The following is a 122912-nucleotide window of genomic DNA, read 5'->3' as shown; positions in this document are numbered from 1 at the left end:
GGAGGGAATTACACATGTCTAATTTATTGTATGAATCATATAATGAAGAAGTGCTGGAAAACTATTCACTGAAGTCTTCCAGTGCATATGATATTCTTGAGTATACAAAACCATGGCTGCTTTCTATATTGTGTAAATATCACTCGAGAGGTGATGATCAACATGCAGTATATTGCAGGATTCACACAGATTTCCAGAGCTTTCATATCATGAATGAAAGTAGCTTAACACCTTTTCATTTATTCTTTATAAAAAGGACAATTCATAAAATTAGATAGTACATATTGTTCATTTAACCATATAGTTTTCCCCTGTGGATACAAACATCTCTCTTCTTTTTTTGGCATCTCTCTTTCCATTTGCAGCAATTGCTTTGTATTTTTGCAAGAAGAAGAAGAAATAGTCAAATATTTTCATTGTCCTCACTTGCCTTATTTATTTACATACTTATTTACAAGGGCTTATACAGAGCTCCTATCCAAAAATATACTGAACACTTATATTGTATTCCCCTCTTACGGTAAGAATGTGAGAAAGGAAAATAAAAATGGTGTAACTGAATAAAAATGAACAATTACAATGGAAATTCCAAAGCAACTTTGGTTTCCAAGGAACAGTCAAAGATTGAACAAAAGCACATGGGTTTGTTATTTATAGCAGTTTCATTCCCAAGGTTTAAAACCTTCACACATTGGGAGCTATAGTACGTCTTACCTCAGGAGATGTACTGTTGCAAACAAGAGGGCTTGATAGAGAAGCTTGACACCATGGTGCTGTGGATGACAACACACACACCCCAATAATATCTTATTGGATGAGCAGAAGCCAGAAGGAGAAGAACCTCACATAGATATCCAGATCCTGAGTCATGTAGATTTTTAATACTCAGTTCTACAACAAGGGAGGAGGTTCAGATTCAAATATAAAATAGAATTTAAAAATGGCAGGATTCCAATTATATAATATCCAACTGAAAAATAATAGGTCTGGGGTTAAAAAAAAGTTTCAAACTGGTATCAAAGAAGACAACAAAGTCAACATCAAGTAATGCTTTCTGGGAAGAATTCTAAAGCCAAAGACCACCACCAAGAAGACTTTATCCATCCTAATGATCATCCACTTCAGTTAGGGAAGATTTATTGAGATAAATGTTGTAATAATCAAATCTGACAGCTGCTCCGAATTGTGATTTCACCCCATTCACTGCAAGTTTTGTTTTTCATCAGTTTCAGGACCACCCAGATAACTCTCACTGAAAAATTCTACAACAACATATGCCAAAGCAACAGCTGAGGTTGCCATCAAGCCCTCACTACTACAATCTCATTTTTAAAAAAGTATAAAAAAGTTATGAAAGTGAATAAAGATTAAAATTGGCCTTGGCATGCAACTGGAACAGTAAAAAAAGACACTGAAGGCTTGATTTTGGCTGCTCAAAAGCAAACTATTCAAACTAATTGCAATCAAAGCAGAACTGAAAAATCATCAAATGATTCAAAGTGCAGATTGTGCAAAGAAGAAGAAGAAACAAGAGATCATATACTCAGCTAGTGTAAGAAGATCACACAGACATACACTCTTGCTGCTGCAACATTACATCCCCAAAAATAATTCACTGCAACATCTGTAAAAATTATCATATACCAATAATAAAAAATTGCTGGGAACATATATTTGAAAAAATATAAAAAAATGAGCAGGTTTAAATATTGTGGGATTTCCAACTGTAGACAAAGTTTTGGCTCATAACCCACTAGATATAACTATAGTTGCAAAGAAGAAATTGTAGATAAATGATGAAGCAATATCAGGGGATAGTAGAAAAGAATAATTGGAAAAGTTCAGAAAGTATCAAAATCCAAAAATTGAAATTGAAAGATTATAGCATAGTCATGTTGGTCCCAGTGGTTACTGGCATACTGGGTGCCATATAAAAAAATCTTGGATGGCACTTAGAAAATCTGCACATTGACAAAATTTCCATCTGTCAGTTGCAAAATGCCCCACTGCTTGTAATTGCATACATACTATTTTGATGCATTACAACAAACTACATTCTTGAGTATGCAATGCATATATGAAGGCCAACACCAGCTAAAGAATTGGCAGCTGTGACTTCATATTGTTGTGAACAGATAACAATAATTAATAATCCACGATTTTAGATTTTTCATGTATCACTTAACCCCTCCATCATACCAAGCTCCAGCTTCAAGTTGAAAACAATTTCTTGTTGCCTGATAATGCAGATAAATGAAAGCTGTCCATGCTTGAAAATAAGGTAATGGGGGAAAAGAAATGAATTATAGAGTCCCTGAAAACACTTCCCTGTGCAATATCATCTTTTCTGATTAATAATGGAGAAGGGGTAGGCAAGGGGATGGTTTTTAAAAAATCCCCATCACAGTCCCAGATGTGACTCTCTTCTATAAAAGCCTTCTTGATGCTTTCTCCAAATATAATGGAACTGCATCTTCCCGGAATTGCAGGCCCAACACATACAGAAGGTTGCAAATAAAGGAAGAATGCCCTATAAGCTTCCTGCCAATTATAGGACATCATTAATCAATCAATGACAGGGAGATGGATTGCTGAGCCACTTGGCCACAAATAAAAGCCAAATCTATCCCCAGTTATCTCGGTACATTAACAAATAAGCTCCCTAGATTGGTCATGCACAGTAAAGCACAGAATACTGATGCCCTGAGACCAATTAAAACATACATCACTTTCTTTTGAATGGGTTTAGTCCATTTTATAAAGTGTTTTGGAACAGACAGAACTTCATAAAACAGTCATAAGCATTTGTTTAGTGCCCTTGTAACTTAAGAGTAGTCATTGACCACATGATTATACGTCGAGGACTACCTTGTCTGTTAAATCTATGATTATCTGTCTGAACTGCTCCTGCTGAAAACAGCTCATTTGGTCCAGGCTGGATATCTGCACTGATCATGGCAATTTTGCACAACTGGGGGCTGCAGCAAGACTAAACACCATGCCCTTTATTTATTTTAAATGTTGTAAATAAAAACTATAATTGAAATAAAAATAAAGATAATGATGATATATTAACAGTTCTGTCGACAACTATAAAGGCCCAATCTTTTTATAAAATCAAAGAACTGTATTTTTAATAAGTATCTATGAAATACTGGATGAGAAAGCTCATGATCTATTCTCCTGCCAATCAAGAGCACCTCTAGGTTTGAGAGGCTTTTTACTACCTTGGTATCTGCTTTTTATTTTGATGTCATGTTATGAAGTAACCCAATCTTCAGCAAATAGGTTGGAACCTGAAAATGGGGTATCATAGCTGTCTGAGGCCCAGGAACAACAATAGCACCAGTGAGTCCTGCCAGAGGCTATCCAAAGGCTGGGTTCAAACATTACACAAAGCCAAAATGTGGCTTGTTTATGGGCTGACTCCACCACTTGGGTTGTATAAATCACAGCTTATAGCTTAATGGGTTAAGTAAAGCTAGCAACAAATTATAGTTTCTTCAACAAATCACATTGAAACAAATGATAACTTAAGGCAGTGTATTTTGTATTCTTCCAGTAGCTGTTTTCCCCTTTCCTTTCAATTTCTTCCCCAAAACTTTTCTTTCCCAGCTTTGGGTTTCTTTTTTATATGCACAATCTTTATATGCAGGCTTTGTCAAGGCAAGTAAAGGAACAGCGTGGCATAGGATGTCAAAAAGTGAAGAAGGCAGAAGAGACTCTGTAAACTGTAAAACATTCTTGCCTAAAGCATTTATATCAGCGTTTCTCAACGTTTGTGTAATGGCGACCCCCGTCACACAAACATACCGTGCATGCGCGGTGCGGTGCGGCGCGCATGTGCGACGCCCCCCATGCGCGGCGCGCATGCGCGACGCCCCCCATGCGCGGCGTGCATGTGCGACGTGCCCCCATGCGTGGCGCGCATGCGCGGCGGCGCCCCCTGAGGGGGAAAAATGGCGATTGCCTTGTTTGGCGACCCCCGTAAAATGGTCGATCAACCCCAAATGGGGTTGCGACCCATAGGTTGAGAACCGCTGATTTATATCATTGCATATTTTTTAAGGTAGATTTACAAAGTAAAATAATACTCCCAATTAGGACAGCCCTTTACCTTGGAACTGAAGCTGAAAAGATGTTTTGAAGCAGACAGGAGGTGTACACTTCAGCTCTGTCAATCAAATGCACCTTTCAGGTAATCGGCAAACCAACTGCTGAGGGCAGCCACACCATTCCAGGAGAAGAGGCAGCTGATTTAAGAAGCAGTTTACTATGCTGTAAAGTAGATTTCATGCAAAGGCATGAAAGCCAGCTGTATGACTTTGGGTCAGTCTGTCTCTCCCAACTTACCACACAGGGTTGTTGTTCTGGAGAAAATAGAAGGAGGAAGGAGTATTGTGTGTTTACTACCATGAGTGGTTTGTTCTCCAAGCTTATTTCAATTTAGTTTCTGAATGTTTCATTACAAGGTAACATCATCAGCAGGATTTTCTTGTCCTATTTTCCTTAGGTCATAAATGTCTTATGTGCCAGTGTGGTCAGTTGGTTGTATGATTGATTATTTGTTTGGAGCTATTTTTAAATTCTGAGCAGCTGATTGGTTCTCTTGTTGATTGGTAGTTCTAATGGTCTGGTTTCTTACATGGTTTGCCAAAGAATCAAAGACTGCCTTTTTTCTAACCCATTTTTATTCCTGTCTCTGTAGAGACATCCATAGGAAGGATGTGGAGAGGCAAAAAAACAACAAAAATTGTTGCGCCACCATTGGCCAAGCTTAGGTCTTTACGTAGGCAGGAAGGGGTGGAGGTTGTGTCACCACAGTGCAATGCTGCTTTCACCACTTTCTTCCTACATTCATTATCTGATAACAATATCATCACAGAAAGATCAGAGCAAAGAATGTAGCACACCTTTGATCAAATTAGCCATCACCTTCTGCTTCCCAAAGGAAGACAGATGCTCTGCCCCTTTCTGTGCATGGTATTTGTCTGTACAAAGGGGTGGGGGCTTATGTCGCACCAGCACAACATTCTTTTTGTCAATCTTCATCTCACAAATTGTCTTTGCTTCATTTATGTTGTCTTTGCAAGCAAACAAAACGAAGGCCAAATGTATTACTTTCATAGACTTTCCAGACATTGCTTGCATGCTCTGAAGTTACACAAATCTACTTTGAATGCCTCTAAAAGCACATAGTATTCTTCCTGATAAGTTTTATTGCTGGTATTATTTATTTATTTATTTATTAAATAGATTCATATGACTGCCAGATCCCAACCCTGAGTGGCTAACATGTTAAAAACAATAGTGGTGGTGGGGGGGGAAATCAACACATGTTCAGCGGCTACTGAGCATAAGCCCAAACAAAACAACAGAAAACTCTCAGCAAGTCATCTAACCTTCAGATCCCAGGCCCTGCAGCACATCCTGGCCTTCAGTGCTTTGTCTAACCATGAGACATTGTGTAACAGTAGCAATAACAAAAGGAGGGAACTATTAATGCGCAGATCCTTTGGTTTCCTGCATGACTAATTGTATGTTTTGTAAAAAGATTCTTCCCCCAGGAGGTGGAGGATGAAATGAACGTGACTAAAAGCGTGAGTGGAAAATAGAATAAACCTGGCTACTACAAACATTTTTTGTAGTCAACTATCAGCCAAGCTGACTGTTTTAGATATTTCTTTTCAAAAAATGTCTATGAATATGTTTCCTCTTTAGTGGATATAGAATCGTAAAAGCATAAGGCTGGAAGGCCCCTCAGAGGTCTTCTTGTCCAACCCCTGCTCAAGACAGGAGTCTTATACCTTCCAGTCAAATGATTGTCTAGTCTAGTCTATGTTTCAATACCTCCAGTGATGAAGTTCCCACAACCCAGGAGGCAAGCTATTCCATTGATTTATTACTCTCATAGTCAGAAAATTTCTCCTTACTTCTAGGTTGAATCTCTCTTTGACATGCTTCCACCCATTATTTCTTGTCCTGCCCTCTGGTGCCCTAGAGAATAAATCAGCCCTCTCTTCTTTGTGACAGAGAACATAGAGCAGGGCTTTTCAACCAGTGGTACGGGTACCACCTGTGGTACATTGGCATCTGGCAGGTGGTACACAACCATCATAGAAAAGTGGTAGCGGGGGAGGGGAATGAGTTGAACTGGTGGCAGCACCGCACAAGCCTGAGCAAGAGATGGCTGGAGCTGCAGGGCTGTCAGGGCTCAGCGGAAGCACCAGGATCAGCGCTTCGGGGCTGTCAGGGCTCAGTGGAAATGCCAGGATCAGCGCCAGGCTCCAGCTGGAGCTCAGCATTGATCCTGGCGCTTCTGCTGAGCCCAGAAGAAACGCCCATCAGCTGGAATGTTGTAGCATCTCCAGGGTCTTGTGATTTACATTCAGATGCTTGGCAACTGATTCATATTTATGATGGTCACAGTGTCCCAGGGTCATGTGAAGTGACCAAAACCTGCTGCAACTACTCAGCAGACGGGGGGAATAAAAACCAAACACCCCCCCAACTCTACCCCTGCTGCCAATCCTCAACAGAAATGCTCACAACAATGAAAACCTCGGACAGGAAGAAGAGCGCCACTGGGTGGGCAGGCAGGTGTCTTGCTTGGCTGTGGCTTGGGGGGCACTTTTTTTAGTGCCATTGTAACTTCAAACACTCACTAAGCGAATTGTTGTAAGTTGAGGACTATTTATACAGGACTTTATCACTTTTTTTCCTTTTTTTTTTCTTTTGGTCATCAAGTTTTTGACACCTTGCTGGCCAACTGGTGGTACTCGCATATTGCCATATCCTAAAAGTGGTACAATGGGTGAAAAGGTTGAAAAGCCTGACATAGAGAACCTCAGAAAAGCTATCTTGTGTGCCACTATCTTGGCTTGTGTGCCACTGAAAAAATATGCCACAAATACGTCAGAACCTCTACATGATTACAACAAGATTACTGCCTCCAGCATTGGACTTCCAGTCATACTATCAGCTTTGCCCTTTTATGGCTTGTCTAGGCATCAGGAATTGCCCTGCATACAAATCTTCACAAGATTTAGTATCCTCACCTATGATCTCATAAAATGTTGCTCAAGTCATCCTAATCTGAGATTTTTGAAAAATTTTGAACTGCATTTAATTTTAAGGGAGCATAAGCAACGGACATCCTAGCATACACTAATACCTTACTGTGAATTAACTGTAGATATATTTATTTTTAAAAACCGTCCACAACTCCTGCATATGTTTTTGCACATAATGCATTCTTTTATACATCTCTGGTTAGTACCATCTAAGGATATCGAAAATGTACTCAAATCAACCTTTTCCAACATAATGCCTTTTAGATATTTTGTATTAAAACTTTTTATCTTTCAGGTCACACAGAGGTTATAGAAGAGGTAGTCCAGCCTTTATAAGACAGGAATAAATGAAATGAAATATTTACTTTGAATACTTATATAAAAATAGAAAGTTTTTTTTAATGTGGTCTAAGTTTAGCAGTAGCAGAATGACATCATTCTGAAGGCTCAGAATAAGTTGTTCAGCAAATATTTGGCCAGTTTAGCAAATGTGACAGATGACTAACAAGTTGTCTGCTTAGATCAGTGTTTTGCAGGCTAATTTTCTATCATTAAGAACCAGAAAAACCACACTGGGTATACTCCTAAGTTATGAGCTATGCTACAATTTGACTGAAGCGAATCATATAGACACGAGGGCAAAATTATTGCATTAACAAAATGGACTCAAAAGCAAAATGAAAATTTTAAAAGTGGGATGCAGTTCAACCTTCTCTAATTTATTGCCATTCAGGTGTGTTGAACTATGACTCTTGTCATGCCCAACAACGACTAACTTCCTCCTCAGAAAACTAAGCCGACACCAGTGACAATTTAAGACTGTGCAAAGTCTTTAAAAGATGTGAGTACTTACTGACACAACTGCTTCGCTAGCCTTTGATATACAGAAGACATTTCTGCTGTCACTTTTGACTGGGAAAAGTAAAAAGTCCCATCTTGATGCTTCCCGCTGAAAGATTTTAAAAAAGAAACATCTCAATTCTTTGAGAGGAGATGCTGCCTCAAAAGAGATTGCTACAGCAATGAATGACACAGTGGTGCCTCTTATAAGTAAGTGATCAACCTTTCTTTCGCCATCTTTATCATATATTTATTTATTAAATTTATATGCTGCCCCCCTCTTCTTTTTGCTGTTTCCCATTAAGTTATTAAAGGGGACAAGAAGAAGGGGAAAGATGGCCAAGTGTGGTAGGACACACAAGGAATTTGTCTCCTTGAAAAGAGCAACTTTGTATGAACATTTTATTTATTTGTTCATATGTTCATATTAGTAAAGTTGGAAGGGACCTTGGAGGTCATCTAGTCCAACCCCCTGCTCGGGCAGGAAACCCTACACCATTTCGGACAAGTGGCTGTCCAGTCTCTTCTTAAAAACTTCCAGTGTTGGAGCATTTACTGCTTCTGGAGGCAAGCTGTTCCATGATTAATTGTTCTCACTGTCAGGAAGTTTCTCCTTAGTTCTAGGTTGCTTCTCTCCTTGATTAGTTTCCACCCGTTGCTTCTTGTCCTGCCTTCAGGTGCTTTGGAAAATAGCTTAATTCCTCTTCTTTATGGCAGCCCCTGAGATATTGGAATACTGCTATCATGTCCCCCCTTGTCCTTCTCTTCGTTAAACTAGACATACCCAATTCTAGCAACCGTTCCTTATATGTTTTAGCCTCCAGTCCCCTAATCATCTTTGTTGCTCTTCTCTGTACTCTTTCTAGAGTCTCAACATCTTTTTTGCATCGTGGTGACCAAAACTGGATGCAGTCTTCCAAGCGTGGCCTTACCAAGGCATTGAAGAGTGGTATTAATACTTCACGTGATCTTGATTCTATCCCTCTGTTAATGCAGCCTAGCACTGTGTTGGCCTTTTTGGCAGCTGCAGCACACTGCTGGCTCATATTTAGGTGATTGTCTACTACTCTACTAGGACTCCGAGGTCCCTCTCACAGTTACTACTATTGAGCATGGTGCCACTTATGCTGTACTTGTGCATTTGGTTTTTCTTCACTTGGTTTTGTTCACTTATTTAATAAATACCAAAACTGGGGACTTATTTTCAGGGTATGCATGCTGTTTTAAATCATTTCTTCAACACCACTTCTGTCAAAGGAGGATACATCAACAACTATATTAAGCTGTGAAAGTCAGGTTATTTTAGAAAGCAAACTGAAAGCTTTATTCCCTCCCCCAGCGTAAATTGCTTTGTTAGGATGAGACAGCCAACTGCCCATGACTTCAAAGCCAGCTGCATACTTCATGCAGCATTGCAACAAAATGCAAACCAGTATAGAAACTCTGGTGGCCAGGAAAAGTTTATTTTAAAAAATGCAAAAGGGCCAAGGTTCATAATCAAACTTGCCTTTAGGGCATTTGATCCCACTCAACTGAGACTGGTCTAAAGGACAAAATCAAATATGCCACCAGCTGACAAATACAACTTTGTCTCAGTTAATTAAACTGGATGTTCAGATAAAAGCCCCACTAGGGTTTATTTTATTTTTAAAAAGGTCTTTTCCTAGCCTGGCTTTTTTGACAGACGCTTATGCAAACATCCTTTAAGCAGTACATTAAGGCAATTACACCCTGCTCAATACCTCTCCCCCCCCAAAAAAAACCATACACAAACTGGTATTTGCTGTTTCATAAAAATGCAGGAGACAAACATACACTTTTGATATTTTGCGGTCTTGTGATTTGAAGGCAGTCCTTGATGTCTATGTTTCTCTACAAATCTGAAGGAACTTGTTACAGTAACAGCAGAAAAATGGGACAGCTCGAACTATGCATAAAAATATTCAATATGTAACATGACAAAAATCTAGTGATATGAGTCCCACACTTTTTTGTAACAAAGTTTTAATAAAGTTTTGGAAGACTAAAGGCTGGTGAATTACTTTTTTCTCTGGGTAAAAAAGAATCTCACCCTACATGCTCTGGTGGCAACCTGCCAATCAGTTGCCAGTTGGTAGAACATAGTAGGTGTTCTAGGTGTTGTCTCCACTACATGAAGAAGTAAACCCTGCCTCCCTCTTCATAGATAGATAGATAGATAGATAGATAGATAGATAGATAGATAGATAGATAGATAGATAGATAGATAGATAGATAGATGATAGATAGATAATAGATAGATAGATAGATAGATAGATAGATAGATAGATAGATAGACAGACAATCTTTATTTATTTTATTTATTTAGAAAATTTATATTGCCGCCTACTCGCACATGGCGATTAAAGGTGGCTTACATAAATAGAAAAACACCCTATAAAAATATAAAATAACAAGAGGAAAAATAAAATAATATAATAATCCCCCATTCCCCCACCTCAACGACAACACACATTAAACTAGCTTTTGATGGGCTCTATCCTGCTCTAGGTTCCCCAAGCCCGCTGGTAGAACCAGATCTTCAGTGCCTTCTGAAAGAGTGTTAGACTCTTTAATCTCTGAGGGAATGATGTTCCAGAGACAGGGAGCCACCACAGAAAAGGCCGTTCTTCTGAGTCCCGTCACTCAATGCATCTCCTTAGGCAACAGGGCCCGCAACATTCCTTGCCTCCCTGCTCTAGTATCTTGTAGTAACAGCAAAAGTAATTCTTTTAAAATTACCACAGAATAAGTTGCATCCAGCCCCAGAGATATTATTAGGTACATCCCTTGATTTGTAGGCAATTAACAGGGTCTTCAATTTATTCTTTTTAATACAGTATTTGTAACTGCTTGATCCTACTATATCAATGGAAATTCAAGGATGTCCACAAGATATATCAAAATAGAATCATGACAGTGCAATGTAAAAACTGCTTTTTTTAATGTGACGCAGCACACCCGTTTTGGGTCCTCTGATTTGTCCCACCCACTTTACAAGGTCATGCTTTGTCTCCAAGTTCCCCAGGCACATTTGAGAATGTACCTTTGCTGCTTACTTTGCCCATTTTGGTGAGCTTCCCTATCTAAACCTTAACTTTATAGGTTTTTCTCTGAAATCACATTCTTTTGCCATGTTAGATTTCTTATCAGGTGGAGATGAACAATAAGAGCTTAAAACAGCTTTCATTTATTTTTCCCTAAATTTGAATCTGGCACAGTTTGCACAACAATGTGGTTGCTTTGTCATGTACCTGGTTTCCATGTTATATTTTGTATTTATTCATTGTATTTGTTTATTGCTATATGGTAGACTTTTTTCCTCTTTTCTGATTTTTTTTAAAGCTGTTCAAGGCCTATACTTATTAACTTAGATTCAGGATTTAGCAAATTGTGTGAGTTCAGTCTTACTATTTCCTAAAACTACAAAGCTACGTGTATATTTTAAACAGAATTTCTTCCTTCTTTTTTGCCCCAAGAAATTAGAGTCACTAAATCAACTAATATAATCTTCCCCAGTGTTCTTGTCTGATTTCTTTGGACTATTACTAAGATTTTACATAATAATCCTGTTAACAGAAGTGATAGGCAGCTTAACGCAATGTGGGATCATCCACACTAGAAGAGTAAGTCCAGTATTAGTTAATCATTAAAAGAGAGCAAATGAAAACTCAGATCTTACCACACCCCCAAAGTTCCTACTTGATCAAGTGTGGAATGATTAATATAAAAGATGCTAACAGACACAGATTCTTAGGAGAGTGAATTACAGTGACAATTTTACTGCTTTGCTGCAACGGTAACTGAAGAATTCAATAACCAGGACCCTGAGTATTCCCCACATTTACAAATATGGATTATTAGCATAAGTCATTGTATGGAAAAACTTCAGAATAGTGGTAAGACCCTCATAAGGCCATTAGGTAGGGAAAGGTTTGACTATAGAAGACTCTGTCCTTATGTTGCTTCAGCCCCTAGTCACTTTACCTTCTCTGAAGTTCTAGGGCAGCTTTTCCTAGACTGGCCTTCTCCAGGTTGGGACTATTTCCAGCCAGTTGGAGTGTTGCTTTTTGTGAGATGGGCAGTTATAGAAATTTAATGAATAAAATAAAAACTAACATACACAGTCACATTTTCATAGAAGCTAAGTGAATCCCCCATATGAAACCAGAGAATGCACTCAAACTTAAGACCTTTAAAATCCCTATATAAGAGGGCCACTGGGCATTGTAGAAAGAATGTTTATGGTTGATGATGGGCACATCTGAAAGGGCCCATTCTAAGTATTTCCTTGATGGAATCAGTGACCAGTCATTGCAGGATGCAAATATGTCTGACTGCCTTCGCAGTGTTTATTGCTTTTATACAGGTATTCCAAGTAGCATAAAGTAACATGGCATCAGCATAGCAACGACAGTTCTATTGGTGAAACTCCTTGCCAATCCTTAAGAATATACCAGCTAGGAGGCCCCAGACAGGGAGCAGTTTGCTGCAACATCCTGTTGATGTAACCTAGCTGATATCATGTGAACCAGGTGAATAATGTACCAGCCTGGGGTATTTCCCTACATCACCATGGCAATGTGAACAGATGAGATCACGTAGAGAGAAGAGGCATGCAGGCTTTGGAGGGGCAGTTTGCTGCTCACGACCTCTACCTGACCTCTATCTCCACATTTTCTTAGAATCATACAACCACAGAAATGAAATAGACCTTAGATGCCGTATAATCCAACTCCCTGCCCAGTTGAGGATCCACTATAATACCTCAGATAATTGACTCTCCAGCCTTTGTCTGAAGACTTAGACCTAAAGAAGGAGAACCAATCACTTAACACGGCAGCTTGATGCACTGGCTGACAGCTCATCTAGTCATTCCTCCAGATGTCTAATCTGAACTTTGTACCAATGCCTGGTTTGAATCAGTAATTTTAATCCATTAGCTCTGCCCCTGCCCCCTGGGACAATGCTATAGAGAATATGTGCATTCCTTCTGTGTGACAATTCTCCTAAAGGTTATTACTTAGTCATCCATATTGGCCATTTTAGATTTTTCCCATGTTTCTTTTTTGAGGGGAGTTTGCAGCTGTACTTTCAGAATCCAATTTCAGAAAATTTCCCATTCTTCCTGGACTCTTTTCTCCTTCAGTGTTTCAAGCTATTGAACTCCTGGAGTTCATTTCCTCCTTTCAATCCCTATACATGTTAGAATAACTGAAACCGCTGATTATCATTTCATGCTTCGTTAACACTGGTTTGATTCAGAAAGGCCTCTTAAATATCTCCTACCCATGAGGTGGTCTATTATAAATTCCCTAAATGGTGTCACTTTTGTCTCTTTCTCCTTTTATTTTTCCCTAAATAGAACCTCAATGAGATTTCCATGCTCTCTTGGATTTAGTACAACTATTCTTCCTATAATGTGCTTGTAGTCTTCCAATAATGCCTATATCATTGGTCTAGTTAAGATTTCTAGTTCTCCTTCTGTTTATTCTGTGCATTAGTGTAGAAACCTTTAAGGTTTTAAATACCACCTACTCATCCTGTTTCAGTATCTGATAAAATTATAGGTTCCCATGGTGACTGTCCCATGATTGCTTGAATATACATTTCTGGTCTTTGGCCACCTTTTTGCTCTCGTTTAAAGCTTTCGTTTAAAGCTTTCCAGAAGAGAGTGATAAGGCTTTTGCCAAATATCTCTTCAAAATGGCTTTCTTAAAGAAAGTTTGCCATGGTGTGCTTACAAATTGATAAATGCTTGCTATTGGAGGCATGAGCCGTCACAGAGTATTTTTTTATTAAAAGGCAAATAAATGAAATTGCTTACTATTGCCTTCTCTAGTTTGCAAGATGTTTTCTACAAACCCAGTTTATCTTTGTCATTTTGGAAGGGGAGGCAGGTGAACGTATTTCAAAACAATCCATTGAACTGCAATGGATACATCGTTTTCAAAAAATGGCTATGAAGCATATCTAATTTCAAGGATGATTTTTTTTTCTTTTGAAAATAAAGATGGTGTTAGAAAATTAATGATTACAGAAATTTCCAATTTAATTTTTGTTTTAATTAAACAAAAACAGTAGCATATAAACTGCATAGAACAATGGATGTGGCTAAAGCTTGTAAATTAATCTACTCCTCTAGGTTATTGAAAAGTTCTGTATGAACATCTTAATCAATCAAAGTCTTATTGGATGGTGGAGATTACCATCTATGGACACATCCAAAATGATCATGGAATACAGATGTAATGGAATGCAGTACAGAGGTCGATTTCCAGGAGGAAGGGGGTGCATCCCAAAGAATTAAGACCAGATATTATGTGTGAAAGAGGGTGAGAACAGTTCCTCCCAATAGTTCACAGAGTATATTGTAGATGCAGTTAGTAGAGTGCTCTAAAATCTGGCAAGATTTTATCTATAGGTATGAAACAATAAAGAACTCAGCTTGGAAGAATTGTCACATGTCTTTCTTGGTTTTGGGCTCCACAATATACCAACTTGAAATGTAAGAAGAGTGTAGGCTAGAGCATGAATCATGAATGAAAGCAAGCAGCTATGTTCTCTTGAAATTAATAAAAAGAATATGTACTACAAACAAAGGTGGAGCATTTAGTACACACATGGAAGTGGAAAAAAGGTTTAATTATGAATGGCATGAGTGTGAATTGATATTGTTGTTGTTGTTAGTTGCGAAGTCATGTCCGACCGATCGCGACCCCATGGACAACATTCCTCCAGGTCTTCCTGCCCTCTACCATCTTCTGGAGTCCATTTAAGCTCACACCTACTGCTTCATTGACTCCATCCAGCCACCCCATTCTCTGTCGTCCCCTTGTTCTATTGCCCTCAATCTTTCCTAGCATTAGGCTCTTCTCCAGTGAGTCCTTCCTTCTCATTAGGTGGCCAAAGTATTTGAGTTTCAACTTCAGGATCTGGCCTTCTAAAGAGTAGTCGTGGTTGATCTCTTCTAAGACTGACCGGTTTGAATGCCTTGCAGTCCAGCACCAAAGGCCTCAATTCTTTGGTGCTCAGCCTTTCTTATGGTCCAACTTTCACAGCCATACATTGCAACTGGGAAAACCATGGCTTTGACTATACACACTTTTGTTGGCAGGGTGATGTCTCTGCTTTTTAGTATGCTGTCTAGATTTGCCATAGCTTTTCTCCCCAGGAGCGACTTTTAATTTCTTGGCTGCAGTCCCCATCTGCGGTGATCATGGAGTCCAGGAAAATAAAATCTGTCACTACCTCCATTTCTTCCCCATCTATTTGCCAGGAATTGAGAGGGCTGGATGCCACGATCTTGATTTTCTTAATGTTGAGTTTCAAGCCAACTTTTGCACTCTCCTTCTTCACCCGCATCAAGAGGCTCTTTAGTTCCTCTTCACTTTCTGCCATTAGAGTGGTATCATCTGCATATTTATTTTATTTATTTATTTATTTATGAGACTTATATACCGCTTTAAGTGCAAGCACTCTCTAAGCGGTGTACACCAGTAAGCAATGTATATATATATTTTACATTGCCCCCAACAATCTGGGTCCTCATTTTTACCTACCCCGGAAGGATGGAAGGCTGAGTCAACCTTGAGCCGGTGAGATTTGAACCGCTGACCTGCTGAACACAGTCAGCTAAAGTGGCCTGCAGTACTCCACTCTAACTGCTGCGCCATCTCGGCTCTTGATCTTAGGTTGTTAATATTTCTCCCGGCAATCTTAATTCCAACTAGCCAACTAACTAATTCATCTAGCCCTGCCTTTCTCATGATGTGCTCTGCATATAAGTTAAATAGGCAGGGCGAGAGTATACAGCCTTGCTGGACTCCTTTCCCAATTTTGAACCAATCAGTGGTTCCATGTCCAGTTCTCACCGTTGCTTCTTGACCCACATATAGGTTTCTCAAGAGACAAATAAGATGGTACTCTCATCACTTTAAGAATTTGCCACAATTTGTTGTGATCCACACAATCAAAGGCTTTAGTATAGTCAATGAAGCAGAAGTAGATGTTTTTCTGGAACTCCCTAGCTTTCTCCATGATCCAGTGTATGTTGGCAATTTGATCTCTAGTTCCTCTGCCTCTTTGAAATCCTGCCTGTACTTTTGGTAGTTCTCGATCCACATACTGCTGGAGTCTAGCTTGTAGGATTTTAAGCATAACTTTACTAGCATGTGAAATGATTGCAATGGTGCGATAGTTTGAACATTCTTTGGCATTGCCTTTCTTTGGAATTGGAATGTAAACTGACCTTTTCCAATCCTGTGGCCATTGTGGAGTTTTCCAAATTTGCTGGCAAATTGAGTGTAGCACTGTCTATGGGGTTTTCATGGCAAAGATACTGGAGTGGGTTGCCATTTCCTTCTCCAGTGGATCACATTTTGTCAGAACTCTCTGCTATGACCTGCCCATCTTGGGTGGCCCTGCACGGCATAGTTCATAGCTTCATTGAGTTACGCAAGCCCCTTCACCATGACAAGGCAGTAATCCATGAAGGAGGAATTGATATTAAGCAGGTAATTATGGGTGTATATAAAAATAGGCATTCAGAAGTTGGTGGTAGTTTCATGTTTTGAACCGGGGAATAATGAAAAAAACCCATGATTATTCTTTTAGGTGACAAAAGTAGGTGGCAACTGAAACAAGATATAGAAAAAGTGATTGAGCTACCCAAGATAAATGATAGAAGTAAAGCATGTGTAAGAATAAGTAGAATCATCAGTGAACAGTTCAACAATAATTAAGTGTGGATGTACTTTTTATGCAGACAATGCTATATTGTTAGGGGTATGTTTCTGAATTATGTAATGTAAACAGGACGATAGATCAGAATATTAATGTATCAAAGAGCTAAGTAACTTGAGGAAAATGGAATGGAAGATTGCAAGTTTTCCATAAATGGAAAAAATGACAGTAAATAGATGAATTTGTATACCCAGGCAGTATGTTTACTAAGATGAGAAAAATCAAACATTTTAAGATGTGTCAACTTTGATAGAGGTATAGGGGTAATAGCGTCTATTGTGAGGAATAAAAATCTTACCAAAAGAAGCAAAAATATCTACATTTCTAGCCACTTTATGGAGAAGGGAGGTATATATTATAAGAAATATTAAAGGTTAATACAGTGAGAATTTGTTATTTAAGAAGTGTCTGTGGTAAAAGATATAGGAACAAAAAAAGAATGGCTAATGAATTGTTTAAAATGAATTGAATAAAAAAGTGGCCTGTACAAAATAAATACTTTGAGGTTGTTTGATCATATAGAGCAGTGGTTCTCAACCTGTGGGTCGGGACCCCATTTGGGGTCTAACGACCATTTCACGGGGGTCTCCAAACAAGGCTGTCGGCCATTTTTTTCCTTTTCTGTGGCCACGCCCCTGGCACCCGGTGATGTATAAGTGGTTGGGGGTCACCACAACATGGGGAACTATATCATGGGGTCGCAGCATTAGAAAGGTTGAGAACCACTGATATAGAGAAAATAGTAAGAACTTAAACAAATATAGGAATGCAGAGTGAATAGATCAAGAGAAATGGGGAGATTGAGAAAATGATGGTTGCACCTGATTAAATTCTTCAGAAAGAGGAACTGACAGGCAGGGAATAATGTATTAAGGATGGCTTGAATGGCGTAAAGACACAGAGAGGTGCAAATAGTATTACACTTGGTGCAAACAATATTTATTTTCCTCTTTATTTCTTGCTTTAGGGGGGAGAGTTATTATTCTTTACTATTTTTCTACATTTTGTGTAACATTACTTACCCCCAAAAGAACAGTATGATTAAGTTTGGAGGGAGACTGAAGACAGATATTTGTGAACAAAATGGCCCCCATGGAAACTGGACTCCTCACTTCTGTTCTGAGGATTTATTTGGCACAAGGCTTTTTCTTTCATTCACAATTGTAATTTTGTAAAATACCACAAAATCTGACTTCTCTTAAAACTCAACTCTTAAATCACCTGGCTTATATTCTTAAGAACAATCACATTAAATATTTTTATGTCTTGAACATTATAATAAATTTTCACTTCTAGTATTTGAAAGTACATGCAAAACTATATGCAATAAACATTTTGAATGGCCTGTTTAATCTTATTCTGGCAGTTGGAGAAAATTCTGAGGTGAAAAGGAGCAGTTATAGTAAGATGTAAAATTTTTCTGCTGCTTTTTCTTAACATACATCTGTTATTAACAGCCTTTATGGTAGATTTCACTGCTGTACTGTTTTTATCTTGAAATCTCACACATAAGAACTTCCACCATTAATGTATTCCTTTCCAGAATTCTTAATGGCAATGGGTCCAATTTGCTCTAAAGGACTAACACAGTGCTAAGATTCAGATCTCCATGCACCAAGGGTTATAATAACCATTCTAATAATCAGTCTTAAAAAGTAATACTGACTTTAATTCACAAACCAAACACTGGATTCATATAACAGCTTTGAAATATGAAGAATAAAAAAGGAGTCAAGAGATAATACTGGAATACTATTTTATTTCCTCCCCTCCTGTAAAATGGCTTGTACTTCCAAAACATACAATAGTTAAATTATGTTAATATTCATTCACACTGTTGTACAAAAGGCCAATTTCACAAATATAATTCAGAACATTAACAGCTGATAACACTCTGAAGTCACTATTTCCTTTTCCATCTTTCAAGTGGATTTGTCCAAAATAAGATCTCTAGGAATGGTTTTGATTAATGAGTTCCATCTATGCTCCTTACAATTTAGTCTTACTAAGCAATGTATTACCTAACATAGGAAATATATTACATTAAAAAAATAAATTGGATAATTATTTGAATAACTTATTTTACCAGGATGAGTTTCTTGCATATTTGTTTTACCAAGCCTGATCAAAGCTAAACAATAGTTTCAATATGCTGTTCCTATAAAGCTAAGAGACTCCCCTACATGTATTACTAAGAGGTGGTGTTTTTTTTTAGTAAGATGCCAAATGAGTGCTTGTTCATCATTACTGATATCCCTCCTCCAACTTCTAAGTTGGCAATCTTGATTATATTTTAGGGCAGGAGTGGAAAATGTGGCTGAGCTCCAACTTGCATTATCCCTCTCCACTACAGATGTGGACTGATTAAAGCATTATATAGTAACAGATAATAGTGAGCTGATGATACCATTTAAGAGAGGCCCAGATTCCTATCAAGATTCCAGGGAACACTGTTTTCATGGGATAGAATGCCCCAAGTCTGGCTAACACCCAAACCAATCAATATAGACTGGTGGCTTTCAGTAGTTATTTCTAGGTGAAGAGGGTTATCAGGAAACTTGTAATTAGATAAATTCAACATATTGAAATAACGTATAAAAGGGTCTCCAAATCTAAAGTATCACTATACAGGTACCTAATATGTCTACCATAAATTTGTTTTTTATTTTAATTTTATGGAATAAACCAACAATATACATTTTGCCTATTCTAAATCATTTAAAGATATAGGACTTAGAATCATTTAAGACTCTAAGGTTACTATAATGGTTGCCTGCATAGAATGAATTTTCTCTAGGCATGTGCAAACTGTTCCATGCATGGAACTGTGTTGGGTAGCCAGTATTCAAAGTGAACCATGCATGCTTGGTAATCTTGGACTGTATATAGTACAAAACAATGTTGTTCTACACAGTAGTTTGTGGAAGAGTAAGAGGGAAATTGGAGGCAGGCAGGCTGTTGGGAGTATGACACCCAGAGCCATTAGAAGAGGGCCTTATCCTAATCACCTCATAACATCATTCCTGGATCTTTATCGGTTCCTTCTAGTGTTGTTTCATCCAAAATCCACAACAATGAAAACTTTCAAACAACATATTTTCTATTTCACACTTATCTGAGGTTTGATCTGATTTTGGTATCATCTGTTACTTGCCCATTTTCAGGTTCTTGAAACTATTTTTTAGTCACCATTTTGTAAGAATACAGACCCAGATTCAATCTATGACACTCCTATTCAAAATATTTTTAACACCGGGAGTTTGAAAAAGACATCCAGAAATGTCAAAATTACTGTAAACAAGACTGTTCATTTAAAAGAAGTATTACTGACTACTGATATTCACATGGAAGGGAACCAGTGAAAAATATTTCTTTTTCTTCTGAACAACTTCTTGATAATTATCCCAGCTGTTGATACAATCTTTCATCAGTCATATTTTCACTTTGAGTCAGGGCAAGAATTCATTCTGATCACTTACCAGCCATATCCCGATTGTTATTAAAATAACATAATGCCAATAACACTACTTAAATCACAGATGTCCCACATGTCCTACATATCAAGCACCGCCTCCTTTTATGTCCTCTAGTTCCTGTGTATGTGCTTGCTAGATGTACTCACTAAAACTAAAACATGCCCTCAGTGAAGCAAAGATTTATTTTTTTTTGTATAAGATACCTTAGCAACCTAGGTTGTTTTATTAAAGAACAGCTTTCTAACTAATTAAAAATATCACCTTAAGAACAATTTAGGACTATTTAAGATCTTTTTTAATGAAAGAAATTTACTATCCTATTTCAATGTTTCAGAGATATTTGATTATAGAATTAACCTGTCATTTTTTAAATAATTTTTGAAATGAATGCCAAGTAAGATGAACAACTAACTATCAATTTCTCCAATCAGATTCAGATCTGTAAACGCACATGTACTGGAGGGAATCATCTGAATTTGCTTGAAGCAATCTCCATGCGACAGTCTGCCTTCTTAAATCCATCACAGGGAACTGAATGGCTTAACATTCATAATATCTTTATAGAAATTATTAACTGTTCCTGTGCTATTGCCTGGAAACTATAAGATATAAGCATAAACAAGAAAATGGACACACAGCTCAAATATCTGAAGTCATTGAGACAGTAATGAATTAGTGCAGTAAAAATGGATAATCGCATTGCTTTTAGTGCAAATCGCGTAGGCAAATCCATCAGCTGACAAACAATTATTGCTGTTATGGAATAATGAATCCTTTCAATGGTATAAAAAAAATCTGAGGTTTTGCAATTTCTAAACTGGCACTATTTAATGACCCATGGTACTGATAACTATATATGAATATAATAAAATGTTCTTATTTACTTAACAAAAGGGAGGGCAAAAACATATATCTTGACTTATTTGCACAGGTCAACCTGTTCAAATGTATTTTTGTATTTGCAATTTGCTTGACGGATAGGGATTCTTAAAAGCCTCATGAAATTTCATAAAAATCTATCATACTTTTTCCTGAAATTCAAATTGCAGGGACAACTAAGACTTCAGAAAGCCCGCTGTTTATAAATAACAAAGTACACCAGCAATGAAATAAATTGAGTTCTAGAGCAGAGAAGCTAATACAAATACACAGAAATATTTTCTCACTGAACTAAGAGGAGAAATTATCCAGAGACTGAGAAGATTCTGAGTTAATATTTTATATAGACATTAGTGGATCTCCCAACACAGGTTAGCATGATTTGCATTGACTTTTGAATAAATATTTTTCAAGGTAGTACTTGGCTATTGGAAGAAGCAGGGAAGAGAAAGTTTGCACATGCTTCAAGAATTTCGAATTCATTTTATAGGGCATTTTTTCTCAACTTGGCATTCTTTAGAAGTATCAGAACTACAATTTCCCAAAATCTTTGTAACCTCAAGGATTGAGAATCTAGGGGTTAAAGCCCCAACCCACCTAGAAGCATCAGATTTAATAAACTGTTTTAGGATAAAAGCTCCAATTTATTTCAAAACATATAAATTTGTAAGTTTTAATTTAGAGAAAACACATTGGAAAGCTTCGCATAGATGAATTTAAGATATCTCAACCAATTCCTGTATATACTTTGAATCTATGTGCAACAGAGTGGGGTGAGATGTTGACATCATGCAAGTATTAAAACAAAAGCATATCAACTTCCCCAAACATATTTTGAAACAAAGATCAGACTTGTGTTTATCTTCTTAAAGTACCAAAATATTTCTAAACTACTCCATGACCAAGGAATGAGTTAAAATTTCTCAATCTAACATTAAGAAATTACAGAAAAAGGTTGATGACTGCAAGCACCACTGTAAACATTCAAAAAGGTGCACAGAAAATGTTGAGGAGTAATATTGTTTGAGTTTGCATGACACATGAAATTCTAAAGTACTTAACCACATTTTAGTTTAGATTTGTGCAATTTAATCTGTGTTACTACTTTCAGGTGAGCCCTATATACCCATAGAGTTAGGTGAAGCATCTCACACAAATATGTCTATTTAAGTAAAATATAGACTGAAAATGACTGATTTAAAGAGTACACTAACAAATTCATAGCTCTTTGGGGAAAAGTTCAACATGAAATGAGAGAGTCATTTAAAACAAGCAAAAAAGCCACTTAGTGGCTTGCGTTGCACTAGAGTTGGCTTGTTCTTACAAATGCACATAATTTTCAATGCTCCCTTTCACCACTTCAACCTGGAATCCAAAATAAATATTTTCTATCCATGACTGGCAAGCCTGAGGCACTGAAGAACTATCATTGGATGGTTTAGATTGGAAAGAATTAAAGGATTACTAAACAAGAATTACATTTCAGAGGAAAAACATGAACATGTAGATTACAGGCTTATTATAAGCAAAAAAATGTTTTCCTATATGAGGAATGACAGAGTTGTATAATATGTGAGCCAATAAACAAAATTTAAAATAAGACACAAAGCACACTTTGAAGTAAGTTTGTACAACAAGAGTTTTAAATTCTATTCAGACAACATTGACAAAGAGACTGCTTCAGAAATTTTAACTTGTAGATAAAATATTATTGCTGACAGAATTCAGAAAAATATCCAAAATAATTTTAAAAATTCCAAAAACTTAAAAGAGGAAGAGACTGAGAATGCTCCTTTAATGAATTATACTGGCAAATTGTATAGGGAATTTTTCATATAGCCAATAGAAGCCCTCTGAAACAGAAAGAGGAGTCAAATCAAATTCTGTAAAGTATAGGGAAAAATGGGATTCAGAATTCCTTCCAGTATGAGGAAATATGGGACTGTTTCTATACATGCTGCTCAGCTTACAAAAAGATTCAGAACTTTAGAATGAGTGGATTCATATGACCCATAAAAAGAAAAAAAAAATTCTGGAGCAACTTTCATTGCTGGAATAATTAGTATAGTATAGGATCTCTATATAACCTTGTATATGAAACGGTCAAATGTGGCCGCCATGTTTCTTTTTTCGCCTTTTAAAGTAACAAGGAGAATCATTTTTTTAACTTTGATTTTATAGCATTTCACCAATTAACAGGAAGTCATTAAAAGGACTAAAAGTATCTGTATTAAAAGATAACCGCTAATCAAGATTTGAGTTATATGTTTTATCATGAAATCAGAGCAAGGTGCTATCTCATTTAGAAGGCACTAAGACGAAATATTTTGAAAAAAACTGGCTTTCCCAAACTATCACATGGGCTAGATAAGCTACAGAGTATGGTATTTGATGCAAAATACTGTCAAGTAAGTAAAATTCTTTCAGACAAATGTTTCAAATTAAAAAAAACTTTTTATACAGGAAAACTGTATTAAACATCAGCAAATAAAAACAAACATGCCAATGGGCATGGACATGTGAAGTGTTTAAATGGTTAACTTACTATAAAGTAATACGTTTTAACTATGAACAAGCCAATTCAAGTGTATGTGTGTATATGCATGTATGTTAATATATTAAAATCATATAACCTATATATTTAAACAAAGGACAAAGTAAACCAATGGACTGTTCTGCATTTTAACAGGTGATCCAAACTGCAAGATTTACTTCAAGATATGCAATTAATTTTGCTCTGGTAAGGACTAATTTTTCAAGGCAATATGAAAAATTGAATAAATTTGATAGCATGAGTATAAAACAAAACAAAAATGGAATTTCTATCACAAAACAACAATAAAGTACATGTAAAATAATTGTCAAAATTGGCAGTAATTTGTCCTATTTCCTATCCACCATTTCTCCCATGCTAAATCAAGAATTCCAAGTTACTTAAGATATGACTTGAACCTAAACATTTAAAAGGGCTTTTTTTTCAGATGTGACGTCTAAATTAAATTAATGCTAGAAGGAAGAAAATAAAAAAAACTAATCAAAAATTAACAAGTCAACAGTATTATTAGACAAGATTTGCACATTAAGGGAAAAATCAAAGAAGCAAGTGCTACAAAAGCACCTATTTTAAATTATTTCAAAATGATTACCAAGAATTTAAACATGTGAATTATGCAGAATTTTCTGCAGTTGGTTAAGACTGAAGAGGGCATTAAACTGATTATAAGATCAAGGAAATGTGTTATGTTCCACAAAAAATAATGCAAAACCTCCAGCTAGTGTAGAAAGTGAAACTACTGAAAAAAACAGATTAATAACAAGTTGCTACATTTTCATTTGCTCACAGGTCCCAGACATGCAAGGGCAAATTAATACAAGTAAAGCCAAAGGCAGAATTAGAAAGAGATAAAACTGTTAAAATGGTATAAATAGGTAGATATGCATGAAAATTACAAATGACACCAGATGCAGAATTGAAAAAGACTTGTCATACATTGTGACTTACAACCACTGAATTTAAATGATATATATTTAGCATCACTACATTGGTGAGAAAACCACTTTGCTTCAGGCCATGGTGCTGCAAGAACACCCTAAAAGAATTAGACCTAAGCAGGACCAACCGAGCAAGGAAGAACATGCATGAAAGATTATTAGCACATGGTAGAGCCAAGGATACTATGGAAAAACAGTTCATGTGCTACTCTGATAATTGGCCTAATGCTAATCCTTACAGGACCATTCTATGCTGTGTTAATTTAATAAAATATAGGGGGAGAATGATGGTACAGTCCCTGCTAGATAATAGAGTTGGCTCAGAAGAGGCATAAGCACAAAAAGAAATGCTCATTTGCACACACTGTCTTAAACTTAGGTTGGATCAAATAACCTGTTCCTCAAACTTCCCCTATTAGTTTAACATAGGAACATTGTGTTAGCATTGTTTAACACAGGAACTTTTATATTAAGAAAAGAAAAATAACACAGAAAGTCACCCACAGCCAGAGATCCCCAACTTTCAAGTAACTATGTCTCTTGGACAGCTATATTAAACAACACTGCAGAATTTCATAATATTTTGTGCTATGTTGATAAGCCAACCTTTTATGTTCACTCTATGTTCAATGTATTAAGTGAATATTCACCTAGTTTTACTCAAACATTTGATACATCCTCTTTGAGAATGAATTATTCAAGTTAACTATATTGCAAATTAAAAAGAGAGGACAAATTACATTCTCTATGCTTCTTTTAGATTGAAAAAATATGTGTTTAAAGGCTTGTCATTCAAAGTGTAGAAGAAAACATTTCTGTTAAAAAATCCAATATTAAAAAAATCATTAAGACACTGGTATTTTTCTTCTAATCTTACAAATCTTACAAATATACTACAGCTTAACCAAAAAAAGATGTCATCATGAGCATGCTGCTGTTTAGCATGCAATGCCACTGATAACTGTTTGGTTCCAGATATCAAAATAACTTCAATTCCCCAGCTGCTAATCCCACTTCAAAGCCCTCATTAATAACATTTTTAAAAAAGGTAAAATCTAGAGTTAGTGGCAATTCTTTATCTTCACAGTAAATTGTTAACAAAGTGAGCTGTATAATGGTCATCTGTAAAATGGCATCATCAGTCAATTGGACCCTGAAAAATAAGTTTGATGCAGTTCTGGTCTCCAGATAGCTGGGTAGCACAAAAAGGGCAGGCAGCATGGAATGCGTGAGTACCATGTGGCAATGGGATCTGAGACCAATATTTGGCAGATTTTTCTGAGCATACATGCCCGCAAGGGGTGAAAGCATACGTTGGTGGACCAGCATCAACATAAAAGCCTGCCTCACACCCAAGCCAAAGAGGAACATAGGGACCAACAGTTCTGCACATAGGGCATTCACGCTCATTGGCTTCTGTATCACTGCGGTGTCCCCAGTTATGATAACCATGGACATGGCCACAGCTGAGGTAAGCCCACGGTTGTTTTTCTTCTACCACTTCTTTACGGTTAATGCTAGGAAAAGCCAGTGTATTCAGTCCCACAGGGCACTGGGGCCTTGCAGCATTGATTTCTTGTCGTAGAGCCTCAATGTGTTTCTGAGTTGGTGTGTGAAATAAGCCATCTGCTGTTCTCCACAAGAGAGTGGCCCCACATAGATCAATGAGAGAACCATCTTGTAGGATGTTGGTTTCATTTTCCACCTAAAATGCCAGGCAGAAAAGAAGAAGAATTTGAAATCAATTCCTTTCTCAATGTTCCTCACAGTTCTGGAATCAAAGAAATTTTTATTTTCCCTTTAAATTTTTTTTATTATGATGACCCAGCCTTTTCTTTTTTTCCTGTGTAGAACACTGAGATAATGGCATCAGTACAATAAATACCTGAATAAGAGCTAGAGCAACAGACAATTATTATTTGTTATTATTTTAGCAGTCTTTTCTAACTCCTGCATTTTTAAGAGGTGTGAGTTCATCTACCAGAATTTCCTAGCCAACAAAATTCCCTATATCCATATCCATCTGATTTATAAGCTGCCCCATTACCCAAGTCTAATAATTAGTCACAAACATATTCAAATAATAAAATAAATAGAAAAATGCTTGTCTGAGGGCCAGTTGAAAGAGCCACGTTCCAAGGCTTGCATAAACAACAACAGTGCTATAGCTGTGTGGACTTTGGAGGAGTGAATAGATAATATTATCTCATATAGGGCAGATAGAGGTACAGGAAAGTACTAAGATCTGACAGCATTTGAATGATGGAACCTGAAGCATCCCACTATACTAATTTTATAGGATGGGCAAACATAAATGGAAGAGATGTTTCCATAGATCATCAGACCTCAAGCCACAAAGAACTTTTTACACCCACTTTTTGTTTAGCAATTTCAGTTAGCAACCATTTGCAATATGATAGTAATCAAAATCATTTTCCAGCCAATGCAGCATTTACTATCAAATTTCATGCCCTGACAACACATAGAGAAAATCTGACTGACATGTCAGCAATCAGTGATCTTCATGGAGTTTCTCTCTCTCTCTCAGGTGTTCACCCTTTCTTTAATTTGGTCGTCGGAATGGAACTCCGTCGCTAAATGAGGACTGGATGTAAATGATGACCAGCACTTTGAATTCCACCTACTTACCAATTACCAGCCAGTATAGATTGTGGAGCAGAAGTGAACCTAGAATGTTTCAAGGTATACCCATATCCACTCACAACTCCACAATCATGGCCAAATGTGGCTACCAATTAGTCTTCAAGGGCAGCCCACATACAACACACTGCAACAGTCCAACTTTGTGTAGTATCTCCCAATTCAGGAAAGATTCTAAGTATATCTTTATGTATCTTTGTGAGCTGATTTCCAATCTGTCTCTGGGTGCAACTCAAGGTGCTAGTTATCACCCACAAGACCCAAGGTAATGTAATTTGCAGGATTACTCAACTCTTATGGTTCCCATCCATTTCACCAGATCCAGCAGGTTAGGTATCCTCAAAGTCCCTTTTGTTAAGCTGGATTTCTTTCCCCCCAAATCCCTGTGTGGCTTCTCATTCGGGAGGTAAAATGGTTCTGTTGTAAGATGGATTCATGTTTATTTACCTTTGCAGAGTTTTTATGTTGTCATGTTCTTTAAGCTTCTTTTGAATAATATTTACTGTTTCTTTAACTAAGAACCACTTTAATGTTCTTTAATGGCTAGAAATAATTTTAAATCATGTTTTTCATCATTAACTTACTAGCTTGCCTCTTTGTTGAGCAGATCTTGTTTCCCGTAGAGTATATACATCACCGCAGACTGAAATTTCTCGCCAAACACCAGGTTTAGATTCTTCAGTGAACCCCCCTTTAGGATGCATGACTAGAACGCCATTAGTTGTTAATCCATCCATGTGCCCATCTGGATTCTTCCATTTTGCTGCTTTTTCCTAAACAAAATGCCACAGCAAAAAAATTAAAAAAAAATATTCAGGCTTGCATTACCAAGTGCTTAATACAGCCAAGTATTAGCAGCCACACATCAGAGGATAAATAGAAGAACAAGAATACAGCTTGGAATCAAAAACAGATTATCAGTAACTTGGACTAATGCTGTGCAACTAAGTACTATTTTTGCTAACGGATTTCCTTTATCCATTTCAAATAGAAAATAAGTTTGTCTTAATTACGGCCCTTCCAATAGATCATACACAGCAGCTTTCTTTGGCTTTATCTCTAAAATACTTTAACATTTATTAAGAGAGATGCAGAAATAAATAATAGTCAATAAATAATATGTAAGTGGAACTAATTACCTGGGATTAATAGGGAAAGGAAAGGAGAAGATGAAGTCTATTTTGAGATATATAGCAATTAAAAAAGAAACCGAATAGTGTTTTCAGAGAAAGAATGGACAAATTCTGACCAAACATTCAAAGCAAGCACTGTTTTAGTTAGTCAAACTCAGTTCTCATTTCTTGCTTCATTTTTTTTACAAAAATAAAAATGCTGCTCCTTTGTGCCACTACCATTGCTAAATGATCTTATTATATTATTGACTGCGTTCTTTGATTATTAACTCTACATACAAACTAAACATACATAAGGTGCTCTAAGTTGGCAGTGATGGGAGCAGCATATAAACATAGCAAAAACAAAACAAAACAGAGGAAGTAAACAAGCAGGCCAGCCAAGCCAGCAAACTATCTACTTCTATCTGACGTTCTGGAGAATTGCTACTAGTTTAAAGCCCATAATATTGGATAAGACGATTAAGCATTCTAGAGCACTGTGCATGGGTTGCGTTTGAAGGCCACCCAGAAGGTTCAACTGATGCAAAATGCAGCAACCTTAGTGCTCATGGGTGCTTGCTATTGGACACATGTTATACTTATTTTGGAAACCTGCAATGGATTCCTATCAGCTTCCAAGTGCAACTTAAATTAATTTATAAAGCTTTCTATGGCTTGTTGTGTTATCTTCCTGTCCGCATCTCTCTGAAATCAGCACAACCATTTTGATCATGCTGGGAGAAGCAATTGGTTGGCTCTCATTTTTGGTATTTCAAAGAGACTGAGGCCCATTTGCACAGTTTTTACCACCAGCTCAACTCTCTGGAAGTGCTTTTAGGAAGCTTCTTAAAACACAGTTTTTCTGGTGGTGTTTGGGAGCTGATGCCAGATGCTTTTTGGACGGTAGGTTACTCTATTTTCACTGTTGGCTTTATTTTCATTATTATTGCTGGTTTTATCTTGTGAGTTGCCAAGAGTTAGTGTGTGATTGTAATTGGATGATAATGTGATATATAAATACATATATGTATATAAAACATATAAGGAACGGTTGCTGGAATTGGGTATGTCTATTTTAACAAAGAGAAGGACGAGGGGAGACATGATAGCAGTGTTCCAATATCTCAGGGGCTGCCACAAAGAAGAGGGAGTCAAGCTATTTTCCAAAGCACCTGAAGGCAGGACAAGGAGCAACGGGTGGAAACTAACCAAAGAGAGAAGCAACCTAGAACTAAGGAGAAACTTCCTGACAGTTAGAACAATTAACCAGTGGAACAACCTGCCTCCAGAAGCGGTGAATGCTCCAACACTGGAAGTTTTTAAGAAGAGACTGGACAGCCATTTGTCCGAAATGGTCTAGGGTTTCCTGCCTGAGCAGGGGGTTGGACTAGATGACCTCCAAGGTCCCTTCCAACTTTATTATTATTATTATTATTATTATTATTATTATTATTATTATTATTATTATATACAATACGACTATTCTCAGAACTCTTTATTCCTTTTTTTTATAAAATGGATGGATTTGCAAGAAACAGTCATCACTCTGAGAGAAGCTATTATATGAAGCAGCCCTTCATCATATGACACAGAGGTCATGTCCTGACTTATATGAAAATTTGGCATACTCACCCCAAGGAATATGTTTTTGGAAGAGTCAAATCCTGCAGCAAAAATTCTGGCTGTGTATGGTGCATTCCGGTCACAGACAATGCGGCATGCAAACCTGGAAATAGTACTTTGGGTGATCTGAGTTTCATCACTGTTTTGGCTGCCTGAAATTGTATCTGTTACAACAAAATCTATGGGGCTCTCTGTTGATCTGCCAACCTGAAAGAGTTAATAGTATATAAACAAAAAATCCCATAAGTGAACTCCTGTGAACAAATCAAAGTGCACAGTTTAACTGTTCTTCACAAGCCCTCCCCACTAGAAAAGGGCATAGTTTAAGTCAGCGTTTCTCAACCTTGGCAACTTTAAGATATGTGGACTTCATCTCCCAGAATGCCCCAGCCAGCACGGGGAATGCTGCTTCAGGATGCAGATCATCCTATATTCAATCACAGTTTGGAGGATCTGAGGTAACTGAATAGAAAACTGCCTGAGGCTTGAAAATTACAGGTAGTCCTTGACTTACAACTATTCACCTAGTGACTGTTCAAAATTACAATGGCACTGAAAAAAGTGACATATGGCTGTTTTTCACACTTACAACCATTGTATGCCCACAGTCATGTGATCAAAATTCAGATGCTTGGCGACTGGCTCATATTTCTGACGATTGCAGGCTCCTGGGGTCATGAGATCACCTTTTGCAACCGTCTGACAAGCGAAGTCAATGGGGAAGCCAGAGTCACTTAACAGCCATGTTGCGGACTTAACAGCTTAATAGTTGTACCAAGAAAGGTTGTAAAATGAGGCAAAATTCACTTAACTATTTCACTTTGCAACAGAAATTTTGAGCTCAATTGTGGTCGTAAGTCGAGAACTACCTGTATTACATTCAAGTTAAATAACACTACACTAGATGTACTGTTAGATGCACTCAGGAATTTCTTATTTTCACAATAAATATCGCTTACCAGAAGATATCTGCATACAGGTAGTCCTCAACTTATGACCATTCATTTAATGCCAGTTTGAATTAATGATGGCCTTGGAAATGATGCAAAAGTTTTCATGCACACACACACACACACACACCAGTCACATGACCACAGTCTGGGTGCTTGGCAACCTCTTTGAACTTATGACAAGTTGCCAAGCACCCCATAATCATGTGATCATCATTTGCAATCTTTGCTGGCTTCCCCAGAAAGTCAATGGGGAAGCTGGCTGGGAATGTTCAAGCTGCTGCTACTCGTTGAGAAGATTCCTTCTAGTCTCTGGAGGGTGGCTGAAAGAACTCCTGTTTATCAACTATTAAATGATTTATGTTTTAAAAAATCAATAAAATATATGGGGGAAAAATACCAGCTGAGTTCAGGAAGCATTAGGGAAGCAGTGGTGGGCAACACTCGCTTTCTAGCAGCAAAGGAATGGAGCTCCTATTGTGCTCATCTATAAACAGAAATTCAATATTGTACCGTATTTTCCGGCGTATAAGATGACTTTCTAAACCCTGAAAATCTTCTCAAAAGTTGGGGGTCGTCTTATATGCCCAGTCATCTTATACGCCGGAATATACGGGTATTACTATCTAGATCCATTTTTTAAAAATTCATCTAGGCAATTCTCTGGGTAAAGTAGCTTATTAGGTTACAGGAAAACATTTAAAACCTATTGCTGAAAAAAATTCAATTGTATTTTTTAAAAAAATCAACATTTGCCAGATGAGTTACTGAAACACCACTACATTTCCAATTTCATGCATTATTTGCCATTCAGACATGACACTACTTTATCTGATAGCTTTCATTCTAATAGGGGAAAAAAGTGGAACATATTGCCAAATCCAGTGTTTTTCTCCCACTTGAATATCCATCTGACTTACTTTGTCAACTACGAGACCAGTGTTAGAAATATGCTCCAAAAAACAACTAGGCTGCTAACAGGCAGGAAGGAGGGGACAATCCCCTCCTATCTGTAGCCAACACAGAAATTCAGGATATTTTTTAATGGCCTTCTGTCAAGCAAACTGGTGAAAAAGTGGAACAATCTGTCCCTCTCATCAGCCCATTACATTTCCATGCTAATTATGGAGGAAGAGGCTTCCTGTCCTAGTATGGAAATAAAGTGCACTGGCAAAGAGGGGATGGAGCAATCCAATCTGTTCATTTGCCTCAAAGCAATTCCTGGTTGTCCAGGCTACCAAAGGAGGCTTAAATACCAGGCTGTATCAGATAGTTGCCATAGTGAATATATGTCACTCAGGGCTGAGTTGCTGGGTTCTTGGCATTCCCTGTGCTTGCTTTTCTTCCTGCAGACATTTCATTACCAAGCTAGGTAACATTTTCAGTGCACAGGGAAATGGAGATTACTGATTGTGTAGATGAAGTAGCTTGTCCTACCAGCCTTCTTCACTAAGGCATCGCTTCTTCCTGGATTGCTTCTGAGTTAGATATTGTTTCTTCTTTGATTTTTCTTGTTTACATGGGTTTTGTGTCAGATACTATCAACTACCTCAAGACTATAATTTTAGCAAGCATTAACACTCTCAGAAAGTCCAAGCTGGTTCAGGACTGCTTATCTTGTGGTATAAACACTTACATTTTTTACATTCTAGAGTCAATGTATAGGAAGCATTTAATTGCTGAACAATAGTGAAGACACGGAGATACGACATGATTAATTTCTAGATGGGAGACCTTGTCATATGAAACCAGTCTGAGCTTTTCAAAAAATAAATAGGATATCAATTTAACAAATAGCACTACATGTTCTGGCTTGGAAAATCACTGAAGTAGGAAAAATCATTAAAAAAAATCCAAAGAAAAAATTGAATTAATCTACTTCCAAACAAATCTTGAAAATTAACTAAGGCCTGTCCAGATGGAGTGGGGAGTTGAGGCACTTCTGTGGACCTGTTATACTGAACATGATGTACACAGTGCATGGACATATTTTCAAAATAATTTTGAGAAGATCAAAATATAAACAACGCAGCTACCACTAGTTCTTACTGAGAGAGCTTTCAAAAATGCCTGAATAAGATCCATCCAAGTTCAGGAATATTTTTCTAAGGCACTGCTCATGTGTCACCCAACTACTTTTCAAAAGCATGCTCTATTAAGAAAATAACAGGAAATATATGTATTAATTGTTCAAAAGATCTGCTATAAAAGGATGTTTTAAATATTCCACATGAAAAACTTTTCAGTGACAGAAAATACATGGAACTGCTGTTACATATCACTATCTTGAAAATATTTTGTTGCATGCATTTAAGCTAGGAAACCACACAACTAACCACAGATTCCTAGCGTACATTCATGTAACTAGTAAGATAACTATGAAATAGTTGCAATCTACAGTTTGCAATCTATAGTATGCAATCTATACATAAAATGTATATTTTTCTGTACAAAGCCATAAACTGGACAGAGAAGCAATTAGCATTCTTCTTCAGCAATTGTAATACTTTAATTATACAGATTATTTCAGACCAACTTTGGAAAATCTGAGAACAATGCAATACTAGGATCAATGGCTACTAGCCTTAAAGGCAGTGTGACTGCCTCTAAAGGCCATGTACTAGGAGGCCAGTAGGCTTCCTTGTGTAATTGATTGGCCCTATGAGAACAAATTGCTGGATTAGATGGGCCAGGGGTCAGATCCAGCATGGTAGTATGTATGTTCTTAATATAAAAGACAGAGACAGGACAGAGCATAAAAGCTTGCTGAAAATTACTTTTCATATGACAAATTTCCAAACCCAAAGGACACATATGATACATTAAAATATCTAGGAAGTCTATTTTATGATACCACAAGCAACTACTTTTATGTAATGTTAGTACACTTACCTGAAACATATCAGTATCTTTATCATGTGTATATTCAACTACAACGGTCTGATTTCGTGACAAGGTGTAGGAGATACTGTGTTGGCCCTTACAACTGATGGCCTGTAGAATAAAACATTCTCTGCTTTATTTAAATAACATTTCTGCCAGGGAAAGAACAGTATAAAAACACTTGTAAATGCACTTACAAACATGACTATACGCTTCAAATGGAGTTTTTAATTTTATGTACAGTACAGCATATACTGCAGTTATTAAGTGTAATCATAACAAATTAAATAAAAATATTCTTTTGGGAAACCAAGAATAATCTCTCATGTAAGATATAATCATTTATGAGTTTCTGAATGGGACAGGAGGTAGAAAATACTGAAATCTACACTTCAGGAAAAGTCAGGAAAAGAACGTGCCTTCCTCTGATTTCAATTCTTCTGTTTTTTGTTTTATATCTTTTTACATTGGAAATACTGCTTGATGAAAATTTTCTAGAGGAAATTGATATTTTTATATGAAAACCTATTTTACAGATGTATTCAACATTTTATTTCAGTTTTTAAACCCTAGTACTACAATATAGCATTTTCTGTCACAAGAAACTTTATAGATACATTTCTTCTTTTTACTCTGTGGCCAGAATGACTATACACCAAGGCGCACGGAACACTCTTACTGCCCACCAAAGTGGTACCTATTTGCATTAGTATGCTTTCAAACTGCTACATGGGCAGGAGCTGGGGCAAGTAGCGGGAGTTCACTCCATCACACAGTACTTTGGTCTTGAACCCAGGCTGATCCATCACACCCCCATGTTTGGGTATATTGATTACATGTATTATTAAATACCACTTCTCAAATTAAACATTAATTTTAGTGTGATTAACAATAATAAATCGGTGGATAGTATTTTTAAATGTTCCTATTTTGTTAAGATTCCATTTATTAGATATGTCTTTTTGAATACCACATGTATGCCTGTCCATACAGAGACACACACACACACACACACATACACACACACACACAGAGAGAGAGAGAGTCATTTTGTTTCAGACAACAGAAATCTGGGAAGATTCAAACCACACAGAAAATGCATTCTGAGTAATTACCTCATATTTTTAATACCTCTATTACCTGTAAATTGAATTAACATTTTCATGGGTGAAATACCACAAAACTAATTCACAGTTTATAGTTAGATTATCTCTCATTCTTTATAAGAATTGTAAATTAACAATAATAAGAGCTTTTTATCAGAAAGACCTTTTAACATACAGGGGCATTTGCAAGGGGCATTAAAAAAAATCAAGATGGCAGTTTGAGTCATGAGACAACTCTGCCTCATGTATCATAATTGCCATATGAACCTTTTGACATGTACCCCCCCCAATCATCCAGCTCTATGGATGCCTCTATATACTACTAAATACCTATACTACTAAAATTCTCATTATGGGCAAGATGGGCAGCATACATGTTGAATAAAAAAAAATAAAATGATCTTTAACTAAGTGAAATGGTGCCTCATAGAGCAACCATTTTTGAACCAAGGAAAGTCAAATGGGTTAACATATAGACTGTGTCCAAAATCTGATGCAGTCATGTGATCATTTTCAACTTTTCATGATAGTTTCCCAGCAAGTTTTGCAATCCCTTACTTCTTCCCCCACCCAGCAAGAAGTAAGGAAACGAGGGAACTCAGTGGAAAAGGTAACAAGAAGTCAGAAGTTGGTTCTGCTCCCACTGCTTTTTTGCTTACCTATGACATTCATTTTCTCTGTTTAGATGAGGAAATATCGCTGAAATGATAAGCCAACATGGGTTGTCTAGTATATTATACAACCAAAATCCAAAGCTTGCATTTAACTGGCATTCCAAACAGAATAATCTGTCAGAAAAAAACTTGTCAAAGGAGCAACTAAGAAATACAAACTAAGGAACAAATGTTTCCCATTATTCTAAGAGTGCAACTTCCAACTGACTGACAGTCAGACTAGACTCTGTGCAGCATATTAAAGGCAACATTCCAAAAGTGGATGGAACCAGTCCATGCTGGATTTTATTATGTAACAAGAAACATTTTAAATTGTTTTTATAGGATTTTATTAATAATTTGTGTTTGGAACTCTGTACTTTGATATGGCCTATGGGCTAATCAATTAACTGAACTATAGAACTATGTAACAAGAAAGAAGATGTGTAAAAGATATTAATAAACTGCCTAGTCCAGGGGTAGGCAACTTTGGCTCTTTTATGACTCGCGGACCTCAACTTCCTGGCTCAGGAATTCTGGGAGTTGAAGTCCAAGTCCACGAGTCATAAAAGAGCCAAGGTTGCCTACCCCTGGCCTAATCATATTTATCTATGTAGATTCCCAGTCATCCAGGTCATGGTTGTCTCAAAGGTGTTTTTTCAAAAGTCAACTGGACTATGTTTTTTCCCTTGAGGAAGAAAAAGATATTTTGTTTCTCATCCAAGAAGCTTCATCAGTTCGGGCTGATGAAATGTCATCTTCTTCCTCAAGGGAAAAAATATGGTCCAATTGCCTTTTGAAAAAGCACCTTTGAGACTGCCTAGTCATAAAGGTCCTGCAAGCCGCCTTGAGTCACCATATGTGAGTAGGTGGTAATATAAATTTTCTAAATAAATAAAGTAATCTCCTAAATATTTCTTAAATTCAAACTACCACGTGCTTAGCCACTGATAGATAATGTTTAACATATATTTGTTCTGCAGATATGCTTAAGAATTCAGGTACAGCTGAAAAACATTCAGCCATTTCCAGTCAAATAATTAGAATTAAGGATATGTTTGAAAGGTTATTTGGAAATAGTTGATTACAGACTACAAGTTAACCCCAGCTTCATAGGTTGGCATTCTGAAATATCCTTTAGCAATTCTGTTTTTTTACTTCTATTTTCTACTAGGTAAATTATACATATGTTCCTCCCACATAGATACAGGGTGTCCTTAGTTTGTAATTACAGAAATTAATGTCCTGTATTTTTAAAACAACTATTCATTTAGTACTACTTGTACTTAATCTTATTTCACTGAAACCATTTGTACAATTTGAAAAGCACATTCACAGGAGTTTGGTGCCTTTATCAAGTTTCTTTCAACATTTCTTTCTAAATACAAAACATTAAAGGGCCTAAGAGCCAGATAATTCATTATTCTTGATGATTAAATTAACATTCTTTAAAATGGAAGTTCAGTAGCTATTAAGAAGAAAATAAATACGAATTATTCATAGCTTTATAAGGAGTTTCAGTTATCTTCTATAAATATATAGAAGGCTTTTAGTGTTCGAATAGTACCAAGACAGGTGCAGAAACCAGAACCTAACAAATAGGCAAAGCTAACAAACTTTTTTTTGTTATTATATGGACCACTGGATCCTAGCCAATTCCTCCTAGCTTACCTACATCCCAAACTGAATATAGAAGATGCAAAAAGCCTTGCACCTCGTATAAGTTAAGCATACAAGTTTTGCCTCTATCCTACACTACTTGGCAAAGTATATTTGTCAATGCTGCTAATATTGAATATTCTTGCTTTGACAAAATATGTAGAACTGTCTGGTACTTTTAGAGTTAATTCAGATGAGAAACAGAGAGGAGAGAAAAGCCCAGGGAAGGGAAGGGAAGTGAATCTTTGTCCTCCAGGTTAATTGGAAGATGTGAATCATAATCCCAAAATAGGGGAGGGGAAATGCCTGGAATGTTATATGCAAAGGAAGGGAAATTCAGATCTTGGCACTCTCCATGCCGTGCTGATATTCCTTTTACACTAATAAAGGCTTTTTAGGTTAAACCATGCCTGAAAGATCTTTGAAGTGTTTCATTAGTCAGACTCATGACAATATTGCTGCTTGCCAACTCCTGCTCTGATCACAGAATGGAGAAAGAATGAACATTGCACAGTTAGTAGGGATATTATCACCTCATTTACAGAAATAGTGTTGTTTACTTTGTTTCCTATCTCTTTCTCTGTTTTTGATCATTTATCTCTATGTATCAATTGAAAAGAAGAGCCAATATAATGTTAACGCATCAGGCTACAAGCCAGGAGACTGAATTATAGTCCTGTGTTAGGGACATAGTGAGCTGAATGACCTTAGGCCAGTTACTTTCTTGCAGCCCTGGAAAGAAGGCAATGGTAAACCACTTCTGAAATCTTGCCAGGAAAATTGCAGGAACTAGTCCGGACAGTTCCCAGGCGTCAGGACAGACTGAAAGACACAAACATCAAAAAAAAAAACCCTACCACAAGTTAAAGAAGTATTGCTGTATTTCCTAGCAATGCTGAATGCTTAGCAAAAGTTTAAAGTGCTAAAAAGATAGGAGTGTCACACTGCCTTTTTATCCAATTATCAAAATCACAATGGGAGATAATGCTACACACAATATTAGAGAAGATACTACACTGATTTATGTTACAAGTTACATATTGGTCCATAATTCTCACTACAGCAAGGATAGAAACTACAACGTAACTTTAGGAAATGCATTATTTTCCTTGTGGGATAATATACTATGCTTTAGACTTGTCTCATTCAATTATTATAAGAACTATTGAGATAATATTCCCAAAGTGTTATGTTAATACTCTGCATCATAAATAGCATTCTTTAAATTATAAGTTATTAAAATGCAAATGTCTCTCTAAAAAAAGACAGCGGAAGGTTTATTTAAATGTACAAATGACCACTGAAAAAGAAAAACCACAAGTACAGTTTGGCAACTTGTTCTCTCCTTCGCTATGGTTTCTCTGTAACATCTGAATGGAGGAAAACAGCTAGGTATAATTACAAGCAATGCAGAGGACAATGAAACACAAACAAGAGTATATGTTATCTAAAAAAACAGCACCTGCTTTGATCTTACTGTCTAGATAATAGATGTTTCAGACCAAATGGCAGCATAATAAATACTTTGCAGGTCTGCTGTCAACATTACAGATGCTATAGTACAGGGCTTTTCAACCTTTTCACCCATTGTACCACTTTTAGGATATGGCAATATCCGAGTACCACCAGTCGCCTAGCAAGGTGTCAAAAACTTGATGACCAGAAAAAAAAGGAAAAAAGTGATAAAGTACAGGTAGTCCTCGACTTACAACAGTTCACTTAATGACTGTTCGAAGTTACAATGGCACTGAAAAAAGAGCCCCCCAAGCCACAGCCGAGCAAGACACCTGCCCACCCGGTGGCACTCTTCTTCCTGAGGTTTTCACATTTCTGTTGAGGATTGGTAGCGGAGGTGGGGTGGGGGGTGTTTGGTTTTTATTCCCCCTGTCTGCTGGGTGGTTGCAGCAGATTTTGGTCACTTCACATGACCCTGGGACACTGTACCGTCATAAATATGAATCAGTTGCCAAGCATCTGAATGTAAATCACAAGATCCTGGAGATGCTGCAACATTCCAGCTGATCGGCGCTTCTTCTGGGCTCAGCAGAAGCGCCAGGATCAGTGCTGCTTTCCAGCTGATTGGTGCTTCTTCAGGCCTCACTTCAGAAGTAGCTAAACACACATAGGATCTATCCATTAAAACAGAAAAAACAACTTCTACATACTGGTAAATAAGACAGGCCAAATTTCTTGATATTAAAACTATTCTATTAGGAAGGGAATCAATTTATAAACAAAAACTGAAATCTTATGTGAAGTTGGCTATATTCTCACACTAATCAAACTGACACCATGTATCCCAAATGCTGTTGAAGATTATGAATGCAGAGAAACAAATCTGTAAATAGTCATAAAAGTGAAGTGACTGATATAGAGGCTTTCCACTAGAAGAAAAAATGACTTTGCAGGGAGTCCAATATGTCCCCACGAAATAGAATTTACATTAAAAGCAAATGAGACATTTTGAGATCCAGAGCTGAGAAATGAATGATCAGTGTATTATACACACTGAAAAGCAGTTAGTCTTATAAAGGTACAGAAGTAACCAAATTATTGCAATACAGAAAAATCTGTCATTCTTGAATACACAGATAAACTACACTGACTTTTTTTGTCTGAACAATCTAAAATGATTATTCTGTTCTCATCTGTTCCAGACAAATTTATGACATGTTCTTGCAATTATAGAACTGTATTCTCACAATTACATGATCAGAGGATATATTATACTGCAGGACAAGAAAAGATGACAGCTAGACTAAAATATTATTGAAATTGATTTTATTAATGAAAGAAGTTGATAGAAATCAATTATTAGAAAAAAATGAAACACTTTCAGTGCAAATCAAACATATACCAATTTCCTTTTATGGCAGAATAAAGAACACTTCATTGGCTTCTGGTTGCTTTTTTGTAAAAATGCACATAGTCAAAATTCATAAAGATCAGGACATTACAAAATGAATAAATACTGCAAACAAACAATTCTACAAGCCCATCTGCCTTCAAATAAACAAGTTAAATCAAAAGAGAAAGGGAATACAAATTGTTAATTGGGAAGGACAATGCTTCCAGGGAAAGCTACATACAAGCAAGAGTACATTCCAGAACTAACAAAATGTAAATGTATTTTCATATAGATTTATTACGCACAGAGTTAGCATCAATAGAAACATATTGTTTGGGATAATGAAAAAAGTTTCAGTGGCACTGCTATTATCTATTTAGTAGATTACAGATTGGAAATTGGAAGCTTTTCAAAAATAAAGCAACAGTAATTGGTAAGAGTTAGCCATGCCTTTACCACCTCTAGAAAACAGTAAAGCATTCTACTTAGGACTGTCTTTAAAGGAAAGGGGCGTTGACTTACCTGAACGCCTTTTCTCAGCACGGAGATGGATAATCCACGCAGTGGGTTGAGACTGTATTCCTGGCCAATCAGATCAGTCAGCCAAAGTTGCCACGCCCCGTCTTGGACCATGATCCTTTAGTCTTGACTCGAGCGCAGCCATTGACTGACAGTAAGACGTTTTGGCTCCACTAAATATACCCTATTATTCTAGCCTATAAGGGTGGGTGTGGATTATCCATCTCCGTGCTGAGAAAAGGCGTTCAGGTAAGTCAACGCCCCTTCTCCAGCACTGGAGATGGATAATCCACGCAGTGGGACATACCAAAGCCTATTGTCCCGTGGGTTGGGGAATAGACTGGTCCCGTGTGCAACTTTGGTCTAGCACCTGCTGGAGAACCCTCCTACCGAAGGAGGCCTCTGCAGAGGAGTACCTGTCAATTTTGTCATGACGAATGAATGGAGAGGGCGAGGCCCAAGTGGCTGCCCTGCATACCTCTTCAATAGAAGCCTGCATGGCCCATGCTGCTGAGGTGGCAGCACTCCTTGTGGAATGGGCTGTGATATGCTTGGGGACTTGCAAGGACTCCGCCTGGTATGCCCCTGTGATGCACGCCCTAATCCACCTACCGATGGTAGAGGACGAGACCTTCCGGCCCCTAGTAGCAGGGTGGAAGGATATGAAAAGCGCTTCCGAGCGTCGGAATTCCGCTGTGCGTGAAATGTAATGTCTTAGTGCCCTGCGTACGTCCAAGGTGTGCCATTGTTGTTCCAGGGGATGAGCTGGGTGTGGACAGAAGTCTGGTAGGACTATTTCCTGTGATCTGTGAAAAAGGGAGTTGACCTTTGGAATGAATGAAGGGTCTATTCTTAGGACGACCTTGTCCCTGTGAAAATGGCACAGGTCCTTCCTCATTGAGAGAGAAGCTAACTCGGATATCCGCCGAGCTGACGTGATGGCTACCAAGAATGCTACCTTATGGGTCAGCTAGCGAATGTCACATGTTTTGAGTGGTTCGAAGGGCGCTCTGGTAAGAGCTTGTAGTACTCGTGGTAGTTCCCACGATGGATCCCTGTGCACGGTTGGCGGTCTGATGTTTGCAGCCCCCTTGAGGAAGGATCGTATTAAGGGATGCTTGCCCAAGGATTCACCGGGGCTGGCAGAAAGTATAGTTGAGAGGGCGGCAATTTGCCTGCGCAGTGTGTTTGGCGAGAGGTCCCTCTCTAGGCCATCTAGAAAAAATTCTAGGATCTTGGGAAGTGTGATCCCTTCGAGTAACAATTCCTGTTTAGAGCACCATGATTGGAAGCTTCTCCACGTGGCCTCGTAGATACGGTTCGTGGAGGGGCGCCTTGATGCCTGTATGACCCTAATTACACCCTGTGAGCAAGCCACCTTGGCTAAAATTGACCGTTCAAGAGCCAGACGGCTAGTTGTAGCCATTGTGGCTCTGGGTGGAGATTCCCCCTGCTGAGGAGATCTCTCCCTGGAGAATCCGCCTGGATGTGCGGGAGAGACTCCTAAAGTCTGCTGGGGGGTTTTTTTTCTTTTGGGGTGGGGGTTTTTTTTTTTTTGGGGGGGTTGTGGGTTTTTTTTTTTTTTTTTTTTTTGTTTTTTTGGGGGGGGTTCTTTTCTTCTTCTCTTCTCTTTTTTTTTTTGTGTGGGTTTTTTTTTTTTTTTCTGTGGGGGGGGTTTTTCCTTTTGGGGTTTTTTTTTCTTTTTTTTTCTTTTTGGGAACCAAGGTCTCCTTGGCCAATAAGGGGCCACAAGGATTACCTCGGCCCGTTCCCGCAGAATCTTGCGTACTACCGCCGGAAGGAGAGGTAAGGGTGGAAACGCGTACAGGAGCCCCCTTGGCCATGGGCTCCGTAACGCGTCCGTCTGCTCTGCTCCCTTGGATGGGAATCGGGAGAAGAAGCGAGTTAGGTGTGCATTGGAAGGAGAGGCAAAAAGGTCCACCTGGGGAAGCCCGAAGCGGTGACAGACCTCCCTGAAGATCCTCGGGTGTAGTTGCCACTCCGAGTGATCTATTGTTGATCTGCTCAACAGATCTGCTTGGATGTTTGCCTCCCCCGATATGTGGTCGGACTTTATGGAGGCCAGATTTTGTTCCGCCCAGGCCCCCAGTAGGAGGGCCTCGGCCGAGAGTGTGTGCCCCCCTGACGGTTTATGTGGGCCTTGGCTGTCACGTTGTCCGTCAGGACCAGTACGTGCCTGCCTTTTATGCTGCTGTGAAAATGCCTTAACGATAGGTGAATAGCCCGCAGCTCGAGCCAGTTTATGTTGTGTCGGAGATCCACCGCTGACCAGCGGCCCTGTGTCCACTTGGTCCCCAAGTGGCCTCCCCAGCCGAATAAGCTCGCATCTGTTGTGACTACTACTCTGTCTGGTTCCCTGAAGGGGGACCTCCTGAGGAGAGCTGGAGATAGCCACCACCTGAGGGAGTGTCGTACTCTCAGAGGTATGCCTACCCTCTTCCGGGATGCACTGATTTGCTGTCTCTGAAAAGGGAGCATGAACCACTGCAGTTCTCTTGAGTGCAGCCTTGCCCAAGGAACTATTGCTATGGTCGATATCATCTTCCCTAGCAGCTGGGAGAGGCAGACAAGCGTCACTGACTGACCGCGGCTTACCTGTTTTACGGCTTTCTTTATGCTGCTGAGGCGTTCCTGTGATAGGTACACCTTGCATTCCTTTGTGTCTATGACCGCTCCCAGATGGACTATTCTCGTAGTTGGGGTTAGATGGCTCTTTGGAAAGTTCACCGAGAAGCCGTGGTCCTGCAGCATTTTTATCACTAACTTTAGGTCCGCCCGAGACTGCTGGGCGGACGATGACTGGATTAGAATATCGTCCAGGTAGCACTGGACTCTGACTGGTACGTTTCTTAGTTGTGCTGCCAGAACCGCCAGAATCTTGGTGAACACCCTGGGCGCTGATGACAGGCCGAATGGAAGTGCCCTGTATTGAAAATGGTGCCCCATGTAGGCAAACCGTAGAAAGCGGCGGTGAGCCAGAGAGATAGGGATGTGCAAGTATGCCTCCGTGAGGTCGATCGATGCCAGAAAATACCCTTTCCTTACGCTTCCAAGGATGGAGCGTAGTGTCTGCATTTTGAATTTGCGGTATTTTATGTAGAAATTTAGCCTTTTCAAATCCAAAACGGCTCTCCAACCCCCCGAGGGTTTTGGGACCACGAAGAGGATAGAATAAAACCCCTGGTCTCTCTGGTTCATCGGCACCGGCTCTACGGCCCGTCTGTTTAGAAGGTGCTGAACGGCCTCGTTCATGAGCCTTCTCTTTGTTGGGTTTGTGGGACAGGGGCACGGGCGGAAGCGGTTCGGGGGCTTTGAGAGAAATTCTAGAGATAGACCATGACGTATGGTGTTCCTGACCCATACGTCAGTGGTGGTCTCTTCCCACTGGGGAGCAAACCCTGCTAGTCTGCCCCCTATGGGAAGGTCTGGGCGGGAGTCATCTGGTACGGCGGAAGGGGCGGTTGTTCCCCCGAAAGGTCCGTCTTCCCTGTGTTTGCCTATGTCTTGTGTTCTGTCTGTCCCCCTGTCTTTCCCTATCCTGTCTAGCTTGGAAGGGTTGGGAATTTTGAAAGTAGTTGACCCTGGCTTCCGTACGAAAGGATTGTTTCCTTCCCCAGGAGCCTGGGTCTCTTGTCCTGCCTTTTAAGCATGTGTTTAAGGACCTTGCGCTTGTCCTTGTTCTCTGTCAGGTATGGCGTTAGTGCCTCACCAAACAGCTTTGCCCCTTGGTACGGAGCCGAAGCCCATTTCCACTTGGATTTGGTATCCGCCTGCCAGTTCTTTAGCCAGAGGATGCGCCTGCTCGTGTTGTTTGCCGCCATTGCCTTGGCTGAAAACTTGGTCGCTAAAAGTGTTGCGTCCGACGCATATTCCGTGGCCGCTACCATTTTGCTGAGTTCCTGGTGAGTGCGTATATCTTCCATGGGAACCCGGCCCTGTAACTCACGGAGCCAACAAAGTGTGGCTCTGGTGAAAAAGGACGCGGAGGTAGACGCCCTGGTAGCCCAAGCTATTGCCTGGTGCGTTCTCCTGTAGTTGGACTCACTCTTTCGGTCCTCGGCTTTAAGAGCTTCAGCAAAATCTCCTGATATGGCCGTGTCCGATATCAGGGGACCTATGGGTTCGTCCACCACCGGCACCTCCAATGTTCCCTCTAGCTCCCTTGCTACGTTAAATAGCTTCCTCTCCGCATTGCTAGGAAGCGGTAGGGAGGTTGGCGCTGCCCACTGTTTCCTTATTGTGTTTAGGAACATGGTCGGGCAAGGTATGCGGTGTTGGGTGGTTACCTTTTCGGCGAACGTCGGCTCAGCCTCCGTGTCAACTGTGACAGGCTCCGCTGGTGTCCCATGCCCCAAATGGGCTGTGGCCTCAGCCTTGCGCAGAATAGTAACAAAAAGAGAAGGGTTAAACAGGCCGCTGAAGGACGGCCCTTGAGGTGAGGTGTCCTCCTCCTCCTCAGACATTTGAATCCCTTGTGACGTACCTGGCTGGTCCAGGTAAACTTCCTCAGAGACCGACGAGTCTGAGACGGAGGAGAGGTCCTGATGGTCCTCCGTTTCCTCCCGATGCCTCGTTCTAAGTCCTAGAGGCTTGGCTTTTGAAGTTTGAGCCCTGGCCTCAAATGCACGGTCCACTGCCTGTGCTATTAGGGTAGCTAGCAGATCCCCCGTCAATGCAGGAGGAGTGACCATTGCCTGCGACCCTGCAGGTGCTGTGGTTAGCATGGTCCTCGGGGTTTCCTGTAACCTCCGTGGGGAGGGGGATCGGGAGAGCGATGAGAATTCGCCTATCCCACCCTCTGTTTGGGACTGTGATGAGCTCCCTAATGACCAAATGGCCCGTGGGGATGAAGGGAGACCCAGCGGTAGATCAGGACCTATTCCCCCATTCTGCCTATTTTCAATTCTGGCCCTTTTCTGGGCTCTGTCGAACTCTTTTTCTAGGGCTTGGTGTCTTCTGATTGCCTGTTTGTCAGCCTTCTTTGATGACTTCCTTGCAGCCTTTCTAGGGGCTGCAGAGGATTCCGAATCCTCTGAAGCAGGTGCTCCAGAGGATGAAGGCGGGGCTCCAGTGGAGGGAATGATTGCTTCCTCCATTCTCCACTAACGCTGGGCCGCGATAGGGGGGACCCAGGTAGTAGGAGAGCTCCAACTTGAGTAAGGACAGGCGCACTACTGGGGGCGTCTGGAACTCAGGAGCAGACTCTGCAAAATTGTCAGAGTTAGTCACTGTGCACGGATAAGAACAGGCACGCTAATGGGAATGCCTGGAACCCGGCTTGACTATGGTGGGTAAGGACAGGCACGCGACTGGGGATGCCTGGGACCCACCACTAAATCCAGAGGCGTACGGGCCACTAATGGGGGACCCGAAGTCTGGAAGGAGCCAAAGGCAACTAAACACAGTTAGTTATGAAAGTTCTTATTTACTTTAGGTAGAAGACACCAAGTCCTGGAACCAGTAGCTATGTGTCTGATTTGAATGTCTCTGAATGAATAATAGATGCTTTAGTACCCCAGTACTGCTTGCCTATTAATTCACTCCAGCGGCTGAACCTAGCTTTCTCCAGGAACTTTAACTCCCCTGTTTGGACAAAAAATATGGCCGCTGCTGCCAGGAGACTACTGCGCATGTGTTAACAAGGCTGCCTATGCCACGTGCGGTTGTAACAAAGAGCTGCGCGTGCTTCCAGCTGTGCAGACAATGGCGCCTCGTTTAAAAAATCCTGAGCAGCCTGGAGTGAAAAGACTGCTCCTTCGCACGCCAGCTGTTTCCCTTAATCAATCTCCCTCCCAGCATGCGTCCCCTTTGTCCTCCACTTCCCTTGCTAACTGCCTGCCTTTCTGTCTTTTTTTGTTTGTTTGTTTGTTTGTTTGTTTTAAACGCGAGGGGTTGCCCGAGCCTCCCCGTTTGTTTAAGGCGGCTGCCGGCTGCTGGAAGGTGGCTGGGGTTTTTGGGTTAGGGAGGGGAATTAGGGATTTCCCCCTTTTAAGTGGGGGTGGTTTCCCCTGTAGGAATCTGACTTCCTGAGTCTTACAATTTATCAAGGAAATTTTTGAGTGATCAATTAAATTGAATTAAATTATCTCTAATTAGCTTTTAAACTAAGCAATTTCAGCTACTAGAAAAAAAAAAATCCCCCCTAATGGAAAGGAACTATACCTGCCCAGGAGCCAAAAGTTGTAGATGTCTCATGGCCAGATCAGTCAAGACTAAAGGATCATGGTCCAAGACGGGGCGTGGCAACTTTGGCTGACTGATCTGATTGGCCAGGAATACAGTCTCAACCCACTGCGTGGATTATCCATCTCCAGTGCTGGAGAACTTCTAGAGATTTCTAGTAATAAGCAACAACAGCACCAATAATAAATTACACACTATTATCATGGCACAGCACTAAATGAAAACTAAACAAAAACCGCAATACAATAATTGTATATTGATTCAATAAAATTAGCTTAGAACTCAGTAAACAAGTATGCGTACTGTACACTAAAACCAATACATTTAAAGCAATGGCCTGGAGTAAGACAGAGTATGCATGCATCCCTCTAGAATTATTTAAAGTGTGTTCTAATATGGAATTGTCAGATAAATCAAAGTAGGATAAAATAACTAAACCCTAAAATATCCCTAAGATAATAATATCACAGTACCTGGAGACAGCAGAGTAGAAGAGAAAGCACTGGAGGAAAAAAAATCACAAAATACTAAAAAAAAATCACAAAATACTAAGATCTGCAAATAGAAATAGAATGACTGTGGCAATAGAAAGCAAAGATGTAATAGTGATAGTGATGCAACCCAAAATATCTGGAGTACCACTTGAACACCATCGCCATTGAAAAAATTACCAATAGTTATTCCCAACAGGATCACTTGGTATGAAGGTGTCAACTCAGCTGCTCAGCTAAAAGAAACAGGCATTTATATTGGGCAGCAGAAATATAGAAAGATGCTGGAGGCAAAGTTATCAGCTCATATAGCACTATGCAGAAGAAGACAATGATAATGATAAACTACTTATGTATTTTTACCAATAAAACCACATGGATAGAAAATATAAACTGAAGAAGGTGAGAAGTAAGTAGGAAGATTGAGGTGAAGGAGGAGAGGGGGTGAGTGAAGAAAAAGAGGGAAAGAAGTAAGTTGGTTTGAGGTGGGATGCGGTTTGGGGGAAAATGGGCGGGCAAGACCGAATGTGGTGTGTATCAATTTGTTTTATTTTTTATCTGAAGTATTTGTAAGATTGTTATGTATTGTAAAGTTGAAAATAAAAAGTTTTGCAAAAAAAGAAAGAAAAAGAAAATATAAACTGATTGATTATACAGTGCCAAATGATAGGCACCTTAAATTGAATGGCACTCTACATGCTACTGGGAAAGAAGAGTTGAGGATCTTTCAGAGTACTAATGATGTTTATAATGTGGCTAGATTAAAGACTTTGGAAGGTCTAGTTGCAGATGTTGCCATACGGGAAAAGAAAATCCAAAGCTGCAAAGATATAATTACAGTGGGAGCATGAAATGCAAGCACCATGAACACAGGAAAGCTCAACACAGTTACATATGAAATGAAATGACTACAAATTGAATGTTTAGGCATCAGTGAGTTGAAAATGACTGGGATAGGATACTTTCAGCCAGAAGATTGCATTATTATGGTTAGAAAGATATAACAAGTACAGTACAATGAATAATATGGCTTAGACTTTGTAAAATAGGTAATCCTCAATTCAACCTATGATCATAATGGAGCCATCCATTACAGTCACAAGTGATGACAGCTGTTAAGCCAGACAACCTTGCTTAACAACCCCCAGCCCCTGCTCTCCCTGATGCAGTTGTTAAATGAATGTGTGGGTTGTTAAGTGAAACATGGAATGCCTCAGGTGTGGGAGGAGGCACTGGGAAGCATAGCACAGGCCCACTGCCTGACTCAGGCCTCTCCGCTTATTGTCCTTGAGGTTCCCACAGGCCTTGGCTCTGTTTTGGCCACCCATGTCCCCACAGGCCTTTTCCCCCTCATTGGTTCCCTGCAAGATTTCTCCCCCACACCAGGTCCCTGCAGGGCTTGGGCCTTCTCCCCAGCTACCCCCCCCCACTCCTGTCACCCATCACACACTTACCCTTTGAAGTTCTCCAGGGCTCTAGAGCTTTCCTCAATACTGTGCAGACCTTGTTAGGAAAACAGAACAAAGTGGTTTATCTCAGGGCCACATGGCAGCCTCCTAGAAGTTTTGCCATTTTGGCACAGCTGCAAGTAATTGTGGGCATTCTAAAAATGGCGACTACTTCCAGGACGCAGCCAAATGGCCCAGGCATGTATGTTCAGAGTGATGGGTGATGGAGGGATGGGAAGTAGGACCAAGGCATGCAGGGACCAAGGAGGGCAGAGAGAGGCAGAGGAGGTGCTGCAGCATCCTTGTGATCAATTGTAAGAGCAAATGACTATGGGGATATTGCAAAATGGGGTCATAATTACCTTTTGAGAGGTCTGTCATAATGTCAAACAGCTGCTAAATGACCAGATGTTAAATGAGGACTACCTATAAAGATATGAGTCTGCCAAAATGAAGACAAAGAAGAAAACTGGATGTCAGAACAAACCATGGAAATCGCCCCCCCAAAAAAAGCCAGAATAAGAAAGAAAAAAATCTTAAGAAATGAATTTAACAAAGAGTTTCAGAGAGCTGTTAGAAAACACACAAAACAGCATTACATTTGCAAAGACACTGAAGATGGAAACAGACATGGGAAAACAAGGACCCTTTCAAAAGATTTCTGAATTCAGAAGGAGTTTCCAACCTTGAACTGATATGCTAAAACATGCCAAAGGACAGATAACTATTCAAGGGAGAGCAAAGGAGGATGGACAGAACATATTGAAACACTGTAAAGTTGCCAACATCCAAGATATTTTAGAAGATATTCCCTGTTTACAAGAATCCCTAGTACTAGAAGATGAAGTTATATCAGCACTCCATTCATTGCCAACTCATCTATAGCAACTGATGGAATACCTACTGAAATATAGCAAGCAGTAAGAAGAAGAATCAGTAAAGGTTCTAATCAAGCTATGCCAGCAAATCTGGAGAATGAGACAGTGGCCAACAAATCAGAAGAAGTCAATCTACAATACCAAAAAAGGAGAGCTAACAATGTGCAAACTGTCGTACTATGTCCTTAATTTCACATACTAGCAAAATAATGCTTAAGATAATTCAACACAGATTAGAGCCCTGCACGAGAAAAGAAATGCCAGATGTTCAAACTGGCTTTAGAAAAGGCTGAGGAATATGAGACATTATTGGAGATGAATGATGGATTTGAGAAAGCTCAGAAAAATGGGAATTCCAGAACATCTCATTTGTCATCATGAGAAACTTATATACGGGCCAGGAAGCCACAGTACAGACAGAACATAGTAAAAGAGATGGGGGATTGTTGAGTAAGGTTAACAGCCCTCCTAACTTCCAATCATAATCAGGCTCCATTGTGCTTGTAACTCGAGGACTATTTGTACTCCAACTGTCAATGTCATTCAAAGACAGGCATTCTCTTTTCCACATAAACTTTATTGCATCTTCAATTTCTTTCCAGACTAAAGCAAAATTGGTTGTTAGGCACAACTATTTTGTTATTTTAAAAGCAGAAATGCACAATACCCTAAACTTACCACCACATAAAAAGAAGAAACCAATAGCAGCTTGCTCTTTCAATCCCAAACATTGTAGCCAGTGATTAATGAAATCTGTTTTGCATTTTATTGTCTACATTTATGTTCATTGCCGCAACTTCTTCCGTTGTTCGCAGTCTGTTTCTGATGTTTGTATAAAAAAACACAAGTTGCGATTTTATTACTAATGGTTAGGGATTATTTTTTCATCCTGATGTGAGACGTTTCCTGCTGGTCTACTGTATTAAATCTGTGTTATTATCCCTCTGCTTTCATAGTCTATTAATACGTTTGTCTTTTCCTGAGACTGAGCAAAGATTTAACTTCTTTATGGAGTTAGCAATAGCACTTAGACTTACATACCACTACATAGTTCTTTACAGCATTTTCTGAGCGGTTTACAGAGTCAGCATATTGCCCCCAACAATCTGGGTCCTCATTTTACTGACTCTGGAAGGATGGAAGGCTGAGTCAACCTTGAGCCCCAAATACAACATGAGCACCCCTACAAACTCTGAGTCACCTTTTCTCCCTTGAATATAAATCATTACCCAGCTCTATTATGTTGCATTTTGGCAATCTCTCCTGAAAAGTGTGTGAGTGTGTGTGTGTGTGTGTGTGTGTGTGTGTGTGTGTCAGAGAAAGACAGACCTTAAAATAATTAAAATGATGTTTTAATTAAAGAGTTTTCTCAGCTCACATTTAACTCCCAAGAGTACAAATATAATCAGTCAGAAAAGGCTTTGACCTTCCGAAAGGGCCTGAAGATCTGGCTTTGCCAACTGTCTGGGCCCAATTAGGATATGTCATTCTGAAGGTGGTTAATGGATTAAGATAAATCCCACCCTTTTCCTGTGTGTATCTTGCTCCCTTCCCTCCCATCTTCATCAATTTTAACTAATTTCTAGTGTTACTATTTATTGTTTTAATGTTTTAAATGTTTTATCTTGTTGTTTTTAATTGATTGTAAACTGCCTAGAGAGTCACCTCAAGGCAAACTGGATGGCATATAAGCTTAATGAATACATAAATAAAAAGATACAATGAAAAAGGAGGACTTGGGAAAAGCAGATGATGTATTGGGAGTGCTTTTTAGTCACTTGCCATAAATATGCATTTCTGGTTCCAGAATAATTATATATTCTGAAAAGCAGCATTATTCCCCTGTCTGTCTTCCAACTTATAAAGCCGGGAGTGATGCCTATTTATATCTCACTAACATTCTGCAGGATTTAGCTGTCAGTTTACAGTCTCTTAGTGGCAATCAATTTAAATACTTATTTTAACTAAAATATCTCCATATAGGAGTGAATAGTGATATTCATGTTGGAAGAAGCTGCCTTTTAATTTTCAAAATAAAGAAGAGTCAGAAATTCAGAACTGATACATATTTCGTCAATTTCAATTCCTACTCTCCCTTCTTCCCAATTACCCAATGTAGACAATATCCACATTCTCTATGTGGACTTTTAGAATATAATGGGCAGGCTGGGTAGAGGGCAGAGGCAGGAGAAAAAGCCACTGCCAAGGCAATGGTTACTAAAGCCTGAGCTTGGGCCAAAATGTGATGTAAGTAAAAGTCTAAGACGTCCCATCCTAGTATGCACAAAGATAAAGAGAGGGAGGGGAAAGAGAAAGATTCTGTTACTGAAACTTTACAATAGAAGGAGCACTGATCTACATAATGTTGCTGTCCTAGTCTGATCTAGTCTGAAGGGTTTAATAAAGTCACTAGGTATTTTGCATGTTCAAATCTAATTAATTAAAGGGCACCCTGATTGAGGAAGGCTGCTTTTTAAATTACAAATTTGGAAAGAAATTGCTGTGAGGATACATAATAGTTAGTCAGATTTTATTTTAAGCATAGTTTGTGGAATAAACTAAAGTTGCAGACAAAGCAATTATAGCCTATTCTACATTTTTATCTTTTTTCTTCCTGAATACCTAGAAGAAATTAGTGAGGAGATGAAACACATAAAAATGAACTAGGATAGTGATTTCAAACATACTAAAATATATCAAGATTTATAAGTCAGCAGTAAACTATGTTTACTAACTATGGTTTACTACCATTTCATCATACATCCCATTCAGTCAAAAACACGTTATAGTTTACCATTATGTGAAAATCACAGCAGTGAATTAACCAGTAGAACAGCTTGCCTTCATCCAGGTCCTTCATCACTGGAGAGTTTAAAGAAAATACTGGACAGCCACCTGTATGAAATGGTATAGGGTCTCCTGCTTGAGCAGGGGGTTGGACCAGAAGACCTCCAAGGTCCCTTCTAGCTCTATTCTGATTCTGAATCTATTTGGCCTGTTATATTTTAAACATCTTGACATAAATACATTCTAGTTTTTAGAACTTCATGTAGTGATGCCCCCCACCTGCCAAAAAAACCCCTGAAGAAATTGAAATTGGATAAAAAAAATCAAACAAAAGAGTTTCCCCAATCTGGTCCTACAAGTGATCAGAAAAATCAAGAAGTATAAGAGGACATACATGAAACCCACTAGAAACAGTTAATTATCTACTTGCCCAGGCACTTTTTCAAATACACAGACAAGCAAGCATAAAGGATGCTATTAGAGATCCTTGTTTTAAGTGTCAGGAGTAAGAATATGTCTGGAACATGAGCAGCCAGGAAAAGGCTGTAGTTAGATACAACCAACTACAATAGTCCTCAACTTAACAACTACAATTGAACCCAAAATTTATGTTATTAAGTAAGACTGTTGTTAAGTGAATCACTGCAGTTGTTAAATAAATAACACAGTTCTTAAGTGAATCTGACTTTCCCATGGACTTTGCTTTTTAGAAGGCCACAAAAGGTGATCACATGACCCTGGGAGACTGCAACTGTCATAAATATGAACCAGCTGCCAAGCATCTGAATTTTGATCGTGTGACCATAGGGATCTTGCAACTGTCATAAGTGTGGAAAACTGCCATAACTCATTTTTTTCACTAATGTTGTAACTATGAACAGTCACTAAATTAATTGTTGTAAGTTGAAGACTACTTGTACAATGAAGATGGTTATAACATATTAACTTGCAAGGGATACTAAACATACGCCAAACCATTGTATTCCATAAGACAAATCAATGGGAATTTACATTTACAGAATAACAATTCAGTACTAAGAAACTATCTTTAAAATATGTTATGTATCTAAGATAATTTAAGTGTTTATTCTAACATGGATTTTATTCAAAGAAGGAAACAGTATTCTTCTATGTTTGGAAATCATGCTACTATACTGGTAGAACAAGCAAAAGTACGTTTAGTTGTTTTGGTTTAGGCTACAGCTCCTTAAGCAACCATAAAAGAAATATAAAATGATATTTGTCTTCGCTAAAGTTTTCGGAATTATTTATGTATTTCAGAAACAGCACTAGCTCACCCAGAAACCATACCTTATACAATAATTTTAAAAGCATAAAAACTTTTTCATATTTTCCCATTATGTTTATTGAACTGTGATTAAAAAACAGTATCAGGTAACTGTTAAAGAAAAAAAAAGATACAGAAAATATAAAAAAAAGTACTACTACAATGTAAATAAAGAAACCGATACTGCTTATGCACAAATTAATCATATATGTAAAGTATACCCTATACTGGTCTGTTGTTGTTGAGATAAATCATAAAATCCACCCAAATCTGATAACACTGTTGTCCTGCTTCTGATAGCTCATTATTTAAACTTTATCTGTGATTTTTTTTCTAACATGGCAATTGAAGAGACCTTGTTAATTCAAATCTCAAATGTTATGTTATCTGGAGTTTTTCTATGTTGTGCAATTATTGTTTTGACTGCTAAAATTACACAGATATGTTTCATATTTTTAAGGTTTCATCCTGTAAATAAATGCAATAAACCAACTTGGAAACATCATTTTTTTTGTTTAGTGATGTTACTTATCTCCAAAACTTTTACACCAAAAGGATGTAGCTTTATCAAATGACCACTACAAATGGAAAAAAATATGGGATTTTTTTTTTGAGAATGTCTCCAACATTGGGAAAAATCATGTGTATGTGTGTATCTCCCAATTTTATCCAGTAAATCTAATTGTTGATCTAAGTGATGTTACCAGCACTTCTATAACTAGACTGAATAATACAGGTGATAAGAGATAACCCTGCTTTGTACTTTTTAAAATCACAATAGAATCTGAATCATAGCTGTTAAGTCTTATCCGCACTTCAGTTGGTCCATATGTATGTTCGATCATCTTACAACAGCCAGTCCCAAACCTGGATTTATTTAATATTTGTTTTAAAAATGCTATTTCCAGAGAATCAAAGGCTTTAAACTTTAAATATATCTAAAGAACACATTGCTAATGAAGATTAATTGGTTTTATTAATTTCTATAGTATTCAATAATTTTCTAATTGGATAGTTATATTTTAAATTGGAAAAAATATTAATTAAATATAAATTTACATTCATAGGCAGTTTGACACCCCTGGTTTAAATGTTTGTATACAGTATATCCTACAGTGGGATTCATGTCTACCTGAATACAGTGTATGCACTTTCATTGTAGGATTCATAATTGTCCATGCATTTATGAATCCATGACTATGAATTAAATTTTGAAATGCATTCCAGTCTGAGATTTTAAAGTTTCAACATGGGTTTTGTTCTCACTTTGTAAAAAGTATTCCATAGTTATTTTAAGACTCAAAATGCCCCAACCCCCTTCGAATGGTTATGGGGGGGGTTGTCCATACTTCTTTGAGTATGGACAACCTCTGGAAAATTGGAATAGGACTATATATTTCCAGTAACATCAAACAGCTAGTGTGATTTAGACACAGAACATCAGAGTTTAAAGAACATTCAAATTCAGAAATTGTAGATTTGAAACATTTTGTCAATATCTATTTATTAGCCCAGATGAAAGAATTCTGAATGCAAATATCATTGTACTCAAAGACCCAATAAAGTATGCTCTATGCAAAAAAAATTACCTTCCAGCACCAGAAAGGAATAACCACCGTAGAATATATAGTCACCAACACATTCAATCATTGCTGCTTTGCAAAACTTAGCATTAAGGCCCAAGCTCTGAGAATTAGTGACAATACCTTAGATGCTTGAGGTGTTGAAATCACATGAACAGTGCTAGGTTTGACGCCATTTGCTTTAGGTCTTTTATAAAGGGCAAATCTGCTTTTCCTACGACCCCGGTCACCATTAGGGAGGCAGCCATTGTACCTATGAAAAAGATATATGTTTGTTATTTTCATTTGCTGAGCATGTAGTGAAAGAAAAATTTAAAATCTTTGTAGACACATATACAAGGGCAGCAACTATCAGCTATCCCTGATAAAGAAAAGGCTACCAAATTGTTCAACCAGTCAAATCTATAACACATTACCTAAAATTTAACAAATGATACAATTTCAGATAAATTATCTGACCATAAGTTGCATATTTCAGTTTTTAATGTCTCCCAAACTCCCCGTAAGCATTCAACTTTATTTTAAAAAGTTTATATAGCTGCTTATATTGTGAACTTTAACCCTGAGCAGCTCACAAAATAAAAAATATCAAAATTTCCAACAATTACAGTAACACAGTGGTTCTCAACCTGTGGGTCGGGACCCCATTTGGGGTCGAACGACCATTTCACGGGGATCGCCAAACAACGCAGTCCGCCATTTTTTCCCCTTTTCCTTAGCTGTGCTACTCCTTTTTATTCTATTGGCTTTTGAAAGCCAATAGAATAGACTCTCTTGAATAGAGTCTAATTCTATTGGCTGGGGGTCGCGGCATTAAAAAGGTTAAGAACCACTGCAGTAACAATTCCTGGTACCCTAAGACAATACTTTCACAGACATCAGGATTCTACCTTCTGGGCTTCAGCCTCATTCCTTCCTAACACTAGTAGGATAACCCAGCTATTCAACGCCTTCCAGAAGACCAAGGGAATAGGACTCTGCTGGATCTGCAGGAGAAAGGGTATTCCAGTGGGCAGTGAAAGATATGGAGGAGGCACATTTCCAAATGACAACATTTAAAGGATGGGATCTGGAGTATTCCTATCATATCTTAATCTGGGGAAATGGATGGAATGGGATACCCTCAGGGAGACATGGTCCTGCAAGTCATTTAGGGCTTTGAAAGTAATAATCATTTTGAGCTTTAAATGATTTGAAATTGGAATTGCACTGGAGAGAAAATGAAAAGCATACTGCTTCCATTTGAACAAAGGGTCCTATCCAACAAAATGAAAGTTAATGTGGAGAAAAGGCTTTACACTTATGTAGGAAAAACCAAAGGTACAAATACTGATTAGGTGAAACCTGGCTCAAAAACAGTAACTGTGAGAGGGACCTTGGAGTGCTAGTGGACGATCACTTAAACATGAGCCAGCAGTGTGCAGCAGCACCCAAAAAAGCTAATACAATCCTTGGTTGTATAAAGAGAGGCATAGAATCTCTTTAGTACAGCTTTACAAAACTTTAGTACGATCACACCTGGAATACTGTATCTAATTTTGGTCACATTACAAAAAAGATGTCGGAAAAAGTGCAGAGCAGAGCAACTATGATGATTAAAGGCCCCGAGGCAAAAACATGAAGAACGGTTGCAGAAACTAGGTATGGCTAGTCTAGAGAAAAGAAGGGCTAGGGGTGACATGATAGCAGTAGATTCCAGTATTTGAGGGTCTGCCACAAAGAAGAGAGGGTCAACTTATTTTCCAAAGCACCAGAAGACAAGACAAGAAACAATGGATGGAAACTAATCAAGGAGAGAAGCAACCTGAAATTAAGAAGAAACTTTCTAATAGTGAGAACAATTAACCAATGGAATAGCTTGCCTTCAGTGATTGAGGGTGCTTCATCACTGGAGGTTTTTAAGAAGAGATTGGATAGCCACTTGTCTCAAATTGTATAGGATCTTCTCCTTGAGCAGGGGTTTGGACTAGAAGACCTCCAAGTTCCCTTCCAGCTCTATTCTGATTGGTTGATAGCTTTTGCAGCAGCAATGTAATATGAGTAAACTATGGACTGCCAAGAAATGCACGCACTGCAATATTTAGGAACAGTTGTAATTTCCAGATAGTCTTTGCCTCATATGGATGTACTGCAATAATCCAATGAGGAAATGACCAAGGCATGACTAAACATAAGCTGTTTTGTGAGAACTGTTGAGTTCACAGACTATAAACTTCAACTAAAGGGTTTAGAATAGAATAAAGCTGGAAAGGATCTTGGACATCTTCTAGTCCAACCCCCTGCTTCTCTTTTTGGTCAGTTTCCAACCACTGTTTCTTGTCCTGTCCTCTGGTGCTTTGGATAATAGACTGACCCCCCCTTTTTTTTGTGGCAGCCCTCAAATACTGGAATACTGCTATCATGTCACTCATTTCTTTTCTTTAGATTACCCAAACCCAATGTCAACGCTGCAAATATTGTATATTCTTGCTTTTGACAATATGCAGAATTGTCTGGTAAATATGGGGTTAATAAAGAGAGAAGGGGTTTGGGGGTAAAGCTCGGGAAAGAAAGAGGAAGAAAACATTTGACCTTCACACTAATTGGATAATGTGAGATATGAGGGTTAATTTAGGGAGGGAACATGCTGATAATTTAACTGCTCAGAGGAAGCGAACTTAGATTCTAGCATCCCTCCGTTGTGCCTGTGCTGACATTTTGTAACAATAAAAGACTTTTAGGAAAATAAATGCCTGGAAGTTCTTTGGAATGTTTCATTAGCCGGAACCACAACACCCAAGTCCTGCAGACGTTCTTCATATGTTTTAATCTCCAGGTCTTTGATCATCTTAGTTGCTCTTCTTTGATTTTTTTCCAAGATCTCAACATCTTTTTTGTAGTATGGTGAACAAAATTGGTTGCAGTATTCCAGGCGTGATCTTAACTAGGTTTTATAAAGCGGTACTAATACTTCATTTGATCTTGATTCTATGTCTCTGTTTATACAACCCAGGATTCTATTATCTTTTTTAGCTGCTGCTGCACACGGCTAGCTCATAGTCAAGTGATCGCCCAGTAGGACTCCAAGGTCACTCTCACAGTTACTGTTTTTGAGCCAGGTCTCACCTAATCTGTACTTGTACCTTTGATTTTTCCTGTCTAAATGTAAAACTTTGCTTTTCTCCACATTAAAACTCATTTTGTTGGATAGGGCCCATTGTTCAAGTTTGTCAAAATCGTTTTGGATCCTGAGCTTGACTTTTGGGGTGTTGGCTATTCCTGCTAGTTTAGTGTCATCTGCAAATCTGATGAATTCCCCTTCAATTCCCTCATCTAAGTAATTGATTAAGATATTGAAAAGTACTGGGCCTAAGATGAAGCCTTGTGGTAACCCACTGCTTACTTCTCTCCATGTAGATGTAATACCATTGAGGACTACTCTCTGAGTATGGTTTGTCAGCCAGCTGCAGATCCATCTGATGGTGTTATTGTCTATCCTACCTTTTTCTAGCTTACTAAGCAGCAGGTTGTGGTCTACTTTTTCAAATGCCTTACTGAAGTCTACTATGTCCACAGCATTTCGCTGGTCTACTAATTTAGTCACTTTATCAAAGAATGAAATAAGATTGATTTGGTATGATCTGTTTTTGACAAACCCGTCCTGGCTACTGATTATAACTTTGTTTACTTCTAGTTGTTTGCAGATCTGTTTTTTTATTATCTTTTCCAGGATCTTCCCAGCTATTGATGTTAGACTGATTGGTCTATAGTTTCCTGAATATGTTTTTTTTTCTCTTTCTTGAAGAGGGGAACCACATCATCCCTTTTCCAATCCTCAGGTACTTCCCCTGTGCTCCAAGAGTTTTGAAATATATGGTACAATGGTTCTGAAATAACATCTGCCAGCTCTTTAGGAACTCTAGGTTGTAATCTGTCAGATCCTGGTGATTTATACTCATCAAGGTTGGATAGGTGTTCTCTTAACATTTTCTTGCTTATTTTAGTTTTTGTTTCTAGTTTGTCTTTTGCAGTAATTTTTTTTTTTTTTTTGGTATGTTGGGCTATAATTTCTTTTTGTGTGAAGACTGATGCAAAGAATGAATTAAGCAGCTCTGCTTTCTCCCTACTGCTTGTTACTTCCTTGCCATCTTCTCTCTTTAATGGACCTACCATTTCATTGACTTTTTTCGTTATTAATATGTTGAAATAAACTTTTTTGATTGTCCTTGATTTCTGTTGCAAATCTTCGTTCATTCTGAGCCTTTGCTTTCCTGACTTCATCTTTGCATGTTCTGGCTGTCTGCTGATAATCAGCCTTAGTTATGTGTCCCTCTTTCCATCTTTTGTACTTGTCCTTTTGTCTTTCAGTTTGTCAAGAGTGAGCTTTGTGCAGCCATGCTGGTTTTTTGTTTTTCTTTTTCAGTGGTATTGTGCTGGACTGGGCTTTTATGATCATATTTTTCAGAGTTTCCCATGCTTGCATTCTTTTCCCCTTTAGAATTTTCATCCATGAAATCTTTCCTAGAATTCTCTCTGAGTTTGTTAAAATCAGCTCTTTTGAAGTTTAAGACTCTGGTTGGATTATTTTCTATTGCTTGTGTTTGGATTATATTGAATTTCAGCATGATGTAGTCATTTGCACCCAAGGTTCTGGCAATTTCAACTCCCTCTATCATTTCTTCTCAATTAGTAAGGATTAGCTCCAGTATAGCTTTACTTCTAGTTCCCTCCTCCACCTTTTGGATGATAAAGTTATCACCTAGGTTGGTTAGAAATCTGTTTGATTTCCCACTCACTGCAGACTTTGTCTCCCAGTTGATATCTAGATAGTTGAAGTCTCCCATTACTACTGTGGTATGCTTCCTATATACATTTGTTAACTGGTTGGCAAAGAGTCCATCTATTTCTTCTGATTGGTTGGGTGGCCTGTAATATACACCTATGGCAATGTCACTTTTCCCCTTTTACCCATATACATTCTGGAGGGATTTTATCTTTGATCACGTGCATTTCTCTCTCTCTCTCTCTCTCTCTCTCTCTCTGTGTGTGTGTGTGTAGTTGCATAAGAACAAAAAAATAATCTACCACAATTATATGTGCATGTTTCAGTTGTTTGTGACAAATATGCAATGCCTGTGGCAAAGCAGCCTACAGATATTCTGAACTCAGCACTAAGAAATGCTTCCTTCTCAGTGATGATCAATAAAAGCTTATTATTATTGAAGGATTTCAAATATGGATGTCTAGACACTATATTTTGGTGCCTTATGTTTTGCTTGATATTTTTGGAGATCCTGGTTCACGACTTCTATTTAATTTGCATTCTGTATACTGAAAGATAACCCGGCTGACACAGACTTGAAGGTCTACTAGGAACAAAAGAGATTTGAATGCTTTATATATACCTGTGCCTTCATAAATAATTAAAATTAGGAGAGTAGACTATATTCTTCAACTGATTAGATTTTAGGGAAATCCTCTGAGAAATTATTGAACTGTACACTGCATATCCTTGCCAATAAAAAAACAAACATGTGATTCTTTGAAATAGCCAACATAAAGCTCTACTAAGAAAATAATCCACAATGAAGTTCTATCATCTCTGTGTATGGTAACAAAACATATGTCAGCATAACAGCTTCAAATGTACAAAACAGAATCTCTCCTTTGTTTCTAGCATCTAATCCTTTGATAGAAATCTAAACAAGTCTCAAGTAAGGATATTTATCCTCATTTTAGAAGGCATAAACCAGAGTTACTGTATTAAGTTATCAAAGCAGAATGAATTAAAAATATTTTTATTTAAATTGGGTTTTCTAATTTAATTGGATTTTCTAATTTGTTACAAATAGTCTTCACTTAGTGATAATAATTGGGACTGGAATTTTTATTGCTAAGTGACATATTGCTAAGTGACAATGGCACATGACCGGTGACAATAATTCCAGCACTTCCAGTTGCTGTCATTATGCAAATCATTGCAGGCACTAAGCAAGAACATCATATAGTGACCATTTGTCTCATGCTGTCTTCCTCATTGACTTTGCTTGTAGGAAGCTGACAAAGAAGGTTGTAAATGGCGATCAAGTGACTGTGGGATGCTGCAATACCATTATTGTGAGTCATGTGACCACAGGGACATTGTGACCAACCTAAGTACAAAGACTCATAATAACAACCACTTATTCAGCATCACCATGAGTTCAAGGAATCCCCGAATGAGTGGTCATTAAGTGAAGACCACCTGTAAAATACACAAAAGTTATATAAGCTCAAAGATATTAGTAGAGCTAGGAAGTACTAGGAAGCAACTCTTTAAACCAAATGCATATTTCTCTGGAATCATTCTACAACACCAAAGGTAAGTCACACAATCCATAAAGTTTTTTTAAAAATTTTTTTTGCTGAAGACATTGTAAGTGACTATTAATTGACTTAGTCAATTGATGAGTTAATGAGAATTCATGATGAGTCAATGAATGAATATTCATTGCAAATATAAATGCAATAAATAAATAAATCCAGCAAATACAGTACTTACAGGTTTGTTAATAGGACCTAGACCAGTGATGGCGAACCTTTTAGAGACCAAGTGCCCAAAAACCGGCCCGGCCCCGCTCTGCCCCCCGCTCCGCCCGTTCAGCCCGCCCACAAGGCCACTTTCTATAGATAGCCCAGACAGCCTTGCAGCGGCATGGCAGCCATGCCCTCCGCCCGCACCCCAAAGCATCATCTGCACATGATGGGGCGCAAGAGCGGAGTCTTACCCCTGATGCCCGGCTGCCATGTGCTTGGCTGCGCTGCTCTGCATAGGCTGCGCCTGGGAGAGCTTCTCTGGGCAGGCTGCTGGTGAGGAGGGGGTTGCGGGGGGAGGCGGGGTAGGGGTAAAGCGCGCATGCCCACAGAGAGGGCTCCGAGTGCCACCTCTGGCATGCGTGCCATAGGTTCGCCACCACTGACCTAGAAAAACCTTTATTCAACTCAAAAATCAAAGCTCGGTCAGACTGTTAATCCTTAGCAGAAAATCTCAGGGCTACAGACTCCATCCTGAAAGAAAGCAATAGCCAACTATTTCCATTGCTGCGATTCTTCAGAGAGGGGACTAAACTTACTGCTGAATAATATTGAATATATTTTTCTTGGGTTCTTCTTGCTCTTTGAGCTTGGTTATTTCCTTACAGACTAGGTAACTAGTATTAGTGAGAGTAAGGTTTGCTTATCCTTTTTTTGGTGGAGATGTGGCTTCCTTCTTGTTGGCTCCCTGTTTAAGGTATTGTTTCTTCCCAAGGACCCAGCAGTTTAATTCTGAGCTACATGTATTCTCTTCTACCAAATAAATTCTTTCTCTATTTTGCATGAGTTTTAATATTCAGTAATGGTTAGCAAAATTTCTCCAAATTACTATTACCAACAGCAATTAAATCTATTGCAATAGAAGAAGTAAAGATACCTGGGGAACCAACAGAAGTTAAAACAAAAATAAAAGCACAGGTAAAGCTCAAATTCAAACCTACACTATATCAAGACAAGGTGGTGAAGTATTGATGCTTATCTCTTATTAGAATAATATGCAATGAATAATATTATGTGTGTGTGCTAAAATTCAAATCATTTTCTGGCTGGTGAGCTTAATGGCGAACCTCTGATAGTAACATTGGAGATCTGCCTTTCTCCATATTTAGAGAGACAGAGAGAGCATAATTACTTCTTCACAAAGAACAGCTTTTATCTTTTTTACAGCACTGGACCTTTTCAAATAATAATGGTTTCACTATCCAAAAGACAGTTTGTCCTAACAGATTATAACCATTTATTCCAAGCATATCTATTAATAGTTACACTTAAAAGCCTACTATAATAACTAAATGTTGCAGAATAAAATTCCAATATTCCAATATAATGAAACTTGAAAAATTAGAATATCGTGCAAAAGTTCATTTATTTCAGTAATGCAACTTAAAAGGTGAAACTAATATATGAGATAGACTCATTACATGCAAAGCAAGATAGTTCAAGCCGTGATGTGTCATAACTGAGATGATTATGGCTTACAGCTCATGAAAACTCCAAATCCACAATCTCAGAAAATTAGAATATTGTGTAAAGGTTCCAATATTCTAGGCTCAAAGTGTCCCACTCTAATCAGCTAATTAAGCCATAACACCTGCAAAGGGTTCCTGTGCTTGATTGGCCAGCAAACTTGCCTGACCTGAACCTCATAGAGAATCTATGGAGCATTGCCAAGAGAAAGATGAGAGACATGAGACCGAACAATGCAGAAGAGTTGAAGGCCGCTATTGAAGCATCCTGGTCTTCCATAACACCTCAGCAGTGCCACAGGCTGATAGCTTCCATGCCACGCCACATTGAGGCAGTAATTGCTGCAAAAGGGGTCCAAACCAAGTACTGAGTACATATGCATGCTTATACTTTCCAGAGGTCCAATATTGTTCTATGTACAATCCTTGTTTTATTGATTGCATGTAATATTCTAATTTTCTAAGATTGTGGATTTGGGGTTTTCTTGAGCTGTAAGCCATAATCATCACAATTATGACAAATCACGGCTTGAACTATCCTGCTTTGCATGTAATAAGTCTATCTCATATATTAGTTTCACCTTTTAAGTTGCATTACTGAAATAAATGAACTTTTGCATGATATTCTAATTTTTCGAGTTTCACCTGTATCATGAAAGAAATTTTGTATGCACACTTAAACACACATCATGCCTCACCCATACAAAGAAACAGTTATTCACAAAGGAAGAAACAGGATTGCTGGAATGGGTAATGGGAAGAGCAATAGAACACAAGAAAGTGATTTATTGATTTATTGATAATAGCAAGACTTTGGTTGTAAAGTTCATGCTAGAAAATGGAAGACACTAATGCACATGCCTGGTGAGAAGAATCATATTCTTCTCCCAAGGAACCACTACAATGAACAAAAAACAGTAACAACTTGAGATAAGCAGACATTACATTATTTACATTATGTAATGTATTACATTACATTATCTGAAAGTAAAGAAGACTATTCTGAGTCATTCTGAGAGTAAAATGGAAAGCAAAAAACCAAGGTTAGTGTTAAATATTACAAAGGCAATAGAAATTGACTTTTTAGGCAAAAAGTGGAAACAGTTGTTAATTCAATTTTCTTAGAATTAAGAATAGGCAAAGGAAGTTAGGTAGTGAAGAAAGGACGGTAATATCAAAGTGAGGTAATATCATGAAGAATAGTGTAAGGATATTTTAATATCAGATTAAAGTACAGAGTAATGAAAAGAATGCTCTTTGCAGTATAGAGAAGGAATACAGATGTGTTAAAGTTTAAAGTGACTTACTATGAGTAGAGTATCATGGACAATAAATTAGTTTGGCTATTCCTCAAGATGATAATCCATAGAACTTAGGTTATTTGGGGCATGTGAAATGAAGTGATAATAGACTAGGGGGAAAAACCTATTATCTGTGGCAAAGATAAGGGAAGCAGAAGGTGAAGGCAACCAAAAGCTGAAGGATAGGAAAATCATATTTTTCCACTTAAGCTTATCTCATCTAGGTTGATCACATATATACAAACGAAAATTCTGCCATATACAGGGATAATAACCCTTATTAAAAAGTGCTCAACATTTTTGATGGAATACAAAGCAAGTGATTCCGAAGGGTTTTTGTTTTTTTGTTGTTGTTGTTTTTATTTATATAGTTGCAGAGTCTCAACAAGTGACTCTGGACAGTGTACATCATAAAACATTAAAATAATTAAAGCAGTCTTGCAAAAGGCCAACAGGGTCGGGATCATCCTGATATCTGAAGGGAGAATATATCAGAGGGCAAGAACTACAGGACAGAGAGCACTTCTCCTCCTGACTTCCATCAGCCGACATTCCTTGGCTAACAGGATGACATGCCCACCCTGCCTAACCAAATTGGATGGGTAGAAATGATTGGGAAAAGATGGTTCCTAAGGTAAGCCATCCCCAAACCAGTACCTTGAATTGCACTCAGAAACACACTGACAACCAATGCAGTTCACAAAGCAATTGGTGTTATATATGCCAAATATCTGATACTCTTTACTACACTTGCAGTCAACATTCTGCACCTGTTGAAGCTTGTGAATGCTCTTTCAAGGGCAGCCCCATGTAGACCACACTGCAGTAATCTGTCTGTGTGTCTGTGAGCAAAGCCTCCCAATCCAGGAACATCCTAAGGTATTCAAAACCCTTCTGCCCATTGCTCCCATCTGCCTCTTCTAGCAGGAGCTGTGAGTTCTCCAGATTACACATGGGGTCCATCTGGGGCAGAGCCACCCTATCCAGGACTAGTGGTGAAAAGAACCTATCACTAGAAGCCCCAAATACCCAAAGCCACTCGGTCTTGCTTGGGTTGAGTCAAAGTCTCTGCACCTCATCCAGATCCTTACAACCTCCAGGCACTGAAACAAGACATCCATGGCATCGCTCACTTAGCAGCCTTAGCTTTAGTTTGACTACCTGTACATATTGCAAAATTAAGGCTAGAGATTTTAATCAAATTGTCTATCCTTTACTAATCACAAAATTGCTCCATCTAAATCCAATTCTAGTACAGAATGGAAAATACTGCAAATTTGAACATTAGAAGTTAATTAAGTATAGTAACTATACATTTTTAGGACAAAAACGTACTAATTCCAAGAGGAGGCCTCTGAGTACCAAGACTCTATTTCCTCCTCCAGATCCTCCAGAGGCAGGAGGTCTCCTGCGGAAGACCATGAGCCGACGGATCAGACATTGTCGATGAAGAGGATGTATCTCCAGATCCTCCTCCGTTTGTAGGCCTGTTTAATCCGTCCTTATTCAAGACGCTCCTATTGTTCCCATGCGACTCACCGGCTTCTGTATGATCTGCTAGAGGTTTAAATTGCCCACTGACCATCCGTGCTAATGTATTCCGAATTTGCTTTAGCTATCCTCGCTAGCTCTGTGGGATGATTGGTTTGGGGGGGGAAGGAGATTGTCTCTCCCTTTGTTCAGGGTCACACTTGGTGACCTGAAAATGGTTCCTTGTTTGTCCAGTGATCAGCTGGGTTCAGGCCAGCCTGGTGGTTGAGCTGCAATCCAGCAGCAGAAACGGCTCAAACGAACAGCTGTTTGTTCTTTGCAATTCCTCCCCCCCCCAACGGATTGACCAAAATATCAGAAATATACGACCTTAAAGAAGAATCACTTCAGGAGTCAAGAATTCAGTCTAAACGGGCTCAAGACTAGTCAAGACTGGGGAAGGGAGGTCCCAGGAGGAGAGGTGGAGCAAAATTGGACAACTAGTCTATGGGCAGAAGACGAAGTAAACCCATTGGTGGATTCTCCACTCGTCATACTGGAGAAATCTAAGGCTACTCATAATTGTACACAGTAGATCTCCCAGTCAAGATAGAAAAGGGAAACATATACCTCTTGTAAAGAAGAGAGCTCATCTCTGCAAACATTCTGTCCTTGGCCTTGAGACCTATAAAATAAAGACTTTTGGGGAATAAATATTGAAGACAGTTCTGTGAAAAGTGGAGCTGATTATGATGGAATAAAAAGCCAGCAAGCAGACTGACTCTTTGATAATTCCTCTCCTGACAAGAAGACTTAAGATGGCCCACAAGTACTCCAGGTAGCTGCTTCTCATGAGGAGACCACAGCAGTCTCCACTGGGTTTAGAGATATGGGAGATGAGGAAACGAGGGAATAACTATCTAGCTCAGTGATGGCAAACCTTTTAGAGACCGAGTGTCCAAAAACTGGCCCTGCCCTGCCCTGCTCCTGCTCCGCCCCCCATCCCCCATCCTGCCTGCCCGCAGGACCATTCACCACCTCCAGGGCCTGTCAATTGCCCAGGTAGCACTATAGCGGTCACGCCCTTTGCCCACACTCTGCAGCATCAACTGTACATGATGGGGTGTAAGGGCAGAGTTTTGTCTACGCTGCCTGGCTGCCATGTCCTTGGCTGCTCTGCTCCGCATGGGCCATGCTCAGGGGTGACTCTCCTTCAGGGGGGCTGCTGGAGAAGAGGGGGTCACGGGGAGGCGAGGCTGGGGCAACGGCACGTGTGCCAACAGAGAAGCCTCCGAGTGCCGCCTCTGGCACCCATGCCATAGGTTCGCCACCACTGATCTAGCTCAAATTGTATTCAGCACCTTTGAAATGACACTAAGTTTGCATATTTCCTTTTCTCTAATCACTTTCGGAAATTGCTTGTTGAGTGCTTTTCAGCTATAAGGAATCTTTGGATTTTCCAACCCCAGACAAATTTCCTTCAATTCTTACCAAAAGAAGTGTTAACTACAAGTTTAAGAACTTTAAAAAATGGAATAAACAGGAAAATTAAACTTTGATTTTAGAAAGTTACTAATGGACTAGGGCAGTGGTGGCACTCAGAGCACTCTCTGTGGGCATGTGTGCTGTCGTCCCAGCCCTGCCACCTCCCGTGACCCCCTCCTGACCAGCAGCCCCCCCGGAGAGGAGTCAACCCCGGGCACGGCCTACGCGGAACAGCACAGCCAAGGACATGGCAGCTGGGCAGTGGGGACAAGACTCCACCCTCATGCCCCGTCATGCAAAGTTGATGCTGCGGGGTGCAGGTGGAGAATGTGTCCACCATGTCACTGCTGGGCCGCCTGGGTGATCTGCAATAGGCCACGGAGGCAGTGAGTGGCCCGGGCAGGGAGTGGGACGGGGCAGAGGTGGGAGCAGGACGGTTTTGGGGCACTCAGTTTCTAAAAAGTTCGCCATCACTGGACTAAGAATTCAGATAAATTTAGAGAATGAGTGCCCCAAAACTGGCCCCACCCCCACTCCACTCCCTGCTCCGCCCCTGCTGCACCCCCCATCCCCCACCTGCCTGCCCTGTCCCCCAGGGCCCGCTGCTGCAGATCACCCAGCATCAACTGTGCACGATGGGGTGTGAGGGCAGAGACTTGTCTACGCTGCCTGGCTGCCATGTCCTTGGTTGTGCAGCTCCACATGGGCCACGCTCAGGGGCGATTCTTCTTCAGGGGGGCTGCTGGAGAGGAGGGGGTTGTGGGGGGAGGCAAGGCTGGGGCAACAGCATGGGTGCCCACAGAAAGGGCTCCGAGTGCCGCCTCTGGCATCCGTGCCATAGGTTCACCACCACTATATTATACCATCTAATGGATGTTTGAATATGATTAAAAGAATAGACAATTGTTAGAAATAAAGGGACCATTATAAATTAGAAGGATGTGATTTGTAACTAAGATAACATAATTTTTTATAAAATGGGAAATATGAAAATACCAAGAAGGTCGGTATAAGGGAAGTTTTTAGTTACCCAAATGTAATTAATTGTGAGAAAAATTATAACTGATGCAGTTATTTTGAATATTGATGGGAAATTAAAATTGAAAAAAGAGAAAAAACAGGATACGGATTGAATAACAGAACTCTGATTGCAAATACATTTGAGATATGTTTTGGCTAGAGAAGATATTATAAACTGATATTATTGACACTATGTATAACATTAGAAACATGTGATGAAGATGTTTATATTTAATTGTATAGGTATTAGTAGCATTAAGAATTATACTTGCATATTGTGGAAAAATTATTATTATTGGAAGAACAGAGGACCAGGGAAATATTGGATGGTGTAGTATTGGATATTTTGAGTGAAAGTTAATATATACCACTGAATGATAAAGGAACCCAGACACGAAGCTGTTTATTAAGTACTTATGATTGTAAAACTTGAAATTAATAAAATATTTACAAAAAATGGAAATAGTATTAAACACTTCCTTTGTTCTACAGTGAAAAAGACAGTGGAACTGAATAGAATTGATGACAATAAGAAAAAAATCATTATTTTCTAAAATATACATTGTACCTCTAGTCACAATGGCTGTCATCTGTCAAAATTTTTATAGACAATTAGAAATGCAATTTTATAATCACCACCAATTTCATCCATGAACATTACTATGTATCAAATCTTTTATATTTACTGCAATATAAAATATTTCCCTCTGATCCTCAACTATTAGAAAAACAACAATCATTTAATGACTTTGAGTTACCCAACTATAGAAAAAGGTACCAAGACTGCCTTCCACCACTCCATCCATCCCAGACAAAAACTGCACCTTGGAGAGAAGAGAGGCGACCTCTTTTCCAAACTGGCAAAAGTAAGGGGGAAAGTGCTCATTTATTAGACAACCTTTCAAAGATAATTGCCTCATAAAGGCCAATCAAAGATGTCAAGTGGAAATTTATAATTGTAGTGCTGCAATAGTTAAAAAGTAATGAGCCATAATGTTTATAACTGATTTGCTGCAGTTAAAAATTAGATATAAGCAAAATGGATGATATTCTGAAATCAGAACTGCAATGATAATTTCACAGTAAAGATGCATCGCAGACCTGCATTTTATTCTCTTTATAGGGATTATCTGCCTCAAAACTCTTAGGTTGTTTCTGGTGGCACTAAGCAAACATTTATTTCTTATTACATTATCCAATACACTATGTTTATTTACACTATAGATAGCTCACCATATTCTTATGTTCTATATTTCAGCAAGACAACAATCTAAATATACCTCCAAATCAACCATGATTATTTAAAAAAAAAAAGATAAGGGTTTTGGAACAGCCCTCAAAATCTCCACAATTGAATACTACTTAAAATCTAGCAGAAAATATTTTTAACTTAGAAAAGTTGTGCAAGGAAGGGGGAGAAAAAATTTCAAAAGCAAGAGTAGAAAATCTACTCTACTGGTTATTTCTGTCACAGTAGAAACTATAAGGTATGATTTAAAACAGGGGTCTTCAAACTTGGTCCTTTTATGACTTGTGGACTTCAACTCCCAGAATTCCTCAGCCAAGTCCACAAGTCATAAAAGGGCCAAGTTTGAAGACCCCTGGTTTAAAAGAATGTCCAAATTTCTGCATCTGCCATATTGATGGTTTTCTTATTTTTAATCTGAAATTAATTGTACTTAAATAGCAAAGGGTTGGATTAGAATACTTCCAAAATCCCTTCCAGCCATATGATTCTACGATTCTAGTAAGCATATATTTAAATTTGCAGAAAGATATCCTGCTTAACCTTATACTATGCAGATAGTATCAGCTTCTGTTCAAATAAAGATTCACTGAAGCATAGTGTACAATTTGAGTGGGAGCTGCCTAAACTTTTACGTACAACTACATTAAGATTTAAATGAAGCTCTGATCCCGCTGTGGTATTGTGTCATAATATCACAGATTTATGTACTCTTCTAAATGTTTCACAACTCTTGTCACTGAAGTTTTTTCTGGAGTCTAGAAGGTACATTATAGTTCTTGTACTGCCAGTTTTGTATTATTTGTGGGGGGGGGGGTATTTTTTTTTTTAAATCCAGACTTTATAAATAACACAAGGCAGTAAACGTATCTAACACTCCTGACAGAAGCACCTTGATACAAATAAAACATGGTCATTTCCTATGTGCTATAGAATGTAGAAAGCAAATTTTACAAATTTTAAACTCTCTTGGAGAATATTGGCTTTACATCAAATGTTACACCAATGGACAAAGTCCATCTAAAGGATAAGCTTCTCAAGTACCTCTTTAATATACTGCATCTTCTGTGAAAAATCAATTATTTGAAGAGGGTAGAACATGGGTAATGGGTATTGAGTTGTTGAGCAGTCTACAAAGTGTGCATTATCTAAATATTTAAATAGACCCACAGGATGAGAACAATTTCAGGGCAAAAGGCTATTGTCAGTACTTTAGCTTTTTTACAATGTATTAATGGGAATATGGTCTATTTTAAATATTAATTTATACCAGAGATAAGTTATTGCCATTTATACAGTCCAGTAAATCATTTTTGCGTGCAAGGATCAGGATTAAAATATGTAATATTTCATGTAAATTGTACAAAACACTATTATTCCATAAGCACACACATACCAAAAATGCCAGTCCATATGTGATTAGCACTTCATATGTTCTTCAGCATCAGCACATTCCTTCTCTAGGATGAAATTCATCTGATTCTGGACTTTACAGTCCAAGTAATTAGTATTCTTTGACTGTGTTCCTACATTATCAAGTTTCAATCCTTTTCTTTCAATCTGTTCTTCACAGTTCCCTACAGAATACAGACGCAATCCTAAACTAAAATAACAGTTATGTAGTCATGATAATGTAGGTGATGTGACTGCCTGAACAGGGACAAGTTTTTTTTTCTGTCTCCTTACTGAAATTGTGACAAAGTTCATATATTCTAGTTCCAGTTGTTCAACTATTGTTTGCATTATAAAACCACAAATAACTGGGTTGGTATAAAATGCTAAGTGAAAAACTACAATTTTTAACTATAATTTATAACTCATATCTAAGGTCCAAGCAATCAGGAGCCAAAGCAGTTCAAATGTCAGTTTAATGCATGCTAACACTTTCTACCAGAATCTGAACTACTATTGGCGGTATAGATAACAGTCAACGGAATTCAAGGTGGCTGGACTTAGATCTCTTGTGTGCACGAAAGGACTAGAGACTGGTGATGCGCTTGACCCATTCCCTGGTCATCCCCTACATCATAATTTATAACTCACATATAAGCTTGATTCACAAAACACCACAAATCACCTCATGGTGAGATGGGCAGCAAATTTAATAAATTTATTTATTAATTTAATAAATAAAAAAATTAAGCCAAAAGTAAACAAATCACATTTTATAAACCCAGAATGTTATCTTTAAATCATAGTATCATCTTAATTATGACATAGTCAATCGACCATGGTTTTAAAAACAGCAAGATATAGCCACTATATATTTTCAGTACTTACACATGTATAATCTAAAAGGTTTTAGAAAACAGAGTACTTTTCTAACCACAAAAATTGCAAACTACATAAATCCTTTCTAATCACACAAATCTTCCTTCTCAGATAATTCAACTTGTCTGTCCAAATGTATACATATGCATATTTATCGCTGCATCAATTATACAGTTTTAAAAATATACCAGTTAACAATCTTCAGACTAGAATAGGTGTAAAATTTATCCTTACAAAAAATTATTGCTCAATAATTTTACTATTAAAATGCAACTAATACTTTACAAAATAAGCTAAGTAGCAGGCAAATCAGCAGAAACAAATAATGGTTTCAATAAGCACATACTTTCTAATAGTTGATTTTTCTTCAAGTTTACATTTGTACAGGTATCCTTGTTTTGACACAGATTAGGATAAAATGCTAAGCATCTTATAAAACTGCATTATATGTCACTGTTTAAAACTTTTCACAATTACTGACAACTGTTTACAACATTCTTTGAAACAATTTTCTTGTAGGCTTAGTTTTTAAAAAAAACATTAACAAAAGAATTTTTAAAAATTAAAAACAAGTTAATACTGGTTAAAACAGACAAATTGTAGAGGCACAAAGAATTCATAACATTAATTCACTGATACAAAACTTGCTGAAAAATGAATCTGCTAAGTGTATCTAAATGAAAAATGAGACAAATCTAGGATTTTGGGGATAGCTCAAATAGCTTCAGCAGAAGGTTTTCTTCTTTTACAGTCTTTTTAATCCATTACCTAATTGTTCATATCTCATATCTGATAAATATTTGAGATTAACATGACACATCACTATGTTCTCTCCCATCCTAAAGTATACAATATTCTTGTCTATAATATCTTTATCAATGTATATTTTCTTGTGATACTGTATACTTCCCCAAATTTGGAATAGCTGGCAGTCTATCTTTAACACCTTTTACCACTTCTTGAAATCTTCCCATCTAGCAAATCCTATATTACTCAACATCCCCTCCCAGCTCGCTTTACTGTATGTCCCTTCTTTTTTTCTTCTTCTTCAAGTTCCATTGCTATGGTATTACTACATCACTAGATACCAGGGTCAGTTTTAGGGTAGCAATATAGATGGTTTTTATCACATAAACTGAAATGATATTATCTTTTTTCTAAAAAACCTCTTTTGTTTCATGGCATACAATCACTTCGTTTTTCTTGGAGATTTTCTTTATTTAATTAATATCATCCAAATTGTGCAGGTGGTGCTTCCTCTGTGACAGTACAACTTACTCTGATTTAGGAAATGATTATTTGATTCAGTTTTATTTCTTTATTTAAGCCACTTCCATTACAATCAATCTTTGACACTGAAGAGAAATTCATAGAAGAAATTGATTGAATAAATCATTTTTCTGCCAAGAGTTTTTTCATTGTCACAATATAATTAAAATAGTCACATCTTTAACACATTAACTATTCAACATTTCTAGCCATTTATGGATGTGATTATCTCATTATCTTATACCTAGAGTTCTTCATTCTCAAAGGCAACAAATAGCAGACGATTACACAATTACTTATTCTGTCCTTTTTTTAAAAAATGCTGAACAGATGTTCAAGCTGTTCTGTGATTATTTTCTACTAATGATCCAACTCTGGAAAGAAGTAGCATTATGCTATTTATGGAATTACTGAGTGATTAAGCTTCTTGAAAAGGTGTCTTAGAAGAGATATAGATGTTTAGAGTAAAAACAACAAATAAAATCTACAATTTCTCTACATTATTATAAGCTGATTTTGTTTTGGTCTCAATTCTCATTCTTGGTGCTCCATGCTTTAAATAGAATTTTAACTTTATTAAATGTGTCATGCTACAATCCAGAGAGTAAGATTAAACGTATCTCTTGCTCAAACTGAAATACTCATGCATACTGAGTGCCTCATAATGACCCTTAATAACTAGCAAAAAATAGTCATTTAGCATTAAAAATCTCAAGTGCTTCCACAAAGACATTGCAGGGTGGGGAAGGCAAGTGATATCTATACAAAACAAAAGTAAATTCAGTCCTACAAATTTGGGGGGGGGAGTTATTTGCCATTTCACAGTGCAATAAAAAAATTTCCACAAACCTAACAGTGCATACAATTGGTTCAGAGGGAGGGAGGGAGGGAGGGAGGGAGGAAGGAAGGAAGGAAAACTTTAATGGCAAACTCTTAGAATAAATATTTGAAAACAGTTCAAGCTGCATTCAGTTATCCTGAACTTATATCTATAATATTTCTTCCAAGGCTTCCAATTACATAAATGAAACAACTACAGCACAATTACTGGAATTAAAGATTATATACTGAACAGAGTTCCAGAAATGACAAGACTTTAATAAAACAGATGAGGTCCACATTGTCAGCATATCTCTTCTCGAAATAAACTATTTTTTGCTGATAGAAACATAAATTAGATATTTCTAATAATTATTGTTTAGATAAACAGCTTTTCTACAAATAGTTTTTTGTGGAAAAGGTTTGACACCTTTCAAATATTTGAAATCATGTTATATTTTCAGAAATTTTCTAAAATCAACTGTAGGAGGTAGCATCACCAATGTGCCTAATCCCTAAAAAAGCTAAGTCAGCTTAAGCCTGTTTAGTTCTTGGAGAACAGACCATTGGAAAATTCAAGGTCTTTATAAGCTTAAAATCAATGGGTATTACATTACAAAAAGGTGGCCATAGTAAACCACTTTCATGGTGTCGCCAAGAAAACTAAATGGATGTTTCTATGTGGTCATCAGGAGTTGAATTCAACCAGATGGATTCTTTATATTTACTTCATTTATATTCTCAGAAAAAAATATTTAAAATAATCAACTTCTTTGGAATTAGAGTTTGTCAAGTTTTTTTATACTGTCAAATAGAGTGTTATTAAAAACAACCCTGTAAGGATCTGCTTAGAAAAAATGCTAAGAGAAAGATCTCTGCTACTGATGCTTGTTTATGAAATAAGCAAACAGCTACTAAAAATAACTCAATATTGTTCTTTCATAGTAAATCTTCTACATAGTGAATTTCATTTCAAGGTTAGTTTTATATTCTGTTTATTTGATCATGCAAATATTGTGCACTTTTAGTTAACATGTCTAAAGACAAAGTTTGCTGTGACTGAATAAACAGATTTAAATGTCTTATATTCAATTTTTATGGCACTCAGAGATAAACTCCACATTCAAACAATAAGGATGGAGCAGAACACCAAAATAGTGACACAGATTCCATACCCCCCCACCCCCACTGCTGAAGTTCATGTTTACTATTTCATATATTTACCACCACCATCTAGTCTTCTCCATCACAAGGCATACCAGAGAAATAAAACAATTATCACTATAATTAATACATTCTAGAGTGGTATGAGATTGTTAATTGCAAAAGAACCCCAGAGTCAGCAATAGCAATAAGCACTTAAGACTTATATACCATTTCACAGTGCTTTACAATCCTCTCTAAGTGATTTACAGAATCAGCATATTGTCCCCAACAATCTGGGTCCTCATTTTACCAACCTCAGAAGGATGGGTGGCTGAGTCAACCTTGAGCCAATGAGAATCGAACTGTTGAACTGCTGGCAGTTGACAGTCAGCAGAATTAGCCTGTAGTACTGACAGCTGCATTCTAACCAGTACACTGCTCTTGTCAGATTAAGACAGCTCCAAACTAGATGGGTAATCTCAGTTTACCTTCTCTTAGCATGCTAAGTATCCAACTTAGAAACAATTCATTAAAAAAAATACTGCACACGGATACTGAAATGCATACGCATTTCAGAAGGCCCAGTGTGTCTCTTTTGCCATCCAGAATGCTCCTATATAATGAATCCAAGAATTACACTGGCTATCTAACAAGCAGACCCAAAACTCCAAGGAAACAGTCTTAACTTTCGATCAGCTATTAGTCCCAACAAATGCAATATCCTGCAATACAGTACAAACTATATCTAATATCTACAGAAGGTAAGGGCCAAGATAATTTGGTTGACAAGAGCCAATTCCTGATCCCAAACTTTGGATGATAGCCAATTAGCAAGCTCCCAGCATTACAGTCCTGTATCATAATATTTCACCCCTTTTGAGATTTTTCGTCTCAGGCAGAATATGGGGGAAAGATACTGGTCACAGACAGCTGTAGGATCTGCTCAGTTGCAATAAAAATAGGGTCTTTTTCCGATAACTAGTGGATCAATGTTATAATAATCTCTCTGTAAAGCATTCTGCATGGGACTACAAACATGCTAACACTTGTCTGCCCCTCCTTCCTCACCCCTAGCTTCTTTCAATTTCTCTCTCATACAAAGTTTCTTCTTTCCTCACCTGCACTCATTAATCCCCTACTTCTCCCACCCCTCTATCACGATTAATGCTGTACTCCAGCATTCCTTTCGCCCATGCAGGAGGTTTCTAACTAGGCAAGTTATGTTCCCCTCCCCCTTTCCTCCTTCTCCCCGCTGACCTTCAAGACCCACCATTCCCAACAAGCGGATACATGCCTCCTCGCCCGATCAACTTCTTCCCTCTCCCCCCCCCAATACTTCCAAAAAGTGGAGGGCGAGCGCCTCCCCCCCCGCAGTTCCTCCCGGAATACTTTCCGTCCAGCCCATAATCCGCGCCTTCTCGCCTCAACGAACTTTTCGGGTTGGAGGGGGGGGGAGGAGAGGCCACTAATTAAAATGTTCTCATCCATCCTTTCACCGCTTTACGTCCAACACCGCCCTCCGAGCACGCCCCGCTGCCCGGAGGCCCGGAGAGAGAGAGAGAGAGCCGAGTCCCAGCCTCTTCCCGCTTCAAAATGTTTTTTTTTTTTTCCCAGGCATACCGAGAGGGGATAATTTTGCCCCGCTCGTCACCAGGAGGGCCGACCTTCCACGCATCTAGGCGCCCACTTCCCCCGGCTCTAGCCCTCTCGGCGACCTAAGCTGCCAGGCCCTCTTGCGCCCGCGGCCCTTCCCGCCCTCCCTCAGCCTTTACACCTCCGCCCCGTCGCCCGCCTGCTCCCCAACCGTGGGCCGGCGGCCTCGGGAACACCCGCACACCACGCAACTCTCTGGCGGATCAGCTCCCACACCCTCGCCTCACGCCCGGCACCTCTCCGCAGCTGCCCACCCCGAAAGAGTACCCGCTTCGGAGGCAGCGCCGGCAGAGCCCGCTCGTCCCAGCGCCCCTCGGGCTGCGGTGTGCCCGCCGGAGGCAAGGGCTCCCCTGCTGCCCACTCGCGCTTCTCCTGCGACACCGCTCCGCCGCCGGCTTCCCCTCAGCCTCAAAGCAGGGGAGCGCAGCGTCCCAGTCCCACGCCTTGTCCGCCTTACCCCAGAACCACGAGCTCTCCATATTTGACGGGCTCCTTGTTGGGCGCGCAGTGCTCCTCCTGGCTAGGAGAAAACATGGGGCCACCGCCACGGTTGTCGTCGTCGTCCTCGCTATAATCCCATGCGGGGCAAAAATGGCATTCACCAAAAGAATAGCAATAATAATAGTCATCAAACAGGACGTTTGGCTGGAGACCTTTCCTTCATAGTGGCGGAGCGAGCCGGCGGTCGGTCGGGCGAAATTACGGGCTGCCTTTGCTTGGTGCGCCCGCCGACGCGGACCCTTTGCTTCCCCTCACAGCGCTCAAGCCAAGAGCGACAGACACGACTGCCCGAGGGGGGATGAGGAGAGACCAACTAGCGCCTACCCAGAAAGGAGGCGTGGAACGGCCCCTCCTCTCAGCTTTCTCCGGTCCTTCCACGCTCCCCTCGCCTTGCATCAAAAACCGTGATGGTATCTTCCAGTCTGTTATGTAAACATAGAGTACGAAAAGGGAAAGGGGGAAGTTCTTAAAGGGCTGCTGCCTTGTAAAATCAATGTTCCCTTCATAAGAAAAGACAGGAGTTGTCTGGCGCCGTCTACCGGATGCTTTGTTCCTCTCTCTCTCTCTGCAAAAGCCTGTCTACAATAATTGACTACTGTACTGCAAGGAGTTTTTTCTGCCTCGAATAGGTCGGCAGGAGATTACGGTACTTAGTACTTAGTGAATATAAGCTTAAGTGAAGAGTGGAGAAAGAAAGTAATATGTAAGTAATTTGGGGAGCTCACTGCCACAAGGTATGGTTGTGACCATTGTTCTATCTAATATAAAAGAGAAGATACACATATAACTCTAGAAACTGAGTAATAACCAAGTTACTCTAGCTGAAAGAAAGACAATTCTTTAGTATCTTTGAAGTCAACAAATGTATAACAGCAAAATATTTTGTGGACTGTACAACAATAGCATGAAGTATTACTCTGAAATAAGTTTAGAAAGTGAAACAGTGAAGATAAAGATAAATTAAATAGAGAAGGTAAAACAGTAATTTTAGTGGTGGCTGTATATAAATTTATTTATTAGATTTTTATCCCACCTTTATAAGTTACCCAAGCCAGCAAACATACCTAATGCTCTTTCATCTTCCTATTTTCCCTCACAACAACAACCCTGTGAGGTGGATTGGGTTGGGAGTGGCTGACCCTAAGTCAACCAGCCGCTTTTCATACTAAGACAGAATTAGAACTCACAATTTCCTGGTTTCTAGGCCAGCACCTTAATCAGTACACCAAATTGGGTGTGATTGGGTATTGTTGCATATAATACCAAGAAACATTCATTGATGCAAATACTGTAGCTTGTGGCTCAAAAAAAAACCCCTTGTTTCTCTGTTTAAGCCACCGGTTCTCAACCTATGGGTCGCGACCCCATTTGGGGTCGATCGACCATTTTTCGGGGGTCGCCAAAGGTGGCGATCTGCCATTTTCTCCCCTCCGGGGGCGGCACCGCGCATGCGCACCGCGCATGGGGGCGCTGCCGCACATGCGCACCGCACATGGGGCGCCGCGCATGCGCACCACACATGGGGGCGCCGCGGCGCGCATGCGCATAACGTTTGTGTGACGGGGGTCGCCGTCACACAAACGTTGAGAACCGCTGGTTTAAGCCAATGAGAGAGAGAGAATCCATTCATTGTACCTTGGCTATTTCATCTTGACATCTGTCTTTGAAGTTCAAAAATGCCCACATTAAAGTAAATGACAATCCAGAGAACTTTGTCCGTTGTTTTTTAATCTTGTCATTTTTTTGGGTCAGATATGTGGCTATTCAGTACTGCAGTGAGGTATTCCATACTACTGTTACTATGGAGATAAAATTAATGCAAAAATTTCATTCAGTGAATGACATTTATCTTTACCAATGAATCTAAGATTTAGTGAGTCTTAGACTGGTAACTTTCTGTAAATAATTAGAACTTCTGGAATAGTGATCGTATAAAGTAGTGTTTCTCAAATGTGACAACCTTTCTCAACCTTGGCATGCTGGCTGAGAAATTTTGGGAGTTGAAGTCCACATACATTTTCAAAGTGCCAAAGTTGAGGAACTTTGCTATAAAGTGTTAGTTCTTGAGGAACCACAAAAGGAAAGGAATCTGGTTTTCAGGCCATAAGTTGAGCTTTTCTGCACTCTCAGTTGGCATCCATGGAGAATGAGGCGGCCTCAGTCAGATCTTTACCAATATTTGCACATAAAATAGACATGCAGCACTTACACAGTGTGCACCTTCCTTTCACAGTCCTTCAAAAGCAATTTCACCCTGAGGTCTGCTTCATTGCTGCCAACTATAAAAAATGAGAAAGCCTTCAGCCAATTCTTCCAGCAGTCCAACAGCAGCCCCAGAAGAATATTATTCAATCCATAGCCACCCCACATCTTTCATTTGCATTTTCTTTTCCTTATCTTATATTTATTTGTCTCTTTAGCTCTCAGATTTCTTATTCTTTGTCTGTGCTCTGCATAATGTAGCTTAATCATGTGGAAATGATGTGATGGGCATGTATGCATGTATGTGTTTGTATCCACAGAACTACACTATTCCTTCTTTTGCAGAATGAGCAACTTGTTGGCTGACAAAATGCATGCAATTCCCACCCATCCTCCTACACTTACTTTTTTACAATTCATTATGATCTCTGTGTTAAATTTCAACAACAAATTGATAAGGGATAGAGATGCAATTTCCTATCATTTTTCTGTAGAAAACTCCTGAAAACAAATACAAATTCTAATTTAAACAATCCTTTCCCTGCAAAAACAAGCAACAAATAAACTAAAACAACTTTAAAAATCTCAACACCACCTAAAATGGGGCTATCTCCCTCATAAGGCAACCAGAGCAGCCACATGCAGCATCTTTTTTCTGCAGGGTCTTCATGTTGTTGCCTTCATCACACCCCTAGTCTATGACTGAAACAGGCTTAAGTCACCATATTAGTGATAGAGGATTATTTTCCCTCTTATTCCATCACAGTCTAAGGGTAACTTCAACATGTATAGCATTAGTTAGGCTTCATCACCTTGGAGGCAAAAGCAGCAGTCAGTTGAAAGAGAGAAGCTGAGGTAGTGTAAGGGATCAAAAAAGGGAATAGCAGTTTTCAAGTTGGGAGGTTTTCTGCTGACTCAAACAAGAAAGGAGAGCACTTTGGTTCAGTAATGGGGGAAGACCCTTTATGGATGTCACTGCATCCGCTCTCCAAAGTGCTACTTCCAGACACCCAAAAGTTGTTCTTACATGCTTTATGTCGTTTGAAATCTACAGCCTAACTTTGGGGACAAGGTCACTTAATGTGACACAGAAGAAGTATTTGCCACCTGAATCAGTTGTTTCAGTTGGGTTTTTTTTTTAACCAACAAAACAAAACAAGACAAAACAAAACATAACACACATACAGGTGGCGCAGCAGTTAGAGTGCAGTACTGCAGGCCACTTTAGCTGACTGTGTTCAGCAGGTCAGCGGTTCAAATCTCACCGGCTCAAGATTGACTCAGCCTTCCATCCTTCCGGGGTAGGTAAAATGAGGACCCAGATTGTTGGGGGCAATGTAAATATATATATACATTGCTTACTGATGTACACCGCTTAGAGAGTGCTTGCACTTAAAGCGGTATATAAGTCTCATAAATAAATAAATAAATAAATAAATACACACACAACATATACTCCTCTCCCTTTTTTTTTACAGCGATTGCGTAACGGTAATCTATTATTGTTTCAGTTGGTTTAATGGTAGGTCTACTTTTAGCCTAATCAAAATTCCGGTCATCTAACCAATATCCTAAGCCTGGCAGATATAGGATTTAAATGGATCCTCTCCTGGCACCCATGTTCTCATGATATCAGTCTGCAAGGTTTCTTTTAAAGATATAACAATATCTGGGAAAAGAAACCTACAGTTGGCAGATCATATGGTTTTCAAAGCCAATACCCATTTAAATTCACCCCAGCTTGTCTGGGGATCACTCTGTTGAACATGCAGCTAAAAGTAAAATACATCTTCTCTGGATTGTAATTTATCAGCAATTGGAAATGACATTATGAAGTCTCACCCACCTATTCAATTTCGTCTTCTGAGACTAAAATAAATTGTCTTAACTGCTAGCTTCTTTGTTCAGGGAGGGTTTTTTTTAAAGAACACTCTATTTTTATTAACACTCTAAAAATGTTTTAAATCCATGTTTCCACTTTGGAGTCATTTATATGCTGTTTAATCTTTTTATTTTAGCTTTTTTTCTCTTTAAGGATTTGTCTGCGTAAATGGCTATTTTCTCTTTAAAAGGAACGCTTTCTCTTCATCTTTCCATTTTGCACACTACTGGATAAAAGGAATCAATTAATGTCTAGCTGAAACATGTTTAAGTACCTATCTTTAGCCTATTTTATTTTGTTTTTCAGAAGTGATTATCTAAGATAGAAAGTTTTGTCTTTGTCTTGCACTATTTAATTCTTAAAAACCTGAAGTGCTGAATATATTTGAACATTGGCTATTTAATGTTCAAATTGGCATGTAAAATCCATAACCTCCCTCTGTGCCATTACTTAGGATCCAGTGGTACATAGTCATTCTATTGCTTGTCAGATTTAGCTCTTCCTGTTCATAGGTCTGGGATAACTTTTTCCCCAACCCCACCTCTTCATCCAATTCCATTTATTAACAATGTGCTTCTTCCTCTACTTTTTTTTTCACTCTCTGCTTCTTCTTCTCTTATTGTCTCTTCAAATTTCCAGTTTATTTCCCAGTGACTTATTTTCATTTAACCCATTGAAATCACTTCCTCCTTCTTGCTTTGCTTGCTTTCAGGTTAAATACCTTCATATCTAGGCATTGTGTTATAGCAGCCCTGCCCTTACATTCTGCAGAAATTGATCTTAGATTTTAGATAATTAAAAAGTTCCTGATTTTCTATGCAATGGACAGTAGCCTACTAGGCATTACTTGAAAAAAACACAGGTATATCTATTATCTAAAACAGGGGTCCCCAACCCCCGGTCCGTGGAGTAGCACTGGGCTATGGCATGCCAGAAACCGGTCTGCACAAACAAGCATCTGTGGGATGGAGGTTGTACATGAACCCACGCACCCTCCAGTCCACAGAAAAACTCTCTCCACCAAACTGGTCCCTGTGCTCAAAAGGTTGGAGACCTCTGATCTAAAACACTGGTACTGCATGTAAATCATGAGTACCAGCTTATTTCTGAGATTCCTGAATGCAGGAATTGGGAATTCTAGTTTAATGAAAAGAAGAATTAGGCATGACATGACAGCAGTGTTCCAAATATCTAAGGGACTGCCACAAAGAAGAGGGGGTCAAGCTATTCTCCAAAGCCCCCGAAGGCAGGACAAGAAGCAATGGATGGAAACTAATCAAGGAGAAGCAACCTAGAAATTTCCTGACTGTGAGAACACTTAATCAGTGGAATGACTTGCCTCCAGAGGTTGTGGGTGTTGTAACACTGGAGGCTTTTAAGAAGAGATTGGACAGCCATTTGTCTGAAATGGTACAGGGTCTCCTGCTTAAGCAGGAAGTTGGACTAGAAGACCTCCAAGGTCCCTTCCAATCTGATATTCTGTTAAGCTTTACTCATGCTCTAACAATGCCACAGAGTACACATTTAACATACATGGAACAATACCAATGAGATGAGACCTGGGTAGACCTTCATTATCTAAAATCCTACCAGTGCATTTTCAGCAAAGCAGTCTGAAACTTGCTTATTCTGAACTAACTCTATGCACACTTACAAAGAAATAAGATAAATTATGGAGGCAGTTGGAAGATGAATAGACATGTGCTGTTAAACATGTGATTGATTTTGCTCACAGTCACGAAAAATATGAAGGCTATATTTCACCAAAGGTCCACTTGGGATCATTTGGGCCAATGAACTCAGAGGACTGGGATCACTGGCAAGTGTAGATTTAGGGGCTGCCACAAAGAAAATGGAATCAACCTGTTATCCAAAGCACCTGAAGGCAGGACAAGAAGCAACAGACAGAAACTAACCAAAGAGAGAAGCAACCTAGAACTAAGGAGAAATTTCCTGATAGTTAGAACAAATAATTAGTGGAACAACCTGCCTCTAGAACAGTGGTTCTCATCCTTTCTAATGCTGCGACCCCATAATACAGTTCCCCATGTTGTGGTGACCCCCAACCACTTATACATCACCGGGTGTCAGGGGTGTGGCCAAAGAAAAGGGGGAAAAATGGCGGACAGCCTTGTTTGGCGACCCCCATGAAATGGTCGTTTGACCCCAAATGGGGTCCCAACCCACAGGTTGAGAAGCACTGCTCTAGAAGCTGTGAATACTCCAACACTGGAAGTTTGTAAGAAGAGACTGGTCAGCCATTTGTCTGAAATATTATAGGATTTCCTGCCTGAGCAGGGGGTTGGACTAGATGACCTCCAAGGTCCCTTCCAACTTTTTTATATTATTATTATTGTTGTTGTTGTTATTGTTATTATTAAATAACTCTTAATTCTACTCACAGTTCATGTTAAAATAAGTGTTTTATGGACACCTTCTCCAGTCTGATGCTTTCCAAAGATTTTCTGGTCCCCAAATTTGCCCGAGTAAGACTTTGGTCAAGGCTGCCTGGAAAGAGCAGCTACTGAGGAAGTTCAGTGTTGCAGATATTATGTCAGGCTCCAAAAATCAAGAAAGATACATAGTGATTCTTCTAAGCACATTCCTTTATTGTTCTACACCTACAGACAGAATCTTGCCAAACTAAAGCAAACTACTTCCTATATGAAGCATGTACTCTGGGAACTATTAGGGAGGGGCTGTCTTCACTTTCTTTCTCTCACACAAACTATCTGAATTAATTTGTCTTTTAGTCTTCTGGAATTTATTTATTTATTTATTACATTTATTTGCTGCCCTACTCATTTCGAAGTGACTCTGGGCAGCTTACAGCATTAAATACAACCCCTCCCTCCTGGGATCCAGGCCAATATATTATATCTTACATTGTAGGAGAAGAGCAGCCAGGGACAGGCAACCTTTGCTCTTTTATGACTCATGGACTTCAACTCCCAGAATTCCTGACCAGCCACGCTGAGGGGAAAGGGAGAGGTTTCCAAGCTGAGCCATGCTGGCTCAGGAATTCTGGGAGTTGAAGTCCATGAGTCATAAAAGAGCCAAGGTTGCCTACCCCTGGTCTAGGCTAACAACAAATCAGAAGTCTGGTAGCACCTTTCTGTTATTCAACAATTTATTTATGAGACTTATATACCGCTTTAAGTGCAAGCACTCTCTAAGCGGTGTACAGCAGTAAGCAATGTATATATATATTTACATTGCCCCCAACAATCTGGGTCCTCATTTTACCTACCCCGGAAGGATGGAAGGCTGAGTCAATCTTGAGCCGGTGAGATTTGAACCGCTGACCTGCTGAACATAGTCAGCTAAAGTGGCCTGCAGTACATAACAATGTTATTAAAAGGGAAAAATCATTTGTTAGTTAGAAAAAGTACTTCTGATGAATTGGGAAGCTGTTGTCCAATGCTTTGCGGTGGTGTTCCACTGACTTCTATTCCCTTGTCTCCCAGGCAGGGATGACAAACATTCTTTCTGTTAAGGTTACAGTTCCTCAGAGGCAATTTATTAAAGAGTAGACAGGGAATTGAAGAATCAAGCAGTAACAAGAAAGTTAAAACATTCCTTCTCTCTTGAGAATAAAAATCCTGCGGTTCTAGGGCCAATGAATTTCTGGGGCCAGTCCTACTCAACCACATGACACCTCAGTTGTCTGAAATTCCGCAACATTGCCTTAGAATCTACTTGACTCTTATCACTGTTTTCAGTTAAAAGACAGAAGCAAACATCTGAGCCTCTACTTATTATTCCATTAATGTTTGTAGAACAGATTGTGGTGGGGAGATAAGCTGACTAAAATTGGTAGGCGTATAACTTTTAAAATTGTTGTCCAGCTTTTCTCCAATATTTTATCCTCTCTCTCCGTTCTCATTCTCCCTTACCAATATTTGTGGGTTCTTGACTTTAATCATTGTCTTCCTTTTTTCTTTTTCATAAACTTTTGCTTTATGCTTTACATGTTTTTAAAATATGAACAAAATTATTTGTGGGTTCCAAAGATACCAGAGAAAAGACTGTAATTCACCAACAGCACTTTCCTAACACATCAGGGAGCTGGTTTCAGATTTTTCCAGACCAGTCAAAATTATTAATCTACTCGAGTAAGGGAAATAGCCCTGACTGAAACAATATCTGGCCATTTATTTCTTTGGCACAGGCATTCTGCTGCTGGTTCCAGAGATAAGGAAGAAACAGAGAAAAGCAGCAAATCTTTAAACATACAAACTTTTCCTATCTGTTTCTAAGGAGAAGGATGAGATTTTATTAAAACCAAGAGCTGAATTATTACACAGTTATCTTTTTTATTAGGATGAGGCTGCATCTAAGAAAGCTGTACCATAACTCACTGTCAGAGTAAACACACACTTAAAACAAGCCAGGAATAAAAAATAAACAAACAGCTAAGCATCACTCATGTATCTTCCTCCTGTTTCTCACATTTGACCTCAAATGCAGTTATCTAAAGATTTATATTTCTCTTCTTTCCAAATTAAAATAATTATTTTTCATTCATGTCTCAGTAAATAGTATCAGATAAATCCAAAACTAACTGGCCAGAATCTTGCTTTAGCGTTTATTGCTTAAGAACATAATAGTTAAAAGCAAACAGGTAGATCGTTGAGGACTGACTACAAAAAGAACTGGAATCCAGCCAGGACTATCCACAGGAAGGTCTATGTTCCGATTCACCAGGTGTATCAGTTGCACCCTTTCCAGATCAGGGAGCCCTAGGTGGTAAACTACCAGGTTAACAGTTGGGAGCAATTTACACATGCCAATAGCTGGGTTTGCACATTATTCCAGACAAAACTAAGCAAATTATCTAAGCTTTCTCTAACCCATTCCTTTCCACATTTGTTGGACAGTCCTGGAAAGCTGACATTTCCTGGTTGGGTATTCTGGAATTTGCAGTCCCAGTGCATTTAGATAGCACCAGCGTGAGGAAAGCTGCACTATATAATCATTAATGTATACAAATGGATTGTAGAGAACCACAAAATATTAAGGTGACCAACCGTCCTCCTTTTGGGACAACAGTCCTCCTTTTGTGAGTTCTGTCCTCCCTTGAAAAGTGTCCTCCTAAATGTCCTCTTTTTCCATATTTGAAGACTAATCTGCAGGGCTTTTTTTCCTCATAGAACGCTCTGAAGGCGTTCCGGGATCTTTTTTTGATGGTTTTTTTCAACTTTTGCATGAGCTGTGCTACTCCCCCTATTGGCTTTCGAAAGCCAACAGGAATTGCTGCTGAGCGAGCCAAAACACCCAGGCGGCAAACTTTGCACATGCAAGTTGCAGGAATTTTGCACCCCTCCCTGCTACCCAACTATACCATCTCCTACTTAGTTCCGAAGATAGCTGGAGGAGACTGGAGCAGTAAGTTTCTCTTGATTTTCCCTGTTCGGTTCTACACGGGGATGCACAGGGTGGGCAATGGTGCTGGGGGGTGGCTGGGGGGGGCAGATGCAGGGCCGGAGCCAGGGCAGCTGCCCCCCCCAGCTTGCTTTGCCTTTGCAAGCCGCGGGGCTGGCTCTACGGGAATGTGCAGGGTGGGTGGTGGTGCTGGGGGGGCGGCTGCAGGGCTGGAGCCGGCACAGCTGGTGCTTTGCCTTTGCGAGCTGCGGGGCCGGCTCTACGGGGATGCACAGGGTGGGTGGTGGTGCTGGGGTGCGATTGGGGGGGTGGCTGCAGGGCCAGAGGCGGCGCGGCTGGTGCTTTGCTAGCCGCGGGGCCGGCTCTCCACATCAGGGCAGTGGTGCTGGCGGGGCAATTGGAGAGACTGATTTGGAGCTACTAGAAGTGCTGATTATATAGAATAATCTAGTTCTTCTGGTATATTTCAATACAAGAAAAATAAATGCTCTCTTTAACTCATTTGACCTTTTTTACATTGGAATAGGGTGAAGAATGGTCTTCTTCTCCGTCAGTATGTGCAACATAATAATAGGATAGCCACTGAAGGTTATGAGGATAAAGAGGATCAGAATTATTGCAAAGAGACCTCATACGTATTCTGTTTTGGAGTTTCAAATATTCAGGCTGTTTCACAGACCACAAAGAATGCAAAAAATTAATTCTGCTGGAGAAAAACTGACTTTTATTAAAAAAAGAAGAAATTTGAAGGCTTTTAGACATATTCCTCTGATTAGTTCCAGGATTCATCTTGGAAATGTGGGAGATAGAAATTTTCTTTCTATATATCAGCACTTCTTAGAGTAAAAATATACTCAGATAAAGATAAGACAACCTTTATTTTCATTTTTTACTATGAGCACACTGGCCCACATTAAAAATGAAATTCTGTTGCAAAACCTAGCACCCATTTAGCTGTAGCCTATTCAAAAAAAACTCCAAAAATGTGTGTTCTGTGAGTGTGTGCTTCAGAAGAAAGGCAGACAAAAGGGATCTCAGATTAGCAATTTTTGAAGATAAGGAGCAGAGAGAATGATAAAGGGACACAGAGTAAATTATTAATATTGTGTCTATATCCAATTATCACTTTGGGTCAGTAGATCAAGATTTGGTCGTTCAATACCAGATAAATTTACCACTTCTCCATTGTTTTGATAGAGACTTGTCCAGAATGGCCTTGTCTATAGAAATGAAGTTGGCAAAAAAGTGACATAAAATTATAACCGCTTGTGGTTGTGTAACTTGTGCCTAACAAAGTAAACACTTATTTTAAAAAATATATAGAGCAAGGCTACACATCCTGGATTTTACTAATCAGCATCTGGGTACTTCCTGGGCTTCAAAGCAGAGATGCAGAATCTGGGTACAACTGCAGGACTCATCCCCAAGGTTATCATCAGATTATAATTTTGAATAGTAGAAGAGGAAGATCCTTAAATATTCAGGAAATGATCAAAGAACCAGAATCAAATTGGTTTTTGTTTATGAACCAGTAATCTTCAGACTGACAGTTAAGATCAATAAAATTAGTTTGATTAATAAGAAGGAAATGTACTGTATTAAGTCTGCTGGAAGTAAGTCTTCATCCTGATTCATCCAAGCCGGGAATAAATAAGCAACATGGCAACTGCTTTGGGAAGATGGTTACAGTTTATTGATGAGTCAGAAAGATGGTTCTTGCAGGAAAGACCAGAGGAAGGAAGAGCTGAGCACATGGGTAGGTTTTTTATACCCCCTCTAGCCTTTTGTTTGGAATAGTTTCCTGTTCCTGTGGCATGAACTTTGAGGCTATTTCTGAGTGCTTTTCTAGGCCTTGATATCTGTGGTTTAATCCTATTATCATATCCTGCTTCCCTGGTGATGGGGCTAATGACTCCTAGAGTTTGGGTGGGGTATGCAGATTTTAAGTCTCTTTATCTTGACAAACTTTATGATGGTTTTACATTTGCATTTGTATAGGGCTGGCTCCTGTTTAGGATAGTTGGCTCCTGCTTTTAAAAATCCTTTTGAGGAAAAATATATTTTTCTGCCCTTTTAATATTTCCTTCTCTGGGGCTCTGACTTCCCACAAGTCTAAATAAAGAGGGTTAACCTCAGTTTAAAATACTACCTATTGAGAGTTGTAATTGGGATTTTAAAAAATCAGTGCGTTTACTCTTGCTTGTACTTACAATTGTCATTTTATGAATTATAATTGCTGTGATGCAAAACCTGGTAACCATATAGGGCATAAATGGGTTCTTGTCTGTCAAAAAAAAAAAAAAAAAACAATCCAGCATGAAAATTCTCATTTTGACCTATAATACAAGTCGACAAAGAGTGGCTGGCTGCTCTGGTCACAGGGTAGTTTAAAAGTATGGTAAAAACATAAAATCTAAAGGTATGTAGAAAAACATAAAATCTAAAGAGAAAAACATAAAATCTAAAGGTATTTAGAAAAACATAAATCTAAAGCAGGGGTCTCAACCTTGGCAACTTTAAGACTTGTGGATTTCAACTCCCAGAATTCCTTAGCCAGCAAAGCTGGCTAAGGAATTCTGGGAGTTGAAGTCCACAAGTCTTAAAGTTGCCAAGGTTGAGGACCCCTGATCTAAAGGTATTTCTTATTTTTCATTTCTGAAATAAAAGAGTCTCCTTTGTAATATAGGACACATGGCCACTGTAGTCTAACCTGGTACCAGCACATGTAATTTTGGGGATATCAGAAGCTGTGGTCCAAGGGACAAGTTGCCTGAAACTAACTGAAGGCCATCAAGTCAAGAGAGACCCGATGGCTTTCCTCTTCTTCCTCACCCTGTTTGAACTCTTGCAGGACCATTTTCTCTCTCTGTAAAGGGATTAGGGGGAAAGTGTGTTCATATTTCTCGGGTGGGCAGGATGGGTTGAACTAGACATCTCAATCTGTCTTTCTACATATGGGTGAACCCTCCCTTCACGGCCTCCTGTGATGAAGCACCAAACCACAATTTCTAACAGTTGCAGACATTCCTCCTTGTAACTGAAGCAACAAATACTTTCTCAGCAGCTTCACAACAACAGTCATTTAAGAGCGCTCCCACAGCTGCAGTTGATTATCGGCAAGACCTTTAAATAACTCGTAGGTGGGGCTTTGGGATTACTCAAGCTGACTTCCTAAAGTGGTGAAGGAGGCCTTTTGTTGAAGGGTTCCCCTCTTCAATGACATTTACAAATAGCTTTGGCCAAGCTTCTTTCCCCCAGCCCTTGGCATCCTTGTAGTAGTTTTAAAAAATGGCTTTCATTTCAACAAAATAAATGAGGCCTCTGCTTAGGGTTATCACCTTTCCTGCAGGGAGGAACTCTGGACATTTTTTATGTGTTTTATGGCAGTGCTGTAAAGGAATTTACTGGTGCCTGGGATGAACCTCTGTGATACCACAAAAGGCTTGTTTGCAGAATCCACAGAGCTGAAAAACTCAGTTCATCTGTGCAAGTCATCATCACCATCAGCACTATGCTTTAACCAATCTTTAAGGTTTGTCTTGTAATCCAATCCCAAATGAATATCATTTTGGTTATTCAAAAACATGGATTTGGAAATCTAGACCATAGAACATGTAAGTAAAGCTTTCTCCAAACTGTCATTTAATTGTCCTATGCAACTACAAAAGTTTTTTTTTTAAAGAAGGGAGATGGCAGAATGGAAAAAGTTAGACCTATTTTGGAGCTCCTCTAGTCTCCCATCTTTGTGATCAGAGGGTGGAAGAGATACTTAACCATAGAGTTAGTGTAATCACTGTGATTGGATGGCACAAGCTGGTTTAAATTAAAGTTAAGTAAGTTTAAAACAAAATGTTCTACCACAATCATAGATCAATGTTTTTCAAAAAAGCAGCTTTAAGATGCTGGCTGCGGAATTCTGGGAGTTCAAATCCACACAGCTTAAATTTGCCAAGTTTAAAAAACATTGTCATGGATTGATCTTTGGTCCACATTTATACAACATGTTGGTTCTGTTAGAAGAATTTTCGGACCGATTCTGATCAAAGTTACCCAATGAAGAATGCAGGACAATTGCTCAATGTAGAGATAGAATTTTATTTGAAAAGCTGGATGGCAAAACTGAGGATCAGAAATTCAAAGGTGGCCAAAAATGGAAATAATAATAAAGTTGGAAGGGATCTTGGAGGTCATCTAGTCCAACCCCCTGCTCAGGCAGGAAACCCTATACCATTTCAGACAAATGGCTGTCCAGTCTCTTCTTAAAAACTTCCAGTGTTGGCGCATTCACCGCTTCTGGGGGCAGGTTGTTCCACTGGTTAATTGTTCTAATTGTCAGGAAGTTTCTCCTTAGTTCTAAGTTGCTTCTCTCCTTGATCAGTTTCCATCCATTGCTTCTCGTCCTGCCTTCAGGCACCTTGGAGAATAGCTTGACTCCCTCTTCTTTGTGGCAGCCCCTGAGATATTGGAACACAGCTATCATGTCCCCCCTCGTCCTTCTCTTCATTAAACTAGACATACCCAATTCCAGAAGCCTTTCCTTATATGCTTTGGCCTCCAGTCCCCTAATCATCTTTGTTGATCTTCTCTGTACTCTTTCTATATGTTGAGAGTAGTAACATTTATACTAATAGTGGGCTTTGATTGTGAGGTGTGAAAATGTGTAAAGTCCAATGGGGAAATCTGTCTCTTTCGGGTGGGACATGGATAGTTTCTTTTTACAGTTCCACTGAGCTTATAGTTTTTTGTTTGTGTACGTCACCAGTATTTGGAGAAGATGGGCAGCTCAGCTGGATGAGAGGTTCTGGAAGTCCCTCAAGACCTGGTTTTGCCATCAGGCCTGAGATCACAGGGAACCAGAGACTTGTTTAGATGGTTCCACTATTGAGATGTATGCATTCACTCACTCTCTGTTTGTGGTTTGTATATACGGTAGTATATTTTTAGTTTCAATTAAGTCCATTTTAATGAATTTTCTATTTTTAAATGTCTGTTTTTGTACATGTGTTGATTTTTACTGACTATTGTACACCACCCATAGTCCCTTCTCATGAGATGGGCAGCTATATAAATTTGATTGATCAAATAAATAAATAGATGAAAGGATGAATGAAAATATCAAGCTAAAATCATTGCAATAACAAGGTTTCGTGATTATAATTAAAAAGAAAATAGAATGTTTTTTATCAAAGTTATTTCTGCAGAAGAAAGACAGGTCTGCTTGCTAAATTTATCAAAGCTGAAATCATAATCAAAAGCAGAGGTACACAGTGGAGTTAATGCCTGGATCATAAATCCTGAACATAAGTTCAAAATGAGAACAAAAATGAATCATGGTGTTGTATCATACATAATATTTGTTCCATAAAGAGATAATGGTCTCAGTTACATTGCATGCATCTTACTCTAGGTTCTCTAGGTTCCTATCCCTGGCATTTGCATACACCACAAAGGCAGGTCTTCTCAGTTCCTGTCCCTTTCTCTGGAACAGCATTTCCCTGTGGTCTGATTAACCCCAAGTATCTTGGGTTTTCAAAAAGCAATTAAAACATGGCTTTTTCAGCAAGCCTTTGGGTCTAATAGGTTGAATTTAATTTCTGCAGGGAGAGCATCAGTTCACTGGCGATAAGAGGTGCCTCATGGAGGAATAATTGATTATATTTTAATGTTTTTTTATATTGCTTTAATCTTACTCCTGACTTTAGGAATGCAAGAAGCCCAGATGCATATGAGAATGGAGCAGCATATAAGCCATATAAATACATTGCTTCAAAAATTGTTTTTCATCCTGGATTTCAAAGCTCAAAGAATGGCAATGTATAAGAACAGCAGACAAACACTGCTTAATAATGAAATTACTTAGACATTCTGACCCAAGTACTACTTAGGGGCACAGTACCACAGAGACCATTTGACACTCTTTTGTTATTGTGAATAAAGATGCAGAGTACAGCTGTAGCCAGGCTTCTCTCTAGTACCCTCCTCACTTTCTCGCATTTCATTAGTTGGAACCTTTTGGGTTCCAAAATATTCAAAATGTGCAACCTATCACCCATAGGTTCCCATTTTGGGAATCTGGGTCCACAAAAGAAAAACTGTAATCAGCCAATTTAGAACAACTCTCCATCAGATTTGCATGCAGAACAAGTCTCCAATTATGCAAAGGTCACTGCCTACAGATGGAGTTGGAGTATAAATCATTTCAGCAAGTTTTTCTTCCTTCTTTGAACTGTTCTTTTACCCAAAATGCAGAATAAAGATGATTCCTCCTGTTATGTCCTGAGCCTTGCAAGCGGGCTCGGGGCGTTGCAGGCGGTCCCGGGCAGGTGCAAGCTGCCCGGGACCAGACAGGCTGTCGCCAGTGCTTGTGCGCACGCGCAAGTGCTGGCACGCGAAAAGTAACACATTGACCCGGGAAAGTCCTATAAAAGGAGGCTGCGAGTTGTGGGCTTTTGCCGCCATATTCCAATGTAAGCTGAACTGAAGAATAAAGGTTTCCTGAGAACTACAACTGCTTCTCGTGTCTTACCATTTCGCGACGGACTCAACACCTCCCTTTTCTAAATAGCAGTTGTCCCATATATTAACAATCATTTATCAAGAGTGATAGCAATGAAGTAGTGCATGCCATAAATAGAATTTGCATCTCTACATCTGATATTTTTTTCAGTTAAGATAGATAGTAGGCGATGAAATAGCCACCACATTTCATTTGACCATAATCATAACACAGACTCAGCCACTTTTTGAGAAATTCTTTATGACAGTGCAAAATATCTAGTCAGTTCTAGGTATTTGCATCTTGACTTGAATGGGTTGTTTAGTCTGCAAGTATATAAAGATTGGTCAAGATGAACATCCACTATAGGAAAAATTGTGAACAAATATAAAATCTTTATGAATGATAAAAACCTTAGGCCAGATTTCACATGCCTTTGCTTCAGAATATATGATAGGTTATAGTTACATATTTAGGAGAGCAAGAACTGAACTAAGAATGGCAGTTATTCGTAAGTCATTCAGACAACTGGTTAGCAAAATATGATTTAATGCATGTTTGGATTCAGCTAATGTGTGACATAAATTGAACAGTTATATACTATCAAAGGTAAACTCAACACATGCCTGTCATTTTGACCATAGTTCCTTTGTTAACCTAATTTATCATTGCGTGCTCCTGATACTTATCTTTTGACCACTGTATTTAAAGTTCTTTCTGCAATTTTAGATAAGTGCAGCTGCCAAATAAATGAATGTTCCTGCTTCCTACTAGCAGCTGCCCACATCCAACATGCTTAGCCTCTCATTGTTCCCATTGATGAATGATTCAACAGACCTTGGGGCTGAAGGAGCTCCCTTTCTCTCTTCTTTCCCTCCTCCACTGCCCTTTGCCCATGGAACATGGCTGGCACCATCAAGTTGCACAGACAAAGCCTCGCCTTCTTCCTTTCTCATTCGCTTGGTCTTGAAATGCAACATTGCTAACACTGCAGCAAAGAAACAGAAAGCACAAAAGCGACAGCAGTACTGGACTCAGGATGGTAACCATTGCTCGTGCTCTCTATTCCCTATGTATGCCTACATTTGGAACAATGTCATATTTCAATTATTTTGCTCATTTTCTAATTAGCTGAACTCTCCCGCTATCCCATCTGTGCCAAAAGCATTATTTGATAAAACATTCTAGAAGGTGTACTTGATGCATAAGCTATGTATTTTCCACTTCAGTGCATTAATAACCTGGATATTTTCCCACTTTTGAGTTGATGGTATCCACCCATCCTTGAGTCAGCAATAAACTATATTGACATGACATTTGCTATCCTTAATAATGATCCCTATTCTATATCTATTGATTCTGTTCTCATATCTGCAGTCACTTGATTTCTCTCCAAAGTGATGGGTGCAAAAGCCTTAAAGATTTTACACATTTGGATAATATTTGGACAACATTTGAATAAGGAGGGAACAAGAAGGGAAATAATGCAATGCTTTATCACCAGTATAGCTAAGAACATTTTAAGCCCTTCTCATTCATGGGCTGGAAATGAGACAAAGGCAATATTTTGTGTTTTTAAGGGTGCTTTTATTAAAATATTGTAAGCCATATAGAACATTTTTGGAATTGAGTGGACTTAAAAATCCAATAAATAAATGCCAAAGGGATGTGGCAAAAAAATGTTACCAAGATATATTTCTACTATGGTTGGGTACAAGCAGAGCAGATCTAATCTTGCTATAATATGTTCCACAATCAAATATATTTTAATAGTTGGTTTTTATATAAAAAAAATCTTTTTGAAAATAGATTTATGACTTTTAAAATTAGCAATCTAATACAGGAATGGCTGCACCTGATCTAACAATAGAAAAAATAGTCAACCATCTCTCACTTTTATATGCACGTAGCCATAATGGTTTGTGAATCATAGTACCACCTGTAGTACATGTTATATTTTCAAAAACTTTGTGAAAGTAGAAGGACAATAATGAATATTGGGGTTTTAATCCCCTTCCATGGCCTTAAGTAGCACCAAGCTTGAGGTAGCATCCTGATAAGAATGTAAGGACTGTATTCTAGTACTTACGGCTGACAACACTATTGTCCACTGCAGGTGGCATTAAGGTGTCTGCCCTTTTAACTGACCAGAGTGCTTTCATACAGAGAGTACCTTAAAAAGGCAGCGGATTCACCAACTATGTTGCTGTTCTTAGAATCAAAATATGTCTTTAAAGGCACTTGGGCTTAGCTCAGCTTTACCTAATCTGATATCCTCCATAGTCCTTGATTGTGCAATTCCCAGACTCCTAGCCAGGATATGCATTAGAGTTTATGTTAAAGAAAATGCGCTTATGCCCAAAAGCTCCAGGTGCTAACATTGTCATCAATAGCAAAAGCCATTGTGCCATTGTGGCTGAGGATTTCTGGAAGTTGATGTCCACACATCTTAAAGTTGCCAAGCTTGAGAAACACTAATCTAAGGGATTGGCTACTTGTTTTTACAGACCAGAACTGTTTAAATGCACACTACACATTTATACTCTGCTTGCCCAAGTCTGATTAAGGATGATACTAAAACTCCACTAAAGTTGATTATAGTCTCATATCACAGCATGACTCCAAGAGGATGTTAGGAAAAAAAAATAGATCTAATCCTTTCGGTACTGTCTTAGTACATCCTGTGCATCTCTTTCCTTACCGTCCCTCTGCTCTCAACAAAGGCCATTTGGTTTCGCTTGGCATCTTTGCAACTGGAATGCAGTCAGCCATGACAGCAATAAGAAAAAAGATTACTTGGCTCTTGGGAGACCTTTCCAGCCTGTTCTATGAGGCTAATGGTGGCAGAAGCCCAACTGAACTGCAGCTAACTGATCCAGCTATGATTTATCTATTGGAAGGGGTTGGATCTATACAAATATTTATCAACCTCCTCAACAAAGGAGGAGAACTGCAGAAAAGTGTTTGTGAATTGTTAAATGTCTGAGGCATCTTTTCAGACCCAGCATCAACCCTCTCCTATCCACAACTTCTTTCTCTTCCCTCAAGAACAGGTACTCCTCAGCTTACAACCATTCATTTAATGACTGTTTGAAGTTAAAACGGCACTGAAAAAGGTGACTTATGACTGCATTTCATACCCAGACTGTTGTAGCATCCCTGTGGTCAGGTGATTAAAATGGCAACTGGCATGTATTTATGATGGTTGCAATCTCCTGGGATCAGGTGATTCCCTTTTGTGACCTTCTGACAAGCAAGCCAGATTCACTTAGCAACTATATTGCTAACTTAACAACTGCAGAGATTCACTTAACAACTGTGGCAGGAAAGGTCATAAAATGGGGCAAAACTCACTTAACTGTCTTGCTTATTTATGGAAATGTTGGGCTTAATTGTGATTTTAAGTCAAGGACTACCTGTTTTTAAAATTAGCCCCTTGGCAGAGACAGTTTCAAGTTAGGCCTTCTGAGGTTTTCTATCCAATTTGTGAATATGGAAATGTAAGTGGGAACCATTTCTCCAACTTTCTCAAGGGAAAAGAGAAATTCTCCAATTATTTCTTCAGGCAATATGAATACCGAGGAAAAAGACCTATGAGAGGAATTGTTCCCATGGGATTTAAAGCAAACAGGAGAAGCTATGGAGTCTGCAGACCACTGGAGTGATAACCGTATAATTAAAGACAGCTGTACTCATACCACCTTGGCTATTTCAGGTCCAGGTGGCTGCATTCTCACAAAACACTTAGCTTGGTTAGTAAAGCAATCCACTGATGTATTTTCATAGTAAACTGAATCATGAATTAACCAAACAGGCAAAATTTGAAAAATATAATTAATCATAAATAACCACCTCAGGTTAAACATATCCATACTTATAAAAACAGCCAATAAGTGTATCAGAAAACCACATTCCATCCATGACAATTTCATCCAAATTTCCATCTATTCAACTATGCCCAAACTGACTTCTACAGCTCTTACTTTATCATTACTAGAGAATGTTGCATAGGGCATAACTAAAGTAAGCATCATAGATATATCTTCTCTATCTACTAAAGAATATTATTTAAAAACTTCGGATGGTCAAAGCTATGATGAGCAGCACAGGCCAATTTCTATGGGCGCATTTCCTAACCATTTTGGCACATGGAAGACTGTGACTTAGTAATAGTAATAGTAATAGTAGTAAAGTTGGAAGGGACCTTGGAGGTCATCTAGTCCAACCCCCTGCTCAGGCAGGAAACCCTACACCATTTTGGACAAATGGCTGTCCAGTCTCTTCTTAAAAACTTCCAGTGTTGGAGCATTTACTGCTTCTGGAGGCAAGCTGTTCCACTGATTAATTGTTCTCACTGTCAGGAAGTTTCTCCTAGTTCTAGGTTGCTTCTCTCCTTGATTAGTTTCCACCCGTTGCTTCTTGTCCTGCCTTCAGGTGCTTTGGAAAATAGCTTAATTCCCTCTTCTTTATGGCAGCCCCTGAGATATTGGAATACTGCTATCATGTCCCCCCTTGTCCTTCTCTTCGTTAAACTAGACATACCCAATTCTAGCAACCATTCCTTATATGTTTTAGCCTCCAGTCCCCTAATCATCTTTGTTGCTCTTCTCTGTACTCTTTCTAGAGTCTCAACATCTTTTTTACATCGTGGTGACCAAAACTGGATGCAGTATTCCAAGTGTGGCCTTACCAAGGCATTGAAGAGTGGTATTAATACGTCACGTGATCTTGATTCTATCCCTCTGTTAATGCAGCCTAGCTTTATATATATGATATATAAGATGAAACAATGGTAAACTGCCTTTTCCAAAAAGCTGAGTCTTTGCATAATGTGTCTGAGGTTGTCAGGTGTGAAAGACCAGGACATGCTCATGCCTATGCACAGGAATCTAGTCGCCTAATAGTTAGCACTATTTTGGCACTAGACAAGGGTTATCGGAATTCAAGAGGGTTGGTGTCATGGTTCCAATGCTTATACCAACAAAATCAGAACTCCAGGCCAGAGATTTCCTCAAAAAACATTTTATTAGGGTTACAGAATATCAGCAAGGTCAAAAGTGAAACCAAGTCTGAAATTCCCTCCAAAGAGTTACACTACTACAAAGTCAAACTTCCCACGCCAGGGTTATGCAATCAGCTACGTTCCCCAATAGAATAATTTGGCGGGCTTTCTAACTAAATGGCCAATTCACTAAACTGACCTTGATTCCCGCGGGAGCCAGAATTGTTTAGACTAGCAAAAACACTCCACATACTCCTCCCTTTCTTGTGGCAACCTAACAAAAACACTCACACCCCCTTTCTTGTGGCAACCTAGAACAAGCAAGATGGCTTTAGCCAGGTTTGTTGTAGAGTTGACAATTGGGCTTAGTCCATTTGTGGCAACGAAGAGGCTCTAGGCCAGGTATGTCAAACTCATGACATCACATGACATCGCATGACATATCATGACTTTTTCCACATCGCTAGCAATGTGGTGGGCGTGGTTTTCGCATGATGCATCCGGCCTGTGGGCCGGCAGTTTGACATGCCTGCTCTAGGCTGATTCCTCTTTTGACTCTCGCCCCAGGTTCTGTCATTCTTTCCTCTACATTGGTAGGATAATTTGGGCCTGGTCATTTGTGCCTCGAGTAAAAACTCTGGGTTGAAAATACCGAAGTACCATATTTTAACCATAATTCTAACTGTTCAGTTTTATTGGTATGAAGTAGTATTATGATTCCACGTAAGCATTTGAAACGTTAAGCATATTTTAGATGGGGTCTTCCTCTATGTGAGCAGGCACTTTCTCCTCTCCCCACTTTAATTTTATTGAAATACAGTTTGCTGTTGCTATTTGCTTCTGAAGCCGTCTTGACTAAAAAGCTGAATTAAAGTAATGAGTGGACAGAAAAGGCCCTTGCAACATTGCTTGCAGAGTAGAAGGACAAGTGTAGGAGGCGAGGAATTCCAACCAATAATCAGAATGTCAAAGATCCCTTTTTAAAAATGTTTTCTATAACTCTGGATGCATGTGTGTCATACCTCCATCTTCAGGCAGTCTAAAATTTAAATCTTTTTCATCCCCTCCAGAGTAGACAGTCAAAATCATATCCACTTAATTTGATAAATGACACTGCTGCCACTGCATTTGTCTCTCCCCCCCCCACCCCCCCCCCCGTCCTCTACTGCCAGTGGTGTGTTTCCCCTCAGGCTGCATTAAAATCCTCAACAAAACCACAACAAAATCCTCAGAGTGCTCTCTGAGTATTGCTCAGCAAAGTCACCATGATGAGAAAAAAATGCTTGCCTTTCAGAGGAGCCAGGAGCAGCAGTGTCAGTCTCTGGATCAGTGTTTTTCCAACTTGGTAACTTTAAGATGCCTGGACTTCAATCCCTAGAATTCTCCAGCCAGCCATGCTGGCTGGGAAATTCTGAGGATTGAAATCCACGCATCTTAAAATTGCCTGGTTAGAAAAATGCTGTTGCTGGTTGTTTGGGGGAATCCTGGGGGTTGAAGTCCATGCATTTTAAATTTGCCAAGTTAGAAAAATGTTGATGCTTCTCGAGAATTCTGGAGGTTGCTCCAGAATTCTCCAGAAGCATCAGCATTTTTCTAACTTGGCAAATTTAAATTGCATGGACTTCAACCCCCAGAATTCCCCAAACAACCAGCAACAGCATTTGAAGTCCCTGCATCTCAAAGTTGCCAAGTTGGAAAAACACTGATCTGTAGATGGAAGAAAGCAGTAGTTAAACAAATGCCAAGCCCTATTATATAAATAAGGCCTTGTTTAAAGAGCAATGCATTCCTATGAGCCCTTGCTATTTCCCCACCTTTTCTCCATGGGTTGCACCGTGATGCAGAATGTATAGTACTGTATTGTCTGGAAAGCAAAATCACATGCTTCATTAAGCATAACCTTCATCGAATGCCGTTCAATTCTGTTTGGTTATCCAGCAGTGGGATCGCCCTTCCAGAAGGCAAATATTGGTCTTTTTGATTTTCTTAATGGCAATAAAGGCTGTAAAGCTATTGATAGGGATCGGGCACATTTATAAAGTGTGGTCAAAAAAATTAATATGGCCCCATGTCTTCATGGACATACACATACATCTTCATGCACAGAAGGTACCTGAGAAACAGTCCAGATGTGGTATGCCTTTCCTTCCTTCCAGGGCCTTCTTTGGTTCTCTGGTCTAGCCTTTAAATTTAGGATTAGGGGGGGGAGGGGGGATTTCCTATCCAAGAATTAACCAGGTCTAACCTTGCTTAGTTTTTGCAAAGAGCCGAGGAGAGCTAATATATAGCAAGTTATGACTCAAAACTGATTAACAACTAGGAGTAGGAAGAATAATTGAAACCTTACTTTTCAGACTAATATGTGATTGGCATTCAGTTGTTGTTCAGACAGTGAAGTGCTCTGAACTGTATAAATTAAGTTCTGTTTTAAAAGGGGGGAGGGCAATATCCCCATGTATCTGTAAAAACAGCAGCAAAAAGAAATATCAATATACATCACACATTTTTACACATAAAATGCCATGCAAAAGTAAGGTGAATTTGCAAGGTGTATATTTATGCCTGTTTGTTTCAGTATCTTTTAAATTTACAGTGATGCTGAAACTGTATAATGTGGCTTTTAATTAAACCTTGCATGGATTACTGTAGAAACAATTACTATTTAACCAATCCCATCAGAAGTGTCTGCAGGACATGGTTAAAAAAAATCAAGATTTCTATGAAAACACAATAAAAATCACAATGAAAATACAGATTGTAACTATTTTCTAATCTGGGGGGAAAATACTAAACTTGGCAGCGACAGCTGGCTATCACTCTCTTTTTCCTCTATTGTTTTTGTAATGGTTTTGAACACCTATGAAAAAATAATAAATATTGATAGCCAATAGACCCTACTTATTTCTCATTATTTGCTTTTCTTTCACAACAAGCCATGCCCCTTCTCTTGTCAATGACGTTCTGTTGTGTGAAAGCAGGCAGTGCTGTGCTGTGCCATGCCAGGATGTGAGGGAGAACTGTGTAGAGTCAAGGGACAACCTATGCTTGTTCTTCTTTGCTAGGACAAAAGATGCCACTGTGTTCTCACACTTGACCACATCAGGATAAATTGAAAGAGGACAAGTCAAGTTAGATTCTGGGCTCTAGGGTTGAAGGAAGACTTTAAAACAATCTTAATTGTCTCCTAGAGCTGAAGAATATTTCTCTACAGAGAAGGGTTTTGCTAATCTATATCAGCATAAAGCACAATGTGAGTTACCCATCTACGAGGGCAATTCAGAAATAAACCTTATCAATGACAGACACTTGCAGATACAGAACTTTTATTATACAAATTGGAAAACTACAACATTGCATTACTTTTTGACATAATCGCCATTCAAATTGGGGCACTTGTCATAATGTCTTACAAGGTTTGAAATTCCTTAGTAGTAGTCGTTTGGCGCCAAATCTGGGCTATTGAGGGGTGGAATCAAAAACACCCCAGTGGAACTGCTTCAAAAATTCTTGGGTGCGTCTAGCAGTGTGCAGGCGAGCATTATCGTGAACCAATACCACAATGGAAATGGTGCCATAGAAAATTCCGTCAAATGTGAAGATGCCAAAGGAGTAGCTGCTAGTGAAATTTATGGAGCATGGTTCAACCATCAATTCAGAAGTCTACTGTGAAACATTACGAAAACACAGACAAGCCATCCATAACAAGCGTCGGGGCGTGCTGACTTGGTGTTGGTGTTGGTTCACAATAATGCTCGCCTGCACACCGCTAGACGCATCCAAGAACTTTTGAAGCAGTTCCATTGGGACATTTTTGATCACACACACACACACACACACACATACATACACACACACCATAGCTCAGATTTGGCGCCGAGCAACTACTACTAAGGGATTTCAAACCTTATAAGACATTATGACAAGTGCCTCAATTTGAATGATGATTATGTTGAAAAGTAATGCAATGTTGTAGTTTTCCAATGTGTATAATAAAAGTTCTTGATCTGCAAGTGTCTGTCATTGATAACCAAATGGAGGTTTATTTCCGAACTGCCCTCGTAGGTTTGTCTAACACTTAAGTCAGCTGCCCCTGAAGAGCATTCGGGAGCTTCAACTAATGCAGAACATGGCTGTGCGGGTAGCAAACAGTGCCAGATATACGGCACACTGCACACCACTTCTGCATGAGCTGCATATTTCTGGATATTTGCAGGTAGTCCTCGACTTACAACAGTTCCCTTAGTGACTGAAGTTGCAACAGTACTGAAAAAAGTGACTTATGACCATTTTTCAAACTTATGACGTTGCAGGATCTCACATAATCAAAAGTCAGATGCTTAGCAACGGATTCATATTGATGCCGGTTGCAGTGTTCTGGGTTCATGTGACCATCTTTTGTGACTTTCAAAGTCACAAAGCAAAGTCACAATGGGGAAGCCAGATTCACTTAACAACTGTGTTACTAGCTTAACAACTGCAATGATTTACTGAACAACTGTAGCAAGAAAGGTCGTAAAATGGGGCAAAACCAACAGCTGTTTTGCTTAATGACAGAAATTTTGGACTCAGTCATGGTTATAAGTTGAGGACTACCTGTAGTCCATTACATTCTCCCCAAATAAGTAATACTTTTGTAACTCTTATTTTGGAATAAAAGGGGATGGCATTTGCAGAAAAAATAATATAAGGCGGAGTTCAATATCCCACTTTCAAAACTCTTGATCGAGGTGTCCCAAATAATCCTTTCCCCAATGTAGCCCTAATAGTTATGTCACATTTTACCTCTTCTAACTCCCTCTCCCCTCCTTGTTGTTTTATTTAGAGATACAAATCTAAAAGTTAAATCTGTTTTTGGAGACGCAGGCAGTCTCTATGCAACCCTCTGAACAAGAAACATTTACAAAACCTCATGACTGCCTCTTTTGAAAAGACATTGCTCCTGGCAGTGCTATAGAATTGTTACAAAAATAACCCAGTTCACTTTGGGATGTAGCCAAATCCGATGCACAATGCTGCTTATTAACATAGTTATTGATATTTGTTATTGCTTACGGTGGGCTGCATTACGGTGGGCTGCATTACAGATTAGTCACAATTTAAGCCTTATAGATTTCAGTGGGAAATAATTGCAAGTCTCGATCAGCCTGTTATTGTTTTTTATTATTTTTTTATATTTATCACATTGCATTTCATTGGAAATGTTCTCAATAAAGCCTCATTGGCATATATTTTTGTTGTTTTATATTTTCATTTTAATCTTGTAGGAATCTTTGTAGGACAGCTGATCCACGGGAATGCTGTTCGAAAAAACAAGACACCTTGTCTGATGTAGCTCTTGGTCTCTGAAACAGCATCCCAAGTTACAAGAGTGCCACAAATTGTTGAAAATGTGGCTGTGTTCCCAGACTCTGGTACAGCCTTCTGGTGATTCCCCAGATGTGACAAAGAGGCATATAAGGCAATCAGCATTTTTTATTTCTTTGTTTACCATATGGCATATTAATACCACTTTATAATGCCTTGGTAAGACCACATTTGGAATTTGGTTGCTACAATGTAAAAAAAATGTTGAAACTCTAGAAAGACTACAGAGAAGAGCAACAAAGATGATTAGGGGACTGGAGACTAAAACATATAAGGAACAGTTGCTGGAATTGGGTATGTCTAGTTTAATGAAGAGAAGGACGAGGGGGGATATGATAGCAGTGTTCCAATATCTCAGGGGCTGCCACAAAGAAGAGGGAGTCAAGCTATTCTCCAAAGCACCTGAAGGCAGGACAAGAAGCAATGAATGGAAACTAATCAAGGAGAGAAGCAACTTAGAACTAAGGAGAAATTTCCTGACAGAACAAGTGGAACAACCTGCCTCCAGAAGTTGTGAATGCTCCAACAGTGGTAGTTTTTAAAACAAGATTGGACAACCATTTGTCTGAAATGGTATAGGGCAGGGATAGGCAACCTTGGCTCTTTTATGACTCGTGGACTTCAACTCCCAGAATTCCTCAACAATAGCGTCTCCTGCTTGAGCAGAGGGTTGGACTAGAACAGTGGTGGCAAACCTATGGCACGGGTGCCAGAGGCAGCACTCAGAGCCCTCTCTGTGGGCACGTGCGCCGTCGCCCCAGTCCTAGGCCTTCAGCTAGGTTTTATAAAACCTTTTCGCTTTAGGCCTCCACCACCGTACACAAAAAAAAAAAAAGATTCAATCATTCAGTCAATTTCAACTTCTCGTGGGAAAAAAAAAGATCTTGCAAAGTTGGAATTGGTTGATTGAACTTTTTAGACCCACCCGGTCTGCCGTTACCACTGCAGCCACACCCACCCAACGGGCCACACCTACCCAGCACCCGACGATGCATAAGTGGATTTTGGGTTGCAGTTTCGGCACTCAGTCTCTAAAAGGTTCACCATCACTGGACTAGAAGATCTCCAAGGTCCCTTCCAACTCTGTTATTCTGTATTCTGTATATCATACATGGACTAGCAATGTATATTAACATTTCATCTAAATTAGTAGAGCACAATAAAATATAAATGTTAAAAAGATCTATGTTCAAATACCAATGCTTAGGTCATCTATCCATTGATGCACAGCATTGTTTATATTTAAAATTCAGATACTGGACCTTCTGTGGCCATCCAGACTTGTTTTTTGTCACAGAAGGCCACTCAACATTCATTTTTAGTGCTACAACATTAATTTGAAACTTACAAATAATGATTTATGGGCATCTTTACAGGGGTGAATACGTTATAGGGTTTTCATAACATACCCTGCCTTTTGCTAGAATGCAAGTCTTGAGTTATTTTTCTTCCTCTTTGTATTCTCAAGGAAAAAAACCTGATGTGTATTTATTTATCCATATTCCAATCAGTCTTCTCTTCCTTGAAATTAAAACATAATTAAGAATGTGTGATGGTGGTAAGGAAACAGCTTGGGCAATGACTATTGGTAGGAGAAGGGTGACTTTGTATATTTCAGAAGTGCATCCTGACAATAACAACAAGGTTTGAACAGAGTTAAGGCATTCATCTCTGTCCTTCCCTCCCTCCCTCCCTCCCTCCCTCCCTCTCTCTCTCTCTCTCACACACACACACACACACACACACACACACACACACACACATTGATTTCAATACACTCCATAACTCCTGCTGAATAACTGGATTATTTGGACATCACTCATGATCTTTGCTTTTCAAATAGCATGAATTGACATCAGCTACTGGCAGAATGACAGAGTTCTTAGCTCAAATTGTAGAGCGGACCAGCTGAGCAGAGCAAAACCTCATGCATGTTTCCGGAAAGGCCTTTGTAACATCTAATTAGCTCTTTTGGGTCAGCTCCAAAAAGATCTGAAGGCCCAGGAACATTTTGCAAGAGTAAACATATAGCCTCCATTCCAAAGCTAGAAAACCTCTGCTTCTGAATAGTATTTATCCTACCTGCAACCCATTCCTCCTTGTTTTTAAATGTAGTTTAATATCCAGGATTCTGATCATCATACAAACTCTTTACTCAATCCCATCCTGGAACAAAAAGATTACAGTGAAGGGAAAACGTAATGTTAGAGCAGGATTTGGATACAAATCTCAGAAAGAATTATAATAATATAATAATTGTTACCATCTTTCTAGGAAGTATTTAAATAAGGGAAGTGTCAAAACACAAGCAGCAGCCACAGAGACCCCGTCACCTCTATTCCTTGCTGTTATTTCCAGCAGAGATGCCCCTTGCTCTTCAAAGGTCACAAAGACCAACCATTATGTGAGAAAGATCAGCAAAACCATCTGTTTCCATCACAGCAGGCCACTGCAAGAATACTTACAGACTGATGCCTGTTTTCCTTTTCCCTCCCCATCTCCTCTTCCTTTTGTGCCATGTCCTTTTAGTGTGCAAGTCTGAAGGTGAGGACTATCTCGCTTTGTTTATTTTATAAACGTATCTGGGAGACTTACAAGCCAAAGAATATAGTATAAAAGTTTTAAAGAAATTAAGAGCTCCCAAATTCAAAATAGGATGATGTGCAATTTGATGGCAATAGAAAAGGGGGGGGGGTATTTAACCTTTCCTGTAGCATAATTCTTCAGAAGGATGGGATTGAGAATGCAGCATTCACTCACCCAAAGAAATGCTGTTTTGATTCCTCCCCCAATGAAACTAAATCTTTAAACCTCCAGATAATGTTAGACCATGACTCCCATCCCAATTTCTATAATGGCCAGACTCACCACAGCTAATGCGAATACTGGGAGAGATGTCCAAAGTCCATAGATGTTCTAATACCACAAGTATTACCAGTCTTACTATACGCTTGTACCAATAAAACTGCATCTAGAGGATACCAGGAAAACATCAGAATGAGAAAGGATGGGCTAGCTGAGCTCTTGTCTATGAAATCTCTTTGGCTTTCAATCATGTGCCAACTACAGTGAAACAAAAATGCATTATGGAAAGGTTCTCCAACTTTGTGGTTATCCAAGTTCAGATTTCCTAACCATGGCCATTCTGTCTGGGAATATTGATAGGTGGAGTTCCCACATCTGGAAGACATCCTGGTTGGGGAAGGCTGAACATAAGTATGACTTTTCCAAACATAAAAAAGAACCTCTTTTTAAAACTGATGTCACTGGACTGCTTCTAATTGACACATTAATAGACACACATTTTTCTCAGTGCAGATTGTCTCCAAACATAAAATTTTATTCCGCCCCCCCCCCCCAGAAAAGAACAAGAGAGAGGAAAAGGAGGTCCCAACTCATTGCCACATCATCACAACTGGAATTGTGCATTTTAGTTCTCTCTCTGGGTTGGCTTGCAAACAACACCCTAGAAACTAATCACCTGTCTATGGGTACATCTGTTCCTGAAATGGCATCGAAACAACATAGGAAACATAAAACACACCCTTTAAAATATATATTGGGCTTTTTTTCCCTTTCTCTTTTTGGTGTTGCTATTTCTGCTCAACTGTTTCCCAGTGACAACTTTTTATGTTGGTTTTGCTTACAGCCATGGTATTTTAAAACCTGAGCAGCGCCCTTTGAACACTGGCACACCTTGTTCTCAGTGAATAAGGCCATTCTTTGACGCTTCTGGAAATACTTTCTTATTCCCTCCCAGAGCCCCCACCTCACATGCTAAAGTTAATTGTGCAGTGAAGACTGGAACCCAACTCATCAAGGCTGCAGAACTTCAGGGGGATGCAAAGAATCAAGATTTTGAACTTTCTGATAAAAAAAATAATTAAAGAGTTGGGGAAGCATGAAGATTTGCAGTGAAAGGAGTTGGGAGGAAACCAAACCTCTGGAATGCTCATCTTGTAAATATGATAGCGAGACACTAAATAAATAATGTGATAAATACATCCATATGAGAAGGAGGCATACATAGCTACAGAGTGATATAAATCCCATCCATGATAACTTTTGCAATCTCTCTGTGCTTAAGAAATGTATTTTGTGTGACAGGCTTGAGAATCAGTTCCATGATGGATAAGCTTGATTTTTCAGCTGTTTTTTCTTGTAAGATTAGACTTGTAAAAGATGTCCAATGTGATTAGCAGCATTAGTGTGCCCCTGTGCCTAATTTAGTCTGGTTCAGATTAAATTTAATTTCCAGGAGATTAGCTAGCAGAATACTCTGGCTCTTTTTTATATACATATTCTCACAACTTATTAATTTCTCAATGTCTCACATTTGTGGGAACCACTGAATCTGAAACTGTAGGTCAAATGTGGCCCAGAAGAAGTTAAAAATGGCACCATCCAGATTTGTATTGTCCATTGGTTCCACAACAAATGTTGCAAATATAGCGACATCACTGTCCACAAAGCTAAGAACACTTCCAGAAATCCACACTTATTAACATTGCCAAATGTGAAAAATGCTGCTTTAATAGAATTCCAAAAGTCCATTAATATGACTTAGGCCAGACATGTCAAACTCGCGACATCACGTGACGTCATGCAATGTATCAGGACGGTTTTGCCATTGCCAGCAATGGGGTGGGCGCAGCTTCTGGATGACGCATCCAGCCTGCAGGCCGGCAGTTTGACACCCCTGACTTAGGCCAAAGTCATGCTGACTGTTTAGCAAACTTGTTCTTTAATGACACTTTATGATACTTTTAACACCACTTTATCTAGGAAGTAAACTATCTGCAATTGGCTCCTTCCTATTTCATTGGTTTCTATGCATTCTCCTGGACTAAGTAACCCATTGTTTGTTCTAAACACAGCTATTAACAAATATTTTTCAAGGAAATAAAAATTCCTTTCTGACAAAATGGGAGGTATCTAAAGATTTTATGTTTAATTCCAGACATAACAAGGGAATGTCTCCTGCAAAAAAATTGCTAGGAAGACACTGCCATTAAGTTTAGACTGTATCAGTTTAGGTGATCCAATGGTTTGGCAAAGTAGAACATACTTTTCTACATTTTATCAACTTCTGTAGTGTAGAACCAATCATTGTCCCTTTGATTCAAAGGTATAATCAACTTAAGCAACCTCTCAGGCTGTTTTGTAGAAACCACAAAGGAGAAAAAACCAAAACAAAGATACTTGATTTTGTTAAGCATTAAAACACAAAAGAAATCTATGCTCTTCTCCCTCTTTTGTCCTGAAAGCAGGGAAATTAGTGGAGCAGGAATAGCTGTTGAGTTTCCAAAGACACAGAGAGAAACATTTAACTGTGAATGAATGAAATTGAGAAGGCAATGAATACACAATCGTGAGTCATGAAAAAAATCACTGTGCGCTAAATAATAATAATAATAAAGTTGGAAGGGACCTTGGAGGTCATAGAGTCCAATCCCCTGCTCAGGCAGGAAACTCTACACCATTTCAGACAAATGGCTGTCCAGTCTCTTCTTAAAAACTTCCAGTGTTGGAGCATTCGCCGCTTCTGGAGGCAGGTTGTACCATTGGTTAATTGTTCTAACTGTCAGGAAGTTTCTCCTTAGTTCTAAGTTGCTTCTCTCCTTGATCAGTTTCCATCCGTTGCTTCTTGTCCTGCCTTCAGGTGCCTTTGGAGAATAGCTTGACTCCCTCTTCTTTGTGGCAGCCCCTGAGATATTGGAACACTGCTATCATGTCCCCCCCTCGTCCTTCTCTTTGTTAAACTAGACATTCCCAATTCCAGCAACCGTTCCTTATATGTTTTAGCCTTCAGTCCCCTAATCATCTTTGTTGCTCTTCTCTGTACTCATTCTAGAGTCTCAACATCTTTTTTACATCGTGGTGACCAAAACTGGATGCAGTATTCCAAGTGTGGCCTTACCAAGGCATTGTAAAGTGGTATTAATACTTCACGAGATCTTGATTCTATCCCTCTGTTAATGCAGCCCAGCACTATGTTGGCTTTTTTGGCAGCTGCAGCACACACACTGCTGGTTCATATTTAAGTGATTGTCCACTAGGACTCCGAGATCCCTCTCACAGTTACTACTATTGAGCAAGGTACCCCCTATACTATACCTGTACATTTGGTTTTTCTTGCCTAAATGTAGAACCTTACTTTTGTCACCATTGAATTTCATTTTTTTAGATAGAGTTCAGTGTTCAAGTCTATCCAGGTGCTCCTGTATCTTAAGCCTGCCTTCTGGAGTGTTGGGTATTTCTGACAGCTTGGTGTCATCTGCAAATTTGATGAGTTCCCCATCTATCCCCTTGTCCAGATCGTTGATGAAGATGTTGAAGAGCACTGGGCCTAGAACAGAGCCCTGGGGCACCCACTACACCCTTCCCTCCATGTAGATGCAGTTCCATTGAGGACCACACGCTGAGTACGGCCGGTCAGCCAGATACGAATCCATCTGGTGGTGATGCTGTCTAACCCACATTTTTCTATCTTATGGAGTAGTAGGTTGTGATCTACTTTATCAAATGCCTTACTGAAGTCCAAGTAAATTATATCCACAGCATTCCTCTGATCCGCTAATTTTGTCACTTGGTCAAAGAATGCAATAAGGTTTGTCTGGCATGATCTGTTTTTGACAAACCCATGTTGGCTTTTAGTGACTAACCCATGTTGGCTTTTAGTGACAAACCCATGTTGGCTTTTTAAATAAATTCACTGTGTGCAAAATACATAAATAAATAATATCAACTGAGAAATTTTATGAAGGCCAATGATGACTTTACAACTTCCTCTTCTTGACTCTGTCCACAGCCTTGTTGCAAAACAACTTTTTGCACTGACATGAACACAGTAGCGTGTCCTCGATCAAAACCACCACATGTACTGTATGTGTGGAGAGAGAGAGAGAGACAGAGACAGAGATAGAGAGAGGCAGAGAGAGAAGTCCCTATAAACCTCTTCTGTAGTTCTCATTTGTTGTCATTTTGTTAGTACTTAATGGAGCTTTAAAACAGGAGGTTTGGGGACTTATCCAACAAGTTTTTCCTCATATCAGTAGCCTGAATAGACATTCATTCTGGGGAGAGTTTTCTCATGTCATCAAGTGTTAACAATGGATTTTTTTAAAAGCAGGAGTTGCTGGAGCTCATGGCTAGGACTCAGTGGTATTTCTAATGCTTTCTCTTGGTCATCTCCAGGAGAGGCTTGACTGATTTATGGTAATCCAGTTGTGCTCCTTATATTTTGAAGCCAGCCACAGTCCCCTATAGTACAGTGGACTGTAGTGAGTATAGTTCATTGAGGGTACAGTAATAGTTCTTGTTATAGATTCCTAGACCTACTTTACAGATTTGATTTCCCCAAGTTCAAAGAAGAAAGAAAATGGCTATTCGCTCAGATGAGATGGGAGCCCACTGTGCACACTAGGTTTTACAAGTGATTCAACTTTATGTTTACACTAGGATGAGATAAACTGAGCCTCCACATTCCAGTTTACCTTAGAATACCAGTTGAACTGCTTGTGAACTTATCTAAAACATCTGGCTGGCCACTGAGAAAAATATACCTTATATTAGAAGAACTATTTGGTCCAATCTTGGAAGATCCTGCTTTCAGATTTACCTCAATATAGCCTAATATGTAATAAAGTACAGGCTATCCCAATTTCCTAACAGAACATTTAACCAGTTAACCTTTGTAGGACAGCTGCTCCACAGGGATGCTGTTCAAGAAAACAGACACCTTGTTTGATGCAGTCCTTGGCCTCTGAAATAGCTTCCCATCCTAAAAGAGTGCGGCAAGTTGTTGAAAATGGGGCTGTGTTCCCAAGCTTGCTTGCTTGCTTCCTTGCTTACTTGCTTATTTATTTGTTTGTTTGTTTGTTTGTTTATTATTTACCATATAGCATATTAATACCACTTTATAATGCCTTGGTAAGATCATATTTGGAATAATGCATCCAGTTTTGGTCACTACAATGTAAAAAAGATGTTGAGACTCTAGAAAGAGTACAGAGAAGAGCAACAAAGATGATTAGGGGACTGGTGGCTAAAACATATAAGGAACGGTTGCTGAAATTGGGTATCTCTAGTTTAATGAAAAGGATGAGGGGTGATATGATAGCAGTGTTCCAATATCTCAGGCATTGCCACAAAGGAGAGGGGATCAACCTATTATCCATAGCACCTGAAGGCAGGACAAGAAGTAATGGATGGAAACTAATCAAGGAGAGAAGCAACCTAAAATTAAGAAGAATTTTTCTGACAGAACAATTAACCAGTGGAACAGCTTGCCTCCAGAAGTTGTGGGTGCTCCATCACTGGAGGTTTTTAACAAGAGATTGAACACCATTTGTCTGAAATGGCATAGGGCAGTGATGGCGAACCTTTTAGAGACCGAGTAGCCCAAAAACTGGCCTTGCCCCCACTCCACCTCCCTGCCCGCCCCCGTTCTGTCCCCCATCCCCCACCCCGCCTGCCCAAAGGACCACTCACCGCCTCCAGGGCCTGCCACAGATCGCCCTGCAGTATCAACTGCATGATGGGGTGTGAGGGCAGAATCTTGTCCACGCTGCCTGGCTGCCATGTCCTTGGCTGCGCTGCTCCGTGTGGGCCACGCTCGAGGGCAAGTCTCCTTCAGGGGGACTGCTGGAGAGGAGGCGGTCACGGGGGGAGGCAGGTCTGGGGCAACAGCACATGTGCCCACAGAGAGGGCTTCGAGTGCCTCCTCTGGCACCTGTGCCATAGGTTCGCCACTACTGGTATAGGGTCTCTTGAGCAGGGTATAGACTAAAAGGTTCCTTTTTACTCTGTTACTCTGTTATTTAACATTTTGTTCCAGATGTTGTTAGAATCCATCAGCAAAACAATGGAAAATGATGTCTGATGTGAGGCTGAGAGTTAAAATTTTAATGCCAAAGAGACAGAGCCCCCACCTCTGGCTCTGTTAAATGCCTGTTTAACATTGGTCTCTTAGTTCATTTTTAATCATTGCAGTATCTGTTTCACAATTTAGTATCACTTTTGCACTTGCACAGATGAACAGAAAGAAGAGAAAATAAACATTTTTTTTTTAACTCAGAGAAGTTTGTATTTAGAGGAACTGAATTTACTATGGCTAACAGATCTGAACTGCAAAAATCTGTACACCCATTAGATGGCAGCAAAGAAATACATTAAAATAATTAGCTGCCATCTAGCAGTCATCAAGTTTTTTGCAGCTGCAGTCTGTTAAGCTTTCGTGTACAGATCACAAATTGATGCTGAAAAGCCAGTTGACTAAATCAAGTTTCATTGCCTTGATCTTAATGAACTTCAGAATGAGGGTAAGAATAAATTCTGCAGTAAGAACCTGCTGAGTAAATGAGTCTATCATAGCAAGCCATACTGCACATTGTTCATTTGGGAATAGCATTAAATAACATAAATGAATAAGCTTAAGCATAAATAAAATGTTAAGAGTCACTGGTGGGATATAAATACTGTATAAATAAGTATAACAACTAAGTTAATTTAGTTTAGTGTTTAATGCCTTATGTGAACCCAACCAAATAACATTTTTCTAGTTTTGTGTCCATACAATAAAACTTCAAGGTATTGGATCCCCATTTAGCACAAATGTGGGTGCAACAGACACAATTTCTATTTAGACATTCACCAGAAAGAATGGAGCACTCAGTTGCATCTGTAGTCCTCACAAAGCAGTTACATTTAGGTAAATGTCATTTTAATTTTATAACATCCATGACAACATCATTATGCAAAGTACATTTCATTTACATCTTTTGTGTACATTACCTAAATGACATAAATTGACACAAATTTCATACTTCTGGACTTAATGGGCACGTGAATAATAAATACCTCCTCCCTCAGTCCCTCAGAGCGATTTTCATTTATCTGTGTCACTGGACTGATTTTCTAAGCGCTGCCCCAGCTGTTCCAGATAATCTGTGTATTCTTTTAATAAGGTCAGAAGAAAAAAAGGAATGAAAAGACTGAAATGGAAAAAGAAAAAAGAAAATATTCCCAGAAAGAATGTTACCAATCCATCTTTCCAGGATAATTTCAATTCATTTTGAATAAGTGCAACCTGCATTTACAGTATGTCTGAATAAGGTGATAGAAATCTGAAATAATAAAACAGATAAAATTATAATTTTATCAATATTTTTACTATTATACTCCCTTTGCTTTGTTAGCCCTCCCACTTCAAGTGGTATCCCCCATCTATACTTTGAACTAATTCAAGGATGTTCATGAAGGATCAAAAAAGTCACCATGGTAGCCAGGCCCACACAACTGAAGCCCTGCCTATTTTTATGTTACAAAGCATTAAAGAGAACAAGCTCTGATCACATGGCTGTGGCTGCCATTTTGACTTTTTTTACCACGCTCCCTACACATGCCTCTACTCAAATCTATATCACTATAGATGAGCGGAAATGTCAGTAAAAGGTTTTTTTAATTGAAACAGGAGCTGGGGGTAGGGATGGGGGTAGACATTAGGGAGATGCCCTTGAAGGGAAATAGGCACCAAATATTAGCTAAGCGAAGAGGGCCAAGACAATTCTCAGATACTTAGAAATAAGATACTGTAGTACAGGTAATCCTTGACTTATGACCATAATTGAAATGCCAATTATGGTCATAAGTCATGATGGTCATGCAGTGAGGCATCACATGACTGGTTTAATTTTAAAAACTTTTTTCGCGACAATTATTAAGCAAATGCCACGGTCACTAAGCGAACCTGCAATTGTTAAGCGAATGCAACAGTTGTTAAGTGAACCCATTCTTCGCTATGGGGCATTTTTGCTGAAACCAAAAATTTTTGGCAAAATGTAGTAAAATGTGGTTCTGTGACTATGGGACATTGCAAATGGGTGTAAATGCGGGGTGGTTGCTGAACATCCAGAATGTAATCACCTGACCAGAGGTGGCGGGGGGAAGCAGCCATCAGAACTTCAGAACCATGTCATAAGTACCTTTGGGACAGTTATCATAACTTTGAACAGTTTGTTAAGCAATAAGTTGTAAGTCGAGGGCGATCGGGTACTATACTTGGAAGAGACTTTAGCAGGCTCCATCCTGAATAGATGAGACAGAAGAGGGAGAGGTTTGCAAGACTCTCTATCTCAGCTATAGCTTTAATTTTCCAATTGGGGTCTCTTTCCTGATCTGGTCTACCATGAAAGGCTGACAGTAGATGAAACATTTAGGCAAGAAAAACCAAATGCACAGTACAATATAGGTCAGGGGTGTCAAACTCGCAATGTAACGTGACATGTCGCAACGTATCGTGACTTTTTTGCCATTGCCGGCAATGGGGTGGGCGCGGTTTCACCATGACTCATCCGTCCCGCAGGCCAGCAGTTTGACACCCCTGGTATAAGTAGTACCTTGCTCAAAAGTAGTAACTGTGAAAGGGATCTCGGTCCTAGTGGACAATCAAATATGAGCCAGTAATAGGCTGAAACTGCCAAACAGCCAACACAGTGCTAGGCTGCATAAACAGAGGGACAGAATCAAGATCACGTGAAATGTTAATGCCACTTTACAATGCCTTGGTAAAGCCACACTTGGAATACTGCATCCAGTTTTGATCAGTAGGATGTAAAAAATATGTTGAGACTCTAGAAAGAGAACAGAGAAGAGCAACAAAGATGATCAGGGGACTGGAGGCTAAAACATATAAGGAACGGTTGCTGGAATTGGGTATGTCTAGTTTAATTAAGAGAAGGATGAGGGGGGACATGATAGCAGTATTCCAATATCTCAGGGGCTGCCACAAAGAAGAGGGAGTCAAGCTATTCTCCAAAGCACCTGAAGGCAGGACAAGAAGCAAGGGATGGAGACTAACCAAAGAAAGAACCAACCTAGAACTAAGGAGAAATTTCCTGACGGTTAGAACAATTAATCAGTCGAACAACCTGCCTCCAGAAGCTGTGAATGCTCCAGCACTGGAAGTTTTTAAGAAGAGACTGGAAAACTATTTGTCTGAAATGGTATAGTTTCCTGACTGAGCAGGGGGTTGGACTAGCAGACCTCAAAGATCCCTTCCAACATCATCATCATCGTCATCGTCATTATCATCATCATCATCAACATCAACATCATCATTATTACTATTATTATTTTGGATCATCGCACAGTCAGCCAGATGTTCAGACTGGATTTGGCATTTTGTCTACCTATCGAGTCCTTACCCAGGACCTGGGATAGGCAGATGTGGATGTTTGATGGTATTACAGATATCGTCGCAGGATGGAAGCAGTTCCTAGTAAGGCCGCCTTTTGCAATTGACTAATAGCGAATTTGTCAATGCCAATGGTGTTCAAGTGGTGCTCCAGTTGTTTTGGGATTGCACCCAAGGCGCCTATGACTATTGGTACTACCCTTGCTTGCTTTTGCCACAGTCTTTCTATTTCTATTTGTAGGTCTTTGTATTTTGTTATCTTCTCCAGTTCTTTCTCTTCTATTCTGCTATCTCCAGGCACTGCCACGTCCACTATCCAGACTTTTTTGTCTTTCTTATCGACAATTGTTAAGTCTGGGGTGTTATGTTGCAGGTGCTTGTCTGTTTGAATTCTGAAGTCCCAAAGCAGTTTAATTTTATCATTTTCTATGACTTTCTCTATTTTATGATCCCACCAGTTTTTGCTTACAGGCAAATGATATTTTTTGCAGATCTTCCAATGCACCATTGTTGCTACTTTATCATGCCGCTGCTTGTAGTCAGTCTGTGCAATCTTCTTGCAACAGCTTACCAGGTGGTCCACTGTTTCTTCAGCTTCTTTGCATAGGCGGCACTTACTGTCTGTTGCTGTCTTCTCAATTTTGACTTTGTATGCATTTGTCCTTAAGGCTTGGTCTTGTGCAGCCAGAATTAGTCCCTCGGTCTCTTTCTTCAATTTTCCTGCTCTTAGCCATTGCCAGGTCTTGTTATTATCTGCTTTCCCAGCTATTTTTTTTTTTATGAATTGGCCATGTAGTGCTTTGTCTTCCCATGCCTCTATTCTGTTCTTCATTTGGTCTTTTTTGTAGGCCAGTTTGGTCTCTCCAGTAATCAGTAAGCCTTCCTGATATACTAATTTCAGTGCATCTTCATCATTGTTCTTCAAATATTTTATTATTATTATTATTATTATTATTATTATTATTATTATTATTATTATTATTATTATTATCTCTAGGGATGTCTCCCTTTTAACTCTGTGTTCTGTTCTGTTCTGTTCTAATGCTATTTTCCTATTTTAGAATAAATTATTATAAGTTTTTATCATAAATCATTTTAATGCAACAGCTAAAGTATATAATATTGTATTAAATAGTTTACAATGTAAGTGATGTCTTTAAGTGCTTATTAATGGTCTATCTTCCAAATTAAGTTTAAGAAGAAATTGTATAATTTCTGAGTTAATAAATATGGTTTTGGCACAGGTAGCATGGAAAAATACCAAGAGATTGTTGCAATTAACTGTGATGAAGGTAGTTCCATATTTAAATGATTCACTAGGCAGTGTTAATAGTGAATGAAAGAATTGTCAGAATTCAACATTTCTTGTTCACCAATTCACTAATTTTTGTACAAGTCTGTTCTGCTGGAAAGGAAAAGATATAAAAATACAATTAAATATAGAGTTTTCCAAAAAAAACCATTAGCAACATTCCAAAAATTGCATGATAAAACATTTCAGTAAAGAAATAGACGTGGATATTAAAAAAAATATGCAAACACATTTTAAAAAGTTCTGGGAATAACTAAAATTGCCATAAAGTAAGTGTCACGGAAGCTTTCTCGCCTAAGAAAACCCTCTATAATTATTTCAAGGTAATAATCATTTCTACCATGCTGCATGACAGTTTTTAATTATATTCTTTGCCACTTAGATTATTGTAATAGAAACCTGGCCTCAAAATGTGAGGGTGCAGCTTCTTTAAGGCAATACCAGCAGCTGTGACATACATGCCCACACATGCGCCAATCACCTTTTCCACTTTGAATCCAGTTCATTGCACACCTTCAAATGAAATACTTCAGTAAATCTTGTCTGGAAACAAACTCCTAATGGGAAATCTTAGCCCCTAATTGAGAGAGACAACATGGCTTTGTTTATAGATTTTTGTAGAAGCAATTAACCATGGTTTCTTTAACTGTACCAACAGGGGTGTCTTCAAAGAAGTAAAAAAAAAAAAATCAAAATGGCAGCCTCATGATCCAAACTTGCCTCTTGTGGCAGGCATCTGATTCAGCTACCTGTTAGGGATATGCCTGAATCCCAATTTGCTGACTTCATAGAGTATACTTAACCATGCACTGACTTCACAGGTTGTGTTTATATTACACATAAAAATAAAATACGATAGGCACAATCCCAAAATGTAACTTTTGCAAACACACCTTCACTCTTTTAATACTTCTGTTATTTTATTGCCATTTAGCCATGGGTAAAATGGATTTTTTTTCTAATATAAATGCTTAGGAATACATAAAATAACCCTCCAGTGCCATGGTGTGCATGGTTAGAATCATGGCTAAAGTAAGATTACTGCCAAGCATGTCAAAAATGTATGACTATATCAATTGTTGCCTACATTGCAAGTATCTTTCTGGTGTCATAGGAAAGGTTGCAAGAAGCATTCCTGATATATTTAAAAAAAAGACTTCCTTTTTTTCCTTCTGCAATCTTAAAAAATGCCTGAAAAGGCAAATCTGGTTTGTGCATCCCTTTCACTATATGCATCCCAGTTAGCAACTTAGAATGTAGGAAAAAGTGAGAATTGTGAAAAATGGAAACTATAGACCTTTTGAATGTGTATGGAGTTTCTCAATCATCCAGGTTATGGTTGTTCCAACGGGGCTGTTCAGAAGACACCTGGATTTTCTTGGGGTTTTTTTTTCCTTGAAAACATTTAGTTTCTCATCCAAGAAGCGTCTTCAGTTCTGTTCAGTTCAGAACTGAAAAAGATTCTTGGATGAGAAGCAAAAAGTTTTCAAGGAAAAAGAAACTCAAGAAAGTCCAGTTGCCTTTTGAAAAGCGCCTTATGGATAGAGATCTCCTGGTTTTTGGGAAGAATAGAAGTCATACAGAGTTGTAAGAGAATAACTAGCTCAGACAATATAATGTGAGATGAAAAAGTCATAGGCTCCAGCAATGAGTGCAAAAGTTGGGGGTTCGTTCCTCACTTCTGAGAATCCAGAGTTATTCAGATGCTGAAGTTTCAATCTACAAAAGCCATGTTTACTGATGTGCTTTGATTTTAGTCAATGATCTTAGTGACATTTAGCTTGAAGAAAAAGTGCAGACACTGAATTTTTTAAAGGGTGCAAGTGTGATGTTTAATGAATCAGATTTTATTTTACTATTGACTTGGTGCTTTTGCTCTAACAATCCACAAGTACCAGTGTCACCAGTAGTTGATCAGGCTGTGGGTCAAATGTACAGGTTGTCTGAAACAATGCTTATAAATAGGGCCAATAAGAAAAGTGTTGAGAAACAATGACTGGGTTTACATATCAAACTAAACCCAGATTAAGAAAACATAATAGCCTTGTTTGTATGCTTTCTCCAGAATGATAAATGAATGTTATGGTTCAGTTTATTGGCCTAGTTCACACATCATGCTAAGATTCCTCATAGCAGACAGAGCAATGATGTAAACTAATCTAACACTTTGTGCAAATCCAATCATTGTGCTTAAAATTCTGGTGTGTTCCCGTAGCTCATTCCATTTTCTCCTCTATATATAATGTCTTCATTTTCTGCCTCTTCATAGTGTCATGCTAATTGAATTAAGAGAGAGGCCTCATTATCAAAAGAAATGCTAAGCAACCGAAACAGACCCAATTTAGTTCACTAAAAAACCTTAGAAAATGTAATAGTGACATTAAGGGTTAGAGCATCAGCTGTATTAATTGGCAAGACTGAGATGAGCTTATTTTGAGTTTTAAAATTGTGTTATTATGGCAAGGTGTTAATGGGGATTGGGTCTTTCACATTTAGTACGGTTGAAGGATTTAACTGTTCTGCTGGAGGTTCTTGCAAGCAGAGTAGGTAGCTAAAGCATTTAAAATCTTTTACACCTACAAACATTTTCTCCTTTCAAGAAATCTTGCCAGTTTTTGAAAAATGGGGAGAAGGTCCATGTCTGAACCAACCCCAAATGATCAATAGGCACTATTAGCAATAACTGAAATTAGTTACCTGTTCTCAGCAGTGTCAGAATGGTTAGTAAACATTGAAGGTTTGATGCAGGTTAGGGCTGTGATGGAGCAATTATTCTTCCCCACTACTGAGTTACAGTATATTCAAATAATAATTCAGACAAAAGTGGCATCATAATCTTGCAATACAAGCCCTACCCCATTCCTACATGCATTGTGACGTTGCACACACATCCAAAAAGGAGGGAGCTTGTAGTGTGACAGCAGGATTTTATCAGAGGTTTTAATGCCCTCTATACATACTTCAGTTAGCAGAAAACTACCCCACTATGAAATCTGTTATCCCTATCATTAATTCGCTCTATTGTCTTTTTTACCAAGTCATCATAATTTCCTGATTTTCCTCCATAATGGACAACAAAAACAACGGTTTGCTGCCCATGGAAAGAATATGGGGGAAATTATTATTTTAATACTGGTATAGCTAAGGATGACTTAGGTCTAGCTTATTCATAAGTTGAAGATGACCATGGGGACATGGTAAAGAAATATATTAGTTAATTATAAGTTGGCAAAGGACTTTAATAACTCTGATGGCCTAAGGGCTATATCAAAGACATAGAAATCAATTTCTTCTCCCTGTATAATTCAGCCATGCATCCAGCAGTTTGATTTATCTTAGTCAAGAAGATAAGAACTTCCAAGTATATGGTTTTTCACAGTACATTCATGTGTATGTGTGAGTCAGAGAGAATCTAGGAAAGATTTCATGGATGAAAATCCTAAAGGGAAAAACAATGCAAGAAGCATGGGAAACTCTGAAAAATATGATCATAAAAGCCCAGTACAGCACAATACCACTGAAAAAGAAAAACAAGAAATTCAAAAAGAAACCAGCATGGCTGCACAAAGCTCTCTCACACAAATTGAAAGACAAAAGGACAAGAACAAAAAACGGAAAGAGGGACACATAACTAAGGCTGATTATCAGCAGACAGCCAGAACATGCAAATATGAAGTCAGGAAAGCAAAGGCTTAGAATGAACGAAGACTTGCAACAGAAATCAAGGACCATAAAAAAAGTTTCTTTCAACACATTAATAACAAGAAAAAAGTCAATGAATCTGTAGGTCCACTAAAGAGAGAAGATGGCAAGGAAGTAACAGGCAGCAGGGAGAAAGCAGAGCTGCTTACCTCATTCTTTGCATCAGACTTCACACAAAGAGAAATTATAGCCCAACATACCAAAAAACTACTGCAAAAGACACATTAGAAACAAAAATTAAAATAAGCAGGAAAATGATAAGAGAACACTTATCCAACCTTGATGAATATAAATCATCAGGACCCAACAGATTACATCCCAGAGTTCTAAAGAAGCTGGCAGATATTATCTCAGAACCATTGCACCATATCTTTCAAAATTCTGGAGCACCGGGGAAGTACATGAGGATTGGAAAAGGGCTAATGTAATCTTCAAGAAAGGGGAAAAAACTGATCCAGGAAACTACAGACCAATCAGTCTAACTTCAATATCTGGGAAGATCCTGAAAAAGATAATCAAAAAACAGATCTGCGAACAACTAGAAGCAAACAAAGTTACAACTAGTAGCCAGCACGGGTTTGTTAAAAACAGATCATGCCAAACCAATCTTATTTCATTCTTTGATAAAGTGACTAAATTAGTAGACCAGCAAAATACTGTGGACATAGTATACTTAGATTTCAGTAAGGCATTTGACAAAGTAGACCACAATCTGCTGCTTAGTAAGCTAAAAAAAGGTGGGATAGACAGCATCACCACCAGATGGATTTGTAGCTGGCTGACAAACCGTACTCAATTAGTAGTCCTCAATGGAACTACATCCACATGGAGAGAAGTAAGCGGTGGGGTACCACAAGGCTCCGTCTTAGGCCCAGTACTCTTCAGTATCTTCCTGAATGACTTAGATGAGGGAATAGATGGGGAACTCATCAAATTTGCAGATGACACTAAACTGGCATGAATGCCAACACCCCAGAAGACAAGCTCAGAATCCAAAATGATTTTGACAAACTTGATCAATGGGCTCTATCCAACAAAATGAATTTTAATGTGGAGAAAAGCAAAGTTTTACATTTAGGCAGGAAAAATCAATTGTATAAGTACAGATTAGATGAGACCTGGCTCAAAAACAGTAACTGTGGGAGGGACCTTGGAGTCCTAGTGGATGATCACTTGAATATGAGCCAACAGTGTGCAGCAGCAGCCAAAAAAGCTAATACAATCCTGGGTTATATAAACAGAGGCATAGAATCAAGATTATGTGAAGTATTACTACTGCTTTATAAAACCTAGCAAGACCGCACCTGGAATACTGCAACCAATTTTGGTCACCATACTACAAAAAAGATGTTGAGACCTTGGAAAAAGTTCAGAGAAGAGCAATTAAGATGATCAAAGGCCTGGTGATTAACATATGAAGAACAGCTGCAAGATTTGGGTTTGGCTAGTCTAAAGAAAAGAAATAGGGGTGACATGATAGCAATATTCCAGTACTTGAGGGGCTGCCACAAAGAAGAAGGCATCAAACTATTCTCCAAAGCACCAGAGGGCAGAACAAGAAACAATGGTTGGAAACTGATCAAAGAGAGAAGCAACCTGGAATTAAAGAGAAACTTTCTAACAGTGAAGACAATTAACCAGTAGAACAGCTTGCCTTCAGAAATCATGGGCGCTCCATCTCTGGAGATTTTTAAGAAGAGACTAGACAGTCACTTGTCTGAAATGGTATAGGTCCTCCTGCTTGAACCTCCAAGGTCCCTTCCTACTCTATTTTATTCTAATTCTAGTCTCTTCAAACTTGTCCTCCAATGGTGGTTCTGCTCATACAGTGCTAAACCATGAAGCTAATGAACTTTATGAAAGGATTTAATGGATAGGGAGTTTCCTTTTTCTCAAAAACCTGGTTATATAATGCAACTGACTAGAAGGAGATTTAATTAGACAACACAAAGT

The 122912-nt window shown here is 39.0% G+C and overlaps 1 protein-coding gene across 2 annotated transcripts; it reads right to left on the bottom strand.

Moving 5' to 3' along the window:
- Nucleotides 1-18415: 18415 nt before the first annotated feature.
- On the bottom strand, nucleotides 18416-77853 carry PELI2 (pellino E3 ubiquitin protein ligase family member 2). Of its 2 annotated transcripts, none has more exons than XM_039319457.1 (6): nucleotides 77375-77853; nucleotides 55343-55472; nucleotides 33765-33866; nucleotides 29932-30129; nucleotides 27769-27957; nucleotides 18416-26228 (listed from the first exon to the last, which is right to left on the bottom strand). In XM_039319457.1, exons 1-6 carry the CDS (start codon nucleotides 77449-77451, stop codon nucleotides 25662-25664), a joined length of 1263 nt encoding a protein of 420 aa, XP_039175391.1. In that variant the 5' UTR covers nucleotides 77452-77853; the 3' UTR covers nucleotides 18416-25661. The 2 variants fall into 2 exon arrangements, with proteins under 2 accessions (XP_039175391.1, XP_039175392.1); XM_039319458.1 differs by lacking the exon at nucleotides 77375-77853 and adding an exon at nucleotides 56110-56523.
- Between the last annotated feature and the right edge of the window lie 45059 nt (nucleotides 77854-122912).

Source organism: Crotalus tigris, unplaced genomic scaffold (genome assembly GCF_016545835.1).
Source record: "Crotalus tigris isolate CLP2741 ecotype Arizona unplaced genomic scaffold, ASM1654583v1 scf7180000023598.3388751, whole genome shotgun sequence".
Lineage (NCBI taxonomy): Eukaryota > Metazoa > Chordata > Lepidosauria > Squamata > Viperidae > Crotalus > Crotalus tigris.
Note: the sequence above shows the minus strand (reverse complement) of the source record. Positions and strands in the feature narration are given on the sequence as shown.

Excerpts from the sequence above, each read along its gene's own strand:
- PELI2 (XM_039319457.1), bottom strand. The coding sequence starts at position 77,451 with ATGTTTTCTCCTAGCCAGGAGGAGCACTGCGCGCCCAACAAGGAGCCC. Across the intron at positions 33,867-55,342 it reads CAACACCTCAAGCATCTAAG|GCCATCAGTTGTAAGGGCCA; the intron begins GTATTGTCACTA and ends TTTATTCTACAG. Across the intron at positions 30,130-33,764 it reads AAGATACTGATATGTTTCAG|GTTGGCAGATCAACAGAGAG; the intron begins GTAAGTGTACTA and ends TAACTCTTTCAG.